Here is a 144179-nt window from a genome sequence, read left to right on the forward strand (position 1 = left end):
CTTGTTCAATTCGGCCAAAGCTTAAACAGCTGTAATTCAATGATCTTTTGACATATCAAGATGAAATTGCGCATGGTACTTCAGAATGATGTCATCCTGTTTAACTAAACATATTCAAATTTAAGACAGACTCAGTGTGGCTGGATTCAAACCTACGACCTTATACTTTGCAGGTCACCGTTCCAGCTCATTGAGCTATTCTCAGTGTTAAGTATTGGCATGTTCAGTTACTGTACAATAAAGTAAGCTGTTTCTCCAATGGTGAGCATTGTCATATTTGGTCCAAGTTCAAACAGCCGTCATATTTTGACATATCAAGGTGAAATTGTGTATGGTACGTCAGAGTGATGTCACCTTAAAGCCTATTAGGTTTGAAAAACCATCATTCAAAATGACATTTGATTTAGTGACACAAACATATTGAGTTAATGTGGACATTTACATAAATACACCCCTTTCAGCCATTTTGTACTTGATTCGATTTCCTTAAGTAACATTTTTAAATACGTCAATGATACATATATGTACCATATTTCAAGTCAATTAGACCTTTGGTTCAAGAGAAGAGGAATTTTGAATGTTTTCCCAAATTATCACTGTACAGGAAAATCCATCATGGCGGACCTTATGGGTCCTTGAGGCTTCTGAAGTTTCAGAAGAATTTGAGCAATGGGGTGGAAATGCAATCATTCGGAAAAGTGGACATTTGGGCGTGGCCTGTGGCGCCCCCTATTGTCTGATGTGGGCCAGTCTGTGTTTGGGCCGTAGTTGTGGCATGATATATCAATATGCCACATTTCTAAACTTTTTACCAATGTGTTCATGAGATAAATTACAAGAATAAATATTACTGCAAGCAGTAATGGCGGATTCCTCCAAACATTGCGAACCATTGAAAAATGTATATTCTTGAAAACTTGTAACTGTATAGAAAAACTAATGCTGCAGACTTACCAATGGGATACCAAATCTGACCAAATCCAAATATGGCTGCAAGCAGCAATGAGGTGGCCAAGTAGTCAAATGACCCAGAAAACATTTTAGACATCCTCAAAAGAGGGTAACGAGTACAAGCAGCAAGTTTGGTGTGAATCCATTAAAGATTTGATGAGATACAACCCAACTTCCTGTTTGCTGGCTTAATGGCACATTTTGATTGCCTGTACCAGGCAAATGCTTTCGAAAAAAAAAAAAAAAACATGTGATAACTTGTATGAGGCTTGGTCTGAAAATAATCTCTGCCAAATTTGGTGAAGATTGGACAACATGTCTGGAGGAGTAGAGAAAAAACGTTTTTTCAATGAATTCAAAATGGCGGCCGCATCAATTCGGCTATTATCACAAATTATTATGAGTCACATACAGGATGTCCCAAGATATCATGAGACAAATGAATGACTTAATAAAGGCAAACAAATCAAAAGTCATTGGCCCAAACACATTTTTGTTTCCTGCGGCCACGCCCAGTGATAACATGACACCAAATTGTGTGGACATCCTCAGAAGAGGGTTCTGAGTAATCTTACCAAGTTTGGTGTTGACATCTCAAAGATTTGCCAAGATTTGATCCAATTTCCTGTTCTGTTGCTTTGTTGCCGATTTTGATTGGCTGTACCGGACAAACAGTTTTGAAAATCAAATATCCTTTGATCAATTCTGTGAGGGTTGGTCTGATGATGATGTGTGCCAATTCTGGGGAAGATTGGAAAAAAATAATAGGAGGAGTAGGCTTTCAAAGGTTTTTGATAAAACCGGAGATGGCAGAAAATTTATATAACCGACATCAAATTGACGTCATAGGGTACCTCATTTTTGTAAATCAGTCATACGGTTCAAAAGTTGCATGTGTAAACACAAGTCCAACTTTGACCCATTAGTGGCGCTAGAGTGGTCTAATGGGAGACATGAAACTTGGTGTATAGAAGAAACTGTCCTTAATGAGTGTGCCAAATTTCACAAAAAGTTATCGAAGGGTTCTAGGGGCTGCCATTGACTCCCATGGTACAAGAATTACAAATAATAAAACCACCAATAACAATAGGTTTCCTCCTTACGGAGGAATCCTAATAATAAGAATAATAAGAATACCAACAATTACAATAGGGTCCTCCTGACGGAGGAACCCTAATAATAGTTTATTATTTTCATATGAAGAACCATGTAAATAAATGACACCCTATGATTGCAAATTTACTTTCTGGGTATCATACATATTGTAAACTAAAAACTATCCTGGATACAAATCTGTTTAAATCACTCAGATATATCTTTATCACAACAGAAGTGACATCATTTTAAAGTCGACCTGTGTCCAACAGTGATATGGGAGAAAATCCTTTTGTTTGTAATGACGTTGTGAATGTAAATGTCAGTTTAAGTATAGGCTACATTAATAACTTCTCAGCAAGTTATTTCATTGATCAGTTGTTAAGGGTTGCTGCAGCACTCAAAAGAGCAGGCAAACTAAGAATTTGAAAGCTTGAAAATCTTGCTAGGTGACATGTCCAAAAACCGTTAAAATAAACAGTTTTTCATAAGTAAGAAATCATATACTTTTTGTACATTACAATGAAATTTAGGTTGTTAACTATACAAAACATAAAAAATCTCAATTTTGACAGAAAACGATTTTCAATCTTTTATGAGCGGTCGTGACATCCACGGGTTTCCGCAGGCCGCCACACATATTAAAAAAAATAAATGTTTATAGCCTGTTCTCCTCCACTAGCTCCACTGGCACGCACCACTAGGTGCAAGTATAGGCGCTGTCACGTACCACTACTGTCATGTACCAGCGAAGGCACTGGCATGTACCGGTAGCCACTGTCACGTACCACTTGCTCCACTGGCATGTACCACTAGCCACTGCCACTCGCTCCACTGGCACATACCACTTGCTACAGTACAGTACAGTTTTGGTTGTAACTGCCTCTCCATTCCAGTTTGCTTCAACAACAGAAGTGGAAACAAGTAATGTTATCATTTCGAATTATATGTAGTCAATCTGTTTAAAACAGTGTTGTGTAGACATAATACATTTATTTGCCCGTTTTTATTTCAAGTCTCCACCTTCGGTGTTTCAGTGAGTGCTGCCGTTGGCCGTGTTGCGTTTTTGCTATCCAGCTTCACGCGTTGAAAACCAACCAATCAGCGTGCAGCTTATCTAAATATTAATGAAAGGAGAAAAGCTTGTGTTTTTTCCCGGGAACATTTCAGAGGATCTATCAGGGGGCATAGAAGAGCACCCGGGCACATTTTCAACCCAACCAATGTTACATACCCTATTCGGAGACCTTAAGGAACAGTGTGAAATACCCCCAAAAACAGTGAATTGCCCCTTTGAATAATAGAGTAGAATACACTGGTTTAAATAAGCCTAAGTACAAAACTTCCTACCTAGTAACCAGCCTAGCAAGCATGACAGTTTCCTGCTAGCACACGTAGATATCTCAGGAATTTAAGGTCGGCATAGCGGCGGCATTGTGACGTCAGGTAGAACAGTATTTGGCCCTAGGACACTATTTGGCCTGACAGCGCCCCCAACGATCCCAATAATTCTCTATATTGTCTGCCATAATGTCTACTCTAAACCTTCCAAGGTAGACTGACCACGAGCTACGAGGTTGTGAAACGAAAGTTTCTGCTCAAGCCAATAAGTCCGTAAATCAACCTAGGTTGAAACAAGCTTGTTATTTGCGATAAAAAAAAAAATAGGGAGATGTTTGAGATGATTTTTTTAAAGTCAGCCCAGACAGCTGAACATATACAGTACTGTGCTAGTCAATTAGCATTGAAGTTGCCGTGCGTGAAAGGGCGAGGCTTATTCCAACTTAAAACGCTGTATAATTATATATCGTTTTAATCAAATTAGGTTGGATTATTTCAATGTTGAGCTGCCCTGTTCATAAAGCTGAAAGTGCACGTAATAAAATAATATACCATTGATGGAAACCAACAGGAATCCTTGCCTTTTCTGCTCTATGTTTATGTTTTGGTAGGGCCCCATATTAGTTTTTGAAACGGGCCCCCAGATGCTTAAGGCCACCCCTGCATTATATTCATTATTGACTTTACTCTGACTTTTTTCTTCTTTTTCTGTTTAAAGTCTTATTCAATTAAGTTTCAGGTCGGGATGTGATGCAACAGTGGTGGGGCGGCGCCCTCTATGAGACGGAGTTATAGTTGTTTAGTTGATGATGTTGTTCGTCGCACAAGTGCATCACAGTGCAACATGTTTTTATTAGTGAGTGAGAATGTTGTAGAGTTTTGCCAAAATAATGACTGATTGTAGGCTACACATGGGTTTAGGCCACTGATAATTAATAATTCACGTCTTCAATGCTAAACCTTGTAATCAAGTGAAAGTGACTGTGTCTTCGAGTAGTCTACCAGTCTGTTTTCAAGTTTGTATTTCTAGATCCCAACCTTAACGTGTGAAGTGGCTTAGGCCCTTTCAGGCCCTGTTTTGTGCGTACGCAACGGCCTATATGAGGCACCAGTTCGGTAGTGAATGTGCCAGTCAGCAAATCTTTTCGTGGCATACGGGGTCTTATTTTTTGTCACGTGACTCGTTCTCAGCCATCTTGTGGAAAACGGAGAGAGACACACACTACTCGAATACAAAACCTGTGCTATCATTAAAAGTAGAGGTAAGACAAATACAGTTTAATTTTCATGTGAAGCGTAGCCATCGATATAAGTGCATTGCTGTGTTATGGACCCTCGTTTGAGCTAATTAAAGTATTTAAGTCTCTTGTTATACCTGCATGTTTACTTGGCCTTACGACTCCGGCCTCAAGTATGGTCAATAGCCGCCAAAGGAGCACAGAAGAGGGGATGGGTTTGCATTGAACAAACCTGTTGTGGCGACAGGCTTTTGCTAAATTACAGGCCTCAAAGCAAACTAGTTGCTATTAGCTAGCGAGCTAGGTACCACTACAGTATCCTCGTTGAAGTGTTGAGGCCCAACTATCTGTGGATTAACTCGTGTCAGATCGTTTTGACCGTCTTTGGTTGGGTATTATGACAGGTTGCCTACATTATTGTGATCTTTATTTAGATTTTGACAACAACGGTTAGCAAGATAGAATTTACAACTAGCTTCATTTGACAGCATACGAAGTTATCGTAATGCTAGAGTCATACTCGGGTTGGAATCAATTGAGTTAATTTGAACTAAACTAAACTCGGCAACGTATAGTTTAAGTAGTTTTAAGAAGTCACCCGACAACTGTTGTTACAGGCTTTAACCCGATCCTGACATGGTACAACTGCTGCAGCTGTATTAGTTTCGCTGGTTAATAATAGTTGGATACCAATGAAATTAGCTAGTGGTGGTACTGCCGTTCAGTTCGAGGACCGGGGTTATTCTAGCATTTACAGCCAACCTGACGAGCGTCCACCTATACTGTCAATGTTTGGTCAAATATAGATTAGCTACTAGCTGGCATATCTAGCTTGCCCAATTTAACCCATCTAGCTAATTATTAGAACTAGTAGCTAGTTTGTAGTAGGCTGTAGGTAGACTAGCAACGTCGTTGGTAGAAAGCAGCATAGGAATATGACTGTCAGTCGTGCAAGTTGACATGCCATGTGCAAATACAGGTATTCTAATATGAAAAGCAGTAGCTCTATCAGACTAATGTAATGACTAACTAACTCTATACATTCCAGCACTAAGGTAGGCTAACTAACAGTTGGAAATACTTGACCTTTAGTCAGTACCTGTAGACAGTCCTTTACGCTAAATTAGACATTTTACAATGTCTGTTATTCATAGAAGTCTTTCCAGCAGAGGTAAGAACAAAAACGGTACTGTACTGTTGATAGTGGCACGCGGCAGTACTGCAGCTGTCACGGAACATCTCCCCAGTGTCTCGTGCCAGTGCGGCAAGTGTCACGGAACATCTCCCTGGTGTCTTGTGAGTGTCGGCAGTTGCATGGGGTGTCTTGCTGCAGTAGCGGACTGGCCATCGGGAGAATCGGAAGAATTCCCGATGGGCCGATGCACTTTTGGGCCCGAGGGCCGTCGGAAGGGCCGCCAGCCCTCCGACCCTTAATTTTTTACTACTAATAAAAATGTTGAAAGAAGATTGAGCAACACGGTTTGCCGGCCCCCTTTTCCCCCAGGCCGGTTGGTCTATTCCAAATGAATGTCTATGCAGCCCTTAGTGCCGCTTATACACAACAATGACACTGACAGATCGAAAGTTAGCTATAGGGACAATATAAAGATGGAAAACCAGGTTAAGAAACGTAAACGTAATTACCTTCACTAGACAATGTTTTGCCAATTGGACAAAAGGCTATGTTTGTTTGTTTTACATCAAGCTCAAAAAACTACTTTTCGCTCAAATCAGCTAAAATAATTTGCTCGCGCGAGCATTAAGCATGGAAGTCCCAAAGCATCACATCAGGTACAGAATTTGCATGCATTAGCAGGGCGCTCGCTGTGGTGGCGTATACGGGACCGGTTCTGGTAGGCTGGTCTGGATCAAAGTCCAGGGCCTATTTTTACTCCCAGTCCGTCCTTGTCTTGCTGCATTTTTGTTGACTGTCACATAACTGCCCCGCAGCAGTTTTGAATAAGTTAATAAGTTAAACTGTTTGCGCGAACAGGTTGGGGTGACCAGACGTCCTCTTTTACCCCGACATGTCCTCTTTTCCAGACCTAAAAAATGCGTCGGGCAGGGATTCCAAAATTGTCCAGGATTTTGCCTCTGTGAATATTTGTGTTTCTCTGGGTCTTTGCAAACTAGTTATTACACCCTTACACGTTTTGGAAAGGGTATCTCCCTTAAGTTCCACCTTCTTGCTCTGACCAGTGTTGCCAACTCCTCCAATAAGGAAAGTAGCCATTGGCTGTCTAAAGTTGCTAAATGACGTCATCGTCTAATTTGCATTATTGAAACAGCTAGCTAGTTTTCACGATATGTAACAGAGGCACACACACAGTTGAGGTGAGTAAGTGTCTTAAGGCCGATTTAGGTTTCTCTGTCTCCAAAAAACGGATACATGGGAACGCCCTCGTCTACGTGGAATTCCCTCTCCGAGAGCCCCGGAGAGCTTGACGTGCACCTCCTGAATTTTCAAACTGTCCGTCGTAATTTTGGATAGTTACGGATACCCCCTTGGCTTTGACTGGTCAGTATTAAGAACCGCTTGCATCAGGGTGGGGTTGCTGTGATAAACAGGACAAACGGAATCCTTTGACCGCCATTGCTGTAAGCTTTTATAATTCATATTTCAGCTAAACGGTAAATGTAAATCAGCATCTGAATTAAAATGTGACAAGAAATGGGCAGTGTAGTTGCTGAAAATGTGCCTATTTTATTGATGAAACGGCTAATTTGTAAATTTGCTTGTTAATCTAGGTAAATAAACACTTGACGAAGACTTCCACACAGACAGTTTCTCTAAGTTCGTCTTAGACAAAAAAACATGCGCCACCTACTCTACACCTCTTCTGGCGGTGAATTGTTTTCAGCACTCACAGCCTACGGAGAACCATAAACGAAGTCTATCCGTCCGCCCATCCGTAAACTGAGTCGGAGTAGCATATTGCGGCCTTAAGGCTGTGTGAGGTAAAATGTTGCCAGATGCATGATAATTATCCGCCAGATACAATTATTTTGAGCCTTTGGTATAATACACCATTTCCAATCTGGCACCCCCCCCCCCCCCCCCTGCCGCTGCCGCCGCAACGAAGTGTCCTATTTTTCACAAACTCAAATCTGGTCACCCTACATCGGACTGCAATCCATAGGCTACTTTGAATGTCTCACTAATACTTGCTAGCCGGTTCTCATTCTAAAACTGACGCAGGGCAGTTACGTGTCAGTCAATAAAAAGCATCAAGATCATGGGTTTAGTTTCCTATAATCAGCTCAAAAACCATGCACTCTGCAAAGTTCATATTCCGCATGTGTCCTCTTTATAATACAACGGAGTGCAGTGCCACAATTGACCTTGTTTAATCATTTCAACAGCAAAATTGCATTGCAGTTCAATATAAGGTTTGCACCCCTTAATTTCCTGCCTGAGTCCCTAAAATTATGTTTCTATTTACTGGTCTCTTGGTAAAAAATGAAGAGAAAAAAAAAAAAAAAGTTTGGAGCCCTGACTAGGCCAAGTTCAGGCAGAGGAGTGGTGAAAAGGGTGCGCATTTGGTTTTGGTATACCTGTGATGCAACACAAGTAACTTTTTAGTCCAAACATCTATTGTTTGTGAACAGTCTATCCAAAACATCCAGTCATCATCACACGCTGCGCTACACATCCATGGGCCCTGAGCCATACACCTGCCTCATTTCAACTTCAAACTGTGGCTGTGTGACACGCGGTGTCCGTCAAGAATAGACTAGGGATACACTGATCTGACTTTCAGTCCCGATACTGATGCCTGGGCTTTGTATCTGTTGACTCCAATCCAATACCGTGCGTGCGTGCATATATACATGCATATACATATGCATATACATACACACATGCATATACATATACACATGCATATACATATACACATGCATATACATATATACATGCATATATATACACATACATATACACATACATATGTGTTTTGAGCACAGAAGACCCATTTTTTTATATATATATATATATATATATATATATATATATATATATATATATATATATATATATATATATACACACACACACACACACACCTTTTTTTAAAGTTAGGCTACTTAATGGTATAAATGCTGCCAATTGATAATTGACGTAACAACTTATTGTAAATGGTCAGTAGCCTAGCCTATCGATTAAGGTTGGCCACTCTGAAGCATGTACACTGCCTGCTTCATTTGATCTTGATAGGCTAAGCATTCTGCAGCAAACATAAAAAATAAACCCACTTTTTATTAATTAAAACTACTTCAGCATAATAATGCACCTTAAATACAAACCTGAGCAAGGGCAGAAATCGCTACCAAATCAACAGACATGTGCAATTTAGCTAGCAGGGGAAGAATACATACAACGAAAATCACCAGTTTACTTGATTTAAACTTGCAAGAACTATAGACTTATAGAACAACAGGCTCACTTAAACTGACAACATAAGTTATACGACTTACAGTTCTCAAAGACGCACACAATCTCAATTGCGGTGTGAAGCGCGTGTCCTTGCAATTCTCTGACATGCACTCTGACAATCACTGCTGATAAGACGGCCAAAAATGTTGTACAGCCTGATTTCTGATACCGTGGCGGCAGAAATGTTGCCATAGAGGAAACACTGCACTAAATATTATCATTCCAGGTCAAGAATACCAATGGAGGCTGCGTTTGAAATCATAAATCAAACTTTTGTCAGCATTTTGAGTGGAAATTCTATTTGCATTTCTACAGGTGTATTTGTGCACGTCGGGCTGGCCCTCGCAGCGGAATGACAGTTCAGTGGCCACTCTGTCCATTCGCGCACCTCACAGTTGCGTATTGTTCAGACAAGACACGCTTATCAACTCGATTACTATTGATCAAAACAGAACGAGGATTCGGCTGTAGCCTGCTTGAAACATACTATTGAGAACATATTCGCTGACATGCATTGCACACGTTTTTTTTCTTTTCATTGCAGACTTTTTTTTGCCTTTGGCGCTCAGGATTTGTGATTGGCGCTCAGGAAAACGGCTTTGGTGCGCGCCAACATTTTCTCTGTGCAGGAAAAACCCTGCTTTCAATGGGTGAAACTGACTAGTGACTACTAACCTGAACTCCATTGCCACAGCCTAAACTTTGTCAATCTGTTCACGAAAATAATTCATTTCAGCCTAGACCGTACAACGGAAGTAACGTTAAATCAAATTCAACCAACGCAATCGCTACCAAGACAGTCAAGTAGTAGTTGTAGCCTACAATTTACCGGGGCACCTTCTCTACACAACAGGGCTATATCGCATTTTGCCTTGTTACTGACAATGATCGCTACCACTGCCATTTTTGATGATGATTTTCCCCTAAATAAATGTCAAGCTTATTTACGTTTTTGGGGGCATATTTTCAGTTGGCCTAGTACTATTTGAATCGCGATTCCATCTGAGATAGCTACTGTTGTTGTTGTTAAAATAAGCTTCAAAAGTTTTTTTTATTAATGAATGAATGCAATATGAGTAGACTAAATGCCTGAAAATATCATGAGAAGGGAAAACTTACAGTGACATTTAAGTCATAGAGATTAGGTCAATTTTTACACCGGTTGTTACTGTTGATCATCTGTCCATCATCGTATAAAGCCCGCCCTGGCAATTTCATTGGTCCGCCCAGATCGTGGTTTTATATAGTTGTTCCCAATACGAGACCCTCCAGACCCAACTTCCCGACCAAATTTTTTTGTGGGCGGGGCGAAGTTGGGCTGGCAGCCAGGCTCAGCACACCCTACAATTTCCCCAGAAATTGTACCCTATCTAGTTATAATTGGTACAGTGTTTCCCCTATGTTGATTTTTCCGTGGCGGCCCGCCACAGTTAAATTTCTGCCGCCACGGTATCAGAAATAGGGCTGTACACAATTTTAGGCCGTCTTGTCAGCCGTGATTGTTAGAGCGCAGTTGAGATTGCGTCTATAGTTCTTGCAAATTTAAATTAAGTTAACTGGTGATTTTCATTGTTTTGTGTTCTTCCCCTGCTAGCGAAATTGCACGTCTGTTGATTCGATAGCGATTGCTGCCCTTGCTCACATTTGTATCTTAGGTGCATTATTATGCTTAGTAGTTTTAATGAATAAATAGTGGGTATATTGTTATTATTTGCTACAGAATGCTTAGCCTATTAAGATCAAATGAAGCAGACAGTGTACATGCTTCCGAGTGGCCTACCTTAATCAATAGGCTAGGCCACTGACCATTAACAATAAGTTGTTACGTCAATTATTAATTGGCAGCATTTATGCCATTTAGAACATACTGTAAGGTAGGGCTGTCACGATAACTACTTTTTGTTGTGCGATATATTGCACCCAAATTGATTGCGATAAACGATATTATTGAAATTTTCTGACCATTTTATGCCACTGATTACATAATGACAATATGACAGTACAATAGCAGAATAATGCAAGTACACTTTTTTAAAGAATTATTATTCTTTAGAATCAGAATGTGAAATATATCCTAAATTAATTAAATAATGAATACACCTTTCTTAACAAAAAGTGTAAGTTAACAAGAACTAAATAAAATAAAAAAGTACATGTTAACAAAGTCAGTTTAGACTTTTAAAGTGTCTCACACAAAGGCACAGATGCTTCAACAGGCCATTTCTGCTGCCAGATCAGTTTCTTAATTGTTAGGCAGATTCCGAGAAAGGAACACCAACATGTTTACCTTGTTGGGCTTAAGGCAGGATCTTTGTGGGGTAACAACGTTACCAGCTGTGCTAAACATTCTTTCTGAGCTAGTGCTTGTTGCACAAATGCACATGTATTTTTGTGCCAACTTGGCTATTAGGGGAAATCTTCTATGGTTATCACACCACCACATCAAGGGATCAGATGATGCATCAACTGCTTCTTCTTGGAGGAACTTGGTCAGCTCCGCATCAGCCTGCACTCTTTTTGGAACCGATGCCAGAGTCTGGTGACTTGAAAGTTGGGTTCTTCTGTTCTGGAGAAGGTCACACAACCTCTTTTTCTTGGTTGCTGGAGGTTCAGATTCAGATCCTTTGCTTACCCCTGCAGCTTTAACGCAGTTCTCACTACTGGCACATTCTCTTTTTAATTCTTCCTCGTTCATGTCTAGTAGTTCTTGCAAGAGCTCTTGCAAGACCTCTGCATCCTCCATGGTACCACGATACCTTGGATCCAAGATGGTGGCCTTTGTCAGAAGGTTTTGGATTTCAGATGGGGCTGTATTTCGTTTTCAACACCTTGCACATGTTTGCCTTTATGTTTGCTGTCAGTGCAGTGTCATTTGGGTCTGGTGATAAGAGTTCGCCTTGAAGAAGTTCCAACACAGGCTTTACTGAGGACACAGTGACATATCTTTCCCCTGAGAGGACATCTGTGAAATCAGCCACTGGTTTGATTGCTGCATTAATGGATTCTAACACAGAAACATCCTGCCAGGTTGGGTTGAGGTGGCCATGTTTTCGATCTTCAACCAGGACACGTCTTATGGCTGGGAGTTGCTCTAGGACCCTCTCTATCATTTTTTGCTTGGTACCCCATCGTGTGGCGACATCCTGTGGAAAATATAACATTGTGTTTTTTTCATTAGTTCGTCTATTCTAACATTATACATCAAATACTACTTTTACTAGTAGCACTCACAAATAATAATTTTACATGGTTATTATAATGTAACCAATTATTTAATACATACAAACAGGCCCCAAAGTAAGTAATACAAAATTAAATATTAAGTTGATATTTACCCGTTAAATATGTTGTGTTGTATAACAAGTTATCACTCACCAGTACTAGATTGTGTTGGGGGACATTGGTTTCAGTCGGTGCCTTCCTCAGGTCTCTCTTCTTTAGCCAGCTCAGGTTGAAGGTGTTGACAAGATTCCTACAAAGTCCCATGGCACGCACTGTGCGATCCTTGTCACTGTCCAGTCCATGGGAAACAGCCAAATGGAGGTTGTGTCCAAAGCAATTAAGCCATGGCCAGCCAAGATTACGTATTGCAGCCACAATGTGTGCACCGTTGTCTGTAGTTATACAGGCCATTTTGCGTTCATCCAATTCCCAGTCTGCCAAAGCAGACTGAAGGGCTTCAGCAAGTCCGCAGTGTGGTTCTGGGGTATGTATCTGGTCTCTAAACACTTTGACTGCAGAGTCCAGTCAGCAGTTATGTAGTGTATGGTCAAGCTCATATAAGGCGTCATATTTGAGCTTGACCACATATCTGTAGTGGCAGAGTAAAATGAGATGTCTTATATCTCCTTCAGAATCTCGTCTTTTACTTTGATGTACAATGATGGAATCGCAGTTTGAGAGATATACGTTTTCTTTGGCAATTCGTACTGTTTGTCAAATGTTTGCAGCATATTTTGAAATGCTGGTTTTTCGAATTGGCTGCATCTCTTTAGCAATATAGCGAATAACGTTATCTGTGAGTGTGCGCCATTTCGCGCTTTCGCGTTTGTATTTGGACAGTCGAGAAAAGGCATCTGCAACAGATGACTGTCTGGGAGACCCCGCTCCTGCTGTAGGTCTTGTTCCCAGGTTCAAAAACTGGGTGGGATGGTTGTGTTTTAAGTGAGATTGAAGGTCGGTTGTGTTGCCTCTTTTCGTTGAGACTGTTTTTGAACAAAGTCGACATACCGGCTTAAGTTAATTGTCTCTCCTCTCTCGTTCGACTTAAAGCCAAAATGTTCCCACACCGGAGCTGTGGATTGCGGCTTTGTAACCAAGTCCATTTGGACTTATTCTTGTTAACTTATTCCTGCTAACTTATTCTTGCTAACTGGTTGGTGATGTGACGAAACAGTAGCATACATTTCTTAAGACAGTGGGTTCACGCCTTCTCTTTACCTGTCGGTGTCCGCTCTGTGTATGCGCTGCCTGAGCCCCACCTCCTCTTTCGACAAAGGAGACAAGACTACAGAGGCAGCCCGATTGACAAAAATGTTGGTAACATTCATTTTTATGTAAAAAGTTATGTAAAAATGAATACAATATATCGCAGCATCAAAAATCATCGCGTTCATTTCCATATCGCGCGATAAGTCAATATATTGACTATCGCATCAGGCCTACTGTAAGGTGTCTTTATGTATGCTAACTTTATTTCTTTAGGGGAAACAAGAAGAAAATATGTGCAATATTACATTAGCTATTAGACTATTACATTAATCTGCTCCGAAATATAGGGTTAGGGTTAGCACTTTGTTTTGGCCGGGGGAGGGGGGGGGGGGGGGGGGTGGGAGTTAGACCTGACCTGCCCCCACTGCTAAAAAAAATTCTAGGGGAAACACTGTGGTATCATAGAATTATTTATTAATTAAGGTTTTTTCCATATGGATATTATTCAACTTGTGACATTTTGGGTTAGAATGTTGTCATTGATGATGATAATTTCCCCCTCCATAGAACTTCAAGGAAGAATGGCAGAAACTCAGACACTTAACTTTGGACCAGAATGGTTTGTAACTAAGCTGAACATAAATTTATGATATTGAGAATCCAAATGTCATAACGTTTGAAGACGTGTTGAATTAAAAGATTTGATATGGGCTGGTTTTCCCTATTTTTAAACTTGCAATATTTACCTAAAATTTGCATTTCACTTTCTCATGTCCTATTCCTTTCCATCCTTTCTCCCAGGCTCCGAGCCTTGTCTGGGGGAGGAGGTGGGGGCAACAGTGCTACTGTTGCCTCACCACCACTCTCACCCGCTTTGCCAAAGTATAAACTTGCAGACTACCGTTATGGGAGAGAAGAGATGTTAGCACTTTATGTAAAGGACAACAAGGTACGGGTAAATTCTGTATTTTTATATATATGACATACAAGTATGGATCCATGTACATGATCTGGATAGGAACTAGGGTACCTTTTTATTATTGAATACTTAATCCTATATTTCCAAGTGACATCACTTTTTTTTCTCCCTCAGATCCCTATAGACCTGCATGATAAGGAATTTCTGCCCATTCTACAAGAGGACCCCCTGCCTCCACTGGCACTTGTACCTTTTACAGAGGAAGAGCAGGTAGCACTTGACAATGTCAAAACGCTAACTTTGAGAAACCTGAATATCCCCTTTCTGAAATCAAACATTGTGACCAAATACAAACACCCCCACCCCCTTTCTCCCTGTGCAGAGAAATTTTTCCATGTCTGTAAACAGTGCAGCTGTGCTCCGATTGACGGGTCGAGGAGGAGGTCCGGTAGTAGGGGCACCGAGGGGTCGAAGTACCTCACGGGGACGTGGTAAGACAATTATCGAGTCTGTGTGGATTAGGGATGTATCCAAAGCCAAATACATTACTTGTAATAGCACAGATAATGCCTTGGTTATTATTCCATCTGAAGTTCATTGGTAATATTTGGAACTGGATGATTTGATCACTTATCTTTCAATGCCAGAATTGTTTGGCAAACAACGCAAGCGTAATAGTGTGATGCCCCTGTGGATGGGATCTGATGTGTCCTAAAGTGGTGCGTGCATGCAACAAACATCAACACTTATCAGAAGTAACATAATGACCATCTGGCTAATATTGTGTAGGTCCATCTTTTGCTGCCAAAACAGCCCTGACTTGTCTCGGCATGGACTCCACTAGACCTCTGAAGGTGTGCTGTGGTATCTGGGACCAAGACGTTATTAGCAGATTTCTTAAGTCCTGTAAATTGCGAGGTGGGGCCTCCATGGATCATACTTTTTTGTCTAGCACAGTGGTTCCCAACCCTGGTCCTCAGGGCACCCCTGTCCTAAACATGCAGGACAGGGGTGCCCTGAGGACCAGGGTTGGGAACCGCTGGTCTAGCTGTCACAATTTGGCCCTTGTCAAAGTTGCTCAAATCTTTACACTTGCCCATTTTTCTTGATTCTAACATCAAGATAACACAATGATCATTGTTATTCACTTCACCCATCAGTGGTCACAATGTTATGGTTAATGTGTGTTTTTAGGGTCCCATATTGATAGCCAATGCTTAGTCTTTGTTTGTTCATTTAATCTTTGTTAATTTAATCTTTATCTTGGAGAAACACATTTTTCATCTCATCTGAAAATCCGTTCAAGAATATTTTGAAAGTAAACATTGCTGGCATTTATTACATTTTTTTGATGCTGGAATGTTATTTCACAGTATATAAAATAATTTGTTGAATATCAAGAAAAACAACATTGCGAATTAATCTACCTTTTTTGTATTTTTCCTAAAACGTGAGGCCCGTTCTCCATACATCGCTAACTCAGTTAGCTGGATTTGATTGTTGAAGATTTGTCATTATCTTGGGATTGTTCGGTTCTTCTAAGCTCATTCTGGACTTGCTGTCACAGCAACAAGTCCTTTAACTTAAACCTGCTCGGGAGCAGGCTTATTTTATGCAAACAAGATTTGATTGCGACTTTATAACAGAGTATAGAAGAACATAAGTTCTTTGTTTATAAGCAAAGGTGATTCAGGAACTCTGTCACAGCCATGTGTTGTCCCTTTTTACGACAACAACCTGGCGGAAGGTGCAAGAATAATTAGCAGAATTTAACATGAAACCGAATTAATTGCTCATTGCATGATGGATAGATCCTTAATCACAGCGTAATATGCTACTAGCCTATACTTTTTGAGAGATAGCCTATCGTTTTTTTCGTGAGCGTGTCATTTACATAATCAATTTGTTGAAACCACATTATATGACATTCAAGATGATAAACAAAGTATGAACATACAAAAACATAGGCCTAGCCGATAAAACATCTAATGTGGTCACTAATATACATTTAATTTGGTCTCCTACTTTTTGCCAGCCCTCTTTCTTGGATTTTGCAGATGTTCTGCAAATGATTTTTAGGTGTTCCCTGGCGTTCTGATTAAATCTTTAAATTTGGAGTAACCTTCGAGCAAGCTGTTGGCTTTGTTGCGGAAAAAACAGGGTTCTCTTTTTGCTCAAGGTGAGCAGCCAATAGCAGCGTTGCTGATCAAGGTTTCTGCTATCAATACCCCCTTTTAGACCAACGCATAACTCAATACAGCTATACTAATTATAAACAACATGGGTGTTCGAAGAACCAAATTGTTTATAGCGGAAACACTTCACCAGGTCCTTGGATTGCTGTTTAACGCTCTGGTAATAATTTAATAAACAGTCAAATTAAAAGTAATCCTGAATTATTTCTGTAATTTAATTTAACTTTCATCTACTTTAATACGGCTATTTGACAAAATAATGCTAAACACTGGTCTGAAACGTTTGGTTTAGGCCCCACCCACTTTTGGTTTCCAGCCAAATACAGATAGATTTTTTTTGTGTCCTCTACGTTGGTCTGTGTAAATGTGAAATTGCAGAAATCTGCCTGGGTGATAGCAATGTATGATGAATATGTGCTCTTCGGCAACACCCAAAACTTATATGTTTTCGCAGTCCATTTACAGGAGAGCACACCTTTTTGTTAAATTTATTTTGATCAATTAAACATGGAGGGATTACATTGTCAACTCATTGCCCCTTGTTTTTCTGCTTGTATTGTCTTTTCCTTTCTGTTAATTTAGGTAGAGGAAGGGGAGACGGAGGTTTTTACCAAAGAAGCTTTGATGATGTGGAAGGAGGATTTGGCCGTGGAGGGAGGGAAATGCACCGTTCCCAGAGTTGGGAAGAGAGGTACGTGTACAGTGTTTCCCCTAGGATGGTGCTTTAGCAGTGGAGGGTTTTGCGCATGTGAATTTTATTTGGTGCACTCACAAAGCGTGCCATGCCGAGAGGTTTCTGTATTGTCGGCTGGTGTTCTTCCATCTTTTACTTCCAATGTCATATATTTTGCTGCCAGTGTGAAAATGGGTCTAGCCCCAACTTTAATCTTAACCGTAAACTTGCTGTGCCCATGCGCGATGTACGTGATTGTAGGATGGATAGCTAAAAACTTTAGGGCACCATATGGGCTCTTGAGGCCTAAGAACATACAGCAGACTATATATTTTTGCTCTGTAATGAGCAGCAAATGGATACTGAAATGAGTACTGAAATGTGTCTAGCTTATATGTTGGAGCCAATTAACTTTTAGTCCACATGTCTATTGGCTGTTACATATCAATCTCTTAGTTATGGTATTTCTTAGAAATAACGTGTGTTTGACTTCATGCAGTGCCAATAGGTGGTTGACATGAAGCAGTGCATGCTGGTTAGAACTTTTGTCTGACTTGAGACAGGGCCAACGCCACATCACGTATGTCATCAAAGTACCGCAAGAGCAAATCGAGAGCAGCCAGCTGGGTCAGCTTGCGCTTCTTCTTAAGAGCAACTGCACAGAGTCTTATGACAACACAGCAATTTCATGATTGGCCAGAGTCACACACAACAACTTAGCCTGACGTCACACTCATAATTGTAGTCAGAATATGAGTCTGATAACTCTCCGTTGGGCTGTGACTATGGGGCGTGTTTCAACCAAACTCAACCTCTTCGCTCAATTGGATAATCCTACAACCAATCAGAGCAACGTAATGTTGTTCGTAACGTAATGTTGAAAACAAATTCAACCCAAGAGCTCTTTCGTGAAGTTGTTGATTACGTTACTGTTGATCATCTGTCAATCGTATAATGCCCGCCCTAACAATTTTTTTGGTCCGAGCAGCTCCTGTTCAGACATAGTTTTTCCCCAAACGTGCCCCCCCAGACCCAACTTCCCAACCAAATGTTTTTGTGGGCGGGAATAAGTTGGGCTGGCAGCCATAACGTAAAAACGTTATGTCACAGCATTGTACTTTAATATATAGATACACACCTATATTATAACATTCCGGTTTTGAAATCCCATCAGGATATGTGTACAAATCGATAAGTTACTTTCTTCCGTTGCTGCTGCATATTTTCTTTAAGAAATAACGTAAGAAACTGTTGTGGACGATAATGAGGTCCCGGAAGTTGGAGATTTACAGTGCGTGTCCACTGCAGCGACGCGAATCGCTTGCCATCGCTTGCCTTCCCACAGTTCACCACGCTTGGGGGCGTTTCAAACAGATTAATGTAGAATGTAGTTCTCTAAAAGTCACTGTTGTAGTTGTCATGGCCAAGTGTGCAGACTTGGGTTTACGTAGTTGCAACATCGATCAAAATACAACTTGTTTACAAAATATAAAACTGTTTAATACTGTAGACATACACGTTGACATGTGTAAAAAAACGTTTTACTATATTCCTCAATCTCTGCTAATCTGCCAATACGATAGGGAGTTCCAGCCCGGCTAGCTAACTAGTTAGGACAGAACGAAGTTACGTAATGTGACTAAACTGAATTTGAAAGGACAAGCACCCACAACTTCGGCAAACCTTGCGCCATGCATCGTTTTTTTGTATTAACATCTCTGTACGAATACAGATATGTATCGTACAGGACTGGGTAAGCAGCCACACAAACGATTAGTTTCTCCTCCAGCTTGAAAGCTAGAAATGTTTACCATGGTTTCTACGTTACGAGAAACAAGAAAACACTCCGATTGGCCATCGCTAGCGAAAATCGCTCCTCATTAGCATAAAGTTGAGAAAATCTCAACTCAAATCGCTTGAATCGCGTCGCTACCCACAATGCACCACGCAAGCGATTCGCCTGGCTCCATAGAAAATGAATGGAGAACATGTTGTCGCTCGCATCGCGTCGCTGCAGTGGACACGCACTGTTAGAGTGGACGAAAATGGGGCCCCTTACATTGTGCGCTGGGAGCTAGGGCTGTCAACGAATATTCTAAATTCGAATATATATTCAAATAGTGGTAAAAAAACAAATTTCAGTTTAACCTAATTCCCACATTTCCTTTGAGTTTAATATTTTTTCGTTAGATCGTTCATTCATTTATTCATACAGTAGGCTAGGCTAGTGTTGTAGGGAAAAACTAGCCAGTGAACTAGCAAAATAAATGGAAAATGATGTAGGCTGAACACGGGCTTCCCCTATTTGCAAGACCAGCAGCTGCCACTGATTTCTGCATACATGAAGGTAGCAACGTTAGTGCAACTATTTAGCTGGTCAGCTCCATGACGCCGCGCAAGTAGGGCTTGTGAGACTGCTCACCAAAAAAACAAAGGGGAACCCACTTGTCTAGCAGATTTAAGACACGTTCGTAGGTACCTAGCGAAAAGTAGCCTCAACTTTCCTAGACTTTTAGCTACGCTACTAATGCTGACGGCTCGCTGTTATCGCTGTCTGTCTTACTAGAACGGCAGATCTACATTCTTGCTGACGTGTGTGTGTGTGTGTGCGTGTGTGAGAGAGAGATGCGTGAGTGACAAAGAGACGGATGGAGAGCAGGGAAAGGAAATGCAGCTGAATGTGCACACTTTTTCAGGGTTTGAGTTCTCTAGTCCTCTGTAGATTGAATGCATGTTAAAGGGATAATGAGATTTGTTTATTTGTTAAACATTACCTTGTAGTGCCTTCATTACTTTTTTCTCCCACCTAGGGGAGACAGAAGGTTTGAAAAGCCAGGTCGAAAAGATCCAGGTTAGTGCTAAACTTCAGTAATAGTTAGAATTTAAATTTGACCTAACATTTTTAAATGCCTTTTTTTGCAGTCCACCTCATGTACTTTGTCTGCCTTTGTTTACTCAGTAGAAGCTGTCCCAGCCCACTTCCAGCTGAATCACAGTATGTTTTTTTCTTTATAAACTCCAACACTTAATTCCCTTATCAGCCACAGGGTTTCCCGCAGAAAATGTGTTAGTTGAGGTGGTAGGGTGAGGTTTGCCGTCAGACCGGGGGTTTCTTAAGCGGCTGCCTTAGCTGCAAAGTGCTGCGGGAAACCCTGATCCATAGGAAACTGAAACTTGACAGCTAGATTTGAAACATCTGAGATCCATCCTTTCTCATTGTATTCCCCCCCCTTCTGCTTGTCCCTTGCGCTGTGCAGTCCGGGCCAACTACGAGGAGAGCGTCACTGGCCTGCCTAAGAAGCATGACTTCACACGCTCAGAGAGTGAGAACTGGCGCATGTCTCGCGATGAGCAGAATGGTGAGGACGATGAGGGGGGCTGGCGTCTGGCAGGTTCGCGAAGGGACAGTGACCGGTGGTGCCCCCCGAGTCCAGGTGTGCCCTGTAGCAATCACACTGCTGCTGCCACTGATTGTCGTGTATGTGGGTGGAGTTGTCCTCTTATCTGACCGCATTAAAAAAAGGAAAGGCTGACTTTCATTATAGTTCAAGGTTTGCCCTTTAACAAAGCATTGGGTCAATAACAGAAACTTGAAGAGTAGTAGCATATAAATAATCAGCCAGTACTGATACACAGATTAGTGTCAGGCAGCATTAGAGTATGAGTGGCAGGACAAGGCTCCCCTAAGCATTGTTCTGTTCTTTATCCCCTAGACGGCCCTCGATCTGCAGGGTGGCGGGAACATCCTGACCAGCAACAGCGTCGTCGGTTCCCCTTTGACGCACGAGAAGATGAGCGGGGGTACCGGCGTCCACGGTCAGGCAGTGGGAGCCTAGAGGACGAGAGGGACAGCCTGCCGGAGTGGTGTCTGGAGGATGCAGAGGAGGAGACGGGCACCTTCGACTCCTCAGGGGCCTTCCTTTCTCTTAAGGTGAGTAGGATGTGGAATATTCCTCATCCGTTACATTTACATTTATTCATTTAGCAGACACTTTTATCAAAAGCCTTATCCTTACAAGAAAGAGCTTTACAAAAAGTGCATAGGTCAATGATCATAAACAACGAGATAACCCCATTAAACTTCAGGGCTCGAAATTGCGACCATTTTGTTCGCATATGCTCCCAAAATCTGTGCAAATATATAAAAATATATTTGGGAGCGTTTGTGCGAGTGCAAATTTATAGTTTTCAGTGACCAAGAGGGCAGAAAGCTGCTGGCAATGGCGCCTCACACCATTGAGACGCAGCAAAAGCTGGCAAATTTACCTACCCATGTTTCTTTGGATCACCTCTCAGCTAAAGAAAAGGAAAGATATGGACACAAACTGCAAGTGTTGGCGTCTAACACAACAACCCAACTATTTCGCTAACGAGCAACTTTAACTCAATACGACCACTGCAGTTGGTCGCCTCGATACATAACAAACACATAACCTACATGTCAAACCGATGTGTTTTATGGCAAAAAATAAGATGATTTTAATGTACCTGTGTATATACTTATTTAACTTTTACTTGTGCTTAGCTTTGAAGTGTTAACTGCAAATATGTGTATATTTGGACGTCTGGCATTGTTTGCCCTCCCCGGAGACAGTGGTAACGGTAGGTTTAATGGCACAGATCCACAATCTCCTCCTCTCTGGGTTTTCTTTATCGGACGAATTCTAAAGAAACACAGCCCAGGCTTGTCTCCTCTTCGATTACTGGATCCGATAGAACAACAACTATCTGGCATTTTGGCAACACAAAAGCAACAGACTACATGTATGACATTATAATGGGTGGCAGGCAGCGGAAAGTCTTTTTTGCCCTCCAATGGGGCTTGCCCCTTGGAACGTGACGTCACGTGAACACTATGAATTATTATGGTGCAACCTGTTCTGATTTAGTTACAAAACGGTTACTAATTAGCCAACTGCACAGTATGTGCATGCTGTGAGCTGATACAGAGACCGGTCCACCGTTCTTTCCAATGTTACATAACCAAAAACGTAATCTTAACACATTTCAGTCAATCACTCCTTGTCACTCTGCAATGTTGTCAAGTGACAAGAAGCTAACTCGTGCTCAAAATTTGAAGAGCTAAAAAGAGGGTGGGTGCTCATAACTTTTTGCTCCTGACCCAAGTTGGGAGTACAGTACTTGGCTTCCTGACATGCAGACACTTGATACTTACAGACTCAGGCAAACAGTTATTCTTTAGAGAACTTGATTTCTTACCCCCACACAACAGAAAGTCCCCAAGGAGCCAATACTAGAGGAGGCTGAACTTGACTTCAGACCCCTCGAGGACTGTGAGGAGCAGCTAGAAGAGGAGGGCGAGGAGGAGGAGGAGGAGGAAGGAGAGCCCCGGGAAACCAAAGAGACAGATATTGAGGCCCAAAGAGGGGAAGAGAGGAAAGCGGGTGAGTTGGAGTGCTGTTTAAAAAAAATATTTATTCTGTGAATTAAGATTGCATCTCAACTTTTAGAAACCATGATTTTCTGCAATATGTCGGCAACCGCTGGTCTATAAGAGGTCAGTTTGTGTGATTTTAAGATGATTTATCAACCTAACAGATTGATATTGCAACAATCTCCAGTTTCAGGTGTGGGGAGGGTAGACGAAGAGGCACCTTCTCCCTTGGTCCAAGAGCCCCAGCCCCCAAGTCTACACAGCCAGCCAGAAGAGCCAGAACCATTGGAGAGGACAGAGAGACCCCCTGCACCAGAGCCTCAGCCCGAGCCCAGCAAAGCCTCCATGCATGTCCCTATGTCCAACAGCATCCTTGAGCCCATCACACACACCAACACTTACACAGGTGAAACTACACACACTCTTATTTTACATCTGGAAATGTATTTTATCATGAGCAGATAAAACACATTTTATCTTGGGTTCGATATACTCATCTAGTTAAGGATCACTCTTGTTCTGTGTTTGCCATCCAGAAGTCTCTGCCCCGTCACCCAGCATACAACAGCAAAAAGCCTTGGAGGTTCCTTTGGCCATGTCCACACCAAACAAGCTCCCTTATAACACAGGCATCATGGCCCCCATCTGCAGACCAAGTGCTATGCCACAAGACGCTGATGAAGATGAGGGACTCAAGCACTTTGAACAGGTATGTGTAGGGATGGGTACCGTTAAGGTTTTAACGGTATTACTACTGTTACCGATACTGTTTATTGATCCGGTACTTTATTTGTATTCTTATCGGTACTTTGTGTTTAGTTTTTTCATTGAAACAAAACAAATTGAGAACAGAATTCACATTGTTTTTGTTTGTAAACTTTAATGAAGTCTATTGTGAAAGAAACAGCAATGTTTCAATCAGGGCTTCAAATGAATGTAAAACAGCTGAACATTGTTATAGCGGTATACTGCCGTTGCATGCAAATTGTTTGTTGCACTTGTGGCAGCGAGCTGTCTGTATCTATCCTAGTGAAGTGTAACCACATTTTGGAGCGTTAGATTCTCTCCGCCAGCGTCACTATATTAAGTGGGAGCTTTCGAATTGTGTGTGTGTGTGTCTGACTGTGCGCTCGTTGCTGTGTGAGACAGACAGTGCTTAACGAAAATTTAGACTAATGTCTTAATATTATCACAAATTAGAAATGGTTGGTGAGAGAAAGTGGAAGATGACATTTAGTTAACAATAATAAATATGAAATATATTTTCTTAATTCTCTAGTACTGAAAGCCGAATCGATAGCATCAAATCTTGTCAATACTACGGTCTTTCATAATTTAATACCAGGTTACGGTAACCACCCCTTGGTATGTAGGTGGGAATCATCCCATTGTTCTCTTCAGTGAAATCTTGCAATCATTCTCTCGACTGTTTATCAATGGTTGTTTGGTTCATACCAGGGGCGATTCTAGGATCAGACCTTTTAGGGGGGGTCAGCCCCAATGAGAATGTGACATGGATACAGTGCCTTGCAAAAGTGTTAAACCCCCTTGCTAATAAATCACTAATTTCAGTGGATAACAATTAATACATGTATTTATTATTATGCAAAATATTGAATGAATGAAAAAATTAATTCCCTTTCTTCATGAACTACCAGCACCAAATGAAACGATAATGATGTGCCAACAATAAATAAACATTGTTTTAACACATTAGAGCACTGAAACTTATTTAAGATATTAAATGTAATATTAATTCATAATAACCCCTAAAAAATCTAAAATTGCCACTGGTTCATACTGTTGCAAAGTGTGTAAAAGAAATCAACAGGCCCTTGGCATTGCATTACATTGTGGCAAAAGTCTACTTCATTGATATATCTTGATGCATTTTGACTGAACTTTCCTCTTTGCTATGTATCTCCAGGAGGCTGAGAAAATGGTGGCATACCTGCAGGAGGGTGCTGTGGAGGATGACAGGCTGGCTGCCAAGACCTTGGAGAGAGCCAAGCCTGTAGGCCTGCCACTCACCCATGAGGCTGCACTCAAGTGGTTCTATAAAGACCCCCAGGGAGAAATGCAGGGTGAGCCTGATGAAGGGAGTTTGTTGAAGTGGAGTGGCACATTTGTGTTGAGAAACACATGAGTAATAGGATTCAAATAAACAGCAATTATTTTGCAATAAATAGGCTTGTTTCCTGAGCAATTTTGCATTAGATTATTACAATACAAATTATATTGTATTTATTTGGCTGTTACATTTAAAAAAATGCAGCCCTCATCTAGTGTGACGATGGGATTTTGAACCTGTGACCTTGATCTGTAAGCAAATGCTCTAACCACTGAGCAAAACCTTGCACCCCTTCCTAACACCCATTACTGTGTCATAAATGACTTCTATCATTGTGTGTCCACAGGGCCATTCAGTAACCAGGAGATGAGTGAGTGGTTTCAGGCAGGCTATTTCACCATGACCCTTCTTGTGAAAAGGGGCTGTGATGAGGTATTTCAGCCCCTAGGAGAAATCATTAAGATGTGGGGTAGGGTACCCTTTGCCTTGGGCCCCGCGCCACCTCCCCTGCAGGTACAGTAACAGTGGTCCTTGTGGTTCACTCCAACTGACTAGACCTCAGTTTTGTCCAATATTACTTACTTTTAGAATAGTCTTAAAAAGGCACTCAACGATTGTAGAAGAAATTTCCCTCTTCAAAAAAGGAACTTTTTGGATTTAGACTTTTCGCTTTGGCTTTCTCGCTAAAACTCTAATTTGCTGTATGTTTCACTTTCTCTTGCGTGTGAATGTGCCCGCACTCGCAGGGTGATGGGGATCAGGAGAGGTTGAAAAGGCAGCAGGAGCTCACTGCCCTAAACCTCTACCAGTTACAACAGCTTCAGTACCAGTATCTCCTCAGGTTGGTCCACAAATGTTCTGTGTGTACACACACATGACCAACCATTTGTTATTTTAACTCCATCTCTCACCTCATGTATTGTTTCTTTTATATGTATTTTTTGTTTGCATTTTTCCGTAATTTAGATCGGTTTGTAGAGATGTATTTTTTAAATTAGAGTTTCTATTCAGTGTCAAAAAAGCTTAACTAAATCCATTGTGATTCAATGTTGTAAACCAACAAAACATGGAAAGTCCATTGGAGATGAATACTTTTACAGGCACTGTATATGAGGATCAATTTGTATGATGTTATGAGACACATACCTGTAAACTTGTCACTTTTAGGTGAAAATAGCCGTTTTGAATGAGAAAATTTCACGTGAATCGTGTAGATCCGGAGAGTTTTTATTTTGGGTTGGGGGGGATACAATTTCCCATAAACGGGAGTTTCAAAAACCTACTGCTTGTCGACTAGTCAGCTTGTCAGCTAACGTAAGATCAGCGAAATGTGTTGCAGTAGCCTACCTACAATGTTGGAGCTAAATACATTCGTAATTTCATACGTTCGTAATTTCATTACGAACATGAAATGAAACGACCAATTGGTGTCTGGTTTAATGAGTGATTCGAACACCTGCTCTGGCTGATCATTTAACGTTGATTTTAATGCAGTCGGAGTTTCAACAAACGTTTATGATCAAGAAAAAGTAGCCCTGGTCTAGCACATAAAATATTGACAATTGTTTTCCAGAATGAGCGAGCTTAAAGAGAAGGATTCAATTTATATAGCACAGCTGGACTCAGGGCTAAGGTGCAAATGGAGCTGGGCCTGGCTAAAGATCGAGGTCAAGACCCATGTAAAGGCGATTTTGGGTTAGGGTTAGGGGGGCTGGGCTGTATAAAATGTGTCACTTTTTTCAGCCCTTCAGAGTTTGCAGGTATGGAAACACTTTGCTCTACCAAAACCCCAATGCGTACGAAATGGAGACTTATTCCTGTGGCTTTTTATTCCCCGGTCCTCCCTCAATCTTCTGGTTAATCCCTCAGGCAGCAGTATGCCCAGGCCTTGGCCCAGCAGAAGGCTGCAGCTCTCAGCTCAGCTCCTCTTCAGCAGCAGCAGCAACAGCAACAGCAGATCAACCTGCTTCTGCAGCAATACCAGGCTCTTAAGATGAGGTTGGTTTCACACATGCACTTTTTTTCCAATGGTAAACACCCATTTCTAAATGTGATGTACTCTCCTATGGGACAGAACCTCTGAAAGCCTCCAACCTACAGTCACACGGTCTGTGTCAGTACCGGACTCCTCCGGTTCTGTTTGGGAAATGCAAAACCCATCCACGCAACCCTCCTGCACACTCAACCTCCAGCCCAATGGTGAGTGTCAGTGTGGCCTTTACAATTCCACATGACTGAAAATAAGTGTTTCTCTCTCTCTGTAGAGGAGGAATATGTATGTGCCCCACCATGTTTACATTTATATTTATTCATTTAGCAGACGCTTTTATCCAAAGCGACTTCCAAGAGAGAGCTTTACAAAGTGCATAGGTCACTGATAATAACAACAAGATAGCCCCATAGCATTGCGGGTAGCCAAAAACAAGAAGTACATATTGTGAACGACCAAAAAATAAGTGCTAAAGGGAAGAAACCATAAGAGCATGTAGTTAAGCAAGTTACAATTAAACAACATGAATCTCTAAGTGCCAGTGTACCTGCAGGAAAGCAATAAAAAATAGGATTAACTAAAATAGAATACAGCAGTTTAAATCAGCTACCACTAACCAACAAGAGCAACAGTCTAAGCAAGTCATTCAGATCCTTGAGGAAACTAGCTTCGGGTTGAGCAAACCATTCCTAAGTACCGTTGTACTCCCGAAACAAGTGCGTCTTGAGCCTTCTCTTGAAGGTGGAGAGACAGTCTGTGTCTTTGATGGAGGTGGGGAGTTGATTCCACCACTGGGGGGCCAGGTAGGAGAAGAGCTTGTGTTGGGACCGGGCGGTCTTGAGCGGTGGGACCACCAGGCGGTTGTCTGAAGAAGACCGTAGGTGGCGGGTTGGGGTGTAAGGCTGCAGGAGAGACTTGATGTAGTCGGGTGCAGTCCCGTTCACTGCACGGAAGGTCAGTACCAGGGTCTTGAATCTGATGTGGGCCGTTATGGGTAGCCAGTGGAGGGAGATGAGGAGCGGGGTAACGTGGGAGCGCCTGGGTAGGTTGTAGACCAGGCGGGCCGCCGCGTTCTGAATCCTCTGAAGAGGGTGGGTTGCGCATGCTGGGAGACCGGCGAGCAGCGAGTTGCAGTAGTCCAACTTCGAGAGGACAAGTGCTTGGACAAGCAGCTGGGTGGAGTGCTCAGATGGGTATCTCCTGATCTTCCGGATGTTGAAGAGGGTGAATCTACACGACCGGGAGACCGCAGCAATGTGGGCCGTGAGGGAGAGCTTGTCATCCATGGTAACTCCAAGGTTCCTGGCAGAGGATGAGGGGGTCACTGTCGCAGATCCCAGGGTGATTGAGAGGTCGTGGGAGATGGAGGGTTTAGCCGGGATGATAAGTTCCGTTTTGGCAAGGTTCAGCTGGAGGTGGTGCTCGGTCATCCAGGCGGAGATGTCTGCGAGGCAGGCCTCAATCCTAGCTGAGATCCCCGGATCGGTCGGGGGGAACGACGGGTACAGCTGCGTGTCGTCGGCGTAGCAGTGGTAGGAGAAGCCATGGGAGGTGATGATTGGTCCAAGTGAGGTGGTGTGCAGAGAGAAGAGGAGGGGTCTAAGGACGGAGCCCTGTGGGACACCCGTGGAGAGCTGGCGAGGGTCTGACAGTTTGCCTCCCCAGGAGACCTGGTAGGATCTTCCCGACTGGTAGGATGACGGATGACCTCGAAGCCGCTCTGGCAGACTGGAGGGCAGTGGTCACTGAAAGGAGGGCAATCTCTGTGGAGTGGCCGGTCTTGAAGCCCGATTGGTTGGGGTCAAGCAGGTTGTTCTGAGAAAGTTAGACAGTTGGTTAGATACAGCACGTTCAATTGTTTTAGAGAAGAAGGGTAGCAGTGATACCGGTCTGTAGTTCTGGAGGACGGCAGGGTTAAGGGAGGGTTTTTTTGAGTAGAGGGGTAACTCTGGCCTGTTTGAAGGCAGAGGGGAAGGTGCCAGAGGTAAGAGAGGAGTTTAGGACATGGAGCAGAAAAGTTATGATAGAGGGGGAGATGGTTTGAAAGAGAGGGGAGGGGACAGGAGGTGGGGCGATGAGAGAGAATGAGGTCAGAGAGCTCTGCCTCGGACAGGGGAGAGAAAGAGTTTAGACATTTAGTTGGGTCAGTCATGGAGGGTGAGGGGGTAGGAAAGGTGGGTTTAGGGAACCGACTGCTAATGTCGGCAACTTTTTTCTCAAAGAAGGAGGAGAAGTCGTCTGCTGTCAGGGTGGAGGGAGGGGGTGGGGGAGGTGGGTTAAGAAGGGTGGAGAAGGTAGAGAATGGTTTGTGGGGGTTTGAGGCAGAGTTAATTTTGTTAAAGTAGAAGGTTTTAGCACCAGTTATGTTTACGTCTCACATAAAGAGACTGCTTTGGCTGGACAGTTTTACATTTCCAGTGGAGGGAATGGAACACAAAACATATTGATACAAATTGATCCGTTAGTTTTTTACTGTTAACATGGCAAAAAATGTATTCATTTTAGAACTGTGCACAGTGCATTGATTCTCTCGGACCCTTCTTGCGTCTCTCTCTCTCACTACAACGGACCCGTCTGTGAATAGCCCCCTCCCTGTGCATGTTCTGAATCGGTTAGGCCCAATCCCAATGTCCACCCTCACGGACTTTGAGGGCCTAGGGCTGTCCCACAGTTAAATTGTCAAGTGTGTGAGGGCTCTTTCGCAGACATTTTGAACCCTTCATGTGGGGGGTGCAGGGCTCCAGACTAACTTTTTCCCTTTTTATTTAGGTGCACCAGCACAAAATTTAGGTGACAGGTGATGATCCGGGTCTACAATTTAACTAGCGAACCATTAACCATCAGCCCGCGCCCACTGAATCAGTCAAGTTCTTATGTCGGCGTTAGTTTTTTTCTTTAGTCCTTTAGTGCCGATTCAAATTATAATCCTTCATCACAGCGACCTTGGCGAACTAAGAACACAGCTTTGACTTTGACCTCAGTAAACAGATACTTAGAAGTCCATGTCATGTTAAAAACTCTACATTCTGTATCTACCTTTCGTTTTTAATTTGAGGGAGCTAACTCTCCTGTCGGTGAGGTTGCGCAAGCGCACATATGTAAATTGCCAGATCACTAGTCTTTCAGGACTACATATTTACTAGCGCTGAACGAATGTATTTATTTTTTATTTGATTTACCTCACGCTGGCCGGATTGGGACAGCCTGTGGGCCGGTTATGGCCCGCGGGCCGTACAATGCTCAGATCTGCCATAACTGATTCTCTGGTGCTCAGGTCGTAATTTCAATCACAGCACGGAGCAGTGTAGCCCTGCAGGAATATCTGGACCACAGCCAATCTAAGGCAAAGACCCGCCCCATCTCTGTCCCTGATTTGTTTAGACCAGTGTTTCCCAAACTTTCTTTCTGGGGACCCATATTTTAAAAGTCACAAGCCTTCGCGACCCAAGCCAATAGAGATTATTTGTAAATCACAAAATAAAGGTGGATTTGACCATTATTGCACAATAATGAGGATATTTTACTGTTATTTTATTGTTATTTCAGAACTTGTATGCCTACTGCCATTGTTAATAAGCTATCTCAGACTGAGTGATCACTTCTCTCTGAACATTTGAACCAGCAATGTTTAAAGAAGGTATCCAATAAGTGCCTAATTGGACATACAATGTAGGCTATAAAAAAACATATAGCCCATGTATTCTTATTTTCAACATTCAATTGAACCTGCAATATTGGAACAAAATATGAAATGATTACAAAAAGATTACAAATTATACAAAACATGTTGTACCATTTCAACATGAAAGGTGAAATGGTACAACAGTGTAGCCATGCCGAGCTCCTGGACATAAATCGTGAGTTACATCGACTGTCAAGTGAGATATCCCTCCCGAGATCCACAGTTTACCCAGCGAAAGCTCTGCCTCAACGGGACGGCAGAGGAGACGCTGTGAGCGGAAGCAGAAACGAGGCAAGCGGGCCGGTGTACAAGCTTGGCTAAAGGCTAACCCATCCAAACCACCGCTTCCTTCAATCTTCCTCGCCATGTCCGCTCAATACGAAATAAAATGGATGAGATCAGTCTACGACTCATGGCACAGAGGACGTTGACAAGCTGCTGCTGCATGATTTTCACGGAGATATGGTTAGACAGCACCACACCAGACGCAGCTATCCAGCTAGCAGGATGCACCGTCTACCGAGCCGACAGAACAGCTGACTTGGGTAAGAAATCCGGTGGCGGTCTGTGTGTATTCTTAACTGCTGGTGCACAAACGCAAGTATTGTCAAAAAGTATTGCTGCCCGAACTGGAACTTGTGCTTCTGAAGTGCAGGCCCTTCTACTTACCGAGGGAGTTTGGCATTGTTTACATCTGAGCTGTGTACATCCCTCCAGACGCCAATGCTAAACTAGCATTAGCACAGCTACATGTCTTCATCAGTAAAAGACTGGCCACACACCCAGACTGCGCCTTCATTGTAGCAGGAGATTTTAATTGTGCTAGTCTCAGGTCTATGCTCCCCACATTCCATCCAAACAAGTCCTGTGCAACAAGAGGCAGTGTGACACTAGACCAGGTGTACCCTAATGTTGTTAAGGCTTACAAAGTACCGTCTGACTCCCACCTGGGTCTGTCTGACCACCTCTCGCTGTTCCTGTACCCCTCATACCAACAAAGAATCAAAGCGACAAGGCCTGCCACCAAGTCCATTACAGTGTGGAATGAGGATGCCATCCCTCAGCTACAGGGCTGTTTTGACAGCACGGACTGAACTATATTTAACAGCCTGGTTACTTCTGTTGACGCAAAAATTGAGTAATACACATCTTCAGTTATGGACTATGTCAACTTCTGCGTGAACAATGTCACAAAAAGGAGGACTGTGAAAAGCCAAAAGCCATGGATGTGCAGAGAGGTGCGTACCCTATTGAAGGCCAGAGCCTACAGATCAGGTGATGCACCGGCGTACAGTGTAGCCAGGGCAGCATTGAGAAGAGGCATAAAATCTGCAAAAGCCAAGCACAGGCAACCTGTTGAGCAAGTTTTCCACACTCACACTAATCCGAGACAAGTATGGGAGGGAATAAGGGCAATCTCACACTACAAAGGGACTGCGTCGTCATCCCCCCCAACCAGGTGTGCTACCCTGTCTGAAGAGCTGAATCAGTTCTATGCACGGTTCGACAGGGACAACAGTGGTCAGTTGCCTCTGCCCCTACCTTCTGACGATGCTGCACCCACTCTGAGCCCCCACGAGGTCAGACTCTGCTTGAAAACCATCAACCCCAGAAAAGCGGCAGGACCAGATGGTATGGCAGGCTGCGTACTAAGGAATTGCGGTGACCAGTTGACAGAGGTTTTTACAAAAAAATGTAACCGCTGTCTAGCCCTTTCACATGTCCCCTCATGTTTCAAAGTGTCAACCATCATACCTGTGCCAAAAAACACTGCGTTCACATGCCTGAACAACTATAGGCCAGTGGCTCTCACCCCCGTACCTGCTAAATGTCTGGAAAGGCTGGTCATGGAACACATAAGAGGCATCACACCAGCTTCCATTGACCAACACCAATTTGCCTACAAAGCGAACAGATCTACAGAGGATGCAGTAGCCCTGCTGCTTCACACTGCACTGGAGCATCTCGAGCTAAATAACATCTACATCTGTATTCTCTTTATAGACTACAGTTCGGCTTTCAATACGATCCTTCCAGGCAAACTCATCTCCAAACTTCAGGACTTAAACCTCGGTGCCACATTGTGTAACTGGGTATTGGACTTCCTGACCCATCGCACACAGAGAGTACAACTGGGGAAGCACCACTCTTCAAATCTGACCATCACCACTGGCACCCCACAAGGTTGCATGTTCAGCCCACTATTATACACTCTCTAAACCCATGACTCTACTCCCTCCTGTCCATCCAACTACATCTTCAAATTTGCAGATGACACAACAGTGCTTGGCCTCATCTCCTACAACGATGAGGCTGCCTACAGGCAAGAAGTGAGAAACCTGGCAGTCTTGTGTTCTGAGCACATCCTCAGTCTCAACTTAAAGAAGACAAAAGAGATGATCATTGACTTCCGGAAGTCTGCCCAACACAATCACCATCTCCAACTCCACATTAACGGTGAAGAGGTTGAGTGAGTCACCTCTTTTTAAGTGTCTGGGTTAACGCTGATGGAGGAATTGTCCTGAAGCAACAACACAGCTTCCGTCAGAGAAAAGGTTCAGATTGACAAAAACGCGCACTTACAGAATGGCAAAGAGCTTCTGTCCTTGTGCAATAAGGCTTCTCATATATATATATATATATATATACACACACACACACACACACACACACACACACACCGCGGCTGGCATGACTAGCCATTAGCCAATCAGAAAGCTTGTACCGTTGTTGCCATATAATAATAATAAATATCAATTAATACATAGCTAGATAAATATCCCTGAGTAAATTAAAAAAAGAATATACTGTGTGTATATATATATATATATATATTTATCTAGCTATGTATTAATTGATATTTGTATTATTATATGGCAACAACGGTACAAGCTTTCTGATTGGCTAATGGCTAGTCATGCCAGCCGCGGTCTGATAAGTATTCTTATTGCCCTCTGACGTCATCTTCAAAATGAACGGTATCGACAAGTCAGCTGCTGAGTTTTACTATCCAGATGATGCTGAAAAAATTTGTCATCGAAAGTGAGGATGAAGACTAGACTTTTTGAATCACTTGTGTTGTTATTTTGTCCATCCATCATCTGCCGCTTGTCCGGGGATCGGGTCGCGGGGGCAGTGACCTAAGCAGGGAGGCCCAGACTTCCCTCTCCCCGGCCACTTCCACCAGCTCTTCCTGGGGGACCCCGAGGCGTTCCCAGGCCAGCCGAGAGACATAGTCCCTCCAGCGTGTCCTGTGTCTTCCCCGGGGCCTCTTCCCAGTGGGACGTGCCCGGAACACCTCACCAGGGAGGCGTCCAGGAGGCATCCTAATCAGATGCCCGAGCCACGGGTTATTTTGTGTTAAGCCAATTAAAGCCCTTTTAGCAGAACCATGTTGTCCGCTTTCTATCAAAAGTAATGAGTTGCTAGGCAACACATGAAACACATCGTGAGAATACTTGAGAGCTAGCTACAATTATCTTAGAGGTACCATTTATTTTTGTTTAAAAAAATGAAAAGAAGCTAAAAATGCCATATAATAAACTGCTTAATAACCTTGACCGTTCGGTTAGTAAGTAGTTATTATTATTTAGCTGTGGCAGTTAATGTCCACATCAACTTAAGTTTTTAGCTGTCTGTTGCTGCCTCTACTGTCTTGTTGTTTTTGTGACAATGACAAAGTGCTTTGAACACATGGGAGTAGAGCTTAATTTTCGGGCTTTACTCTTTGGTTTTATATGACACAACGTTCAATGTATACACAACCAATGAATAGCATTTTGAGCCCTTTCAGCCTCTTGCACGTAATCACTTACTAGGTGACATCAAGCAAGTCTGTGAGGGTTCAGGGCTAAGGGGGGACATTGGGATTGGGCCTTAGTATTATAATTCTCTTCACAAATTTGTCCAAAACTGATACATTAAACTTAAATATAATAATATTCATAGTTTACCTATAACAATTTGAGTCCAACAGAATATTTATATTACATATAGCTCTAAAAAACTATTTTGCGCTCATATAAGTGCTAAAATGTTTTGCTCGTGCGCTCGAATACTTGTTGAAGTAAACAAGTTGAAGCACTCACATCAAAAACAATACTAGTACAAAACTAGGTTTGGGGCTAAGTTCATGTTTACAAAGTCTGGCTCCACCCGATCGCAGACACCGAGGTTCCTGCCATTATTAGATGGATGATTGCAATATACATTTCTGGATATTTGTCACAGCATTTAGCAAACCCATTATTTAGCCCTGTGCACTGAAAATATCTGTCATCCCCCTGCAGCGTGGGAGGGCAGCAGTGTGTGGGACCTGCCCATTGACTCTATGGCCCAGGCTCCCACCATAGAACAGATGCAACAGTTGGAGAAGGCTAAGGCTGCTAAGGTACGACACATATACACACACACACCCAAACCTATACACCCTCCAGCACACTGGCACTGCTATATCCTTTCTTATTAGAAAAGAGGACTGGCTTGTCAGCTGTAATGTTTAAAAATGTTTTTTGTGGAGAAGAGGCTGTGCTAGCATTGTCGGGCAAGCGCTTGTGTCCAGACCTGTAGTTTGATGAGCAACTATGCAAAATGTTCTTCATTGTCACATTTCATTTGCTCTTTTGTCAGTTGGAACTAGAGAGGCGTGAGGCTGAGATAAAGGTCAAGAGGGACGAAGAGGAGAAGAAACGTCTTGAGGAGGTGCTACGGGCTAGACAGGAGGAGGAGCGTAAACGCCTTGAGGGGGAGGAGCTGGCACAACATAAACAGGTGAGTGAAGAAAAATAGAGATGCTCTGATCAGGTTTTTTGGTGCCGATCACCGAACACTGAAATCAGTATCTGCTGATCCAATAATACCGATCACGGTGTCGACTCCCTAACCACTCAGCCATCTGACCCCCCTGAATTGACAACTATCCATTCTATTGCCGGAAACGTGCAACATTCCAGTGTTGAAGCTCTCTTGCTTACTATCAAATGTGTAAATATTAAAATAATAACTAGAGGGTACAATTTCTGGGGAAATTGTAGGGTGTGCATGCTTGCGTCGGTTGCACAGGGGTCCGTTTTTTTTATTACATTTTTACAACTGATATTTCTTATTTACTTATTATTTATAAATATTACATATATTTAAAAAGCATAGTTTTTTTCTGCTCATTTACAACTAAAAATTCTAAGAGTGAAGAGTAGAATGAAATAGGGAAATAGAATGAAATAGGGAGTCAGGTGGCTGAACGGTGAGGGAGTCGGCTAGTAATCAGAAGGTCGCCAGTTCGATTCCCGGCTGTGCCACATGACGTTGTGTCCTTGGGCAAGGCACTTCACCCTACTTGCCTCAGGGGGACTGTCCCTGTACTTACTGTAAGTCGCTCTGGATAAGAGCGTCTGCTAAATGACTAAATGTAAATGTAAATAGTTGTCTTCTCATTTCCCGGCCTTATAGTTGAATCAAAACGAATACATTTGGCAGACCAGTGTAAAACTGGACCTAATCTCTATGACTTAAACAGAATGTTAAGTTTTTCCCTTCTCATGATATTTTCAGGCATTTAGCCAACTCATATTGCATTCATTTATTATTAAAGAACCCCCTTTGAAGCTTATTCTAACAACGACGTTACCGCGCATATAGCTATCTCAGATGGAATTGCGATTCAAATAGTACCATCTGCTAACTGAAAAATATGCCCCATAAACGTAAATAAGCTTTTTCGTATTTTTCAGTCGACGTCATTTATCAATGTATTTATTTCCAGGTGTTTTGCATCTCTCTCCCCCCCCCCCGGTTAATGGTTAATGTAATAATCTAATAGCTAATGTAATATTGCACATATTTTTGTCCTATTTCCCCTAAAGCAATAGTTAGGTTACTTAAAGACACCTTACACTCAGAAAGCAGGGCTCCAGACTAACTTTTTTACTAGGAGCACAGTAGCCCCTGAATGAAAATTTTAGGAGCGCAAGCTAAAAATTTAGGGGCACACCTTATATTGACCTGCAATGCATTAATTAATGTAACTAGAGAGGGTACAATTCAGTGGCAATTTTAGACCCTTTTTAGGAGTGCTCAAGCACCCCTAAATTTAATCTCTAAAAATAATAATATATTTTTTTATATTGTTTATTATAAATTGATGCTGGTAGTTCATGAAGAAAGGGACATCCTTAGTTTTATAATTCATTCAATATTTTTTATAATACACAAATGTATTAATTGTCATCCAGTGAAATTAGGGATTTATTTTAGCAAGGGGGTTTACGTTTTGTACTTTTGCAAGGCACTGTATTCATGTCACAATCTCATTGGGGGCTGAGCACCCCTAAAGGTCTGATCCTAGAATCGCCCCTGGTACAATTTCTGGGGAAATTGTGGGGTGTGCCTGTGTCGGTTGCAGATGGATCCATTTTTTACTGTAATGTTTACAACTGATCTACAGCGACGCCCCATAAGCTTGAGTTTAATACATTATTTAATGTGACATTACAAACTGTACATGCAAGTCTTAGCTAAATGACTTAAATGTATGATGCACTTTTCGATCAGTCCTCCGACACCACAACGCAATACTTCCTGAGTATAACAGCGCAACAGCTCAAACACAGCCAGGGATACAGTAGCAACGCTAGTGCTAAATAAGTATTTAGCTGTTAGGCTCCATGACTCCGGGTAAGAAGGGCTAGTGAAACTGCTCACCAAAATAACGAAGGGGAACCCACTGTCTGGCAGATCAAGACATGTTCGTAGGAACCTAGCAAAAAATAGCCTCAACTTTCCTGGACTTTTAGCTATGGTACTAATGCAGAAGGAACGCTGATATCGCTGTCTTACTAGAACGTCGTATCTATGCGTCGTTGCTAACGTGTGCTGACATTGTGCACAGCCAATAAATTCCAAATTTGTAGGTCACACATGTGCGAGTGCTTGTTAAAAAATGCTCGCACTGTCTCAAAACCTGGTCGCAAAATGCGACCATTTGGTCGCAAAATGCGACCATTTGGTCGCAGTCTGGAGCCCTGGAAAGTAAGTTCAGGGGTAGAATACAAACAGCGAAAATCACCAGTTAACTTGATTTAAATTTGCAAGAACTATATACTTATACAATAACAGGCTTAAATGAACTGACAACATAAGTTATACGACTTACAGTTCTCAAGGACGCACACACGCTATCTCAACTGCGGTGTGAAGCACGTGTCCGTGCAATTCTCCGACATGCACTCTACAATCACTGCTGATAGACGGCCTAACATTTTGTACAGGCTGATTTCTGATACCGTGGCGGCCACAAATCTAGCCACGGACTATGTATTATCATTCCAGGTTAAGAATACCAATGGAGGCTGCGTTGGAAATTGTAAATCAAACTTTTTTCAGCATTTTGAGTGAAAATTAAATTTGTATTTGTGCGCGTCGGGCTGGCCCTCGCAGCAGTAGTGGCCACTCTGTCCATTCGCGCACCTTACAGTTGCGTATTGATCAGACAAGAAGACATGCTTTTCAACTCAATTACTATTGATCAAAACAGAACGAGGGTTCGGCTGTAGCCTACTTGAAACATACTATTGAGAACATATTCATTGCATTACACAACTTTTTTTTTGCCTTTGGCTCTTGGGATTTCTCATTGGCGCTTGGGAAAACGGCTTTGGCGCGCGCAAACATTTTCTCTATGCAGGAAAAACCCTGGATAGAGATAGTCACGCGAGTTTTCGTAACGTTAGTGACGTTAGAAAAGATGAAAAGATGGCGCTAGTGAGGGGGGCCGTGGTTGCTAGGTGCGCTCTGTTTTGTCTCGCTTTGTCTGTTCATTGTGTTCTGCCAAGATTTCCGGGGTTCTCTAACAAGAGAAGTACTTCTGAACATAAGGACCCCTCCTGTGGACTTATTTCCCACTTCTCTGCTTCCAGCGGCAGATTTAGTGGGAATTCTAGCCAGTGCCGCGCTAGGCTTTGCTCATGCAGTGAAACGCCGCAGAAGGAGAAAGCGAGCGGGAGCGCTAGTTTGGCTATGCAGACGTGGAATCCGTACAGTGCTTCCAAGTTTTTTCCTCCAACGTACGTTCACTGTGCAATAAAATGGACGAACTTCAGCTACTGATGGTGAAAAACAGAGACTTTCTTTCATCTTCGGTTTTGTGCTTCACGGAGACATGGCTGTGTGATTTGATCCCGGACGCCGCTTTAAAACTGGCAGGCTTTCAACTCATGAGAGCTGATCGGGACACTGCACTCTGTGGCAAAACCAAAGGCGGTGGTATTTGTTTCTACATCAACAGTGGCTGGTGTGTAGATGTGACAGTGATACTGCAACATTGTTCTCCGGATCTGGAATCATTTTTTATAATCTGTAAACCTTTTTACTCGCCACAAGAATTTGCGTTGCTCATTCTGGTCGGAGTTTACATGGCGCCGGGTCCACAGGTTAAAGAGGCCCAATGCACGCCCGCCGACCAGATTCTGAGTGTGGAGCGAGCAAACCCGGATTCCCTTGTTATTGTACTTGGCGACTTTAACAAAGGTAATCTCAGCCACAAACTCCCTTAATACAGACAATTCATCAAATGCCCAACCAGAGAAGAGAACCCTCTGGATCACTGCTACACTACAGTCAGTAGAGCCTACCACGCCGTCCCTCGTGCAGCACTGGGCCACTCCATACCGTCGGTGACGTCAGGGCTAGCAAGTTAGCCACCGTTAGCTTCACTTTTGCCACAAAAACGTAATTAAAACCTAAACCGACAGAAATCCCACTAGAATCAACGCAATCGTGACCAAGACGAACCTTTTGACATCGACGTTGTCTATGTAGTCCAAATATTGACTGAGCCTTAGGGGCACGAAAATAAACAATGATAATAATAATAATATATGTGAGAGAACAAAGGTTGTGCTCTTGCCTAAGGCAAACACACCCACTACAAATATTAATCTTAAGATAAAATACAAACAATAGAATCACATATTCAATAGGGATGGAGATTTGAACTGATTTCACTATTCGAATAGTATCCAAAATTATTTTTGAATATCCGGATAATCTATTTTATTAATGTGGTTCCGTTATGTAATTAGCCTGACGTGACGCAAAGCATACAGTAAACACATGAACCACCACACATTCTGGCAATAATTGGGACTGTTAAACTATTAGATTAAATAAGGGTTGAATAAAGAAAACAAATGAAAGATCAATTTATTAACATGACGAAAAGACAATGAACTTGAAAAAACGCTGCGTCTTCAGACGTAGGCTCTTAATTTGGCGGAAAAGCGATTAGCCTATTATTATGTGAAATAAAAAGTAGGCTACATTGGACTAAATTAAACACATTGGGTAGGCTATCCTCCATAAAAACGAAAGACACACGGAGAAATATTGCATATTAACTTGGATATTAACTTGGAACCGGAATCCTATAGGATACGGTGCGCCACCACACATTGCGAACATAAACAGCCGATTACGCTAGCTCTACATGGCTACTGGTAAGAAAATAGCCACAACTGCATTAGCCATACGCGTTTTTATTCAGGAGAATTAGCATGTAAACATGCTCAGGGGAGAGGCTAGTACGGAGTCGATTTACGAGCAGGCCGGCGTAGAAAAGACTGCAGGAACTGAGGTTGTTGCGTGGTACTGCTTAGCCAGGACACTATGCTTCTTGTAGCGCCAAATGAAATGAAAGGAGACTCGCAGCAGAACGCAGGCGTAGCCTACCTTTTTTGATGGTTTTCATCATTTTCTAACGTCACAACTATTAGAATTCACAACATGACGCGACGGTTTTTCAATAAAACCTTTATTTTTATCAAACTACACTCATAAGTATTCGAAAAAAGTATTCGAATACTAACTTACTTTAGGATATCCGGATATTCGATTAACCACGCCCATCCCTAATATGCAACATTCCACTCTCTAGTCTTGAGCAGTGTTTCCCAACCGGGGTGACGTGACGAGAGCAGGGGTGCCATGTAAAAGTCCTTCAACAAATTTTCCTTGCAGCTGGATGAGTTGACTGACATTAGTGGGCACGCTCAGCTCAGGGTGAGGGGTGCTACAAAATGTAGAAACTTTTAAGGGTGCCATGACTGAAAAAAAGGTTTGGGAACATTGGTCTAGAAGCTCTCAAGAGAACTTGGAGCTTATACAGTAGCTTTCCTGTTGAAAAATAATAATACAAACTTAACTGCAAGATAAACAGGCTGCAGACAAATATCCAGTATTCAAACCTTACACTCAACCTGTTACTCTTCTTATACAAAATATGTCCTGCTGTGCTGAAAAGTCATTGGCGATCTACACTTGTACAAGGTGCGGAGAGGAAGACGTGCTGCTTGTGCAAGAGCAGGAAAGCGGCCTTCCAAAAAGCAGTGGCTGTCCGTGACCACATTCGTTCGAATGCGGGTCTCACAGAGTAACGTCGCGCATGTGCGATTCTGAAAATCCCAACCGACTATTATCCGATGTATGGCTTAAAAATTTACAATTAGGAGGCTAACAAGTAACACTAGCAGGTAGTAGCATTGCTAGGTGTATTATGCTAGGTTGCTAGGTAACAGAAGCTAACTAAAGCTAGCTAGCTTCCGTTTTGGAAAAATAACTGGTGGAAGCGTCGGAAATATTTAGAACTCACGCATCTAGAGGTTAAAGAATAATTTCTTACCACTGGCGGCTTGAAATGCCTATCTAACGTTTTATTGAAACGTCTCTGATGGTAGTTCTCGCTGATTTTGTCATCTGATCGGCCCTGTTTGATTGTCCGTTTTGGATCAGCGCCGATCAGATCGGAGCATCCCTAATGAAAAAGAAGAATATTATTTCACCAGGTTTCATTAAATTAGAATAAATCAGAGTTAGAGGCTTACTGCTAGCCTATACAAAACAATAACATGTCTTCTGTTTGACTTCTCAGTAAGCTGACAGAAGATTTGACTTTTTTCTAAGGAGGAGGCACTGAAGAGACAAAGGGAGCTTGAGGAGGCACAGCGCAGACAGAAGGAGGAAGAGGAAAGGCTTGCTCAAGAAGAGGCACTGCAGAGACTGGAGGAGAGAAGGCTGGAGGAGGAGAGAAAGCAAAAGGAAGAGATGCTCCACAAACAGGTAGGCTGCAGAACACCACTGGTCACAAAATAGCCCTTGGTTCTTCTATGAGTGAGTGACTTCCTTACCACACTTTTTCTCCCTCTATCTCCCTTCCCTATTCGCCACTCCAGGAAGAGGAGCGCAAAAAGGTGGAGGAGCTAGAGGCAATGCGAAGGCGGGAGGAAGAAAAGCGGGCTGAGGAGGAGGAGGCGGCTGCCGCAGCAGCCCGCCAACAGCAGGAGGAGCAGAAGAGGAGAGAGCAGGAGGCTCACCGGCAGCAGGAGCTGCAGAGGCAGAGGCAACAACAGCAGGAGGCCCTGAGACGCTTGCAGCAACAGCAGCAGCAACAGCAGCTGGCACAGATGAAGGTGCAGACAAGGGGACTGGGAACATTCTCATAATGATACACCAAAAAGATTAAAGACATTCTGAAGCACATTTGATAGTTTATAATTGTAATATATATATATATATATATATATATATATATATATATATATATAAATGCTTTTTACGTTTTTAAGTGTATATATAGATATGGAAATACACCACAGAAGCATATGTAACCATCCTCTTGTTCCCCATCCCACCTGTGTGCCATTTAGCTTCCCTCATCCTCCAAATGGGGTCAGCAATCGGCTACAGCAGCGTTCATCTCTCAGTCCCAGAATGCTCTGTCGCTTTCTGAGATTCAGAAACTGGAGGAAGAGAGGGAACAGCAGGCGCGTGAGGAGGTAATGAGGAATAGCCTGTGTTGGAACACTAAGCTCTGTATACGGCCATGTATAGTCACAATTGTTATACTTACTCTTGACTGATCAATTAAACGTGGGGTGGTCTTTTTTTAGCATGTTGATGGCATATTCCAAATTCCTAGTGGTCCTTTCATTCCCTATTCCCTTGCCTTTTCTCCTCCTCTTGCTATTCACAGCAGCGACGGCAACAGCAGGAGCTGTTGAAGCTCCAGCAGCAACAAGCCATCCTCCTGGCCCAGCAACCCCCGGCCAAGCTTTCAGGCTGGGGATGTGTAACCAAGCAGCCGGCTGCCACCAAGTCCCTGCTGGAGATCCAGAGGGAGGAGGCTCAACAGATGAAACAGAGGAAAGAACAGCAGCCGCAGCAGGCCCATCCCACAGTCACCCAGCACAACAGGACCCAAAACCGAGCTGTAAGTTCCATCCCAGCAAACCTTAGTGAATAATTGTAAAAAGAAATATAGCTGCAAGCAGCAATGAGGTGGCCAAGCAGGTCAAATGACCCAGAAAACATTTTAGACATCCTCAGAAGTGTCGAGATATCAAGTTTGGTGTGGATTTCTCAAACAGTTGCTGAGATATGAACCAACTTCCTGTTTGGTTGTCCGGTACAGCCAATCAAAATCAGCAGCAAAACAACGGTTTTGAAAATCAAAAATCCTTTTATACTTTGAGATCGTTGCCCTAACGATGATCTGTGCCAATTCAGGGGAAGATTGGAAAACATTTTTGGAGGAGAAACTAAAAAACGTGTTTCCTTTAAAGGGGTCATTGACTGATTTTAAAGGGTATTTCACTCTGTTCCTTAAGGTTTCCAAATAGGGTATGTAACAGTGGTTGGGATGAAAATGGCCCGGGTGCCAATAAATGAAATCATCACACATTCTACCTTTGAGACGTTAGCATTGCTAATAACTGTTAGCGACAAAATACTACTTGCAGCTTGCGGTTCTGATCAACAGGCGGGCGGAGCAGCACCTCTCTTCAGCAACAGCTTCTTAGGTTTTCAAAACTGTCTTTGGTGAAATGGTTTGAGCAAATGAATAATTGAGTGTCAAAGGGATCTTGTCATAGACAAACATCAGCCATGCTCGTCGATTGTTCCTTGGGATGACTATGAAAAGTGTCAGCATTCCCTGTACAGCCTGGAACACTGCATTTACGGCCGTGGTACATTTTCAATATCATTGAAAAACCTTCTTTTTAATTCCTGTGGAATATACGTAGCTAAACCAGAGTCTGAGATCTATGCAAACCCTGAGATTGGGGCGTGACAAATGTACAGACCAGAGCCAAATAGGGTGGAGCCCTTTATTTGTATAGCACCTTTCATACATAAAATGCAGCCCTAAGTGCTTTACATTTGAAGCAATAAAACAAGAACTAATGAATAAATACCATAATGTCCTCCAATTTCTCAGCGGACATGTACCTGGTCTTGAACCTTGGATCTAGAAAGGTAGCCATGGAGAGCAACTAATCTGTTGCAGGGTCAGTGTACTTGTCATTCAAGTAATCGACAACCTTGATCTTGATCTCTTTGGTCAGTTCTGTATCGTCCTCACTCAGATTTAGAACCTCTGCATTTAACAGATTGATGACAGGCTTCAAATAGGACACGCTCACATACGCTTCTCCTGACAGGGCATCTGTAAAGTCCTGGAGTGGCTTCAGTGCTGCTGTGACTGATTCCAAGACCTGGATGTTTTGCCAGGTAGGTACAAGGTGCCGTGTCTTTTTGTCCCCTGCCAGGACCTTTGTAATGGCCTTTTCCTGCTCCAGGACTCTTTCCATCATCTTCAGACGAGATCCCCACCTTGTCGGAGATTCTGTGATGAGCTTGTGCAGGGGCAGGCTTAGTTAATTCTGTGCTGTCATCAGGGCCTTCTGCTTTTTCCAGCTGTATGAGAATATGCTAACCACCTTTTTGCAAACCCCTGTGGCCCGGGAAATCGCACACCCCAGTGGCCCAGGAGCGTTTTGGACACTCTGGAAATTGGGAATAAGAAATCCAAAATAATAAGGTGAAAAATAATCGGATCACAATACTACAATAATAATAATAATGCATTTTTATATAGAAATCACAATACAATATCAAGCACAATCTGCTATAATTATAAGAATGTAATGTACAACATGGACACTGGACGTTACAAATCTAATATAAACATACCGTAAATCCTCAAATTGTGGCCGGGGTCTTTTATGTACTTAAGCTGCAAAGTGCACAGGCCTGTCTTAGGGGCAGGCCTTTATTTCTATCTAGCTCAGCTACAGCTCTTCAGAATGTTCCGTTGATTTAAACGTTCACAGGTCTGAAATGGGTAAAAAATGTTCTTCAGGCTAATAGAACTTTAAAGTTCCAGGTGTTGTGTAGCAACCCATTACTTGCTGACTTAAAGTTACAATGACTTTCCGCTACGTTAAATGACGGGAATACTATGCGGAATGATATGATAGATGTGAATTGCACAAAACCCGTTGCCAATGACAGCAGTCATTAACCTTTAATCTTTATTTGAGGATTTACGGCATTTACATTCAACTGTCTAACAAATCTGATGTGCTTAGATTTAGCCAACGGTACATGGCTGATGTGAACTGTATTTTTTCTTAAAAATAGGCATCATGCAGGGTAGGCTACAGTCCTGAAACTTACCAATAGTATTGGGCAGCCTGTGGCCGAAACATCCAAGGTTTGCCCACTTCTTCAGCTGCAATGCCTTGATCTTGTTCGATCCACTGTCGGTCGTCATACAAACTTTACGCGACTCATTTAATACCCAGGACGACAGTATGTCCCTCCTGCCCACCTGCAATTATTTCCCCAGTGTGGTCGTCTGGGAAATTAGACATCTGTAGGCACTTGTTTTTCAGTTTCCAGTCACCGTTTATGTAATGGATTGTGAGGCTTATATAAGGTTCTGTGATACGACTTGACCATTGATTGGCATTAGTGGAGAAGAATGGAATGTTATTTATCTCACTGTAAACTCTGTCCCGGCATTCTGTGTAAAGCTGTGGCAAGCCTTTTTGGCAAAAATATTTGCGGCTCGGGATCTCATATCTTGGGTCTAGAGTTCAAATCAACTTTCTGAAACCCTCTTTCTCCACAGTTTGAATCAGTACCATGTCCTTTGCTATGTGATTTGTAACAGCAGCTGTGATGTCTATCCAGTTTTTGCTCGTCTAACGTGTGCTGACGTTGTGATGTTAGTTCAGCAAACTAGTTAGAATTCAAAGGCACTTTGTCACAAAAACGTAGTCCTAAACCATGCAACGGAATGTAAATCCCAAAACAAGCAATCGTGACCAAGACGAATATTTTGACACCGACATTGTCTGTTGGGCAAACATTTACGGAGCCTTAGAGGTGGGGAAAATAAATAATAATAATAATAGTAATACATATACACTACCAGTCAAAAGATATATTTAGAACACCTCAATCTTTCCAGTTTTTATTGAAATTAGTGTCAAAGTACTCTGAAATTAAAGCATAAAAAAACTAGAGGGAACAATTTCTCTGAAAATATAGTGTGCTTGTGTCGGTTGCAGTTGGGGCCATTTATTATGAAACAAGCTGAACCCCACAAAAACCTTGTAACCTCCTAAACCGTGCAACGGAACGTAAATAAAATTACAAGCAACCACTAACAATACGAACCTTTTGACACCGGCTTTGTCTATGTCGTCCAAATATTGAGGGATCCTTAGGGGTGGTAAAATAAATAATAAAGAATAAATATATATGAGAGAACAATGGTTGTGCTCGTCGAAGGCTTGAGCACACCCAATAAACAATTGGAAATAACAAATAAATAATGGAATTGTTTTGTTTAACAAAATGTAATCAACAAAATGTAATCAACATTTTTGACTCATCAAAGAAGCCACCGTGCAGATATAACAGCCGAACACACTAGCGGCATTCTTTCTACAATGGAAACAAATATTGTTCGGAAAGTTCTTCCCAACACTGTTGCAGAAGTTCCCACAAATGTATTCATTTAGCAGACACTTTTATCCAAAGTGACTTCCAAGAGAGAGCTTTACAAAGTGCATAGGTCACTGATAATAACAACAAGATAGCCCCAAAGCATTCCGGGTAGCCAAAACAAGAAGCACACATTGTGAACAACCAAGAAATAAGTGCCAAAGGGAAGAACCATAAGAGCATGTAGTTAAGCAAGTTACAATTAAACAACATGAATCTCTAAGTGCAAGTGTACCTGTAGAAAAAGCAAGCAACAGCAAAAATAAAAATAAGATTAACTAAAATAGAATATTTCGCAGCAAATACAACAGTTTAAATCAGTTGCCACTAACCAACAAGAGCAACAAGTCTCTAAGCAACAAGTGCGTCTTGAGCCTTCTCTTGAAGGTGGAGAGACAAATGTGTTCCACTTGTAGGTTGCTTTGCTTTTCACCCTTATGTCCAGTTCATCCTAAACCAGCTCGATGGGTACTAAGTTTGGAGATTGCCATTCCATGATTTGAAGCCTACCGTCTTGTTTTTTTCTTCTACGGTAGTTCGGACATAGCCTGGAGGTATATTTTGGGTCATTATCTTGCTGTAGGATTGGACTGACTAACTAGGCGTATACCAGAGGGTATTGCATGGTGTTGCAAAATGCTGTGGCTGCAGTTTTGGTTCAGGGTCCCACTCACTCTGTGGAAGTTGCTGACTGGATCCAGCACCATAGCCCCAGACCGTCCCGCTTCCTCCTCCATGTTTGACAGTTGGTGTCACTCACCGAGGAACCATCCTTTCACCTACTCGACCCTGCGTGATAAACCAAAGATTTCAAATTTGATTCATCAGTCCATAAGACCTTCTTCCAGTCTTCAGTAGTCCACATGTGGTGCTTCATGGCCCAGGCAAGCCTCTTTTTCTTGTTTTGTCATCTTAGCAATGGTTTTCTTACTGCCACTCAACCTTTCAGACTTGCAGCTCGAAGTCTTCTGTTCACAGTTGAAACTGAGACTTGCTTACTTCGACCAGTGTTAAGCTGTGCTTGAAGCTGTTGTCCTGTGAGCTGCCTATCATGCAAGCTGTTGACTCTCAGAAACTTGTCTTTTGATTCTGTTGTGGCTTTGGGTCTGCCAGACCTCTTCCTGTCAGTTTCCTCCAGTTTCCAAGTGCCTTTTGATCGTGTAGGAAACAATCAACAAAAGTTGGGACACCTGTAGGAATTGTTAGCATCAACTTTCACGGCTTAATTTACTTCTATTGCTGCAGAACAGATGTAATTTGTCAACCCATTACTTGTTCCCTGAAAAAGGCCTTTTAGTATAACTCTGAAATATACATTATTTTCAGTTTTTGGTAACCTAAACTATTTTTTTTACCTATGGCAGTTTACTGCTTACCTTTTGTACCATTTCAGGTTATTCACCTGACTTGAACTGCTTAAATTTCAATACAAACTGGAAAAAATGGGGGTGTTCTAAAACTTTTGACCGGGAGTGTCTATTAGGGAGAACAATAGGATGTGTTGCCAAAGGCAAGCACACCTAATAAGAAAAGGTACAAACACTTAAGGTGACTTTGCATCTTTGCCGCTTGGCCACCAAATATACTGCATCAGCAATGGCGGATTCTTCCGCATTGCGAACCATTTCAAAAGGGACAATTCTTCACAAATTGTCCCTATAGGGAAAAATCCATGCTACATTGTACATTACTATAGACATTGTAAGTAAAATTTTGGCGTGGCCTGTAGCGCCATGTATGGGAAATGGTTGGCCATTTTTGGTGTTACTCGTAGCCTATAGTGTGTGTGCCAAAATGTGGAAAAACTTTTACTAATGGGATACCAAATCGAAAAAGCAACACCATCAAGATACACCAGGGCCTTTGCTTCAAGCCAAGGAGTGAGGGGTGGGGGCTTGGTCAGCCCACCCTTTACAGAAAGCCTTGTGTGCATCTCCCCAAGCTTGCGTGTGTCTGAGGCCTGGATGTGTCCGTGAGAATTTGGAGCCCGCGCATGTAAGGGGGGAGGAAGGCAGACATTCATTGGCAGAAGCCCTGGCATGTAACCAAGCATGCATATTTCAAATATTCATACATGTTCTTTATATCCTACATGCAACTTTCTCAGATATGTGTAACATTGTCTCAACATTGTCAAGACTCTTCATATCAATTGGTGATTGAATCAGAGTATCAGTTTGACTGGCGGATTTGTAAAGCATTATTTGTGTTGGCAATAAAGTTTAATTAGTGCTGTCAGTTAAACGTGTTATTAACGCAAACACATTTTAACGGCGTTATCGCAAGTTTAGCGTTCTTTTTGACCTAGCAACAAAGAAAAACAAAAAACAGGCGCACCACACACACTTGTTTGGGCTTGCAAGTCGGTTAAAGAGTAATAGGCTAATGTTACGTTATGAGTGGACGGCGAGCGGAAGGCCCCGAAATGGATGCCAAGAAGATTCTGAATTGAAAGTTGCCAAATGGTTACATTGACAAGACCAAAGTGATCTGTGTGTTTTGTCGTTGTGAACTGAGCTATCATCGAAGCAAGTCCAGTCTGAAATACCACTTGATGGCCAAGCACACAGCTGATGTGAATTCTCCGCCTCGTCGTCAAAGCCAGGCGATTGCAATGTTGTTTTCAATAATAATAAAAAATAAAAATGTGCGATTAATCGCGAGTTAACTGACATTAATGCGATTAATCGTGATTAAATATTAATTTGTTTGACATCACTAGTTTTAATTTAATCATATTTGCAGTCATGAAGTTGGAATTTCACATGGGAACAGACTCTAGTGTTCTTCATGATCGGAGTGTGAAATAAAACACAACAGTTAAAACATTGCTGTGTTTGACAACTACAATAACTGAATCTTACTGATAACAACAATGAATAAATAACTTGCAATTTTCCGGTTGACTTTGTTTTGGGTATGGCCACCGCAATGCTTGATATATGCCAGACATTGTGGGTACTTCAGACTTTTTTTGTGCCACGTGAACCGAAGACATGCTTACCAACTTTCAGACATTTGGGCCTGATGGGGTCAAAATGCCATCCTTTTTGAAAGTGACAACTTTGAGGCATTTTCTATAGGGCCACCTATGCTCTGGTCAGGCCCATGCTTTCTAATAAGTGTAAGTCTGGCTTTTAGTTTAATTATGCCAAAGAAGAAAACATGACCAAGCTGTGTTTGGTTGATTCAAAGTTGACTGTCGAAAGTTTAAGGCAAAAAGAGAAGTTTGGATTGTTATCGATTAGCAGGTGTATTATCAGGGTTGTTTCATCCTTGTCAATTTGATTTCCTTGAATTTTAGGAGGTTTCAGACAACTTTGAAATCTAAACGTCAAGTTGTTGATGTATCCAGTGGCTGGTGTGTTGATACAGTTGTGCTAAATTGATTAGGATGTTGGCCTGTGTGAAAACACTAAGAGGGAAAACTTTACATTAAAACATGCACAAATGTATGCTTTGTTCAAGTATTGTGTGCAGTATAGGGCTGTCAACGAATATTCTAAATTCGAATATATATTCGAATAGTGGTTAAAGTGGTTAAGTTTCAAATGTGAAAATTAATATTCCAATGTAAAAAAAAAAAAAACACAGCAGCAGATGCGACGGCGCGTCTGCTCACAATGGATTGTCACTGCTGACAATTGACTTGCGTGGAAGATGGCAGAAAGTGCAGAACCCAGCTTGAACGCTGCAGAGAAAGTGATTGTAACCCCCAAAAATCTAGAGTGATGTCTGGAAATATTTTGGATTTTGGTCAGTTGATGGTAAACTTGTTGAGCCTACAGCTAAAGTAGTGTGTAAATTATGTAAGCTACAGTTAGCTTACCATTCAACAACTAGCAACTTGAGGCTACATCTCCATGTTTACCACAGCCCAGCTCGCTCAGAGCGTTCAATGTTGGTTCTATACTGTAAAACTTTAATGTTAATAATGTGTTTCAATCACTGAATGAAGCCTGCCATATTTGGGACAAGAATCACAACCTTAAATTGCTTGCACTTAACTATTGATCAGAACTCAGAATTTGTTTATTGTTCTTAATTTTACACCAATATAAGCAGAGAGCGGGACGGTGCGGGAGAGAGAAAGAAAATGCAAGTGAGAGGCCAAGGTCTGCGGTCTTGGCCATTGGTTCATTTACTTATTTTTGTGTAGGTAATATGTTGTGATATGTTTTAAACTTAAATAAATTAGGCCTACCTACAGTATACAAGTAGTTATGTTTCGTTGTATTAATTTGTCCTGTTATTGACGTACTTAATGTGCAACCAGAAATTCGAATATATTCGAATACATGTGTTTTTTTTTTAAGGGAATATTCGAACTTTGTTTTTGAGCAATTTTGACAGCCCTAGTGCAATAAAATGTGTAATAGGTGAACTATGCTTAGCACTAATCTGACAAGGTGTTTGATGAAGAAAATGCGTTGTACAATGCCGTAAGACATTTGTGATTGGGTGTTAATGTGCTGTAAGTGTATTTTTAATCTTTGCAATAGTGTAGTTATCGTGAATGGATCGTGAAATACAAAGTAAAAATAATAAGCCATGCATTTACCAGTGTAGGGAATGGGTAATATCAGCCAGGTTGAAGTTGAGATCTTAGTTGTCAGCATAGTATCACTCTCTGTGTTCAGCAAGGTCAGGGTTTGGTTTGACATCTGGACAGGGTTCCTGTAATGACGAAGGTACAGGTAAAAATGATGGATAGCTAATAATGAATGGCTGTCCATTGAAACAATTACAGTTCATTCTTAAGAACAAATGGAAATCTTACAGGTTTAATTGTCGCTGATAATGGGGATATGTGTTTGATGTGGGTGAGAACATGTAGCCTACTGATGTTTGTGTGATAGATTGTACACAACTTGGGTAGAGTGTTTGGCCATGGAGTATTTTGACAGCTGTGTAGAGTTGGAACTCTTGGATGCAGTGGCTTGTAGGTTGACAATGTTGTAAGCTTCAAGGGACATTACATTAAAACATGTACTTGAGGGAGTAAATGTTAATGGGTTAATTAAAACAACAGGGAAATGTTTTTAAGGAAAAAGCTGTATAAATTTTGACATTTAAGCAACAGGTTCAATTTTAGTTAATCAGAGCATATTTGTAAATACACCACTGTGTCATTTGTACCACATTCAACACAGTCTGAAATTTGTTTTTGAAGTTTATTTTGTGTGCAAACGGCACGTTATGTATCAAACAGCGTTTTAACCAGGTAGGGTAGGTTACTGTTGGACACACAAACCGATGTAGCAGGCTTGTTTGCACGACTGGGCTCTGAGTAACTTTTACAATGTCAAACGCAGTCTCACGATGTCAAAACAAAACTTTAACACAAATCTTCTTTTCATCTTACATTCAACAATTTCTCAGATTTGTATGCTAAACATTGTCAAGAGTCTTACACTGAACTTGTGATTGAATCAGAGTTTTGGTTTATGACTAGAGGATGTGTAAAGCAATATTTTAGCTTTAGCGAGAAATTAGATTTCCCTTAATAAAATGTTTTGGAGATATGAAGTTGCCCTCGCACATGGTAACATTTTTTAGTGTCTCACTCAATTGTTGAACAGATCAAGTCCCTAGGTCAATGTGGTATTGATTTATGAAAACAGATGTGCAACAGGTGTAAATTCATCAATATGCAAATATATCTGCCATATTGTATTACATTCCTCTTAGCTAAATATCAAATTGAAAGACATGTATCCTACACACATACTACGTTTCAAGTCAATTGGAGCCATGGTTTATGAGGAGTACATTTATGTAGTTTCGGACAAATCTGTTATAGTTTCTTGAGGCTTCTCTAAGGCCTATGCTGAAAATCAAGGAGTGAGTGGGGGCTTGGTCAGCCCACATTGTCCTTAAATGTTGCGTGTGCGTCTCGCCAAGCTCACTAGTGTGTCAAGGGAAAGGCTGAATGTGTGAGAATGTGGAGCGCGCGGGCGGTGCAGGGGAGACATTTCATTGGAAATTTCCCTAGCAATTAGCCAAGTATGCATGTTTCAAATATTCACAAATCTACTTTTCATCTTAGTCAACTTTTTCTCAGGTTTGTGTTCTAAACATTCTCAAAAGTCTTCATATGAACTTGTGATTGAATCAGAGTATCAGTTTTTGGCCAGCGGATGTGTCAAGCATTTTTTTTTTTTGCGTTAGCGATACATTCGATTTGCTTTATATCAATCATTTTTGGATGTATGAAGTTGCCTTTGCACATGGTAATATGTAGTGTCACCGATATACCAACTTTGGTGTTGATATCTAAAAGATTTGCTGAGATTTGAGCAAACTTCCTGTTTGGTTGCTTTGTTGCAGATTTTGATTGGCTGTACTGGACAAACGGTTTCGAAACTAAAAAATCTGTTGAAGAATTGAGTGAAGATTGCTCTGATGTGTGCCAATTCTGGGGAAGATTTGACCATAATTGGAGGAGTAGCAAAAAAACTTGTTTCCTTAATCTTTATTGTACAGAAAAATCCAAAAATCCGTTATAGGTTCTTGAGACTTTTTTGTTTCGCATGAACAATAAAGCCCAATTTATATTTAGGTCGCAGATACTTTTGAAAAGGTCTCCGACAGAAACAACGTCACGGTTGACACTTTTAACCGTCGCTTGGAAGGGTCGCCTACCAGGAGAAATTTCTACTGGCGCTGATTTTGTCACATAGTGAGCATTTTAAATTTTGTGTCTCCAATTGATCACCTAGGCTACAAAGCATTAACAATGTAGCCATGGTTATGAATGTAACGGTAAAATGATTCTGTTTACGTCACGCGAACCTTGAGCACAGGCAACTGTTTGCCGAAGTATAAATGCAGCAGCCTGAGCGACGTTTTTTTTTTTTCTTTTGCCTGCGACCATTTCAAAAGTGTTGGCAATATAAGTATAAATTAGGCTTAAGGCATGCATACAACATTCCAATATTTTGGGACAAATGGGAAGCAAATGGCATCACTTTAAAAATGGTCAAATTGGGGTGTGGCCTGTAGCGCCACCTTCTGTCTAAAGTGGCCCATGTTTGGTATAGTAGTTACTAATATGCTGCAGTTCCAGAATGCCAAATTTCGCAACTTTTTACAGTTCTTGTCTCGGGGCTGCCATTGACTCCCATAGGACTACCATAATAATACCACCAGGGAACACTAAATATAGCTGCAGGCAGCAATGGCAGGTTCCTCCTCAACATTGCAAACCATTACTAAATTTACATGACACAGACATGTATTTCATACATGTACACAACATTTCAAGACAATTGGATCAATGACTGATTTTAAGTCTTTTTTTTTAATTCTTCGTCACTGTAGAGAAATATCCATGCTGTTCACATTATGGGTTATTCTGACTTTTTTTGTTCCCCATTGGCAATAAAGCATGCGTACCAACTTTCAGACATCTTGGCCTGATGGGATCAGAATTTACTTTGGCAGGCAGGTGGATTCATTAAACATATAGGAATATTGAAACTTAAATATGTGGACTAACTATACAAAAGGAGCAAAGTCTGGCTAATACTAAGGGGGGTCTAGCTAATACTAAGGGGAATGAAATAAAATATAAAATATAAGTAGTCATAATTTACAATCTAACCTAAAAAAACAGATAGTGCAAGAGAACAATACAATAGTGCAAATTGCAATGTGCAGGGTGTCATTGTGCAGCTTGTGATTTAAAGTCAGTGTGAGTCCTTGGCCTTGTTAAAGTGGCCAACAGCGGATGGGAAGAAACTGTTCTTGTGGCGTGAGGTTTTGGTCTTGATGGACCGCAGCCTTCTGCCGGAGGGGAGTAGCTGAAACAAGGAGTGTCCAGGGTGGGAGGGGTCGGTCACAATCTTCCTCGCTCGCCTCAGGGACCTCGAGGTGTGCAGATCCTCGAGGGAAGGCAGATTGCAGCCGATCACCTTCTCAGCAGTGCGGATGATACGCTGCAGTCTGCTCTTGTCCTTGGCAGTGGCAGCAGCGTACCAGATGGTGATAGAAGAAGTGAGGATGGACTCAATGATGGCTGTGTAGAAGTGCACCATCATTGTCTTTGGCAGGTTGAATTTCTTCAGCTGCCGTAGGAAGTACATCCTCTGTTGTGCTTTTTTGGTGAGGGAGCTGATGTTCAGTTCCCACTTGAAGTCCTGGGAGAGGATGGTGCCCAGGAAGCGGAAGGACTCCACAGTGCTGACTGGGGAGTCACTCAGGGTGATGGGGTTGAGTGGGGCTGTATTCTTCCTGAAGTCCACAACCATCTCCACTGTCTTAAGAGCATTGAGCTCTAAGTTGTTCTGGCTACACCAGGTCACCAGGGTGTCAGCTTCCCACCTGTAGTCAGACTTGTCCCCATCAGAGATGAGCCCAATGAGGGTGGTGTCGTCTGCAAACTTCAAGAGTTTGACAGACGGATGACTCGAGGTGCAGCTGTTGGTGTACAGGGAGAAGAGCAGAGGAGAAAGGACGCAGCCCTGAGGAGATCCGGTGCTGATGGACCGGGAGTCAGAGACTTGTGTTCCCAGCTTAACGCACTGCTGTTTGTCCAGCTGTTTGCAAGTGTACCTTGTGATGGTACAGCAGCGTGACAATACTTTATCATGGTCAGACTCTCTGATCCCATTAAACTACACAACATGCACAATCAGGGAGACCAACAGTATTATCTTAACTAAAAAACAATAACATTACACACATTTAAGTGAACGAACACAACTGAACACAACTGAAATCCCTCGCACAGCTGTTGTAAACAAACAATTTTCCACAACTATTTGCGTTTTTGGTGTGCACTGCATACTGGGTACCCAAGGGCGCTGACGCTACAATATTTATTTAGCTGTCTTCCGACTGCGTAATATGACGAGATGCTAGCGATGCAAATATGAAAGCTTGTCTCAGGGGGTCATGCATGTGATCTCACAACAAGCTTTTGATTAAACGTGACGACCCTGTCAGCAAGGTATTTCTATTCACGTTTTGTTAGTGATTGAATGGTAATGTCAGCTAGCTAAAACCAATATTAATTAGCTTGGCTAAAATGGTTTTCATAGCAACAGATATCAACACATCAGATCAATCAAACCTTCTTCAGAAAGGGGTGGGTGGTGGGATAATATACAGTAAAGGTGAAATGGTACGCATTGTTCTGCCTTGAAGCTTCGTGCGCATCCTCATTGTTTGTGACCACAAGAACCTATCTATATGTAAAGATAACATCCAAGCTAGCAATTTTGACGCTTTTTTACACCGTATGTACTCTGTTATGGTTGTTGAGTCAAACAACTTGGTAAATGATTAAATGTCTGTTAAATGTCAAATCCAACTATAAATTTGTAAAGGAGATAATTAAACCTAGACGTTTAAAAGGCTACCTTTTCCTAAACTGACATGCACCAACTCGGAGCACTGAGTTTTCACATCCATGAAAACCACATTTAGTCTGTATTTTCTACTCTACTCTTAACGCATGACTATGTTCAACTTAATGTCAGCCCTCTCTGTCATCAATTGTCTCTGAAGTGGGGGGTGGGGACTTCTTATCCAACAAATTACACCCCTGAACTTTTAAAACATTAATGGCCTACTACAATTGTAAATGTCCTTTGGTCTCTTCTCCAATTGGTCCTTGATACAATTTAATCTAATATTTTTTTCCCCCATTCTGCACAGTTATTGGGGACTTTCCACATCAGCACCCATTTCCCAGTTCCTCTATTCTGCACTACTACACTTTGACTTTGAAACTTTCATGTTGGCCCATACTATAGCAGTTACAGACATACAACACAGATTTGCCACTCCTACAAAACATTTCTGGGCACCACTGCTTTTGCCTGTTAGTGCCTGCAATGCTGGGAAGAAAACGATATGACAACAATAATGTTTAATGTAACTGGCCTTTCTAACAGTACAACTGGCCCCAGCTTGGCACCCCAATGGTCATTCAAATGAATGGGTCGTTATCTAGCTCTGCAGAAGCCTAATTATGACCATTCGTTGAATCAAGTGTGTTGGAGCAGGGAAACATCTAAAACATGCAGGACAGGTGTTCCCCGAGGACCAGGGTTGGGAACACCTCGTCTAGATGTGTAAAGCATTATTTTAGCGTTAGCGATAAATTAGATTTCCTTTATTTCAATCATTTATGATTGAAGATATTAAGTTAATTTGGAGCAAGTTGTAATGTCTTCCACCGATATACTGTTTGGTGTTGATTTATCAAGGATTTGCTGAGATTTGACCCAACTTCCTGTTTGGTTCCTTTGTTGATGATTTTGATTGGCTGTACCGGACAAACGGTTTAGAAAATCAAATATCCTTTGATAATTTCAGTGAGGGTTGCTTTTTATGATGATGTTTGCCAATTCTGGGGAAGATTGGGGAAAAATTGTAGGAGGAGTAGGCTTTCAAAGGTTTTTGATAAAACAGAAAATTGAAAATCTATATAACCGGAAGTTGACCCCATAAGGTGTGTTGAACTCGTCTTGATCCAGGGAATCCAATGGTACCTCATTTTTGAAAATCAGTCATACAATTTGAAAGTTTTGTGTGTAAAGTCCAACTTTGACCCGTTGGTGGTGCTAGAGTGGTCTAATGGGAGACATATAACTTGGTGTGAATAAAGAACGGGCTGTCCTTAATGAGTGTGCCAAATTTCACAAAAGGTTACCTTATGGTTCTAGGGGCTGCCATTGTTTCCCATGGAACAAGAAAAAATAAAATAAAGCAAATAACAAATCAAATAACAATAGGTTTCCTCCTCATGGAGGAATCCTAAATATAGCTGCAAGCAGCAATGAGGTGACCAAGCAGTCATATGACCCAGAAAGTCATCCTCAGAAGAAGGTAACGAGTACAAGCAGCAAGTTTGGTGCGAATCCATCAAAGATTTGCTGAGAAATGACCCAACTTCCTGTTTGCTGGCTCAACGGCACATTTTAATTGGCTGTACCTGGCAAACGGCTTTGAAAATCCCAAAAACATATGATGGCTTTTGTGGGAATTGGTCTGAAGATAATCTCAGATTGGAAAATATTTGAAGGAGGAGTAAAGACAAGTTTTTTTTAATGGTAATTCAAAATGGCGGCCGGGTCAATTTGGCTGTTATCACAAATTATCATATGTCACACACAGGATGTCCCAATATATCATGAGACAAAATAATCACTTATTAAAGGCAAACAAATCAACAGTTATCGGCCAAAACACATTTTCCTTCCTGCGGCCACACCCAGTGATCACATGACACCAAATTGTTTGGACATCCTCAGAAGAGGGATCCGAGTTAGCATACCAAGTTTGGTGTTGATTTATCAAGGATTTGCTGAGATATGACCCAACTTCCTGTTTGGTGTCTTTCCTGCAAATTTTGATTGGCTGTACCGAACAAACGGTTTTGAAAATCAAAAGTCCTTTCGAAAGTTTTAGTCAGGGTTGCTGTGATGATGGTGTGCCAATTCAGGGGAAGATTTGACAAAAATTTGAAGGAGAAGCGAAAAATACTTTTTTCACAAAAATCAAAATGGCGGAAAATCTATGTAACTGGAAATTGATGTAATAGGGTCTAGAACAGGGAATCCAACGGTACTTCATGTTTTAAAATCGGTCATACGGTTCAAAAGTTGCGTGTGTAAACACCCGTTAGTGGCGCTAGAGTGTCTCCAATGGGAGACATGAAACTTGGTTAATATATATAGAGGGGATTTTGCTTAATGAGTGTGCCAAAGTTCACAACTTTTTATCATACGGTTCTAGGGGCTGCCATAGACTCCAATGGGAGAGGAAGATTAACTAGAGAGGGTACAATTTCTGGGGTGTGCTTGGTTGCGGAGGGGTCTGTTTTTTTATGACATTTTTACAACAGATATTTCTGTATATTTTATATAAAAAATGCATAGCCTACTTATTATTTATAAAGATTACATAGATTTAAAAGCAATTTTTTTTTCTGCTAATTTACCACTCAAAATACTAAGAGTGGAGAGTAGAATTAAATAGTTGTCTTCTCATTTCCCCTTCAAGAGGGAATGGTGATCAGCAGTCTCATAGTTGAATTAAAACAAATTCATACATTTGGCAGACCGGTGTAAAAATGGACCTCATCTCTATGACTTAAACGTCATTAAGTTTTTCCCTTCTTGTGATATTTTCAGGCATTTAGCCTACTCACATTGCACTCATTCATTAATAAAGAACACCCTTTGAAGCTTATTCTAACAACGACATTACCGGCAGTAGCTGTCTCAGATGGAATTGCGATTCAAATAGTACCATCTGCTAACTGAAAATATTCCCCCAAAAACGTAAAAAAGCTTAACATTTATATGGGGGAAAATCCTTCATTCATTCAGTACTATTCGTCTTGGTTGCGATTGCGTTGGTTGAATTCGAGTTAACGTTCTGTTGTACAGTTTAGGCTCAAATTAATTATTTTAATGAACAGATTGACAAAGTTTATGCTGTGGCAATGACGTTTAGGTTAGTTGTCAGATAGTTTCACTATTGAAAGACTTTTGATTTGAGTAAGCAAGGGGAGTGCCGAACATGTTCTGTTTGTTTGAATTTCTAAACGGCTGTGGAGATGTTTTTGTTAGCTAGCTACTATTCTAGTGACACTAGTAGTGTGTCTCGCGTAAGCTAGCTTACAGCGTTCCAGTGAGCTACACTGGTAATGGTAATTTCACCCACAAATCGTTTACGTAATCTAATGTCATAAGAAATCCTACAACGAAAATGTATTTGTGAGGAATGTTTATTTTAACAATTTAAAACAGATGCATCATAGACCGCCATAGTAGACTGTGTTGCCCGGGCAACAGAGGCCAATGTCATGATGCTAATGCTTCAGTGAAAAAGTAGACTACTGTTTCCGAAAGTAGATGTACTTCTTTAATGTCAGCTTATATTGTACATTACGCATCACAATTGTGTGTCACATCACAAAGTAAAATAAGCAAATAGGTATCACCCAGGCCTTTTTGCTTGTGGCGTTTCTGCAGCTGCCTTGCAGTAAGCAGTTAGCCTAGCCATCTCCCAGAAGTTAACAAGCTCCTAAACTGATGTTCTGCTAGAGATAGTCACGCGAGTTTTCTTGACGTTAGTAGCATCAGTGACTGTGGCTAGCAAGTTAACCACCGTTAGCTTCACCTTTCGCCACAAAAACGTAATTTCTACTTAAAACGTGCAACGGAACGTAAATACAAATACTAGCAACTCAATTGCTACCAAGACGAAACTTTTGACACCTAGTGTGTGTAGTCCAAATATTTACTGAGGTTTAGGGGTGGGAAAAGAAATTATAAATATATATATGTAAAGAACAATGGTTTGTTCTCGCCGAAGGCAAGCACACCCCAATAATAATAATATAGCTGCAAGCAGCAATGGCGGATTCCTCCAAAGCATTGCGAACCTTTGAAAAATGTATATAGTCACTGCATTGTCACGGTATAGAAAAATCCATGCTGCAGACTTACCAATGGGATACCAAATCTGACCTAATCTAAATACAGTCGCAAGCAGCAATGAGGTGGCCAAGAGGTCAAATGACCTTTAAAACATTTTAGACATCCTCAGAAGAGGGTAACGAGTACATGCAGCAAGTTTGTTGTGAATCCATCAAAGATTTGCTGAGATAAGAAAATTGTAGGAGGAGTAGGCTTTCAAAAGTTTTTGATAAACCGGAAATGGCGGGAAATCTATAATCTATGCAATAGGGTGTGCTGAAGTCATCAGTGATCCAGGGAATCCAAGGGTACCTCATTTTTGAAAATCAGTCATACGGTTCAAAAGTTGCATGTGTAAACACAAGTCCAACTTTGTCCACCCATTGGTGGCGCTAGAGTGGTCTAATGGGATACATGAAACTTGGTGAAAGTATAGAAGGTACTGTCCTTAATGTGTGCCAAATTTCACAAAAAGTAATTGAAGGGTTCTAGGGGCTGCCATTGACTCCAATGGTACAAGAATAAAAATAATAATAATTATTATTATTCCTCCTCACGGAGGAATCCTAATACTAAGAAAAGGTAGAAACACTTAGGTGGCTTTGCTGCTTGGCCACCAATAATAAGAAGAAGATAAGGTAGAAACACTTGCGTGGCTTCGCAGCTCCGCTGCTTGGCCACCAATAATAAGAAAAGGTAGAAACACTTAGGTGGCTTCGCATCTTCGCGGCTTGGCCACCAATAATAAGAAAAGGTAGAAACACTTCAGTGGCTTCACGGCTTGGCCACCAATAATAAGAAGAAGATAAGGTAGAAACACTTGCGTGGCTTCGCAGCTCCGCTGCTTGGCCACCAATAATAAGAAAAGGTAGAAACACTTAGGTGGCTTCGCATCTTCGCGGCTTGGCCACCAATAATAAGAAAAGGTAGAAACACTTCAGTGGCTTCACGGCTTGGCCACCAATAATAAGAAGAAGATAAGGTAGAAACACTTGCGTGGCTTCGCAGCTCCGCTGCTTGGCCACCAATAATAAGAAAAGGTAGAAGCACTTAAGTGGCTTCGCCGCTTCACAGCTTGGCCACCAATAATAATAAAACTAACAATAACGATAGGTTTCCTCCTTATGGAGGAATTTGAAGTATAGCTGCAAGCAGCGATTCTCCTCAAAATGGCAAAATATTATAAAAATGTACATTGTAGAAGGTCAAGAGTTTGACAACGAGAGCAAAATTAATTAATGCTTGGCAAACAACAACTGGCTGAATGGAGATTCGAACTTAAAAGCATGTGGTTGCAAGTCAGCCTCTATCCCCTCTGCTACACATCAACTGTTGAGTTTTTATGAATAGAAAGGGCATTCAGGGCTCCAAACTGCGACTACATGGTCGCATTTTGCGACCAGTTTTTGAGAAAGTGCAAGCATTTTTTACAAGCACTCGCAAATGTGCGACCTAAAAATTTTGAATTTATTGGATGTACACAACATCAGCACACGTTAGCAATAGATACAATGTTGTAGTAAGACAGCGATATCAGCGAGCCCTCGGCATTAGTACCGTAGCTAAAAGTCTAGGAAAGTTTAGGCTATTTTTCGCTAGATTCCTACAAACATGTCTTAATCTGCCAGACAAGTGGATTCCCCTTCGTTCTTTTGGTGAGCAGTTTCACAAGCCCTTCTTACCCGGCGTCATGGAGCCGAGCAGCTAAATACTTATTTAGCACTAGCGTTGCTACTGTATCCCTGTCTGTTTGTGCTGTTGCGTTGTTATACTCAGCAAGTATTGTGTTGTGATGTCGGGGGAGGACTGATCGAAAAGTGCATCATACATTTAAGTCCTTAAGCTAAGACATGCATGTACAATGCGTAATGTCACTTTAAATGTATTTAAACTCAAGCTTATGTGGTGGGTCGTGGTTGTTATATCAGTTGTGTATGTGTTGTGTCAGTAAAAAAAAAACTGACCCATCTGCAACCGACGCAAGCACACCCTACAAATTGGTGACTCTAGGATCAGACCTTTAGGGGTGCTTAGCCCCCATTGAGAATGTGACGTGAATACAGTCCCTTGCAAATGTGCTAAACCCCCTTGCTAATATAAATCCCTAATTTCACAGGATAACAATTAATACATTTATGTATTATTATGCAATATGAATATATGAATATGAATCGGGATAGTAATATGAAGGTCGCCAGTTCGATTCCCGGCCACACCAAAAATTACGTTGTGGCAAGGCACTTCACCCTACTTGCCTCGGGGGGAATGTCCCTGTACTTACTGTAAGTCGCTCTGGATAAGAGCGTCTGCTAAATGACTAAATGTAAATGTAAATACTATAGGAAGTACAAAGTACATGAATTATACATATGTATGTATGTATACAAGACAATTTGACTTACAGTTCAAGAAAATAGGAGTTTGGAAGGTTGTCCCAAATTTGGACAGTACAAGACAATTCATAAGTCTGACGTTATGGGTATAGATTAACTATAACGTGGGTTTCAAATGGATGTAGTTCTCTCAATCAACACACAAATTGTAATACAATTACATATGTGAATAACTTACTAACTTACGAACTTATGATACAGCTCAATGACTTAACTTAAACAGTAACTTGAAATCCATTAAAGTTACAAAGATGGGTCCTTGAGACTTTTTTGTTCCCCATGAGAAATAAGGCATGTTTACCAATTTCCATGCATTTTGGAGTAATGGGGTGCTGAGGAAATCACAAACACTTTGGGCGTGACTTGTAGCGCCACCAATGGGCGTACGTGGGCCATTAGCGGTCTGGGAATAGTGAGTGACCTGTTTTATCATTGGGCCAAATTTGACAAAATCGAGCCACTGACTTTTTGACCTATTGAGCCATTTCATGGAGAGATTTAATAACAATAAGAATAAGCTTTGCTGCTTGGCCACCAATAATAAAAGGTAGAAACTAGTGCTGTCAATTGATTAGTGCGATTAATTGCGATGAGAATATTTTAATGTCATAGTTAACTTGCAATTAATCGCATTAATGTCATAGTTAACTCACGATTAATCGCACATTTTTATCTATTCTAAATGTCCATTGATTTCTTTTTGTCCCTTTTTTTTTTTCTCTCATTTTGATGCTCTTATCAACATGAAAAAATGGATCGGATTGCTTAGTGCAAATGTTTTTTTTTTGTTTTTTTTTAAACCACATTGCAATCGCCTGGCTTTGACGAGGGGACGGAGAATTCGCATCAGCTGTGTGATTGGCCATCAAGTGGTATTTCAGACTGGACCTGCTGCAATGATAGCTCAGTTCACAACGACAAAACACACAGATCACTTTGGTCTTGTCAATGGAACCATTTGGCAACTTTTTCAAAGTCAATTCCATTCAGAATTTTGATGGCATCCATTTTGGCGTCTCGTGCTCGCCATCCACTCAACGTAACGTTAGCCTACTATTCTTTAGCCGGCTCGCAAGCCCAAACAAGTGTGTGCGGTGTGCTTTTTGTTTTGTTTCCGGTGTAGCTAGATCCGGTGTGGTGTTGTAGTTTTTCCAACGTCAGTAGTTGCTGCAACAGCATGTGAAAACAAAAAACTAGAAAGTTTGCTTGGCCCAAAAGAACGTTAATCGCACAGGGAAAAAAATGTACGCCGTTAAAATGGGCTTGCGTTAACGCCGTTAATAACGCGTTAAACTGACAGCACTAGTAGAAACACAATAGGTGGTTTCGCTGCTTGGCCACTAATAATAATAATGAGAAGAAAAGGTAAAAATGCAATAGGTGGCAATAAAATAATTGCATAGTGGCATATAAGGTGTTCACAGTAACAGCTTCTCACAGTGACTACCATCATTTTTCTCTAGACCACACTGAGCTCGTCAGTGTGGGGGGCCGTAAATGCAGCCACTGGAAGCTCCAACTGGGGTTCCGATCCTAGCAGCATTTGGGGTGACACCCATAACTCCAACATTGGCTTCTGGGATGAGGCAGTGAAAGAGGCCTCGCTGCCCCCTCCCCCTGCTACCAAAAAAGGCAACCCTCCAAAGAACAACAAGGGGAATGCAAACTTAAGGTACCTACTGCAGTGTCTTTCTGTCAATTTCTCTCTTCCTTTCCCACCCTTCTTTTGTAGACCAGGACTTGTTTCTCTCCCTTCATTGTTCAAGATACATGGGTTTACATGCAGTTCTTTGAACTGACATTTTAGTGGTGTGTATAATTTCTCCCATTATGCGTCTGTGCAGTAACTCGGTCAGCGGGCGTGCCAACAAGAAGGTGGAGGAAGAGGAGAAGCTGCTGAAGCTGTTTCAGGGGGTCAATAAGAGCCAGCAGGACGGCTTCATGCAGTGGTGTGAACATACTCTGCATATGCTCAATACCGCCAACAACCTGGATGGTAAATTGGTCCAACGCACTAATCTGATTAGTTTACTGGTTCATTGTGAATAAAAACAGCTTCAGTTTTATTACATTAAAAGCAAAACATGTTTTTACGTGTTGAGTTATGGTTTGTGTAAAGCCTAAAAGAAATACAATTCAAATGACCCTACCCAACTCTTGTCAATGTACAAACAAGGTGTTTTGTGAAGCATGCTATTTATCTTCTTCTTTTTTGTTGTTGTCTTTAAGTACAGTAGAACAGCGTAGATACAGTGCTGTAATAGCCATGTACATTGACATTTTATTCATTTAACAGACACTTATCCAAGTTACATGTAGAAAATACTGCAGAAGATCAAGGATCCGAAGTGCATCATTCTACAGTATTTTGGTGGTCGGTCAGTCAAAGAGCAGTTAATAGCCAGATTGCAAAGTAAACACATCAGCTACCAGGCATGGTGGACAGAAATAAACCTTGTTAGTGCATTGGTCGAGTTAGGGTTGTAGTGGTCTCACTTGGTTGAATTTCCTTACTTTTTGAGACTTTTCACAAAGCATAACTTGCCAACATCTTTAGTTTTTTTATTTCCCTATCTTTTCCATTGTGGGCTTCATATATATATTTATAAACTAGAGAGATTGTGCTGTCTGTCAAGAAGCTTCAAACCTATCTGCATAATCTTGTTTAGCTATTTTTGTTGCAATTTAAAGTAGCCGCCTTTACACATCATAAGCAGGGTGGGAATGTTGTTTCTTTATAATGCCTTGCAGTATGAACACGGAACAGGGGCTACGGCATACTGCTGACTGAACAGGTAGTCACAGAGCCGAATTGGCATCTATTTAAAAGGGAAAGCTGGCATGGCAGGACTACACACACACTAGATGCCACATCTCTGGTTCCGGGTTAAAAGGGGCTTATTTGTTTTATTAAACAAAATTATCTATAGGGGTTGCTATGCTCTGTATTGCGTCATTGCATACATTTAAGTAACTACATTATATGCTATTTGTAATTGCTAGCTAGTTGACTTACCGTAGCCCTACCCTCCAGGCCCTAACTGATGGCAGAACTATTGGTAATACTTTTTATAAAAAAAATATTTTGGATGGACATGCCAACTAAACAATAACTGGATAAGTATTCTCCTGCCTTCCATTCTGTCCTTCTCGTGTCCAGTGCCCACATTTGCATCCTTCCTGAAGGAAGTGGACTCTCCATACGAGGTGCACGATTATGTCCGGGCGTACCTGGGGGACACGCCTGAGGCCAAGGAGTTTGCCAAGCAGTTCCTGGACCGCCGTGCCAAGCAGAACGCCAACCAGCAGAAACAGGCTGGCCAAAACCAGCAGCAGCAGGTGAGGGGGAGTTTGAATAGTATTTTTAGAATGAACAACATATTCAAGTCACTAACCAAGCTTTAGGTATTAAAGTGCCTAACGAGTTTGGCCAAGTAAATCAATTAATGGGGCCTTGTTTTAGCTCCCAGTCCCCCCAAAATAACAGCAACTTGGCATCCTTGAAGGTCAGGAAGGGGGAAAAGTAACGTCTGTAGGGCACCTGTTACACTAAGTAAAACAACATCTCAATGTCGCTATTTAGGGTTATTTCCCAGCAATAGTAACCGTTTTTGCAACCGTTTTCTAGGATTCGGTGTGGGGTGGAACAGAGCACTCATCCGTGTTTCAGTCCAACCACACCAGCCTACAGCAGCCACGCTTTGAGACTGTCACCTCAGGGAAGAAGAAGAAAAAACAGAAGATGGTCCGCGCAGACCCAAGCCTGCTTGGTGAGGGGAAACTTTTGAGTGCTGTTACATAAATCAGCTTTTCCTTTACCACTGTACTTACTGTAGGTGGCGCTAAAGGACTTGCAGTGACCTCCATACAAGACATAAAACTGCATTCACCTCCATGTACCTTCTTGCGTGTCTCTTATGGTTTTATACTTTTCTCAGGTTTTTCTGTGAATGCATCATCTGAACGGTTAAACATGGGTGAGATTGAGACGGTGGAGGACTTTTGAGGGACTGCTGCCAACTCCACTGACTATATCAACTCGGATCGGCTGCCATTTTACCGCCAACTTCTAAATCCTCTACTCTTTATTTGTTTTGTTAAAATTTTTATTCCAAATTTCCCTCAGTGATGGGAGGCAGGGGTCCATCTATCACTGTCAGTCCAAAAACATCATTTTTAACCCTTTCAGGGAAAGGGAGAACAAATATTAAAACATCCGATTTCAGAGGGCGCATGGGGAACCACACAAAGTGGTGGAACGGAGAAGAAGTTTAGTCCATCTTTCATTGGTCTGTCTATCAATAACCTGCAATAACACTTCCAAATTACATTTATTCCCAATGGACTTTTACAGAGGTGGCCATATGGATTGAGTGGTGGGGAAAGAAGTTTCTGGAAAGTGTCTGGATTTTTTTGTATTATTTATTGAAAGTTTCCAAACTCTTTCAATTTTTTTTCTGTATTCCCCTTTCAACTCCTAATTTCTGCCAGTTGTTTTTGGATCAAGATGGCAAGTAGCATCCAAGATTTGTGCCCATATATGTCCTGTTTTAAGGACATGTTTAAAGTTCCAAGTAGTTATCTATTTCTTGTAAAATACTAGGCTGTTTAAAGAATAAACTTTCAATTCTGCATCTGTATTATAATATATAGAAATGAACTGTCGGGAGTCATACTTTTTTATTGCAGTATGAAATAAAGCAGTCTCTTGTGTGGGCTGTTTACACCTCTTTTTTGTCTGTATGAACCGTTGGCAATAGTTGTTTGTCGAACTACATGCACATTAACAGAATCAATTTAAATAATGATTAACTAAACTTTACTGGGTGCTAATACAGCCTTTGGCGTACTTTAGCTTAATATTAACATGTTACTGATTAAAGGGAGGATCGGTAATCTTGAAACACACTGTCATATCTGCTGAAATAAACTTCACATCCTGAAGGCAACCAGTAAATCTAAAAGTTTGATTGTAAAATCCAATATCTATTGCAGGACTAAATACGACTAATATGATAAGACGGCACTACCTGGCAGTAGTTAGGCAGCAAGCCCAGGTGTTTTGGGGGAGTGGTTTTGAAGGGATGGGGTGGGATATTTTGGTTTGAATATTTTCAAACAAGCCAGAATTGCTAGGTTTGCCAAACTTGCTGATCCTGCCTTTAATTTCACTGCAGTAAATTGTTTTGGTCGTCTGCCTCACTGATTCATGTTCAATTATGGGCTTCTCTTTAGAGTTGTTTTACAAAAATGAGTGAACCACAAATCAAGGATTCAAAGTGCTATATTTGGGTCTCTCCCTTGCTTGTGTGAGACAGGTACTAGGTATGTTCTTCTGCCAGACTTAGCTCTAGCATCCAGAGGGGGCAAGAGGAACACAGCTGCCGATAATACAGAGACAGACCAGGGAAAGTGGTGCAGTCACCTTGGCCAGAAAGTAACTGTCCATAACCAAGTTAAAAGTGACTTGAGGATGAGTGACTTGGTGAAGGAGTACTAATGGGGTAGGGGAGAGGGAGTCTAGACTGACTGAAATTTGAAATCAGCAGATGAATACAACCAAGTGAGAGAGAAAGTTTGGTCAGCATGTAGTGGGTGGGCCTTCAGCTGAGGTGTTGACAAAGTCTTCACTGTCCAGACAGTTATCCCCATTCCCCTCCTCACCCTCTCACCTTCCAGTCTACCCCTCTTTACTTCATCTTCACCCAGACTCAGTCTTACTAAACCCGTTTTATAGGTGCTTCAGTCCACTGTGCTCCTACTCTCATCCCAGGAACCATGATTCCCAACAGCAGTCTTGGCAAGCCCCTTGTCTTCATTATAGGCCTGTTGGTGGCCACTGTCAACACAGGTAAGTCTCTTAACTGGCTGGGACTTTTCTATTTTGGCCTGCAGTTCAATTTTCAGGAGAATCAAAAAATACAAGTGGTACAATAGAGCTTTATATTAAAGGCGACTTAAGATATGGTCATGTCCTAGTATTTAACTGGAAAAACTAGCAATAACTTTTGAGTTATGAGTGTTTGATAAGCAGGCTTTCACATGTGCTCATAGATCTGATATTTGAAATGACAGAATGGTTATAAGTTGTTGTGGTTCTTCCGTGGTTGATCTTTCAGATTTCAAAATTTGTGTCAAGATCATGACCTTCGAAGATGGGTTTAAATACTGACATTAGTTGCACTAGAGAATCTGTCTTGTAAAGTTACTCATGTCCTGTGATGTTTCATTGTTGTGCAGAATAATTCGGGAATAATTATAAACCCCAATCAATAGTTTACCAGCAAAATGGAAAAGCTTTTGATATGTAGGGATTTGTCAATATGAAATATATTTATTCTTCAGTCTGGAATCCAGAGGTGTGCGTACGTGTCATTTTCCCTTCTATTGGACCAAGAGGCCCATAGAGCAAGAGCCCTTCTTACCCTCTAAATGATGCAGTTGTTAGTCCGTGGAAGTCACTGCAGCCTGAATGCTGCTCTTTGACAGGGTGACTACCATTCATTATGGCCTTGTTTACAACCTCTCAGAAATTAAATATTGGAAATTTGAACTTAACACTGAGGCTTACTATTCATCAGTAAATGATTGGTTTAAAAGCACAAATCAAGTTTTAAATTGTATTTAGGGTGGTCTTTGCTCAATTGTGACGGCAGGTTTTAATTAGATCTTGATAACGAGTTATTCATAAGTACTATAATCTTACTCATTTGGTTTTATTGTTTTCCTTTTTGCCATTATTTTCCCCAAAATGCTTCATTTCTCCTTTCCCTCATTCATTGAGCCCAACCTCTCACTTTGTCCCCTCTTTTCTTACTTGAACGTCACACTTGGGTGATAAGCCAGAGGAAAGGTATGGGAAAGGGTAGATTCCACAAACCTGTAAATTGTGAGGACTTTGGGAACACAGATCACATTCAGTCCTAGAGGTCATTAAGAGGAGGTCAGCAAACAGCAATCTTGCAGAAAAAATATTCGATAAACTATGGTTTTCCTTGACAATGAGAAAAAGCTTGGGAAGTGTCAATCTACAGAAGGAGGCACATACTGTACAGTGGGCTTTTGTCATCCCAGTCAACCGTGACGTAACCATCACTGGTATGTTAGATATGATAACAATGTGATGATATGATGACATGGCCTATATTTGGTGCACCAGTAAAGCACTGGAATGTGACATGGAATTTACAGAACTACTAAAACATTTTTAAACAAGCTGATTTGTTGATTGCTAGTTTTCATGGAAATCGATGTAACGATTTTAAAGATGACTTTGATAACATTTTGGTGAAACTTTGAAGCGCCATACCTGTAATGGTGGTTGGTATGCAGAGAGGAGACCACATTGTAAATACTTTGCTGGGAATATTTATTCACCATCACTTAATTTTCAGAATCCAGTCCTCATTTCTGTTTCTTATATTTACTTATATTTGTGCTCAACTCACGTGTATTAGTGGTCGCGACACCTTGTTGTGAAGTTTGAACAGTAAATCCCAAACAGCAACAGTGAGACATATGAAGACAGAATTTTTAAAAATTAGCAGTTATATATAGCAATACCTTATAACTCCATGCCACTTATGTTTGTCACAAACCATATTACTAGTATTCTATTTACAACTTTTCTCTATTATAACTAAACAACTAAAATTGGATTGCTGGTTACAACCTGTTGTATTTAAAGGTGGTGAGTTGAGGCTCAAAATCGTGCATTTGAACACTGGTAATAGAGGAGCTGTTTTTCTGTGTCACTGGAAAACTTTTCTACAACACACAAACATTTTTTGACATGTCCACATCTTGCCAAATTTAAGGAACTAGAGCATAGCATGGCACACACACTAAGATTTCTGGAATTATAGATGCAGTGCCCGTGATGCAGCTGGTGATTACATTTCTTCTCAGTAGTTTTGGTACCTATATTTCTCAGATCACATTTGAAATTCTCTGTCATTGTTTAACCTCCACATCTATTCTAGTCAAATTGATAATGCCGTGGAAGCCTACATTCATGTAAATGATTATGTAGCCTTCACTTGTCTGCTGTTTCCTACATTATAAATTGCTTGAGTTATGTTGATCAAAATTGAGTTCTCTGTTAAATTGTCTTACCAGCACAAACATCTAAACGTTATGTTTATAACAGAAGTCATTACATGCCAATTGTCATAATTGTAGGGCTAATTTACCATATAGCGCTTGTACATTGCAAATGTAGTAACACAATGTTTTATAAATTAAATCACTGATTTATATATCTCAAATGATATCCAAGTTATATAGATGTTCTGTTCACTAGCCAGCCCCTTTGAAAGCAGCTGAATATTGGTTGTAGCCTAAAAGCGAATTTGTTTCAATGAACAAAGAGGGGGCCAATAGTTACTGAAATGTTATGACTGATATTTCTGTATATTTTAAATAAGTAGGCCTATGCTACTTATTATCTATGAAGATGGCATAGATTAAAAAGCATGCATTTGTTGCTGCTCATTTACACTTCAAAATTCTAAGACTGTAGTGTAGAATGAAACAGGGTTCTCTTGTCATTTCTCTTAGTGGAAGAGAGAATGGCGATAGAATATGTTGCAGCATCACATAGTTGAAACAGTTGCATCAAAACGAAGAAATTGAGCAATCCTGTGTCAAGATGGTCCTAATCTATATCTAATAATGTTGTCACTGGCAGTATCTCAACTGGAATCGCAATTCAAACATTACCCTCTGCCAACTGAAAATATGCAATACGCAAATAAGCTTGAAATATATATTGGGTTAGGGTTGGCTAATTTAACAAGTTTACTGGAAGCGATCACTGTCAGTAACACTGTCTGAAAACTTAGGGCTCATGTGAGCCACTATCTGGGGTATTCCAGAAAGCGGGTTTGGTGAAAACCCTGAGTTGGGTAACCCTAAAATGAGGCAAATGAGGTTGAGGTTTTCAGTTCCAGAAAGAGAGGTAACGAAAACTTGTGGTCAGTGTCCATGGTAACTTACTCTGTGAACCTAACCTACTCGCTTGTAGGTTTTCCATGACAAACTCTGCATTTCTACCTGTCCCACTTTCTGAGCTTGATGCAGTTGGCAGACATGGTGTGTCCTTTCCTGGTTCAGTTGACCGATCTCTAACAAAATTTAATTCGCTTAGTTATACGCCGGGAGAGGATTTTAAGACTGCAATTAGATGTGCTTAGATTCCCTGATGAATACCTAAGTTAATGTTTCCATTTCTTGTCACACTCCATAATTTATTTTAGCAAGATTCTCAGCCCTTACATCGCTAATGTAACACACCGTGGATGTGCACTCAGAAATGACCAAATACTTTTGGCACTGAAATAAAGAAATCGTTGAAATTGTATTTGATCTTCTTCATTGCCTACAAATAGAAATACAACAATTTGTATTTTTATCGGCTATTGTTCCTACAATTTACATGATTCACCTCTGACCACGTACCCTCTTGTAACTGGTGTTCCAGCAAGCCAATTTCAAGATTTTAGAGGGTATTGGCCAGGGATGTGCACAGGAATTTGAGGGCAGTTGCTCTGGCCTGAAAAAAGGGCACCCCCCCCCCCCCCCCAAAAAAAAAAAAAGAATAATAAATAGCCTGCCTACTAATGATAATGATTCATGTAATTTACATTTATTCATTTAGCAGACGCTTTTATCCAATGCGACTTCCAAGAGAGAGCTTTACAAAGTGCATAGTTCACTGATAATAACAACAAGATAACCCCAAAGCATTGCGGGTAGCCAAAACAAGAAGTACACATTGTGAACAACCCAAAAATAAGTGCTAAAGGGAGAAAAACATAAGAGCATGTCGTTAAACAAGTTACAATTAAACAACATGAAACTCCAAGTGCAAGTGTACCTGTAGGAAAGCAATAAAAATAGGATTAACTAAAATAGAAAACAGTTTAAATCAGCTACCGCTAACAAACAAGAGCAACAGTCAGGAAACCAGCGTTGGGTTCAGCAAACCATTCCTAAGTACCGTTGTACTCCCGGAACAAGTGCGTCTTGTCTTGAGCCTTCTCTTGAAGGTGGAGAGACAGTCTGTGTCTCTGATGGAGGTGGGGAGTTGATTCCACCACTGGGGGGCCAGGCAGGAGAAGAGCTTGTGTTGGGATCGGGCGGTCTTGAGCGGTGAGACCACCAGGCGGTTGTCTGAAGAAGACCGTAGGTGGCGGGTGGGGGTGTAAGGCTGCAGGAGAGACTTGATGTAGTCGGGTGCAGTCCCGTTCACTGCTCGGAAGGTCAGTACCGGGGTCTTGAATCTGATGCGGGCCGTTATGGGTAGCCAGTGGAGGGAGATGAGGAGCGGGGTAACGTGGGAGCGTCTGGGTAGATTGTAGACCAGGCGGGCCGCCGCGTTCTGAATCCTCTGAAGAGGGCGGGTTGCGCATGCTGGGAGACCGGCGAGCAGCGAGTTGCAGTAGTCCAACTTGGAGAGGACAAGTGTTGGACAAGCAGCTGGGTGGAGTGCTCAGACAGGTATCTCCTGATCTTCCGGATGTTGTAGAGGGTGAATCTACACGACCGGGAGACCGCAGCAATGTGGGCCGTGAGGGAGAGCTCGTCATCCATGGTAACCCCAAGGTTCCTGGCAGAGGATGAGGGGGTCACCGTCGCAGATCCCAGGGTGATTGAGAGGTTGTGGGAGATGGAGGGTTTGGCCGGGATGATGAGAAGTTCTGTTTTGGCGAGGTTCAGCTGGAGGTGGTGCTCGGTCATCCAGGCGGAGATGTCTGCGAGGCAGCTACTCCTTGACCAGTTTGAACTGGTTATCAACTGCTGACCAAATGCAGCGCTCTCGGTGTTGACTCCAGTAGGACGCTATACGCTCTCTATGTAATGCATTACTTCCATCATTTATTCTTCTTGTTAAAACAAAATGTTATAAACTAACCATCAGCAGACATGTAGCTTGGTTTTCCTACCAAAAAATTTGATGGGCTGGTTGTCTGGTAGGCAAGCTAGCCGTCTGATTATTTATGTTAAACGTGGCAAACTGAGCCTGGATTTATGAAGATTTTAATTGATTTCATAAAACTTGATGATCGTCCCTTTGTTATACATTTCTACAACTTAAAACTCACCTTTTCTGACAATGTCAAAGAGGTTTTTATTGACACAGAATAAAACAACCGTGACCGTTTCTCAAGTGCAAGAAAATGCAGGCTCAGGTGGCAGTCGCATGCAGTACCGCAGAGTAAACAGAGTAGGGGGCATACCCCCCCCTCCCCCTTGTGACTTCTACTCTCATTACCCATAGGCTTATTGATTGGAAGTGAATAAGGCTACTTTATGAAATGTTTCGGGTGGCGATTTTTAAAATCTAGGTCTACATAAAATTCTGCAGCTGTTTAAATGTACTATTATTTATTTATTTTCCTCCCAGGGGCACTTTGACTCGATGAGGGCAAATGGGCAGTTGCCCGGGCAACCTTAGCCATAGCCTGTGCACGTCCCTGGTATTGGCCAAACAACGGAAACGAATTCCCCTATGGTTTGAAGGAAGATGAGAAACCAAACAGTCTATTAACATTAACCAAATAATGCCAATACCAATGTAATTATAGTTGACTCTATGGGTTAAATCAGAGTAAGAATGGTCAAAGGTTAGATACAATTAACATTTAATAACATTGCAAATGAATAAAATCAATTACAAGGCAAATATGTTCAAGGTTAACTCTTACCTACTCTACCATGATTATTGTAAACCAGAGAAAGAAAGCAAAAGGTGAGGAAGGAGGAGAAGGACAAGCCAGAGCTGAGGAGAAGGTGTCAGGAGATTAAGAATCCACAGAACAATGCTTCATAGGGGTGGGAATCTTTTGGTACCTCACAATCCGATTTGCTTTGCGATTTCTAAAAATCGATTCGCGATTTAAAAAAATCGTTTCGCGATTTTTTATTTTAAAAGTTGTGAATCGATGTGAATCACTACAAGACTGAATTGCAATTCAAATGTGAATCAATTCTCCCCCCACCCCGAATGCTACACAATTCCTTTTATATCCAAGAACAACCAATCACACCACAATGTTGACCCTAACTTATCAACGTATGTCTAGCAATGCTACAGTAAGTTACACAATGAGGTGTGAGAGCCATCAAGTTGAGACTGTGTCTGTTGTGCCCCTGCAAAGGGGAATTATAGAAAACAGACAACGGACACGATGTAGCTTGGTCAAGTCCAATGTCGCAATGTATTTTTATGCATCTCAAACATTTGGCAACTTGAAATATTACATCTAATGGAAGAATTATGTAATAAGCATACCAACATGAAATGGGTGAAACACTGATGTTTCGGAAACGTGACAATTACAGGCTACCTCCGTTCAACACAGCTTCACTCGACTTAGCTAGTAAGGAGGCTAAAATGTATTGTTATCAGTATATTTAGGAATTTTTTGTATTAGGGTTAGTATCGTCGATTATTTATTGCTATCTGTATATTTAGGAAGTTTCACTTATTTAAGCTCAGCATAGATGTAAATTATGTTCTGTGTACTTATATGTTATGTTATGCCAGGTGCTTGCGTTGTCTTGTCTTAAGAATTTCAGTGCCCAGTCTGACCTTGTGTTGTTCTATATACCTGATAAATAAAAGACTTGAACTTGAACACGCAGATATGCAGTATTCACCCAGCCTGGTCCTAACCACTCTTGCTCGCTCCATTGACAAGCGTTGACTTCCTTGTAGGCGGGTACTCTGTTGAAGTTTAAAACTATTGGATCTCCCTAGAGCCACTCTGATCTGCCATAACCAATTGCTAGCGTTCGCCTTAGCCAATTCCTTCACCACTACTGTAAGAGAGCCAGCTGCCATAGCTGGAAAAAGAAACTGTTCCCGAACCTTGTGGGGAGGAGGGCCTCAACATCATGGCCACCAACAAAACTCAGCAAAACTTGTTTTTGCTCCGGCTTTAGCTTATGGATATTCAGCAGCGTTGCCACAACAGACCCAATGGCTTTGGTCGCATCTTTCTCCGCCGCCATACGGAACTACAACACAAACTAGCGCACAACATCAACGTTATTGTTCTCAGTCACTACCTCTGATCGCTGATTGGCCGGTAGAAAATTATGTGGTTAAATGTTCAATGTATGGACTGGGTACTGCTTTCAAATGTATGCATTGACTCGGCCAGCAATTGTCTCCCACGCCAATTTCCTCTTCGCTGCTACAGCCGTATTGCTTTTTTCCGGAATATGTGCTCAGATTCACCATAAACAGGTATACAGTTTTTTCCGATTGCTTAAGCACAATTTTGAAAACAGGGCTCACTTTGTCAAAACGCAACACAAGATTAACACAACTAGACACACAAGTGTTTAACATGACACAAGTAAATATGCTATCTGCTACAAGTAGCAGAACACCTCAAGTATTTTGCAAAAGAAACACTTTGTTCAAAACTATACAATCATGTATAAAAACCTATTTCTGTATGCCACACACATGGTTCATAAAACTGGACTCTGTTTGAACAAGTTACACACCAGTGGCGATTTCTTTAGACTGCAAGGGAAGCTCAGCTTCCCCTAACATTTCAAAAATTCATGGTCAAATATTTGCTATTGTGTAAACATTTTAAATGCGTTAGAACACGTTCATATCGAAGACGAGTTTGTTCAGAATCAGCTACATATGTTAGCCGTAGCGTCACAGTGCACTTCCCTGTTGGATCAGCTTCCATGGACTTCAATGGGGCTGCTTTGAACAGTTTTTTTCAGTGGTTCGAAACTATATGGTCATTGGATAAATGCTGCGATTATGTCCCGCCCTGGACGCTCAGCGTCTCTGGGGGTGAATTGAGGAGTGGGCTGGCCTACGCTGGGCTTCCGTGTGATAATTGGAGAGTCTGTAGAAAGACTGTATATCCTTTTGATTGACAGTGATTTTGTGCTATAAAAAGTCACCAAAGTTATTCAAGCTCAGTTTCCCCTAACATTTCAAAATATTAATGGTCAAATATTTACGATTGTGTGGGCTGTCCTGGATGCTGGGCTTCCCCCTGATGATTGGAGGCAGGTCCGGCCCAAGGCATAAGCGAACTTTGCGGCTGCTTAGGGCCCCTATGGCCACCAGAGGGCCCCAAAGAGAACATGTAATTCCAGTTTAATGTACTGTGTTTCTTTGATAAAAAGCCCTCGATTAAACGCCGCACCAAACATGAACATTGTGTAATACACGCCACCCCAGAAATACAGTAGGAGCAGCATGTCCTGAAATACCTAGCAACAGCATGTCATTTTAATGAACATTCTCTTGTGTTGCACTAGGGGTCCACTATGACTAGCTAGCTAGAAACTAGCTGTTAGTCGACATTTGAAGGGAAGCTTACAAAACAATTGCCAGAAAACGAATAGCAGTCTATCCTATTGCTAACGCCTGTCTAGATTATCTATTGAAAGAACTGGAGAGAAGCAGGTGCTCTTGCGTTAGCAAGCTAAACTAGTTTACATGGCTACAGTAGGTACAGTAGTCTAGGTGTTTTCTAGCTGTTCTTGCATTACTTGCAAATCAGCGTTAACAAAAAGCAGATGAGATAGAGCTAGCTAGTCTAACTAACATTGACATTTGCTTGTTGCTTAATCGGTGCTTTAGAAGACTGTACTGTTCAAACTATATAAGAACATTTAATGTAGCGAACTAACACGTTAGCATGCTAGCGCAGTTTGCCTAGAATACTGTATTTCTTAGATTAAATGTTGCCCTCAAATAAACGCTGCCCTCGAATAAACAGGGCCCCAAAAATCGAGGTTTAATCGAATACATACGGTAATTAAGAAAAAAAAATAATTCACGCCAAGGGGCCCCCAAATAAATTCTGCTTCAGGCCCCACAAAGGCTTGGGCCAGCCCTGATTGGAGGTTCTATCGAAAGACTGCATCTCCTTTTGATTGACAGTGATTCTGTGAAAATATTTATAGTATTTCTCCACATTGTATGCATGTCTACGTACACTATAGGTTGCATTTTGTACAGAAAATAAGAACAGATTTCAAATTGAAACACAGCAAATACATTTGTGGAAACAAAGGAAAGCATACAGCAAATTCAATACAGAAAAAATAATTCCTAGGTATCATCTCTTTGCCCAGCTGGATTGGGCCTGAGCACTTCATCCACATCGCAGGCTACGTTCTCTCTCGCCAGACAGCGAGGGAAGAATCTTCAATTTGGTTGCACGCCTCCTCCATGGCTTGAAGGAGGGGTATCCTGACATAAGCCTTGAGATCGTAAACCTTCCACCGCTATGCAGAGAGAAACTCCTCAAAGGGGTTAGGGAAGGGTGGAAGGTACTGAACTGAAAATGATGGGTGCTGTTGAAACCAGTTTTGGACCAAAGCAGATCGGTGAAAATCGGTGAATACATTGTCTCAGATGACAACGTATCTCATCTGCTCTGCCTCTATCTGGTTTTCTGGTATGACAATGTCATGTAGTTGGTCTAAAAATGTGAGGATGTGGTTTGTGTTGTATGGACCTAACTTGGCATGGCGGTGGAGGAACCCATTCTGCGTGATTGCGGCACACATTGTGATGTTACGACCACGTTGGGCCGGAACATGCAGAAAAGCTCTGTGGCCAATGATGTTTCTCCCTCTTCTTCTAAACTTTGTCAGATTAAACCCAGCCTCGTCTATGAATATGAATTCATCCCAGATTGCATCAGCATCCATTTGCAAAACTCTCTAAAAAACAGAAAGTAGCACATTGTACTTTATTGTAGGCCTACTGTAATACGTATAGGCCTTTTGATGTATAAATGTACATGTAGGTTTTGTGTGAAGTGCCTTTGCACTTTACATATACAGTCAATAATGTAGTAGTAAAAAATGCTTTTTCTTTACAGCATCTCTAACTGTACTGTATCCATATTGAACACACCTGATGAAAAACCCACCAAAAGTGTACATTACTGTACTTACCTAAACATATTTATGCCGCAGGTTTTTCTCTCTCCGAATTTCCTTCAAATGGCACGTTGTACAGTTGTTTCATCTGTACATAATTTTTTATTATAGTATTCGCCCCAGTGTTGATATGGAGACCTGATTGACATTACTGAAAAGGACTTGGTCATTGAGGATGTTTGTCTGAATTTCTCGGAGGCGTATTGCATTATTGGCTAAAACCATGTTTATGAAAGCTGTCTCTTGTTCATCTGAGAATATTCAGTCCCTTCCTCCATGATGTTGTCGGGCCTCAGTCCAATGTTGAACAATCAAAATGTAAAATGTCACAGGCCAGACTTCTAGGCATTGTTTCAATCATGAACTGCAGTGAATGGGTACGCAAAAATAATGATGCAGTGCATATAGGCTGCATTTTACTGTTCTATACTGTAGACAGTAGAGAAAAGTAGTTCTCACCTGTGCTCTTGGCGAAATGTCTGTATTACTGTTGCAACAGTATATCGGCTGAGGTTGGGCTGAACTCTCTGTCGAGCCTCTCTCAATGTTGCCCCATGGTTCACAACATGGTCAACCAATCAAATCAAATCAAATCAAATCAAATTTATTTGTATAGCCCTTTTTACACGCAAGCATGTCACAGAGGGCTTCACATACGCCCATAGAACTGCCCCGCAACCAACCTAAACCCTCAAGGAAGACAAGGAAAAACTCCCAGAAAAACTCCCAACGGGAGAAAAAATGGAAGAAACCTTGGGAGGAGCAATTCAGAGAGGGATCCCCTCCTCCAGAGACGGTTGGCAAGAGAGAGGAGCAGAACACAAGCTAAACATAGTCATACAGTGTCAATGGGTTTTGAAACACCAATGTTGCTCAAAGGATGCTCGCATTCTCATCCTCACTCTTCCTGCAACATTACCTTCCATTTTTGATGAGGACAAGTACACTGATCTGTGGCCTTTTTAAAATGTTTTTAGAGAGTGAGAATGTATTTAGAGTTTTGCCAAACATTCTGCAAAAGGTATTGTCGCATGACTTTGCGTGACATAAATAGCGAATGGTTTGAATCATTCTGGCAGTCGCTTCACAACTATTGCTACCAACTACCCATCACTCAATGTCTCACCAGTGTTTCTCAGTGCTGTGATGGCTGTCTCCTCGCAGATAACATATTCAGTCACACTTTTGCTGCTTGACTTTTCAAGGGAAGTCAGTTCTATAAACAAGCTTATTATACGTGGCATTCCTTTAGCTGCATAATAGTCTTTCAAAATCGTCCTTTCATCCATTGTCTGTCAATCCGAAGAACGCCAAGAATGCAAGTACGTTCTTTTGCAAGGATGCTTGCGAGAACGGTCTTGCAAGACCCCGAGGACAGAGAACGAATTGAGACGCAGGTGTTCTTGGCTATACCCTAGGTCATCAAAAAGTCATAGCAAATTTACAAATGAGCTGTTTCATCAATAAAACTAGAGAGCATACAAGTTCTGGGGAAATTGTGAGGGTGTGCTTGCGGCTGCCCCAGCTGCCCATACTCTCCTGGTGTTTACATATTTCAAAAAGCATTTAAGTGTATGACTACAGTTCTGACCATTGTGTTCCCTTGATAATAAGTTTGTAAAAATGACATGCATCACTCAGATGGAGGAGAGGTGATACTGGTTGGTTGGAAGAGAAGGAGGCCATATGTAGCTCATGAAGATGCAGCGCTAGATAACTTATTAAATTGTAATCAGATATAAACAACTTGTTGGTTGCCCTATTATGTCCTATTATCCTCCTATTATCGTCCTATTATGTAATTTGAACGCCCTGAACGGCATCATTTGAGTAATGAGGGCAAGCGCAGGCTTATTGATTACTTAAAAAACGTTAAGTTTCATTATGCATGATAGAGGAGCCTAGTTAGGGAAGGATTTAGCAGTTTTATTATTAGAAGCCTATTTTATTAATAATTTTCAGAGTAACCTCAAACCTTTCTTTTGTTTCTTTGACCTTACATTTTCTTTGAGAGCTTAGTGGTCTCGGTTTAACATCATTATTTATAGCAACATCATTACCGGACACTGTTAGCTCGCAATGTGGACAAAGAATGCCCCTGCAACAAAGTTGTAACTTGGTAACAAGTAGCCAGCTAGAAACCGACCAGAAGTTTGTAGCCATATAAAGGCCTATATATATAGGCTACTTGATTTGGCTGCAAGATTTGCTGATTTTGAGTGTCCAAGATATGATGGATTCTGATCTGTGTCAACAGTCTAGCCATGTAGCTAAGGCTTGTCCGGGAAGAGTGGATTTTTTTTGTACGGCAAGTCTGGAAGATCAATTTAGGCTAGTGCTACTTGCCCCAATGCACTGGACAAGTTATTAAAACTCAAACAAAATAAAATGCAATGTTAGGCCTACTTCACGTTATGTGCCACTCATTACGTCTATCGATTTTATTTGAGCGAATTCTGCATCAGTAAAACCACCAACCCAAGATCTCTACAGACCAGCTAATTTCCTGCTCAACACTTCAACGGGGGCTTATTACTTGAAAGATGACTTAGGCTATTTACGGTCGTCTCAGTTACACTATGAGGGGTGGGAAATACTGTGATTTGCTTAAGAAGGCAAATGGCTAGTAAAACATAACATTTCATAATAATTTCAGTAAATCAAGCAGCGCTGCAAGACCTAGTGAAATGTATATCCTACAGCAAAGCAAGGCTGAAGCAGGCTGACATTAATTATTTTCATGAACAGACAAAGTTTTGACATTGACAAAGTTTAGGCTGTGGCAATAAAGTTCAGGTTAGTAGTCAGATACTTTCACCTATTGAAAAACTTTTGAGTAAGGGGAAAGCCGAACATGTTCCGTCGCCGTTTGACTTCCTAAACAGCTGTGGAGATGTTTTTGTTAGCTACTCATTAGTGTCTCGGGTAGGCTACAGCGTTGCAGTGAGCCGCCACACTGATATGAAACCACAGGTAATGGTCATTTCACCAACAAATCGTTTATTAATGTCAAAATAAATCCTACAACAAAAACGTATTTGTGAGGAATGTTTATTTCAACGATTGAAAACAGATGCATCATGACCACTGTAGTATGTGTTGCCCAAGCAACAGAGGCTAATGTCATGATGCTAATGCTTCAGTGAAATAGTAGACTACCGTTTCCGAAAGTAGATGTGGGCCTACTTACTTAATAAATATCAGCTAATTTTGTACATTACATTTCACAATTATGTTTCACATCACAAAGTAAAATGATTAAATATCACCCTGGCCTCTTTGTTTGTGGCGTTTCTGCAGCTGCCTTGCAGACTAGTATCCCCCAAGTTAACAGATGCGAAACTAATGTTCTGCTAGAGATAGTCAAGCGAGTTTTGTGACGTTAGTGACGTTAGTGGCGTCAGTGACTGTGGCTAGCAAGTTAGCCACCGTTAGCTTCACTTTTCGCCACAAAAACGTAATTTCTACTTAAACCGTGCAATGGAACGTAAATCCCAATACAACCAACGCAATCGCTACCGAGACAAACCTTTTGACATCGCCGTTGTCTATGTAGTCCAAATATTGAGGCATCCTTAGGGGGGCGAAAAGAAACAATAAATAATATATATGTGAGATAACAATGGTTTGTGCTCGCCAAAGGCAAGCACACCCCAATAAGCACATTTTCAGCAACTACACTGCCCATTTTTCGTCACATTTGAATTCAGATGCTTGTTTGCATGTACTGTTGAAATATGAATTGTAAAAACTTACAGTTATGAAGTTTTTACGCCTCTCCTGACATTTTGCAATGACTTCGGGGAAATCAGATGCATTCTCGCTGGCCAAGACACCATCCGATGCATCCTTGATAAAAGGGGCGGATCAAGAACACTTCCGGTGACTTGTGGCCGTTTATCAATCCATGTTTTTTTTCGTCATCTTTCATTGCTGAAGTATGGTTCAAATCCAAAGAACACAAGTCACCAAGAACGCCAAAAATACCCGCCCCTTTTATTGAGGATGCATCGGATGGTAACTTGGTTAGCAATAACGCAAGTCATTGCAAGAACACATGTATCTCCAATCGTTCCCCGTCCTCGCGGTCTTGCAAGACCGGTCTTGCAAGACGCTTGGCAAGAACATTCTTCTCAAGAACGCAAGTACGTTCTTGGCGTTCTTCGGATTGATAAACTGCCAATGTGTAACCGGTGTGAATCGGTGAAACTCACTCACTGTAATAGGATAGCTTGCTTTTCTTTGGCGTAGTTGGTAGTGGTCGCGCTTGGCAAGTCAGAGGTTGTGCATTCGAGCCCAGCGAGTGGTGAACGATACCTTGTGACGTAGCATGGCTACGTCTGTTACATACCGTCATATTGGTGCCGTGACCCGCATTCACTAGGTTAGCGTCAGCTGACCGCCGGAGTGAGTTTCAGAGGGGTGAATGTAACTGGTGTGAATCGGTGCAACTCACTCCTCAGGTATGGATTAGGCCACCTGCATCAACGAACAGCAAGCTTTTCTTTAGCGTAGTTGGTAGTGGTCGCCCTTGGCAAGTCAGAGGTCGTGCGTTTGAGCCCAGCGAGTGGCGAACGACACCTTGTTGTGACGGAGCATGGCTACATCTGTTACATACCGTCACAAATGTCTGAAAACTTCTGGCTTCTGAACTGGTTGCAGTTCCACTGTGATTACATATGAAGATGCTCACGGGCGAGTGCAGAATGAATGGAGGTCTATGGAGCTATTTCCCTCAAAATCCACTTTTCTCAGGATATCATTTTTTGTCTAGTAATTTGAATGTTGCATTCGAAAGGGGAGACAATACACACTGCTGGGTCTTAGATTTTTTCAAGTCGCTTTTTTGTTCTAAAAAGCCTTTTAAAATGTCAATGATGTTATACACATCGTACGGCCAGATATACTGCTTTTTGGCAAGCTCTGAGTCACTCTCTTTTTTCTCTTGAGGCATCGACAAGTTCACAGCTGACAAGTTAGGTTCTCCCTGTCAATACACGTGCTAGAAAGAGTTTTAGTTTGCTAATGTTTTAAAGACCACACCAAAATGTTCACACACACACACACACACATTTCACAGTACATACAAAATGATAGCCAAATAAAAGTGCCTGCTACAAAAAAAAAAGTTGCTGCAGACAAAAATGAACTTGGGCGAAAAAGTCCACCTAGACATTCTCAGAGAATGCCGTAGACGGGCTCTAACATTCTGGTTCCGCTTAGGATGCCATCAAGCCGGATCTCTGGTTGTAATTAGTCCTTCACTAACCAATCAGCATTCATTAGCAGAATTCTAGCGTGTTATGGGCAATAACAACTCACCCTGTAAGAAATCGAAAGGACATAAGTATTCGGTTCATTCAACTTTCAACCTATAATCCATGTTGAACTTGAAAAAACTACAATCAAATCTGAGATTTCTCAACAACAATCAGGCGAAAGAGACAAATTTAGCCGTCTAGCTCCATAGACTCCCATTCATTTTGCACTCGCCCGCTCTGATGGAACTGCAACCAAATTTGGTTAGGGTTAGTTTGCAAGAACGCAAGAACGGAGAAAAACGTGGATTGATAAACAGCCACTACGTAACTAACTCTGGGTAACCTGCCCACAATACTTTCCCATAGACGATTATTTATTTGCACATGCTTGCTGTCATCAATGACTGTAAAAACAATTGACATGGTAACAGCCCCTCAAAAGTGAAGCCAAAGCATCTCAATATCATAAGTTTCGCCCCCTCCATGTTAGCGGATGGGACATGAGACAAATTAAAAGGTCTAAGTGCACGTCTTTTCCCCCCAAATATGTCATTTTTGGTTCAGACAGGAGGACTGAGTAGTTTTGTTGACCGATACTTTATTCCACGTTACAATACATCATTGTAATATTTGATGTGGCGTATGGTTGTGCTCGCAGCATCTCCCTGCCGCACCCAACGGAGACACTGTCTCCTGAGACACCGTTTCAACATCCGGGCAGAGAGCAGCAACAGCATTCCCCCTGAGAAAGAAGAAAAAGAACAGAAAAAAGGGTGGAGGCCGCAGGAGACTGAGAGCGTTTGTGTCGCACTAGCAATGCAGGAGCTGGGATCCCTGCTATATACCCCACCTTATTAGGAGTGCCTGACGCGTGATGACAATTTGCTAGTCGCGCTACGTCTCGCGTCCCCTGCATGAACCTGGCTTCGCTTGTTTCAGGCAGGAGGACAGAGTAGTTTTGTTGACTGATACTTTATTCCACATGATACAATACTAATCATTGTAATATTTGATTTGGCGAATGGTTGTGCCTGCAGCGGCTCTCTGCCGTACCCAACAGAGACATCCGGGCAGAGAGCAGCAACGGCATTCCCCAACACAAACCCCACGCCAGACGAGATAAACGTACGAGACTGCTGCGTGTATGTGAAGCCCCTGAAAGTGCTAAGAAAGTGACTGATGTTCTAGTGGCGGAACCAGACTTTTATATATGGGGTGGCCAAGGGATGGCCAGGGCTACTTCAGGGGGTCCACAGACCAAGACTGAAAATGTGTGTGTAACCTTAACAGGGGTGCAAACTTATCAGGGATGAAAAAGGTGTCAAGGATCCAAACCCCCTCAGGGGTCCGGGGCATGCTCCTCGGGGAATATATTTTTTTATATTTATATTTATATATATATAGGCTAATATATATAATATATGCATAGTCAGTGAACACTGAAATTAATTTGAGGATTATAGATCACATGACCAAAAAGCTATTGAAGTTTGAAGGTTTATTTTTAATAAAAAATAACTCTTTAACTAGAAAGGTACGTTTCCTGAAGAAAATGTGTGTGTTTGCTGCAAACAGTTGAAAAGATTTTTAAAAGTTTGTAAAAGAGGTATGTGCTTTAAAAATAAAATGGTGAAAGTGTTCAAAGTATGTCTGTCATTGTTATGCATTGCAATAATTTCTTACTGTTGACAAAGGAAAAAAAAGAGTAATGAAAACAGTATCTTATTGACTTTCATACATATTTAAGCGTTAAAAGTATTAAAGAATGAAACACTGAGAAAAGATTGAAGTTAGTCAAATGGACCAATTTTTGTGATTAAGATGTATATTTTATAACAGTTATCGATATCATAGCAGACAAAAGTATGTCAGCAGTATGAAGGTGAAAAAAAGAGCTGCTTTGAAACCAAAATGGTGTGACAGGCATATCTGTCATTGTTATGCATTGCAATCTTTTCTAACGGTTGAAAAAGGAGAAAAAAAAGTGATGAAAAAAAATCTTGAAAGAAAATCTGATTTAATTTCATAAATGTTAAAGCGTTATTTTATGCTCTTAAGACAGTCACCCCCATTACCCTGTGCAACCCCAGTCAACACTGGAGTTCTGCCGCAATTGGGAACTGAACATCAGCTCCCTCACCAAGAAAGCACAAGAGGATACTTCCTACGGCAGCTGAAAAAATTCAACCTGTCAAAGAAAATGATGGTGCACTTCTACTTCCACGTCTGTTTGAAGTTTCTTGGGCGAATAAAACGCATTCTGATTCTGAAAAATATTAATAACTGAAAGATGAACTGAAAACAGAAATACAGTTTGAACAGTGTTTCTAGCTCTTAAATATAGTGATGAAGAGCGTTGGCCAATCGCATTGGTTCCTTGTTTCTTGTAACGTAGCAACGGTTGGTCATTGTCAGCAAACCTACAATCTAGGTTTCAGGTTCAAGGTGGAGGAGAAACTAATCAGTCACCCAGTCCTATTCAGACACTGAAATTAAAGATGACATCAAAATAATAATCCGTGGTGCAGGGTTGACGATGTTGTCTTTGTCCCTGGTGAGTTTTTGATAGTTTTTAATTATATCTTGTCACATTACGTGACTGCAAAAGCTAGCTACTCTAACTCAGAATGCTGCTGCAAAAAAGCGGAACTATTGTGGGTGGTAAATAAGATCATGCTACATCTAACCAGCAGATCATTTCTTGCAAGTGTGTCAAAGTGGTATTTTTACTGACTGTATTACAGTAACGGTGCGTTCACATTGCAGCGGGCGGGCAGAGCGGGGCGTCGGCTTCCCATTCATTTTCAATGAAACCAGGCGTTGACGCCCGCGTAGGGCATTGTGGGAAGGCGAGCGGGGCGTTGCCGCTCGCGTAGGGTATTGTGGGAAGGCGAGCGGGGCGGCGAAAGTTGGATTTTCTCAACTTGTAAATGAGGAGCGTGAAAACGCTAGCGTTGGCCAATCGGGTTGGTTTCTTGTAACGTAGCAACTGTTTGTCATGGTAAACATTTCTAGGTTTGACGAGTTCAAGATGGAAGAGCAACTCATCGTATGTGTGTCTACGCACTCAGTCTTGTTTTATACGCCTCTGTACGATTAAAGAGACGTTAACAAAACATGTATAACTGGCACAGGGTTGCCGAGGTTGTCAATGTGTGTTAAATTCAGTCTCGTCACTTTAGCTAGCTACAGTACGTAACTTAGCTTTCTTCTTTGCTAGCCGCATACTACTAGTCTAGCTACAGTAGTCTAGTTTACCCGGCACACGATTGACATTCAACGTTGAAATGCTGGTTGGCAGTCACTCGCTAGCCATACAGTAAATGTGTAGTGGCCATAACCTAGCGAATGTTACTGGAAAAAATGTTTGAAGTTCTGTACAGTACTGTAGCCTATAGCCTAGTTGACACGATCATGCAACATCTCGTCAGCGTATCTGATTCCTTGCATTAGGCCTATGTTGTGTAAAAGCACCTATATATCAATAATGATCGCTATTGTAAATACATGAACCCAAGTCTGCGCACTTGTCCATGACACCGTTTTACACAAACTACAACAGTGACCTTACTAGAGAACTACAACTCTGTATTAACTTTTTTAACACGCCCCCGAGCGTGGAGCACTGTGCGAAGGCCAGCGGTGCAGAGCGGTAAAAAAGTCTGCAGTGTGAACGCACCGTAACACCGTAGTCGTGAATAATAAATGCTTCGTCATCCATCTGGCTTCGGACTTTAGCCGAGGAAGCTAGAGAGGATGCAATGGGAGATTTCCTACAGTAAGCTAGATACTGCTTCAAATTGAAAACGGAGACGATCTTTTGATTAAAGACAAGTTCCTTAACCTCTGTTGTCATTATCGCCGATAAAAAGTAAATACTGTTACGAAGCATTTGTTTGTAGGTATTACGAACGACAGACGTAGCTAGTTTCGCCGTTCTATGGCAGCTATGATGACAGAGTTCGGTAAAGTTGGCATGACATTCACAGATTCAAACTTCCGGGATCAATTACTCGATAGCAAAATGTTATTAAATCACAAATAACGCATATTTCGTACTGTAGTAAGGTAAACAACGAGCTACAAAGTCATTTTTATCAAAACGAGCCGTCCTACAGTCTGAAGAAATAACATTGGTCTTTATGAGCAGCCGGTGTTGTATCACCCGATGCATTATGGGGGGTGATAAGTGCCCTCACACACACAAACAGCATGCACTGTATACACGGTGCGTGTCGTCTCAGCCTTTTTAGCATTGGTTCCCATTGGGAGTGATGGCGGCGACGTAGTAAGTGAGGGAACTTCGATAGCGGCGACGTATACGGCGACGTTACCTTTGTAAACGTTATGGAAGGCCTAGTGGGCAAGTATTAAGACGCCCCCGTGTGTCAACCACGCGTAATTAACGCCGAATTGACATGCAAAGTCGTCTCAACCACGCGTAAAAAACGCAGACTTCCATACAAAGTCGGTGTCTTTTTCGCCTCGAATTGAAGCGTGTCACGTGACACGTTGCCATTTACACACGTAAATTACGTCTCAAACTTTGAGACGTGTCTAGCGAACCACACGAAATTAACGCCTGGATTGGCACAATCAGCGTCTGGTTCTCCAAAATTAAAGTCTGCTTGCTTGAATCTCCGATGGGAAATTATGACAACAATTGTAACATCTAATACGTAAGTCAAGTAGGTCTAGGGATGCTCGTGCGAGCTACTATGAAATGCAATGTTGGTTAGCTAGTTAGCTATTAGTATGAAGTTGGTGGTCACAATTGCAATACTTGAAAGGGGTGCAGACTACAGACAAATAAATTCAGTAATATCAGGCTGGCTGGTTGTCTGGCTTGGAGCTTTGTGAACTTTCCTTGCACTGCGATTGTGTTGCCTCAGTATTGTGCGCGATTTGGTTTCACTGCCAACATTCCTTAATGTAAGAGGCAATATGCAAACTCAGTTGGTGGCAAAATACAACTGTTGTTACTATTCATGTCAAGTGTATTTTATTGTCATTTTTAATTACTTATGGTTGTACAAGTGAAACAGAGTTTCCCCAGGACCATGATGCCATATTAAAAAACATGACAGTAAGGTACCAGGGTCAACGTATATGTAGCCAACAGTGACAGGGCAGTATGTATACTGACAGGAAAGTATGTACAGTGACAGGACAGTATGTACAGTGACAGGGCAGTATGTTCAGTGACAGGGCAGTATGTACAGTGACAGGACAGTATGTAGTGACAGGTCAGTATGTTCAGTGACAGGACAGTATGTACAGTGACAGGACAGTATGTACAGTGATTGGAGGTAGCAGTTATGAAGTGATAGGTTCTCGTGCCAATATATTGTGATGGCAATTTGTTGAGCGGTCATCTTTCTTGTATAGACTTAGAAAAGTGAAATACACAGCCACGGTGAGATAAATAAAGGTTCATCGGCTGTCCTTCACATTCACACACTGTTGGCACACTGGGACTTGTAGATGACCTGAAATAAAGATTTGTCTTTCTGCTGTGTAAGATGTAGGCCTACTGCTTTTAACTTGAGTTGAATGCTGTTAAACACTGCCATGGTCAGCAAACACTAGCCATGGCTCTACTTCAGAAAGGATACTGTTCACAGCTGTATGAGTCAATAGGACATTACCATTATCTGAATGACTTGTAGTGACCGGGAGGCTATGCCTGTTGTGATGATAGTATAAACCATGTTAGATTGTTGCCTTTATGTGCACTGTTTGGGTCTCCTTTCTCTGTCTTCTGTTGCTGTGTCTTTGGTTCTGTTGCAGGTTGGCAGGCAGGTAGAGGAGCTGTGATTGCTGCAGGGGCACAGCTGTGACCTTTGCCTTGGTCCTTAATAAGCTGTGCCCTAACAAGCTGGGTCTCCATTACAAGCAGGAACATCATTACTGTTTGCTTTTTAGTTTGTAATGATTCTTTACACTCAACACTTGCACTGATCCCACACCCATTCCCTACACTACTAATTTACCAACCGTTTCTTTGTAAGCACATTTTATTAAATAAATACATGTTTATTCTTATTACCGTGGCTTGTCACTTCCTGAAGTTCTTATCTAATCTTCTTATGAATCCAGTTATGACAGCATTAAACAAGCACTGGTTGGCTACACACCTCATGCCGGGTTTATACACTTTGTGGCACTTTGAAAAGTTTAGTGTAGGCTATACTACCTTGTGTGAATGAATACATTCAACGTTTGTATAGTGACCTGTATCCATTTACGACATGTCTAGCACCTCTACTCTAAGGAAAATACTATATTTTGACTATCTTTCTGTCCCCCTGGTCCTCCCCCAGCACCAAGGGTGTTTCCAGAGGCCAACACCTGTGACATAACCCTGAGACTGCCCATACACACAACCCATGTACAGTTCAAACAGTACATGAAGTCTGGGATAATACAGTCACCCACCTTTGGGCAGGCATGTCACGGCCACAGCCGTGCCCCCCTGTTTTTGGTTTTGCCCTGCCCTACCGTGTCCTTGTGTCTGCCATTGTCTTCACCTGTGTCTCGTTGAGTGGTTTCAGTTCTTGTTTGTACTATCTTGTCCACCTGTGTCTTGTTTGGTTCTGTGTATTTTAAGTTCCTGTTTTGTGTCCAGTCTTTGTCTTGTCCTTACCCTTGTTAATGTGAGTACCCTGTCCAGTGCCGGTCTTTCCTATAGGCGACATAGGCAGTCGCCTAGGGCGGCATAAGAGTGGGTGCTGGTGAAAAATCTTGCCTAGGGCGCCAAATGTGCTAACACCTATACAGACCCTGGCTGTTTCCCGTTTAAAAGAATAAACCCTTTGTTTGAGGCAATGTATGGCTACTCTCCTGCATTTGGTTCCTACCCCACCACACACCGTGACACATAAGGCATAATTGAATTAATTAAAGACATCAAATTAAATTGTATAACCTTACTTTTAGAGTGTTTGATTTTAAAAGGGTTTCTTAGTAGCAATCGGCTTCTGAGTGTAGGTGGCAACCTACAGATATTACCGTTGGACTTACACAAATGTCTATTATAATTCTTTAAACTTCTCTTTAATCAATGCATCTGCAGTCGTAATCCTGAATGGAAGCTTAATTAAAATCTAGTATTTTTCACCCTTTACCAAGACACTGTAGCCTAATGATAGTACATTGTATTAGTTTGGAGTATGTTATTAGGCTGAATATAGGGGAAAGTGTATTACATGAGAAGGAAATGTAACAAAATATTAGAGTATGATTTCCCAGATAATGAAAATGGTGTTACCCATATAGATGGTGTCACTAAAGGGTCAATTACCTGAGTGTCAGGTCACCTCATAAAAGTAGAGGACGCATTGCGTTATTTGTTATGGAAAATTATCCCTAGTGAGTGGGAACTGTGAAGATAAATGAAAGTTATCACAATTATTTTATTAGTAGCCTAACACTGCATTGCGAGAGCAGGTTTCTGCTCTTTTGTGTTTTTCTGCAGACATTGAGAACTTGGGTTGGACATCTTTGAACAGTGCTAGTTCATGACTATACCATATCAAGCTTGATTGTCTATTCGCCTACCATTTAGTTAGCTGACGATTAGCAGTGTACGATAATGTGTTAACCGGGTTCATAGAAAGATTAGATTGATACTTTATTGCTCCAGAAGTAAATGAAGGAAGTGGCAAGCCACATGACTATGGATAACAACGTATTTATTCAATAGAAAGTGCTTGCAAAAAAACGGTTGTATGTGACGGTCATGTAAATTAGTAGTGTAGGGAATGGATGTGGGATCAGTGCAAGTATAGAGAATCATTACAAACTAAAAAGCAAACAGTGATGATGTTCCTGCTAGTAATGGAGATTACTAGCTTGTTAGGGCACAGCTTATTAAGGACCAAGGCACAGGTCACCGGTGTGCCCCTGCAGCAATCACAGCTCCTCTACCTGCCTGCCATCCTGCAACAGAACCAAAGACACAGAAACAGAAGACAGGGAGAGGAGACCCAAACAATACACAGAGCCAACAATCTAACATGGTTTATACTATCATCACAACAGGCAAATCCTCCCGGTCACTACAAGTCATTCAGGTAATGGTAATGTCCTATTGACTCATACAGACAGTATAAATAGAAGATAGGCGTCGCTATTTTAGTATGCAGAATGGGTTTACAAATGGAGAAGCTAAACCGATCACTGAGTTTGATAAGCCTCCTATACTTGCTTAGGTGTGCTAGTTTATTTGCATTTAAAATACCTTTGTTATTGTTTGCTCTGAAGGTGGCGTTTTTCTGTATTGATTTTGTTACATAGTCATAATGTATTGATTATCCTACTATTTTGATAATAAATGATGTTTTTGCATTTAAAGTTGCTTGTCCTTGTGCTTGCTTTCAATATTTGGACAATAGTATTTGCTGGAGTCCTAAGTCACTATCGAGAGAGCCTTTTTATGTGTCCCTGACAAAGAAGAGGCGAATATGAGTTGTATGTGCTGGTTTTAAAATGAAATACCATTTCTTGTATTTTAAGTTGTTTTATGTGTCCACAGGAAGATTTGTTTTCACCACCATTGTTCTACCATTTAGTCTGATTGTTAGCTGAGTTCCAGTTCAAGTCTTTCATTGTCAGATGCACAGAACAACACAAGGTCAGACTGGGCACTGAAATTCTTACGACAAGACAACACAAAGCAACCTGGCATAGCATCTAAGTACTCTGAACATTACATCTATGATAAGAAAATAAAAACTCCTAAATATCCAAAATAATATACAATACAGTATACTAAACCTGTAAAACACATATTAACCTATACTAACCGTATAAACCTATACTGACTTAAAGGCAAGTGGGGTAAGAATTAGTGCAATATTGCTGATAGTACAAGTAGCTGAAAGTGACAGTGTGTAAAGTGGCCAGTGAGAATGTATCAGAAACATTCAGAAGCCTGATGGCCCTTGGAAAGAAACTATTCTCCAGTCTACGTGTGCGAGACTGAATGCTTTAATATTGCCCGCCAGAAGGCAACAGGGGAAAAAAGACTGAAGGATGGGTGGTAACAGTCAGCTTTCCTGAAGCATCATGTGTGGTAGGTGTTCTGTAAGGCTGGAAGCTACCTGCTGATGATGAACTCAGCAGACCTGACCACACCACGTAGGACCTTGCGGCCCCTGTCTGTGCATCTCCCATACCACACTGTAATGCAACCAGTCAGTGTGCTCTCTATTGTGCATCAGACCAGGTGAGATCATTGCTGAGGTTCACCCCAAGGAACCTGACGCAGCTGACCTGCTTGCAGCTGACCTGAAGCTGCATGCTCCTCCTCCTGCCGCCTCCTATAGTCCACAATAATCTCCTTAGTCTTGCTGACATTGAGAGGTTATTGTCCTGACATCATGATGTCAGGGTATCAACCTCCTCTTTGTAGGCTGATTCGTCACTATCAGAGATGAGGCCCACAACGGTTGTGTCGGCAGCAAACTTAACAAGGAGGTTGGAACTGTGCTTTGCAAGGAGAGCAGGAGAGGGCTGAGCACACAGCCCTGGGGGGTGCCTGTGTTGGTGATCAGTGTGGATGAGGTGCGGTCACCTATTCTCACCACCTGTGTCCTCCCCGTCAGGAAGTTGAAGATCCACTTGCATATTGAGGTGCTTCGTCCAAGGTCCACAAGCTACGAGCTGAGTCTGGAGAGGATTATGGTGTTGACTGCTGAGCTGTAGTCAAAGAACAGCATCTTCACATACGTATTCCTTTGTCCAGGTGGGAGAAAGCGGTGGGCATAGTCAGGGTGATGGCATTGTCTGTAGACCTGTAGTACTGGTATGCAAACTGCATAGGGTCCAGGGTGGGAAGCAGCGATGAGCAAATGAATGTTTTGACTAGCCACTTGAAGCACTTCATGATGACAGAGGTCAGTGCTATTGGGCAATAGTCGTTCATGCAGTTGACCTTGGTGTTTTGGGGCACATGGACGTGGTGGTCCTCTTAAAGCAGGTGGGGAGTACAGACAGGCTGAGGGAGAGGTTAAAGATGTCTCAGCTAAATATAAAAAGGTTAAAATCAGACTATTATTGTTATTAACAATTGTTATTGTTGATTTATTTGTTGTTACTTTTAGAACATACAATAATAGCATTTATAGGGGTACAATTACTTGTGTAGGCATTATTATTTGAATAAAAAAAGTCAAGAGTGGTTATAGTGGTTTGATTCAAAATTGAAGAATTACATGAATTCGAATATTTGGGTATTGTGTGCCGTGTTAGATGGGTCTTGATCTGGTCTGGGTCCCCAGGAGGTATAGATGTATAGATGTAAATTCATAGAATGGTCATATATGAATGGAAAATTCATGAGTCATTAGACTCTTAGACATTGTATTCATTGAGATTAGCAGACACTTTTATACAAAGTGACATACAAATATGGGATTTAGTGCTAGTTGGCACAGCAAGTAAACTAACAATTTTGTGTAATTGAAGGATATCAATACACATTTTTACTTTTCTCCAAACTATCATATTCTTACTCAACATATCGATAACACAGGCATACTGACAACTGGGACTGGGCTGTGAGTGTGAGGAAAGGCAAAAAACAATGACAGCTACAGTAGCCTGCCTAGCCAGCCAGTTGCACAGTTTGCTGAAGGTTTTTAAAATTATAGTTACAAAGTAAAAACGAATGGGTGAAACTTCTTGGTTAGTTACAACTTTTAATTGACAAAATTACAATAGATGTTAAGAAACTTGACTTTAATCGAAGGATCGCCTCACATGGTCACTTCCGGTTCCCTTCCGGTCTCTGGTGAGCTAGCTGCTTATCTTCCTAGCTATCCACAAAATGTCAGACGCTTGGCGTAGTGGCGTCCATCATTGCAGACGCTTGGCGTAGCGGCGTTCATCATTGCTGACGCTTGGCGTAGCGGCGTCCAACATTACAGACGCTTGACGTAGCGGCGTCCGTGATTGTCAGGCGAAGCAACGGTTGTGTGTTGTTCTAGAGTGTGAGGGCACTTATCACCCCCATAATGCATGACTCTCTGGATTGGCACCCCCTCGCGGGAGCGCGCGCGATTCAAAGAATGAAGGATTTCGTCTTGATATCACATCCAAAAGAAGGGGAGACAGAAGTCTCACATTATACTGTCTTTGTTGTTGAATTCAAAAGAAGGATGTCTCTTATCTGTGTAAATATCAGATGCTATTTTCAACCCAAAATCCTTAAAATTCGTCATACAAACGGTATAATAACGAACGCAAAACAACATTCTTGCTCCACGAAATCGCATTCTGAGGAAATATACCCCAGTATGATCATAATTATTGAAGTATTTCAAAGTATTATTGAAGTATTTCAAAGTATTTCACATGGCATGGCTCTTCATACTAATGTATAGGTTCAAAGGCATGCAATTTTAAGGCAGTTAGCCTGTGCGTAGGGTGGGTTACTCAAACAGGTCGAAAACAACAGCCTTCTGATCCAGAATAGGCTATCAGCTGTCCTGAAAAGGGACCAAAGGTTCACATGGCTAGCCTACAAAAGACAAGTACTAAAAACAATGTATCAACCATGTATCAACATCAAAAGAACCATCAAATCCTTTTTTAAGATAGGAAATATTATTCTTATTGTTTAAGTCAATGAAATAAATGAAAAAATCAAACATAATAATCCCTCACCTATGGACTATTCTGTTTTCAGACCTGTCCACCCTATACATACACATGTTTGGTATTCAATTTATACCTTTAAATGTACATAATGCTGGCGTAGAAGGATAGAAACGTATGCGGGGGGAGAGCATTTCATGGCAGGTTTTCCATTAGATGTAAGTGCAATGCACCCCCTGCTAACACTGACTAGGAAAGTGTTGCATGCCTGAAACTGGTTAGTCATACTAGTGCCCTCAGTGTACCGTTAGAATTTTTTGATGCTGGGATATACAGAACAGACAATAGAGGGGGGTGCATCTCACGACAGGCTTGTTGTATTCCTTCTTGTCACGAAATGCTAAACAGTAAGTTTCAGGCATGTGACACTTTCCTAGTCAGGGTTAGCATTTAGTAATTTACATTTAGTCATTTAGCAGGGGGTGCATTGCACTTACATCTAATGGAAAACCTGCCATGAAATCCTCTCCCTCCGCATAAGTTTCTATCCTTCTACGCCAGCATTATGTACATTTAATAGCATAAATTGAATACCAATACATGTGTATGTATAGGGTGGACAGGTCTGAAAACAGAATAGTCCATGGTAGGTGAGGGATTATTATGTTTTATTTTTTCATTTATTTAATTGACTTAAACAATAAGAATAATATTTCCTATCTTAAAAAAAAGATTTGATGGTTCTTTTGATGTTGATACATGGTTGATACATTGTTTTTAGTACATGTCTTTTGTAGGCTAGCCATGTGAAACTTTGGTCCCTTTTCAGGACAGCTGAGCCTATTCTGGATCAGAAGGCTGTTGTTTTCGACCTGTCTGAGTAACCCACCCTACGCACAGGCTAACTGCATTAAAATCGGATGCCTTTGAACCTATACATTAGTATGAAGAGCCATGCCATGTGAAATACTTTGAACCTGCTACACAAAATACATTTTACATGCCATGTGAAATACTTTGAACCTTCTATAATCAATAATCATGATCGTACTGGGGTATATTTCCTCAGAATGCGATGTCGTGGAGCAAGAATGTTGGTTTGCGTTCGTTACTATACCGTGTGAATGACGAATTTTAAGGATTTTGTGTTGAAAATAGCATCTGATATTTACACAGATAACAGACATCCTTCTCTTGAATTCAACAACAAAGACGGTATAATGTGAGACTTCTGTCTCCCCTTCTTTTGGATGCGATATCAAGACGAAACTCTTTGAATCACGCGCGCTCCCGCGAGGGGGTGCCAATCCAGAGAGTCATGCATCGGGTGATACAACACCGGCAGTAAGACGAGAGTTTAGGGACTGTCTACTCCAACTGCGAAAAGAGATACAACAAAAATATTTATTAATTTAATGTTTAAACAAGGTAGTATTTCCAAACGTACCTCAATTATAACTTGTCTCCTGCATATTGTACTACAGCACTTACTTTTCAAAAATAGGCATAATCCTCATTTTGGGGAATATTTTTTACCAAAAACGTTTAATAGTTTAATAATTAAATACAGCAGTGTCTTTAAACTTTACTCACACATAACTATTCTTCTGCTGGTTGTAATACAGCACTTACATTTCCAAAAAAGGCACAATCCAAATTTTTTAGATTTTTTTTTGCCAAAAACGTTTAATAGTTTTATCATTAAATACAGCTGTGTCTTTAAACTTTCCTCACACATAACTACTCTTCTTTTGGTTGTACTACAGCACTTACATTTTAAAAATAGGCACAATCCAATTTTGGGGAATATTTTTTGCCAAAAACGTTTAATAGTTTTATAATTAAATACAGCTGTGTCTTTAAACTTTCCTCATACATAACTACTCTTCTGCTGGTTTACTACAGCACTGACATAAAAAAAATAGGCATAATCCTATTTTTTGAGAATATTGTTTGCCAAAAACGTTTAATAGTTTTATAATTAAAAGCAGTTGTGACTTTAAACTTGCCTCACACATAAACAGTCTCCTGATGGCTGTACTACAGTACTTACTTTTCAAAAATATGCATAATATTAATTTGGGGGAATATTTTTCCAAAACGTTTTATATATGTCATCATTACAAAGCGTCATGTATGCTGGTTGTCTTAACTTCACTTAACTTAAAACAAAAAGTATGTGTATCATTTGGGGGGACATTTATTGTAAAAAATACTGAATAATTGAATAATTATGTAGAATGTCTCCAAATCGACTTCACACATAGGTGGTTTGTTGACCAGCTGTCTCCGGTGTTTACCGACATCTTTAACACCTCCCTGGAGACATGCCATGTGCCAGCCTGTCTCAAGTTCCCCACCATCATCCCTGTGCCCAAAAAGCCAAGGCCAACAGACTTAATGACAACAGACCCGTCGCCAAGACCTCTGTGGTAATGAAGTCTTTCGAGCACCTTGTGCTGGCACACCTTAAATCCATCACAGACCCTCTACTGGATCCCCTGCAGTTTGCCTACAGAGCCAACAGGTCTGTGGACGATGCAGTTAACATGGCCCTCCACTTCACCCTACAGCACCTGGACTCCCCAGCATCCTACGCCAGAATCTGGTTTGTGGACTTCAGCTTTGCCTTCAATACCATCATACCCGCCCTGCTTCAGGACAAGCTCTCCCAGCTGAACGTGCCTGATTCCACCTGCAGTTGGATCACAGACTTCCTGTCTGAAAGGGAAGCAGTGCGTTAAGCTGGGAACACAAGTCTGTGACTCCCGGTCCATCAGCACCCGATCTCCTCAGGGCTGCGTCCTTTCTCCTCTGCACTTCTCCCTGTACACCAACAGCTGTCATCCTTCCGTCAAACTCCTCAAGTTTGCGGACGACACCACCCTTATGGGCTCATCTCTGGTGAAGACGAGTCTGACTATAGGTGGGAAGCGGACAACCTGGTGTCCTGGTGCAGCCAGAACAACCGAGAGCTCAATGTTCTCAAGACAGTGGAGCCCCACTCACCCCCATCACCCTGTGTGACTCCTCAGTCAACACTGTGGAGTCCTTCCGCTTCCTGGGCACTATCCTCTCCCAGGACCTCAAGTGGAACTGAACATCAGCTTCCTCACCAAGAAAGCACAATAGAGGATATACTTCTTGCAGCAGCTGAAGAAATTCAACCTGCCAAAGACAATGATGGTGCACTTCTACACAGCCATCATTGAGTCCATCCTCACCTCCTCCATCACCATCTGGTACGCTGCTACCACTGCCAAGGACAAGAGCAGGCTGCAGCGTATCATCCGCACTGCAGAGATGGTGATTGGCTGCAATCTGCCTTCCCTCGAGGACCTGCACACCTCGAGGACCCTGAGCCGACCGAAGAAGATTGTGGCCGACTCCTCCCACCCTGGACACTACCTGTTTCAGTCACTCTCCTCCGGCAGAAGGCTGCGGCGCATCAGGACTAAAACCTCACACCACAAAAACAGTTTCTTCCCTTCCGCTGTTGGCCTCCTCAACAAGGCCAAGAGTTCACACTGACTTTAATGACTTTATGTCTTAAAACAATTAGCATTTTGCACTACATAACAATACTGTATCTGTACTATTTGTATCTCCTGTAGTATTTGTATTTTATATTGTAAATTACAGCAACTTATATTTTAGTTGATTGTATATTTTATTTGAATTCTATTCCACTTAGTATTGCTAGTTTATGTACCTTTAGTGTAGTTAGACCACATTTAAATTGAATATTCCTATATGTTTATTGTATGCACCATCATGCCAAAGCAAATTCCTTGTCTGTGCAAACTTTCATGGCGAATAAATCCCTTTCTGATTCTGACTAGGTTAGTATAGGTTTTTAAGGTTAGTTTAGGTTATTATTTGTATTATGTGTATTTAGAGGTTTACTATAATGTATTGAATATTGTATATTGTTGTATATTAAGAGGTTTACTATATTTCATCTTATTATAGATGATCTATGTTCTGTTTACTTGTGTATGTTATGGTATGCCAGGTTGCTTTGCGTTGTCTTGTCCTACGAATGTCAGTGCCCAGTCTGACCCTGTGTTGTTCTGTGCCTCTGACAATAAAAGACTTGAACTTGAACTTTCAGTGTGTGCACATCCAGGCAAAAATACACTGCATACACAAATAATACTGAACTTCAGGGACTATTGCTATTTGACACCAATGTAATAGTTTGTTTATCATTACAAGGCAATGTTTTCATCTGCTTGAAGAAGACCTTGCTGATCGAGACTAATTGTGTGTGGAATATTTTTGTAGACATGACTCTTTGTAATTATTAAAGTATGACATGTTTTTAGCAATACATTTTCCCTAAAATTATGCATATGCCTTTTTTTGACAACCATCAAAAGAGTAGTTATGTGTGAGGAAAGTTTAAAGACAGCTGTGATTAATGATAAAACTATTAAATGTTTTTGGCAAAATATATTCCCCAAATTTAGGATTATGCTTATTTTTGAAAAGTGCTGTAGTACAACCACCATAATACGATTTAAGTGTGAGGAAAGTTTAAAGACACAACTGTATTTAACTATTAAACGTTTTTGGGAAAAAATATTCCCCAAAAATTAGATTATGCCTATTTTTGAAAGGTAAGTGCTGTAGTACAACCAGCAGAAGACTAGTTAAGTGTGAGGAAAGTTTAAAGACACAAATGTATTTAATGATAAAACTATTAAACGTTTTTGGAAAAATATATTCCCCAAAATGAGGATTATGCTTATTTTTGAAACGTAAGTGCTGTAGTACAACCAGCAAAACAGTAGTTATGTATGAGGAAAGTTTAAATACTTAGCTGTATTAAAAAATAAAACTATTAAACGTTTTTGGAAAAGAATATTTAAAAAAAATAGGATTGTGCCTATTTTTGAAATGTAAGTGCTGTAGTACAACCAACATAAGCCTATTAATGTGTGAGGAAAGTTTACAGACACAGCTGTATTGAATGATAAAACTATTAAACGTTTTCGGCAGAAAATATTCCCCAAATTTAGGATTATGCTTATTTTTAAAAGTAAGTGCTGTAGTACAACCACCATAATACGATTTCTGTGTTTGGAAAGGTTAAAGACACTAATGTATGTAATGATAAAACCATTAAAGATTTTTAGCAAAAAGTATTCCCCAAAATTGGGATTCTGCTTATTTTTGAAAAGTAAGTGCTGTAGTACAACCAGCAAAAGAGTAGTTATGTATGAGGGAAGTTTAAAGACACAGCTGTATTTAATGATAAAACTATTAAACGTTTTTGGCAAAAAAAAATCTAAAAAATTTGGATTGTGCCTTTTTTGGAAATGTAAGTGCTGTAGTACAACCAACATAAGCCTATTTATGTGTGAGGAAAGTTTAAAAACACAATTGTATTTAATTATAAAACTATTAAACGTTTTTAGTAAAAAAAATATTCCCCAAAAATAAGATTATGCTTATTTTTCAAAAGTAAGTGCTGTAGTACAACAAGCAGGAGACAAGTTATAATTGAGGTACGTTTGTAAATACTACCTTGTTAAAACAATAAATTAATAAATATTTTTGTTGTATCTCTTTTCGCTGTTGTAGTTTGTAGGCGGTCCCTAAGCGCTCGTCTTACTGCCGGCTGCTCGTAGAGACCAATGTTATTTTTTCAGGTTGCAGGACGGCTCGTTTTGATGAAAATGACTTGTAGCTCATTGTTTACCTTACTACAGTACGAAATATGCATTATTTGTGATTTAATAAAATTTCGCTATAGAGTAATTGATACCGAAAGTTTGAATCTGTGAATTTCATGCCAACTTCACCGAAGTTGATGACAGTCGTAGCTAGGCTTGTAAGCTCTCGTCACTAGAATGGCCATAACTTTAAAACAAAAGATCATATTTCATATCTGTCTGCTGTTATACATTGCCTTCACAAGCATGTATATATTTATCAACTCTAACATGGCCTGTATCTTGTATTGAAAGTGCTCGAAAATGAGCTTGTCAAATGTATGGTGGACTGAGAAAAACTGTTTTTCTTTAACTGGAGCAAGCGGATGTCGTGGGAGAATTCCTGCTGTATTAGATTTACTGCTTTAAATTGAAAACAGAGAATATATTTAGAGTTTCTTAACATCTGTGTTCAATATCGTCAATTAAAAGTAAAAACTTTTCAGTTACGAAGTATTTGTTCGTAGAATGGCCAGCTGCAGTAAACCTTTCTTGAACCCCGGTTTGGCTGTTTGTGACGGTCAGCTATAACAGTGTTGAGCCTCGATTTTTTCAGATTTCTGTGAAGATTGCTTAAAAAAAATAATCTAGTTAGGTTATGTACAATCTAACCTCAATGTACACGTCTTGTTTGGGCAAATTGGTCGATTGTGGAAAAAGCAGAACCGTTTTTAGTTGTGGAGAGCCATCGCGCTAGCTTGGAATTGCGTTATCCCACTCATCACATCAGTGGTCATAACTTTTAAACAAAACAGTCTATCTTAAATCTGTCTTCTGTTCTGAATTCATGACAAAATTACGCACATTTCATACATACTCTAACATGTCCTCTATCTTGTATTGATAGTGGTTAAAAATGACGTTTTCTAAAAAAGTATTGACGACGGAGAATATTTTTGTCAGAATGACTCTGTGAAATCGTCTTAATAAAGGATGATTTGCATAACATAATCATATAAATATTTACATCATTAGAAAGCCCTACATCTTGTCGTCAAAATTGTATAAACATTTCAGGTATATTATTTGAAAAAGTCTGCATATTCAAGCAAGAAAGTGTTAAACTGTGTAAAAAATGTACTCTGTGAGAAACAGTTCTGTCAGTGCATGACGTCACAATTGAATTTGATTAGAAAATTCTGAACCATTGAAACCAATTCATTTTTTAAGCACTTTAAACTTTAATAACTTAAAAACTTTAAAAAAAAGTTATCTGTGAGAAAAGTAATAGCACACTGAACACACTAAAGCAGTTCAGACTTTATCAAGTGAATTTTGAACGGTGTTTCTAGCTTAAACGGTGTGAAAGGAGTAGGCGACAGAAAAAAGTGGGAGGAAAATTAATAATAGGTATGCAGAATAACAATAGTGTTTTTGCTTGCAGCAAACACACTAATAACTTAACTTTACTAAATAAAGGCTTTGCAGCATGAATGCATACATCTTCAACAGTTTAACATTATTTTGACGCTTTTAGTTCATGTTGTTGAGAAACGTTTTACTTTTGAAACGTGTAATTTGTTAATGGTCCCTAAACATACGCGTTGTTTAAGCAGCCGAAAGCATCGAGCGGCCGGTTGTAGGTGCAAATTTACCACGGTCATTCACAAGCCTAAAATACAATACAATCAAATAATCTCTGTCCATGACTGCACCTTTAACTTGCTCTGGGTAGCCTATGTGCCCCACACATAACTGAACTTCCTGCAATAAAGGTAGGCTAGGTCGTTATCCCCAAAATAGCATTTTGTGGCCAAGAATTAGCATTTTGTGGCCACGAATTTTGGATGTCATGTCTGGGGCTCTGGGAGTTACAGACCCGAAGACTCGAAATAAAAAGCGTGCGTGTCATGTTGACATTGTTGACAAACAACTATCTTGAAAAAAAATATTAATGACAGCTTGCTATCGCAGACTAGGATACTTGGAGGGCCCCCCCCACACACACACACAGAAATATTTTTATTGCAGATCTACACAAATCACACAAATGACCTATTTTGGATCAAAAACGGCAAATTTCGCCGAAAAGTGACGAGTTTGCATCCCTGCTTAACCTGGGGGGTGTTCCATCAACGTCGCTAACGCAAGTCGCGCTAACACAAATAAGTCTCACTTGGGTAAACGTCAACTTAGACTTAAGCCTGAAGCCGTTCCACTAACGTTCCGTTCCACTAACAGGCAACGCTAATTCAAGCTAGACCTCATAAGCTTAGACTCTGCAGCCCAGATCTGGCGATCGTCGAAAAGAGGAGTTATGTCGCAAAAAGCAAAGCGTAAAGGTGTTGTTTCAGCAGCGTAAATTGATTTTTTGAGTTTTTTTGGAGTTGTCCCCAAAAAGGGCAATGTTGCCGCAATTAACATGGCAAGAGAGACAACTTGTCAAACCATTACGACCGTTAAAATGCGTATATTGTAGACCTACCAAATCAACTTAACATATATATATATATATATATATATGCATTTAGGCCTACTGATAATTAGCGTAATTTGATGAGCTGTCTGCAACCATTCTGACAGGCTAGCCTATGGCCGATATTCTCAACAGGAGATTGAGAATAATAGCCCCCAAAAAAACGTGGGAGCAATTGAAAATTGTAGGATAAAATTCAAAACACTGAAGAAAGCCATGCACTTGATGTGGGCTAATAATGTTTTTGTTTTCACATCTTGAACAAAATCAATAAATTACTTCAAAATAACTTTGCCACACGCTATTAACTGATAGGCTAAATGCTGAGCTTTAAGATAAAAGGGAAAGATAACCATGACTAAAACAGGGATTCACTGAAATGACTAGTATTGCACAGATCCAGCACTGACTTTTTAGATCCGAAGGTGACCCAAACTGCACACTTTGTTTGGCAGAACAGTCATTTTAAATTGCTCAGCATGACTAGCATTATTATATCACAAGTATTTTCAATTAACATAGTCTGCCTCCACAGATCCAGAGGGGGCTTGGACAGTGATAGACTCACTTTGGGAAAGCATGCCCTACTGGGAACATTAGGGGAGACTGTTGGGCACAGCATCTAATTGTCTTCTTTGGAGAGGGCAACATGTGGGACACTGTCATGTAGGGGCAGCATAAAGGGCACTTCATAACAGCACCCTTTTCCATTGGAAGTAAGGGCATGGGAACAGTCCAATTTAGGCCATTATAAGGGCACCATATATGGGTACTGCATCACATTTTCTATACTATAAAGGTACTCATAAAGACATGTTTTTACATTTATAGAGGGCACACTGTCATTTATTGCGTGGGGTATCCTGGGCACTCAAGCATATTTCACAATGTGAATGGCAGACAGTAGGTCACTTGGTCAACATTTCATTCAGGGAGCCACAACACCATTGCTAAACCTTAAAACGATAACTGTAATATGATGCTCTTGTTTTCCGTCGCTGGCGCTGTATCAGACGCTAACGTAGTGATTTGTGACTGACTGGTGAACTGTGGAAATATCCTCGCGCTGCCAGATGTCAAAAGAAATGCTTCTTTTAACAAAGTAAATTAAATGGCAATCAGCATCCAATTTCCAGGGATAGCGAATGACATTTTGGGGTGGCACCTGGGGTGGCCAGTCCGATATCAGGGGGGTCCAGTGCCACCCCGGCCATCCCTCTGGCTCCGCGACTGCCCTTACCCTTACCCCTTCCCCTTAGTTTTGCATGTTCCCGTGAGAGCTAGTGTTGTCCCAATACTTTGAGCTAGGGGTAGGGCTAAGGGGTATACACCCCTTAAAACCAAGTAAGATCGGGAGCTTACTTGAAACCTAAGGCTATGTGAATACTGCGCGACCGGCAACAATGGCGGCCAGATCATCCAGAGAGTCCGATAAATGTAATATTTTCGGCTTAATTAATTAATGAAAAAATTATGACAGTCTTGTTTTGTGTTATAGTCCTGAACATATATATTTGCAACAATTTTCCAAATTGAAACGTTTCAAAAAATTGCTAGTTTGGTACGCAAATGTTACAGTGCTTAATTGCACAACAGTCCCGCATTTCTCTGACTAGCATGTCCACAGTTTTAAGTAAACTCCATTAGCAGCGAATTTTGTTTAATATCAGTGCATAACACGACTTGCTTTGGAGATATTGATACATGCTAGAAAACGTACCTGTAACCAAGTGGCGTCCCATTTCTTAGGGATATGTAGCCCTTACCCCTCAGTTTCGAGGGCCAAGGGCTAGGGATAAACTAAGGGGAAGGGGTAAGGGGGAGTATTGGGATTCGGCCTTACCCTCACAGGTGTGCTCTGCAGATGCGTCCCGAGCCGTAGCTGTGTGTGTGACGCGAGTGAGTGAGAGTGCTATGCTAATTAAATAAATGTGGCTCAGAGCAGACAGTGCCCGTAAGCTTTATCTAGCCATGTTTATCCTGCACCAGTGTAACTCAGAGCAGACAGTGCTCCTAAACTTTATCTAGCCATGTTTATACTGCACAAGTGTACCTCAGAGCAGATAGTGCTCCTAAACTTTATCTTGTGAACGAGCTTGTGTTAAACATGTTTGACCTAATAAAGTGTAGCTCAGAGCAGACAGTGCCCCTAAGCTCTATCTAGCCATTAGTACCTTCACGAGTGTAGCTCAGAGCAGACAGTGCCCCTAAGCTTTCTTTAGTCATGCGTCTCTATGAGTGTAGCTCAGGGCAGACATTGCCCCTAAGCTTTCTCTAGCCATGGTTACCCTACATGAGTGTGACTCAGAGCAGACAGTGCCCCTCAGCCTTATCTATCGTAAATGAGTGACCGTGAGCCGCATAGCACTGTGTTTCCCCGTGTCACCGCACCGCATGGAGGTGCAATCCTGTATGTAAATTCCCAACTGAGGCGTTACTCCGATTCCCAACTGAGGCATATCCTCTACCAACTGAGGCATTGCCTCTCCCAACTGAGGCCCTCTATTCCCAACTGAGGCACGGCCTCGACATTCAACTGAGGCACGGCCTTGACATTCAACTGAGGAGTTACTCTGATTCCCAACTGAGGCGTTACTCTGATTCCCAACTGAGGCGTTTCCTCAACATCCCAACTGAGGCACAGCCTCGACATCCTACTGTGACGGAGACTGAGTCACCTGATGCTCCACGACGACCGGACGAACATTCATAAGAGAATATTAGCATGCAAACCCGAAACATTAAAAAATTAATGCTAGGTTGTTAGGCGGTAGGGAGGGTAGGCGCCATCCTCCTCTGCCTTCCAGAACATCACTGCATTCCGTCTAATGTAACATTGCACCGCTGCAGATGACCAACGACCCAATGCTTGAGTGGTGAAACCAAGACGCCAATGTTGTTTAGGGTCCACAGCGCCAGCACAGGATTCCAAGCCTCCCGTGACCATTATGTAGTCATGCTTCCCCGGCATCGGTGACAAATAGGGGCGCGCTCATTGCGGTCGATGAATGCATGCAGCAGAATTAGTGCACCATGTAAAAGAGGGGAGAGAAGCTGATTTATTCTGCCATGTAACAAGAGTACCACAGAAAAACCGCACGCATTGAGGTAGATCACGTTGTTTAAACACGTTCGGGACGTCAGCGCGGGTTAGAGAGACGACCAACGCAAAGGGTTGAAGAATGCACACATTCATGGCCCGCCCGCCGGTTGACCGACGCGGGCAGGCCCACCTCAGATGATGCAGCGCAGCACCGACAGCAAACGTGACTTAATCTACAATCCGGAACGTGCATTCACGCATGCCGCCCCCCAACGAATACATACCATGCAACATTGGCGGACTCGCAGTAGACACCAGCGTTGACGAGCAATGCTCCAAAACACCAGACCAGTGCATATTGTGCGGAGGACCACCGACTTGAAGACATAATTCGAAGGCGCAGCCTGTGGAAGGGAGTAACAACCACAGTAGGGCACGCTAAGGCACTCCAACACAGACCAGCCCAGACGTCGAAGACCAAATAAAGCAGCTTAATCGAGTAAAGTAAAAACCCCTATAACGGCTAAATATAGCAATACCATTGATATTATTGTGCACACGCATGTTAGAATCGTTAATATGTAATAGAATTACATGAGTCCCCAGAATAACGATGAAAACGTATTCCAGGCAAATGATAAACAAATAGGACTGCTTGTTGTAGATACGCTCCTGCTGAAGATAGCCAGCATCTCGGATTTCTTTAACTGAGCCTGTTTCATTCGTCAATTGCCTGAGAAAGCGACCTCCGTTAGCCAGGCTAGTTTTGCCCAATGACTTGGTCAGGCTATTTAAAGGTATTGGGGTGAAGTGACTTTTGTGCATAGACAAGTGAATCATAAGTGCCTCAAAAAGTTAATGTCAACCCCTGCAATCCAGTGTCCAGAGATATGATGACCTGATCGACACTCCAAGTGTAATAGACCCGGGAGAAGTTCGTCTTTTGCAACTGACATGTGCAGTTGAGCCTCACATATATATTATTACAATAGTGAGAACAGCATTCTCACTAATGTTTTTCTGTTTCTCAGTTGTTCCGCCGTTTTTTGGCTAACTAGTCCTGCATTCTTTCACCAATTCCTAAAATCTTTGTATCAAAACGTTCAGCTCCTTCAGGTGGCTATGACTTTTGGTTTTTCTCACTTTTATACTTTTTGCTGCTTCCTCCTCTTTCAAACTTAACTACTTCAGCATACGTTTCAGCTAGAGACACCATTCAACCTTTAAAACAGGACATTCAGCTATTCCCAAATGTTTCAGCTTTTTCAAATATTCAGCCAATTTTGACTTGTGACAGTTTTAAATACATGAAAAATGTAGCTCCTTCTTGATTGTTATGATTAAGCAGCCAGCAGAGTGGCACACTCTGGCTGCTCTTTTTCTGATATTCAACTAAATTGTCAAACAAATTCCTCTGACATTCATATTGTTTAACTTACAGAAACAAGTTATACCTTAAAATGTAGGAAAACTTTTCCTCTTTCAGCCAATGTAACTACTAAAGAGCTCACATTTACAGATTTTCAGCTTTGAGCCTTGATGTGAGAGCAGCCTTTCAAATTCTCTCACTAACTTCAATGGAGAGGTGGGTAATATTCGTCAGAGAAGGCCGAAAGGAAGACGATTTTAAAACTGCCGGTAGAGTCGTATTTCTGACCGCACATACATATAAAGGACATCTCTGGTTTCGGCAGAGTCTTGGGTCCTCGGAAAATATCCTCACTTTTTGGATTGGACGTATAGTTTTGCGTCTAGGTTAACTTGTTTGAGGTGTGGATTCCAGCTAAATGTGTTATTCTCTCTGCCCAGCTCGTTAGCGATCACAGCTGTGCCATCACCGTGGCAACCAAACAGACACGCACCATGAAAGCAGAACTGGGTGACGTTTTGGAAACTGCCAAAAGAGTTGTATTTCTGACCACACAGACACATAAAGGATATCAATGGTTTCAGCAGAGTCTTGGGCCTCGGAAAATATCCTTATTTTTTGGATTGGACGTACAGTTTTGCGTCTAGGTTAACTTGTTTGAGGTGTGGATTCTAGCTACATTTCTCATAATTGAGCTTGCACGATGGCTCTCTCCATAACTAAAATCGGTTCGACTTTTTTTCCCACAATCAACCAAATTGGCCAAACAAGGTATGTAGCTACATTGAGCTTAAAGTGTACATAATCTAGCTAGATCGTTTTTACTTTAGCAAGTTTTAGAGAAATATGCAAAAATCGAGGCGCAACTGTCATAGCTGACCGTCACAAACAGCCAAACCAGGTCTGGGGTAAATGTTTGCTGCAGCTGGCGTAAATCCTACAAATAAACACTTCGTAATTGGAAAGCTTTTACTTTTAATTGACGATATTGAACACAGATGTAAAGTCACTTGTCTTTACTCTAAATATCTTGTCCGTTTTCAATTTAAAGTAGTAGATCAAGCTTATGTAGGAAATCTTCCATTGCATCCTCTCTAGCTTCACGCCTTCTGTTATTATTCAAGCCTACGGTGTTAATACATACCAATTTGACACACTTGCAAGAAATGATCCGCTGGTTAGATGTAGCATGATCTTGTTATTTAAGTATAAAAAACTCACCAGAGACAACGACAGCATCGGCAACCCTGTACTATAAATTATTATTTTGATGTCATCTTAAATCAAGTGTCTGAACAGGACTGGGTGTGCAGGCACGCATGATTAGTTTCTCCATCTTGAACCTGAAACCTAGATTATTGTAGGTTAGAAATGTTGCCAATGATCAACAGTTGCTACGTTTTTCCAGCAAGTTCAAGTCATTCCACTGTTGTCCTTTTACCTTCAAATTTGTTCACCCAGACTTCAGCAACTGGTTTTCTGCTAAATGTTCACATTTTCCTGCAGCTCATCTTTCTGAAATATCCCCTTTTTGTTTTGCATTGTTCTTCTTCTTTTCTTCTGTTTTCTGCCTTTGCCTCTCTCCAGGGGTCTCATTTATAAAACTGTGCATAGAATTCTTACTTAAAGTGTACGTACGCCCCAAAAAATGGCGTACGCACACAAAAATTCAGATTTATAAAACCGTGCGTACGCACACCTGGACGCACTGTTCCCTTCATAAATCACAGATTACCCACAAGTGTGCGTACGTGAATCAGCATTGTACCCCGCCCTGAACACGCCCATTTTTAACCATAAATAGTCAATGCAAAGCACCTCATGAATGCTAATCTAGTATCTCATCATGACCCTGGCATGCGATTGTTCTTTACGGTGAATCATAGCGCATGACAACTTCTCAGACACTGTTAGCCCATTGGTGGAGCCCGAAAACTCGAAAATTTGGTGGCCGGTACTAGATCATCAATTAAAAAAAACTGTGCGAGTGGCGTCAACTGTGCCAGATACCACCAGTCGAGATACAATTTGAAAACAAAAGCATTTTGTTATGAACATGAATCTATTAAAGTCTGGACTGATGACGAGGATGTGGAGTGTCCGCGGGAGCTTCACGACTTTATTTCCAGTTTTTGACATATGATGATATATGCACAGTATTAAAGAAATGTATTTAGTTATACACTGTATTCTGCAGTTATTTAAAGGTAGGATATGTGATGTTATCTGCATTCCATGCAGTCGGGCATTTCCCCCTCCTGCACTCCGGTAGTGGACAATATGAAGGTGAGACAGCGCTGAATTTTGATTTAAGAGTTGAGTTGATAGTAAGGTGCTTAAGGAAAAATTATCACTCAGTACAAGCTAAAATAATAGTGCTGGATTAAATCTTTCATCATGATAATGATAAAATTTTGTGAAAAAAACGTGTGTGAGGAAAACAAAATATATTAATATTACGAGTAATCGTTGTTCCCAAACTTACTTTCTGCGGTACGGTCATCTGCGTCGCCAATTCCAACTGTTTCCAAAATGTGCGTAGGCCTACGGCAGGGTCAGAGTTTGCGTGGAGGACCGCACATTCTCCCGTTAAGTTTGTTTTTATAAATCACAACCTTTGCGTTGAAAGTGGCGTACGCACATTTTCAGCCCTGTTTTGTGCATACGCAAGCTTTATAAATGAAACCCCAGGTCCTTTCAAAAATACCTTTCACAGCAGTACCTTCCAACAGCCAGTACTTTTGCATTTTTCTTCTCTTTTCTGTAGTTTTATGCCTTCGTCCAGCTCCAGCCCCTATTTAAAATACCTTTCGGGCGCTTTGAAGCTTCAGCTTATAACTTTAAAAAAAAAATCACAATTTTCAGCTTTTTTAGCATGGTCAGCTATCCCCATTCAGGTTTTCAGCATTCTCACTGCTGTTTCGTAGGAACAGCCTTTTCTAGTTTCTTTTTGCCCCCCTAAAACCTTGTAAATATTTGGACTACATAGACGACCTAGGTGTCAAACGTTTCGTCTTGGTAGCCATTGAGTTGCTTGTATTGGCATTTACGTTCCGTTGCACGGTTTAGTAGAAATTAAGTTGTGTGGCGAAAAGTGAAGCTAACGGTGGCTAACTTGCTAGCCACAGTCACTGATGCCACTAACGTCACTTACGTCATGACAACTCGCGTGACTATCTCTAGCAGAATATTACTTTAGCAGCTAGTTAACTTCTGGGAGATGGCTAGGCTAATTGCTTTACTGCAAGGCAGCTGCAGAAACGCCACAAGCAAAGAGGCCTGGGTGATAACTATTTGATCATTTTACTTTGTGATATGACACAATTGTGATGTGTAATGTACAATATGGAGTAATATTAAGGAAGTACATCTACTTTTGGAAACAGTAGGCTACTATTTCACTGAAGCATTAGTATCATGACATTAGTTGCCATCTTGCCCGGGCAACACATACTAAAGCGGTCTATGATGCATCTGTTTTCAATCGTTAAAATAAACATTCCTCACAAATATTTTCGTTGTAGGATTTATTATGACATTATATTACAAGTAAACGATTTTTGGGTGAAATTATCATTACCTGTGGTTTCAAACCAGTGTAGCTCACTGCAACGTTGTAGCCTAGTCTAGTACTGTAGCTAACAAAAACATCTCCACAGCTGTTTACAGTACTGTAGGAAGTCAAACGGCGGCACATGTTTGGCACTAACCTTAAATCAAAAATATTTCAATTGGTGAAACTATCTGACAAGTGACTACTAACCTGAACTCCATTTCCACAGCCTAAACGTTGTCTGTTCATTAAAATAATTCATTTCAGCCTAGACCGTACAATTGAAGTAACGTTAAATCGAATTCAACCAACGCAATCGCTACTAAGACAGTCTAGTACAGTAGTAGTAGCCTCTCTACACATCAGGTCTATATCGCATTTAGCCTTGTTCCTTACAATTAGGTCAATTTTTACATCGGTTTGCCAAATGTATTCGTTTTGATTCAACTATGAGGTTGCTGATCACCATTCCCTCTTGCAGTGGAAGTAACAACTTTGTTTCACGAGCATTCTTTGTTACTACAAACTTCTGCTGGGCGTCTAGCATATGGTCTAGCTGGCCAATTGTTACTAACTAACAACTTTGTTGCAGGAGCATTCTTTGTACATTGCGAGCTAACAGTGTCCGTTAGGCTTCTTCGCTTTAAATAATGATGTCGCTTTAAATAATGATGTAAACGGAGACCACAAAGCCCTCAAAGAAAATGTAAGGTCAAAGAAACAAAAGAAAGGTTTGAGGTTATTCTGAAAATTATGAATAAAATAGGCTAATGTAATAATAAAACCTTCTCTAACTAGGCTCTTCTATCTTGCATAATGAAACAACGTTTTTAAGTAATCAATAAGCCTGTGCTTGCCCTCATTACTCAAATGATGTCGTTCAGGGCGGTAAAATTACAAAATAGGACGCGAGTGTCTCAGAAATAATATAGACCTATTTGTCTTCATGGCCAACCAATGAGAATATTGTGAATAAAACAACACAGACACAGGCGGCAAATAAACAGGCAAATGTTAGCCTTGCATTGTTTGAAAAAGAAGAAGCGGGAAGCCAGCTAGTATATTAAAGGCAGATGTTGGATGTTGGATCATATCACACCATGGAAAACCAAAGTCGTCCCCACGTCTGGATCGTTGGCAGCTCGTTGGTATACTGGCTTGTGCGACACGCGGAGGAAGTCGGACTGTGCCCCGAACTTGCACTGGAGTGCCATATTGAATGGGTAGGGGTGAGGGGCATGAGGTGGGCAGACCTTGTGCCTAAGCTCCGTGAGAAGCGTGGCATGCTTCCCAGCCCGGACATAATGGTGCTGCACGTCGGGATAAACGACCTCAGCCAAGTGACCGGGCTAGACCTGACGAGGCGGATGAAGCGAGACCTGGGGGCCATCATGGAGATGTTCCCAAACACTCTGCTGGTGTTTTTGGATAGCCTGGAACGCTGCGTCTGGAGGTATCAGAGGAGCACCAGCACTTCTGGTATAGACAGGGCAAGACGTCGAGTCAACGCAGCGGTGTCTAGCTTCCTGGCCGACCCAGGGATGGAGAGCATTCAACACCCCCAAATACGACATGGTTTCGTGTGGATGTACCGACCCGACGGTGTCCACCTTGATCACGTTGGAAACAATGTGTTTTTGGGAAACATCCAAGACGCTCTCCAACGACTCCTGTGCTAGCCACAGCACACACAACGACTCTTTTAAGAGCCACCCAAAATGTAAAAAAAAAGAAAAATTAGACCGTTCAAAGTGCCGTTGTAATTTTACAACCATGGGGTCTTACAGGGTTAAATGGTACCATCTTTACATCTTTGAAGTATGTCATAAAAAGCGGCGTCACGTAGGCTACATTGCGAGCTCAGCTTACTGTGTCCTACTCTATATAGCGAGCAACTCTACATTCATATGTCTCTGAGCTTGTTTTAAAATAACAGAAAACAATATATTTACGTTGATAAATTAAGATGCTTTTATGAATCAATATGTCCTACCACTTGAGAAACACTGTTCTATATATAATTAGACAAAAGCAATATTATACGTCCCATAGCCCACAACCTCATAACCAGGTGCAACCAGTGCCCTGAAAGGATTAAGGAGTTGAAGAAGCAGATGCTGTGTCTTCCTCTTGTTGGGCAACCAACAAGTTGTTTATATCTGAATACAATTTACTAAGTTACCTACTGAGCGATACCATCTGAGTGATACATGTAATTTTAACAAAATTATTATCAAGGGAACACAATGGTCAGAACTGCAGTCATACACTTAAATGCTTTTTTAAATATGTAAACACCAGGAGACTATGGGCAGCTGGGGCACCCGCAAGCACACCCTCACAATTTTCCCAGTAATTGTATGCTCTCTAGTTGGTCTATAGTTTTTGTCTATCGGAAAATAGTAGGTTGGAATGTTCACACGTGTGACGGTAGACGGTACACAGACGGTACTCTGTGGGACCTGCTTTCGAACAATCACATATCTGTGATGCTACTCCTTAAGAGGTTAAAACAAAAATATGTTAACACCATCTTTTTCCATTTTCATATTTTTTTTAAAGCTCCAGGGAGCCATTAGGGCAGCGCTAAAGCCGCAGGTTGCCGACCTCTGCTCTAAGACAAAAGAAGTACATTTTGAGACAATTAATGACATTTATCCCTCTAATGAATTTCTACGCCTTAGATTTAAGGTAAACTCAAATAAGTGTGCTTTCTGCTAAATAGAATCTGAATCAGAATTTGGTGTAATTCGCCATGTAGTTTTACACAAATGGAATTTACTGTGGCCGGAAGGTGCAAACAATAAACATATACGGGTGGGGCGGCTGTGGCTCAGGGGGTAGAGAGGGTCGTCTGTTAACCCTTGTGTTCTCTTCGGGTCATTCTGACCCATCAGTCATTGTGACCCACCATCGTTTGCAACAACTTTACCGCATACAAAAACAAAATTAAGCATTTTCTTTTAACTGTTGGGCTGTCTCAGACCCCCCACATTGCAAAGGTTGAAAGAAAATTATTTTTATTTGCTTTTGTATTGGCAAGGTTGGCGGTTCGATCCCCAACTCCTCCCAGGCCATGTGCCGAAGTATCCTTGCACAAGACTCTGAACCCCAAGTTGTTCCAGATGGGCAGAGCGGCGCCTTGCATGGCAGCTTGCCGCGGTCGGTATGTGTGAGTAAGAATGGGTGAATGAGAGGCTGAATTGTAAAGCCCTTTGGGTTCCGCGAAGGTATAAAAACGCGCTATACAAATGCAGTCCATTTACTATTTATATACAGATCTTCAATCAAAGAGTAGAAAAGTACAGGAGTCTAACTAATCCTAAGAACTAACATCTAAAACAATTTAAAATGCAAATTATAAAATATAAATAAAAATATGAATATGAAACCGCAATACTGCAAATAAGGTGCAACAGGTGTCGGACGGACTTATATTACATAATAATTCAGTAGAGTATGTCAGTGGGAGTCCTTGGCCTTGTTGGAGAGGCCAGTAGCAGATGGAAATAAACTGTTCTTGTGGCGTGAAGTTTTGGTCCTGATGGACCGCAGCCTTCTGCCGGAGGGGAGTAGCTGGAATCGAGTGTACAGGGTGGAAGGAGTCGGCCACAATCTTCCTTGCTCGCCTCAGGATCCTCTAGTTGTGCATGTCCTCGAGGGTAGGCAGATTGTAGCCATCACCTTCTCAGCAGTGCAGATGATACGCTACAGTCTGCTCTTGTCCGTGGCAGTGGCAGCAGAGTACCAGACGGTGATGGAGGAGGTGAGGATGGACTCAATGATGGCTGTGTAAATGTGCACCATCATTGTCTTTGGCAGGTTGAATTTATTCAGCTGGAGAAGAGCACAAGGAGAAGAGCACAGGGGAAAGGACGCAGCCCTGAGGAGATCCGTTGCTGATGGACCGGGAGTCAGAGACGTGTGTTCCCAGCTTAACACACTGCTTCCTGACAGGAAGTCTGTGATCCACCTCCAGGTGGAGTCGGGCATGTTCAGCTGGGAGAGCTTGTCCTGAAGCAGGGCGGGGATGATGGTGTTTGAAAGCAGAGTTGAAGTCCACAAACAGGATCCTGGCGTAGGATGCTGGGGAGTCCAGGTGCTGTAGGGTCAAGTGGAGGGCCATGTTAACTGCGTCGTCCACAGACCTGTTGACTCTGTAGGCAAACTGCAGGGGGTCCAGGATGGGGCCTGTGAGTGTTTGTGGTGAGCCAGCACCAGGCGCTCAAAATACTTCATTACCACAAAGGTCAGGGCGATGGGTCTGTAGTCATTATGTCCTGTTGGCCTTGGCTTTTTGGGCACAGGGAAGATAGTGGAGGACTTGAGACAGGCTGGCAAATTGATGTCTTGAACAGGTGTTGAAGATGGTGGTGAACACCGGAAACAGCTGGTCAGCACAGTGCTTGAGGGTGACTGGAGAGACAGAGTCCAGCCCAGGTACTTTGCGTGGGTTCTGCCTCTTGAAAAGTCGGTTAACTTCTCTCTCCTGAATGGAGAGTCAGGGGGTAGAGAGTTTCTGTGGTGGGGGAGGAGGCATCTTGGGTGGGGAGGTGCAGTTTAGGACAGTCCAGTTGTCTTTCAAATTTGCAGTAGAACTCGTTCAGGTCGTAGGCCAGTGGGGAGTTGTTAACGGTGTGGGGGATTCTGGGCTTGTAGTTGGTAATCTGCCTGAGCCCTCTCCAGACAGAAGCAGAGTTGTTAGCAGAGAATTGGTGTTTTGGTCTCTGAGTACAGCCATTTGGCCTCTCACCGCCTTGCTAAACCTGTTCTTTGACTCTTTCAATCTGTCTCTATCCGCAGTCCTAAACACTTGCTCCTTCACCATCCTCAACCTTCTGAGCCTTGCAGAGAACCAGGGCTTGTCGTTGTAGAAGTTTACCCTGGTGCGTGTTGGAATACAGCAGTCCTCACAGAGCTGATGTACGACGTCAGTCTCTGTGAGTTCATCCAGACTATTGGTAGCAGTCGTGAACATATCCCAGTCAGTAGATTCCAAGCATGCCCGCAGATCCTCCATAGCCTCACTGGTCCACTGTTTTGATGTCTTCACAGCAGGTTTACAGAGCTTTAGTTTCTGCCTGTATGCAGGAATCAAGTGGACCATGGCACGGTCAGACTGACCCACTGCTACTCGAGGGACAGCGTGGTAGGCTCTACTGACTGTGGTGTAGCAGTGATCCAGAGTGTTCCCTTCTCTGGTGGGCATTTAATGAATAACCCTAACCCTTTTTTAAATTGGATATTAAAGCAATATAGTACGAGTGCGGTTGTTGAGGGATATACCACGGGTGGTGTTCGGCCGTAGCCATGAGGCCGGAGGAGGATAGGGTTTTCCTGCGGTCATCACACTGTCTGCCACAGTTTTATAGTCAACCAAGTAACATTAAAATACAGCTATTGATAAAAAAAATGTTTTTGCCATTGTTCCTCCGCAACGAAAAAATACATCCGGTGTCAACATCAGCTGAGCTATTAGCCCGAAAGCTAACGTTATGCTAGCAAGATTCAAAGGCAATAACATTGTGTTCGGTTGACAAACAGTAAATATAATTTTACAGTATGTTGGACAAGAAGATTTGCTAGCTAACCAGCCATGTCACTGTCCCAATATCGATATCAAGATTTTCACGAACAAAGAATCGGCCATACTACTACTAGGCTACAGTGCGGCCGCATCCTGTGGAGCGAGAGGAATAGCAAATGGATGTGAGATGACCGCATCAAAGTTGACATTTTCTCCAAACTGTAATTATAATTTGACAGTATGTTTAACGACAAGACTAGCCAGCTATCAAGCCATGTCATTGTCCCCAAATGAAATAAAGATTTTTAAGAAGAAAATAATTGGCTTGCTACTACTGCTGTCGTGTCGGCCGCAGCCCGTCTGAAGTACATTGACTAGCGAGGTGAATAGCAAATGGGATGTGAGATGAGCGGTTACATGACACTGACACAGTACATTCTGAATTTTTTTTTTTTCAAATACATTAAAATAAATATTGAAGTCACTCACTGTTGTAAATACAAGTTAGCTTGTTAAAGTCTTTCAAAATTGTAAATGGAGGCTTTGACTCGTCTCTGTTGTTATGGTTACTTCTTTGTATCAACGTAAATGTTTAATTGCGGAGTGATTTATTATTGGAGTGAAAAGTCAGAATGGGTTGTTGTGGGATAATTCAACTCATGGAACGTCTCTCGTCCAATCAGAAACAGCTATTTAAATCGAAAAAACACAATTGTTTTATAATACATAATAATTTAATTATGCCACCCCTAAATTATAGTTATGTCAGATTTGGTTTAATAATGGAGGACAACAATTTTTAATTTCTATTTAATAATACTGGCCAAATATGTCATGCACAAATGGTTGAAAGCCCCTCCCATGTTTAAAAGATTCTCAAATGAGGTGTCACTTTATTTAGATTTGTTGAAGTTTCTTAAATCTACAAAAGCCCTACATCTACACGAACACGTGTCAGAGTTGAAATTTAACTGGACCTCTGAGAGAAGTTAGCATTGGATTCGATTTAACGTTACTTCCGTTGTATGGTCGAGGCTGAAATCAATTATTTTCATGAACTGATTGAAGTTTAGGCTGTGGCAATGGAGTTCAGGTTAGTAGTCACTAGTCAGATAGTTTCACCTATTGAAAGACTTTTGATTTAAGTAACGGTAAAGCCTAGTTTATACTTGTGTCGCCGACACTTTTGAAATGGTCGCCGACGAAGAAAAAAAAGTGTCGCTGAAGCTGCTGCATTTAAATACTTTGGCAAACACGTAGCTATGGTTATATTGTTTACGCTTTGTAGCCTAGGTGATCGATCGGAGAAAAATGGCTGTAGCTAATTTTGAGAGGCATTATAAAGGTGTGGATATGTTCTAACTTGCTTTGCCAATCTCTCCTCTATTCCTTCCATCTTATATAGCTGTTGAGCGTTCACTGAAAATTCAAAACAATGCAGTCAACGACGCGTGCCTATCTAGGCAATCACACTTGCGCGACACTGTGACGATATCAGCGCCAGTAGAAATTTCTCCTGGTAGTCGACACTTTCAAGCGACGGTTAAAAGTGTCGACGGTGACGCCATTTCTGTTGGCGACCTTTTCAAAAGTGTCTTCGACCTAAGTATAAATTGGGTTTAGGGGTATAGCCTAACATGTGCCGCCGTTTGACTTCCTGTAAACAGCTGTGCCTGTAGAGATGTTTTTGTTGGCTACTAGACTAGGCTACAGCATTGCAGTGAGCTACACTGGTTTGAAACCACAGGTAATGATAATTTCACCCACAAATCGTTTACTTGTAATCTAATGTCATAATAAATCCTACAACGAAAATGTATTTGTGAAGAATGTTTATTTTAACGATTGAAAACAGACGCATCATAGACCGCTGTAGTATGTGTTGCCCGGGCAACAGAGGCTAATGTCATGATGCTAATGCTTCAGTGAAATAGTAGATTACTGTTTCCGAAAGTAGATGTACTTACTTAATAATATCAGCTTATATTGTACATTACACATCACAATTGTGTGTCATATCACATGTAAGTCGTAAAATTATCAAATAGTTATCACCCAGGCCTCTTTGCTTGTGGCGTTACTGCAGCTGCTTTGCAGTAAAGCAGTTGGCCTAGCCATCTCCCAGAAGTTAACGAGCTGCTAAACTGATGTTCTGCTTGAGATAGTCACGCGAGTTTTCGTGACGTTAGTAGCATAAGTGACTGTGGCTAGCAAGTTAGCTACCGTTAGCTTCACTTTTCGCCACAAAAACTTAATTTCTACCTAAACCGTGCAACGGAACATATATACAAATACAAGCAACTCAATCGCTACCAAGACGAAACTTTTGACACCTAGGTTGTATATGTAGTCCATATATTTACTGAGTTTTAGGGGTGGGAAAAGAAATCATAAATATATATGTGAGATAACAATGGTTGTGCCCTTGCCGAAGGCAAAGCACACCCAATAATTTTTATTGATGTATCGCCCAGCCCTACAAATTAGGCCTTTTGTGTTACAGGAGATTGACAAAGTATATAAATGGTTTTCTTAGTTTTAGAAATTTGTGTTCTGTTACTGTATAAAATATGCGTTGCCTTCATCAGTAGCAGCTCGTAGCTAGCAGTGTGTGCGAGAGAGCAAGCACTTTTCACCTCCACCATGACTTAGGCCGAATCCCATTTCTCTGTCTTACCCCTTACCACTTCCCCTTCGTCTTACCCCTGGCCCTTGTCCCTCGAAACCTAGTGTAAGGGCTAGGGGTGAAAACCTACCCCTATGAAATGAGACACCACTTGGTTACGGTCATCTAAAACGTATTGATGTCTCCAAAGCAAGTAGTGTTATGCACTGATATCAAACAAAATTCACTGCTAATGAAGTTGAGTTAAAACTGTAGACATGCATGGAGTCCATTCAAGGCTAGTTAGAGAAATGCGGGACTGTTGTGCAAATCAGCATTGTAACATTAGCGTAGCAACGTTTTAATTAAGAACATGGTTGCAAATATATATGCACAGGATTGTGTAGAGCACAAAACAAGATTGTCGTAATTTTAATAACAATTTTAAATCAATTATTTATGCCAAAAATATTACATTTATGTAATATTGATGATGTGGCCGCCATTGTTGCTGGTTGCGCAGTCTTCACATACCCCTTGGTTTCAAGCAAGCTCCAGAAAATACTTTTTAAGGGGTATCTAGCCCTTCCCCTTACAGTGCGTTCACACTGCAGAGTTTTTTAACACTCCGCACCGCTTGCCTTCCGACAGTGCTCCACGCTCGGGGGCGTGTTAGAAAAGTTAATACAGAGTTGTAGTTCTCTAAGGTCACTGTTATAGTTTGTGTAAAACGGTGTCATGGACAAGTGTGCAGACTTGGGTTCATGTACTTACAATATCGATCATTATTGAAATAAATATAGGTGCTCCTGTCTCAATCAAAATACAGCTTTTACATTGCATGATGCAAGGAATCAGATACGCGGACTAGATGTTGCATGATCGTGTCAACTAGGCTATAGGCTACAGTACTGTACAGAACTTCAGACATTTTTCCGGTAACATTTGCTAGGTTATGGCCACTACACATTTACTGTATGGCTAGCGAGTGACTGCCAACCAGCATTTCAACGTTGAATGTCAATCGTGTGCCGGGTAAACTAGACTACCCTTACAAAAAAGAAGTATATTAAAGTAAACTATAAGTATACTAAAATATGGATAGTACACTTTTAGTTCACTTTTGATATACTTTTAAGAAGTATGCTTAGAAAATAGTTCACTTTTAATATACTTTTAAGAAGTATACTTAAAACATAGTTTACTTTTAATATACTTTTAAGTATGCTTTGAAAATAGTTACCTTTTGAATACTGCAAAGTAGCCTGTGTAGTGCACTTTCAGTTCATCAAGTATATTTCCTCAAGTACTTCAAAGTATACTTTGGAATACTCTAAAGTAGCCTGTGTGGTGCACATTGAGTTCATCAAGTATACTTCCTAAAGAACCTCAGTAGTATACTTTGCAATACTTTCAAGTGCACTTTCATTTAATGTAAGTACGTCAACAAGTAAACTTCTAAATGTAATTTTACTATTATTTACTAATGTATTAAAATGTTTATGGGCCCCTCAAACGCCTCAGATCTTGAGTCACTTGGCGAAAACGGGGCCCTCCAATTCACAAAGTTTGCAAAAGACACGTAAGAGCATAACTCAGCAACCATTTGTGCGATTGTCACCAAACTTGGGTTCCATCGTTCCCACGAGGGGCAGAGGAGGCCTGTGGTGTTATACCAGTAGAAAAAAACAGTTTGAACACTCAGTACTTTGGAACGCAAACAGATATTTCAACCAAACTTGGTGTGTTGCAATGAGTGCAGCAGGTTATTGTGACTTAATTGTTGCGCAAGTGCTATGGAGGCCATGTCCTGCTCTGGACTGCTTGGCCCCTCCATTGCTGCTTGCAGCTATATTTAGGATTCTTCCGTCAGGAGGAATCCTATTGTTATTGTTAGTTTTATTAGGATTCCTCCGTCAGGAGGAAACCTATTGGTTATTGTTAGTTTTATTAGGATTCCTCCGTAAGGAGGAAACCTATTGTTAGGGTTCCTCCTGTAGGAGGGAACCCTATTGTTATTGGTGGTATTATTAGGATTCCTCCGTAAGGAGGAAACCTATTGTTATTGGTGGTTTTATTATTTGTAATTCTTGTACCATGGGAGTCAATGGCAGCCCCTAGACCCCATCGACAACTTTTTGTGAAATTTGGCACACTCATTAAGGACAGTTTCTTCTATACCTACACCAAGTTTCATGTCTCCCATTAGACCACTCTAGCGCCACCAATGGGTCAAAGTTGGACTTGTGTTTACACACGCAACTTTTGAACCGTATGACTCATTTTCAAAAATGAGGTACCATTGGATTCCCTGGATCAAGCCGAGTTCAACGCACACCATGGCGTTAATTTCCGGTTATATAGATTTCCCGCCATTTCCGGTTTTATCAAAAACCTTTGAAAGCCTACTCCTCCTACAATTTTTGTCATATATTCTTCAAAATCACCAGAGATGATCTTCAAACCAAGCCTCACAAAAGTTATCAAAGGAATTTTGATCCTCATAACCGTCTGTCCGGTACAGCCAATCAAATTCATCAGAAAAGCCGCCAAACAGGATGTGAAGTCATGTCTCAGCAAATCTTTGAGATATCAACACTAAACTTGGTAGATCGGAGGAAGACACTACAACATATTACCATGTGCAAAGGCAAATTCATATCTCTAAAAATGATTGATATAAATCAAATTGAACTTATCGCTAACGCTAAAATAATGCTTTGCACATCAGCCAGTCAAAAACTGATACTCTGATTCAATCACAAGTTCATATGAAGACTCTTGAGAATGTTCATAACACAAATCTGTGAAAAAGTTGACTGTAAGATGAAAGGTCGATTTTTGGTGAATATTTGAAACATGCTTGCTTGGCTAATTTCTAGGCAAATTTCCAATGAATGTCTCCCCTGCTCCTCCCCGCGCGTGCTCCAAAATCTCACACACACTCAGCCTTCCCTTGACACACGCGCGGCCAAGACGCACACGCAACATTTCAGGAGAGTGTGGGCTGACCAAGCCCCCACTCATTCCTTGGTCTTTAGCAAAGGCCCATGTGGCTCTTGATGGTATTGCATTTCCGATTTTGTATGCAATGGTAAAAAGGTCTCAAATCCTGAAACATTGATAGTATAGACCAAGAGTAAATACCACACCTCAAATGGCCCACCATTACCCATAGGTGGCGCTATAGGCCACGCCCAAAAGCACAAAGATACAAGGCTTTCTGGAATGGATAGGTTCACCAAGCCCCCTCCCTTCACGTATTGGCTTGAAAAAAGGCCCATGTGGATCTTGATGGTATTGCATTTCCGATTTTGTATGCAATGGTAAAAAGGTCTCAAAATCCTGAAACATAGATAGTATAGGCAAAGAAACAGTTTAACAAAAAGCCCATGTGGATCTTGTTGGTATTGCTTTTCCGATTTTGTATACAATGGTAAAAAGTTATAAAAATCCTGAAACATTGATAGTATAGACCAAGAGTAACTACCACACCACAAATGGCCCACTATTACCCATAGGTCTTCCCTTGACACACGCGCGGGCTTGGCAAGACGCACACGCAACATTTCAGGAGAGTGTGGGCTTACCAAGCCCCCACTCATTCCTTGGTCTTTTGCAAAGGCCTTGTGGATCTTGATGGTATTGCATTTCAGATTTTGTTTGCCATGGTAAAAAGTTCTCCAAATCCTGAAACATTGATAGTAAAGGCCAACAGTAACAACAACACTTTAACAAAAGCCCATGTGGATATTGTTGGTATATTTTTCCGATTTTGTATGCAATGGTAAAAAGTTAAAAACATCCTGAAACATTGATAGAATAGGCCAAGAGTAACTACCACACCACAAATGGCCCACCATTACCAATAGGTGTCGCTACAGGCCACGCCTTAAAGCACAAAGCACTTCACTTCTTGTGAAGATTAAAGCACTTCACTTCTTGGCTTGAAATAAAGGCCCTTGTGGATCTTGATGTTATTGCATTTCAGATTTGGTATCCCATTGGAAATTCTGCAGCATTGATTTTTCTATACAGTTACAATTTGTCAAGAATATACATTTTTCAATGGTTCGCAATGCTTTACATGTAAGCCAGTCAAACAAGTTCATATGAAGACTCTTGAGAATGTTTAGTACACAAATCTGAGAAAAAGTTGACTCTAAGATGAAAGGTCGATTTTTGGTGAATCTTTGAAACATGCATGCTTGGCTAATTTCTAGGGAAATTTACAATGAAATGTGTCCCCTGCTCCTCCCCGCGCATGCTCCAAATTCTCACACACTCATTCTTCCCTTGACACGCGCGGGCTTGGCAAGACATACACGCAACATATCAGGACTGTGTGGGCTGACCAAGCCCCAACTCATTCCTTGAATATCAGCATAGGCCCTTGAGGACCTTGGTGTCATTGCATTTCCTACTTTGTATGCAATAGTAAAAAGGTCTCCAAATCCTGACACATTGACAGTACAGGCCAAGAGTAACTACCACACTTTACCCAAAGCCCATGTGGATCCTGTTGGTATTGCATTTTCGATTTTATATGCAGTGGTAAAAAGTTTTTAAAATCCTGAAACATTAATAGTATAGGCCAAGAGTAACTACCACACCACAAATGGCCCACCATTACCCATAGGTGGCGCTACAGGCCACGCCTTAATGCATAAAGATACAAGGCTTTCTGGAATGGATAAGCTCACCAAGCCCCCTTCCTTCACTTACTGGCTTGAAATAAAGGCCCTTGTGGATCTTGATGGTATTGCATTTCAGATTTGGTATGCCATTGGTAATTCTGCAGCATACATTCTTCTATACAGTTACAATTTGTCAAGAATAAACATTGTTCAATGGTTTGCAGTGTTTGGAGGAATCCGCCATTACTGCTTGCAGTTTATATTTAGGATTCCTCCGTAAGGAGGAAACCTATTGTTATTGGTGGTTTTATTATTTGTAATTCTTGTACCATGGGAGTCAATGGCAGCCCCTAGACCCCATCGACAACTTTTTGTGAAATTTGGCACACTCATTAAGGACAGTTTCTTCTATACCTACACCAAGTTTCATGTCTCCCATTAGACCACTCTAGCGCCACCAATGGGTCAAAGTTGGACTTGTGTTTACACACGCAACTTTTGAACCGTATGACTCATTTTCAAAAATGAGGTACCATTGGATTCCCTGGATCAAGCCGAGTTCAACGCACACCATGGCGTTAATTTCCGGTTATATAGATTTCCCGCCATTTCCGGTTTTATCAAAAACCTTTGAAAGCCTACTCCTCCTACAATTTTTGTCATATATTCTTCAAAATCACCAGAGATGATCTTCAAACCAAGCCTCACAAAAGTTATCAAAGGAATTTTGATCCTCATAACCGTCTGTCCGGTACAGCCAATCAAATTCATCAGAAAAGCCGCCAAACAGGATGTGAAGTCATGTCTCAGCAAATCTTTGAGATATCAACACTAAACTTGGTAGATCGGAGGAAGACACTACAACATATCACCATGTGCAAAGGCAAAATCATATATCTAAAAATGATTGATATAAATTAAATTGAACTTATCGCTAACGCTAAAATAATGCTTTGCACATCAGCCAGTCAAAAACTGATACTCTGATTCAATCACAAGTTCATATGAAGACTCTTGAGAATGTTCATAACACAAATCTGTGAAAAAGTTGACTGTAAGATGAAAGGTCGATTTTTGGTGAATATTTGAAACATGCTTGCTTGGCTAATTTCTAGGCAAATTTCCAATGAATGTCTCCCCTGCTCCTCCCCGCGCGTGCTCCAAAATCTCACACACACTCAGCCTTCCCTTGACACACGCGCGGCCAAGACGCACACGCAACATTTCAGGAGAGTGTGGGCTGACCAAGCCCCCACTCATTCCTTGGTCTTTAGCAAAGGCCCATGTGGCTCTTGATGGTATTGCATTTCCGATTTTGTATGCAATGGTAAAAAGGTCTCAAATCCTGAAACATTGATAGTATAGACCAAGAGTAAATACCACACCTCAAATGGCCCACCATTACCCATAGGTGGCGCTATAGGCCACGCCCAAAAGCACAAAGATACAAGGCTTTCTGGAATGGATAGGTTCACCAAGCCCCCTCCCTTCACGTATTGGCTTGAAAAAAGGCCCATGTGGATCTTGATGGTATTGCATTTTCGATTTTGTATGCAATGGTAAAAAGGTCTCAAAATCCTGAAACATAGATAGTATAGGCAAAGAAACAGTTTAACAAAAAGCCCATGTGGATCTTGTTGGTATTGCTTTTCCGATTTTGTATACAATGGTAAAAGGTTATAAAAATCCTGAAACATTGATAGTATAGACCAAGAGTAACTACCACACCACAAATGACCCACTATTACCCATAGGTCTTCCCTTGACACACGCGCGGGCTTGGCAAGACGCACACGCAACATTTCAGGAGAGTGTGGGCTTACCAAGCCCCCACTCATTCCTTGGTCTTTTGCAAAGGCCTTGTGGATCTTGATGGTATTGCATTTCAGATTTTGTTTGCCATGGTAAAAAGTTCTCCAAATCCTGAAACATTGATAGTAAAGGCCAACAGTAACAACAACACTTTAACAAAAGCCCATGTGGATATTGTTGGTATATTTTTCCGATTTTGTATGCAATGGTAAAAAGTTAAAAACATCCTGAAACATTGATAGTATAGGCCAAGAGTAACTACCACACCACAAATGGCCCACCATTACCAATAGGTGTCGCTACAGGCCACGCCTTAAAGCACAAAGCACTTCACTTCTTGTGAAGATTAAAGCACTTCACTTCTTGGCTTGAAATAAAGGCCCTTGTGGATCTTGATGTTATTGCATTTCAGATTTGGTATCCCATTGGAAATTCTGCAGCATTGATTTTTCTATACAGTTACAATTTGTCAAGAATATACATTTTTCAATGGTTCGCAATGCTTTACACGTAAGCCAGTCAAACAAGTTCATATGAAGACTCTTGAGAATGTTTAGTACACAAATCTGAGAAAAAGTTGACTCTAAGATGAAAGGTCGATTTTTGGTGAATCTTTGAAACATGCATGCTTGGCTAATTTCTAGGGAAATTTACAATGAAATGTGTCCCCTGCTCCTCCCCGCGCATGCTCCAAATTCTCACACACTCATTCTTCCCTTGACACGCGCGGGCTTGGCAAGACACACACGCAACATATCAGGACTGTGTGGGCTGACCAAGCCCCCACTCATTCCTTGAATATCAGCATAGGCCCTTGAGGACCTTGGTGTCATTGCATTTCCTACTTTGTATGCAATAGTAAAAAGGTCTCCAAATCCTGACACATTGACAGTACAGGCCAAGAGTAACTACCACACTTTACCCAAAGCCCATGTGGATCCTGTTGGTATTGCATTTTCGATTTTATATGCAGTGGTAAAAAGTTTTTAAAATCCTGAAACATTAATAGTATAGGCCAAGAGTAACTACCACACCACAAATGGCCCACCATTACCCATAGGTGGCGCTACAGGCCACGCCTTAATGCATAAAGATACAAGGCTTTCTGGAATGGATAAGCTCACCAAGCCCCCTTCCTTCACTTCCTGGCTTGAAATAAAGGCCCTTGTGGATCTTGATGGTATTGCATTTCAGATTTGGTATGCCATTGGTAATTCTGCAGCATACATTCTTCTATACAGTTACAATTTGTCAAGAATAAACATTGTTCAATGGTTTGCAGTGTTTGGAGGAATCCGCCATTACTGCTTGCAGTTATATTTCTTTTTTTTTTTTATTCTAGTGCCATGGGAGTCAATGGCAGCCCCTAGACCCCTTCGACAACTTTTTGTAAAATTTGGCACACTCATTAAGGACAGTTACTTCTATACTTAAACCAAGTTTCATATCTCCCATTAGACCACTCTAGCGCCACCAACGGGTCAAAGTTGGACTTGTGTTTACACACGCAACTTTTGAACCGTATGACCGATTTTCAAAAATGAGGTACCATTGGATTCCCTGGATCAAGCCGAGTTCAACGCACCCTATGACGTCAATTTCCGGATATATAGATTTTCCGCTATTTCCGGTTTAATCAAAAACCTTTGAAAGCCTACTCCTCCTACAATTTTTGTCAAAACTTCTTCAAAATAACCAGAGATGATCTTCAGACCAAGCCTCACAAAAGTTATCGATTAGAATTGTGATCCTCACAACCGTTTGTCCGGTACAGCCAATCAAATTCAGCAGAAAAGCAGCCAAACAGGAAGTGAAGTCATATCTCAGCAAATCTTCAAGATATCAACACCAAACTTGGTATGATGACTCGGAACCCTCTTCTGAGGATATTTAGACAATTTGGTGTCATGTGATCACTGGGCGTGGCCGCAGGAAGCAAAAATGTGTTTTGGCCAATAACTATTGATTTGTTTGCCTTTATTGAGTGATTCCTTTGTCTCATGATATCTTGGGACATCCCGTGTGTGACTCATAATAATTTGTGATAATAGCCGAATTTATGCGGCCGCCATTTTGAATTCAATGAAAAACGTTTTTTCTGTACTCCTCCTACACATGTAGTCAAATCTTCACCAAATTTAGCAGAGATTATCTTCAGACCAAGCCTCACAAAAGCTAACACATGGTTTTCTGATTTTCGAAACCGTTTTTCCGGTACAGGCAATCAAAATGTGCCGTTAAGCCAGCAAACAGGAAGTTGGGTTGTATCTCAGCAAATCTTTGATGGATTCACACCAAACTTGCTGCGTGTACTTGTTACCCTCTTCTGAGGATGTCTAAAATGTTTTCTGGGTTATTTGACTGCTTGGCCACCTCATTGCTGCTTGCAGCTATATTTGGAATTGGTCAGATTTGGTATCCCCTTGGTAAGTCAGCAGCATTGATTTTTCTATACAGTTACAATTTGTCAAGAATAAAAAAAATTCAATGGTTCACAATGTTTGGAGGAATCCGCCATTACTGCTTGCAGTTATATATATTTTTTTTTTTATTCTAGTGCCATGGGAGTCAATGGCAGCCCCTAGACCCCTTCGACAACTTTTTGTAAAATTTGGCACACTCATTAAGGACAGTTCATTCTATACCTACACCAAGTTTCAGGTCTCCCATTAGACCACTCTAGCGCCACCAACGGGTCAAAGTTGGACTTGTGTTTACACACGCAACTTTTGAACCGTATGACCGATTTTCACAAATGAGGTACCATTGGATTCCCTGGATCAAGCCGAGTTCAACGCACCCTATGACGTCAATTTCCGGTTATATAGATTTTCCGCTATTTCCGGTTTTATCAAAAACCTTTGAAAGCCTACTCCTCCTACAATTTTTGTCAAAACTTCTTCAAAATGACCAGAGATGATCTTCAGACCAAGCCTCACAAAAGTTATCGATTAGAATTGTGATCCTCACAACCGTTTGTCCGGTACAGCCAATCAAATTCAGCAGAAAATCAGCCAAACAGGAAGTGAAGTCATATCTCAGCAAATCTTCAAGATATCAACACCAAACTTGGTATGATGACTCGGAACCCTCTTCTGAGGATATCTAGACAATTTGGTGTCATGTGATCACTGGGCGTGGCCGCAGGAAGCAAAAATTTGTTTTGCCCAATAACTATTGATTTGTTTGCCTTTATTGAGTGATTCCTTTGTCTCATGATATCTTGGGACATCCCGTGTGTGACTCATAATAATTTGTGATAATAGCCAAATTTATGCGGCCGCCATTTTGAATTCAATGAAAAACGTTTTTTCTGTACTCCTCCTACACATGTTGTCAAATCTTCACCAAATTTAGCAGAGATTATCTTCAGACCAAGCCTCACAAAAGCTAACACATGGTTTTCTGATTTTTGAAACCGTTTGCCCCCTACAGGCAATCAAAATGTGCCGTTAAGCCAGCAAACAGGAAGTTGGGTCATACTTCAGCAAATCTTTGATGGATTCACACCAAACTTGCTGCGTGTACTCGATACCCTCTGGTTCGCAATGTTTGGAGGAATCCGCCATTACTGCTTGCAGTTATATTTATTATTATGTTTTACCCATGGGAGTCAATGGCAGCCCCTAGAGCACAATAGTAAAAAGTTGAGAAATTTGGCATGTTGAAACTGCAGACCATTAGTAACTACCATACCACACATGGGCCATGTGAGACAATAGGTGGCGCTACAGGCCACGCCCCAAAATGTCAATTTTTAAAGTGATGCCATTTGCAGGCCATAAGTCCCAAAATGCTGAAATGTATTACAGATGCCTTATTTCTTATGAGGAACAAAAAAGCCTCTAGAACCTATAACGGCCGCCATATTGGATTTTTCTGTACAATAAAGATTGAGGAAACACGTTTTTTCGCTACTCCTCCTACATTTTTGGTCGAATTTTCTTCAACGTTGCCAGACATGATCTCCAGACTGAGCCTCACAAAAGTTATCAATAGGATTTTTGATTTTCAAAACCGTTTGTCCGGTACAGCCAATCCAAATCATCAACAAAGGAACCAAACAGGAAGTTGGGTCAAATCTCAGCAAATCTTTAAGATATCAACCCCAAACTTTGTATATCGGTGGAAGACACTACAACATGTTCCCATGTGAAAAATTGACTTAATATCTTAAAAAATGACTGATGTAAAGCAAATCGAATTTATCGCTAACGCTAAAATAATGCTTTACACATCCACCTGTCTAAAACGGATACTCTGATACTATCACTAGTTCTTGTGAAGACTCTTGAGAATGTTTAGTCTTCAAATCTGAAAAAAAGTTGGTTGTAAGATGAAAAGTAGATTTTTAGTGAATATTTTAAATATACATGCTTGGCTAATTTCAGTGATTTTTGGCTAAATCCTCTCTCCCCTCTTCCTGCCCGCGCGTGCTCCAAATCCTCACACACACTCAGTCTTCCCTTGACACACGCGCGGGCTTGACAAGACGCACACGCAACATCTCCAGAGTGTGGGCTGACCAAGCCCCCACTCATTCCTTAGTTTCTAGCAAAGGCCTTGTGGATCTTGATGGTATTGCATTTCCGATTTTGTATGCAAAGGTAAAAAGTTCTCAAAATCCTGAAACATTGATGGTATAGGCCATGAGTAACTACCACACCACAATGACCCACCATTATCCATAGGTGGGCGTACAGCCACCCCCCCAATTGTCAATTTTCAAAGTGATGCCATTTGCATCCCATTTGTCCCAAAATTCTGAAATTCATTACATATGCCTTATTTCTCATGAGGAGCAAAAAAGCCTCTCGAACCTATAACGGCACCCCCACAAATCTGAAAAATAGTTTAATGTAAGATGAAAAGTAGATTAATTGTGAATATTTAAAATATGTATGCTTGGCTAATTTCTAGAGCTTTTACCCCAAATCCTGTCTGTAGTTTGTTTAAACAAATGTAGCCTTTTAAACCTCTAGGTTTAATTCTCTCTTTTATACATTTAAAGTTGGATTTGACATTTAATCATTTAGCAAGTTGTTTGACTCAAAAACCATAACAGTACATGGCCCCAACAGTACCAAGCTCCCACCTTCACTCCTTAGTCTAGTAGACATTTTAGACTAGTAGGCATTCTGTGATTAGTTTGGCCACAGCTAATTCTACTGTTAAAAGAAACAGAAGGTCTTCTTCTTCTTCAGAACTATACAGTTGAATCAACCAAACACAGCTTGGTCATGTTATCATCTTCTTTGGCACATCTAAATTAAGGACTAGACTTTTAAGAAAGCATGACCAAAGCAATTTGTTGAGGGATGGTTCCTCCATAAACAGTTGCCGACAAAGAATGTCAGACAATAACTTTAACATAGTCTTGCATTAAGAGTAGAGTCAACAAATTGAATAACTGTGCTGATGGTTGTTGAAACTCATTGCTCTGAGTTGGTGCATGTCAATTTAGGCAGAAGTCCATGTCTGGTGATATTTGACAACCTCAAACAGCATGAGTGTGCTCGACATACGTTCTTTTACTTATATTCATGTTACTTATTCATTTGCCTTTAACTTGTAAATTTTGTTCATTGCTAATAAAGTATTTGTTTATTCTAAAACTGCTATCTATCTTAAGACCTCACGGAATATTTACCTTGCTTACATCTCAAACAGATCATACAATAAGAAATAGTCAACCACCCAGCATTCACATACATTTCCAACACAACAATGATATGGACATATTACCACATTTAACTACACTGACTACAATTGATTTAAAATTGAGTGTGTATGTTTATGTAAGACACATATGTAGTTATTCTACTTTGACATCACAAAAACTATGAAATAAGAGTGAATGCAATTAGGAAGCAACTTTGTCCATGTACAATATGGTTGATGTTTGTTTATAACTGGAATATAAATGTGTGCACAACAATTAGTTCCATTCAAGTAAGTCTATTTTATTGGACAAGAAGCATTCCATGAGTGGTGACATTTGACAACCTCAGACAGTCTGCCACTGGGCCAAATGAAAAGCTCTATTCTTGATTTGCAATGCAGCTAGGGGAAGTCCTAGACCATAAGGGGCAAAGCTGCGGCCACTTGTGATGTTAAAAAGGCCAGTTACATACAAAATATTGCTGTCATATACCATATTTCTTTGATTAAACGCTGCAGACAAACAACTAGACAAGGAGGTCAAACAAACGCTGAGTGTAAAATTGAAGCTGCGCGTGTCTCTCCTTTTTGTAGAAATCTGAATTAGCATGCCAAAACATTCTTATATTTTAGCTTTCAAACAGAAAGCTGTGCAGAAAGCACTCACAAGCAGCAACAGACCTGTAGCACGCAAACTTGGGGTTGATGAAAGGCACATTGACCCAAGCCGAGGACTTCAAGTATCTCTGGGTCTTGTTCACGAGGGAAGAATGCAGCGCAAGATCGACAGGCGGATCGGTGCGGCGTTCGCAGTGATGCGGGCTCTGCATCGGTCCGTCGTGGTGAAGAAGGAGCTGAGTCGAAAGGCAAAGCTCGCTATTTACCAGTCGATCTACGTTCCTACCCTCACCAATGGTCACGAACTATGGGCGGTGACCGAATACAAGCGGCCGAAATGAGCTTTCTCCGCAGGGTGTCCGGGCTTTCCCTTAGAGATAGGGTAAGAAGCTCGGTCATCCGGGAGGGGCTCAGAGGAGAACCGCTGCTCCTCTGCGTCGAGAGGAGCCAGCTGAGGTGGCTCGGGCATCTGATCAGGATGCCTCCTGGACGCCTCCCTGGTGAGGTGTTTTGGGCACGTCCCACTGGGAAGGGGCCCCGGGGAAGACCCAGGACACGCTGGAGGGACTGTCTCTTGGCTGGCCTGGGAACGCCTCGGGGTCCCCCAGGGGGAGCTGGTGGAAGTGGCCGGGGAGAGGGAAGTCGGGGCCTGCTTAGGTTGCTGCCCCAGCGACCCGACCCCCGGACAAGCGGTAGATGACAACGACGACAACAGCATTTTAACCCCGTTTGTCCAAAATTTCTAAAAGTTGGTACGCATGCCTCATATTGCTCATGGGGAACAAAAGAGTATCAAGAACCCACAATGTCGGCAGCATGGACATTTCTCTACAGTGACAATTTGTGAAGAATTTTTGAAAATGACTTAAAATCAGCCACTGATCCAATTGTCTTGGAATATTGTGTACATGTGTGAAATACATGTCTGTGTCATGTCAATTTGGTAATGGTTTGCAATGTTAAGGAGGAACCCGCCATTGCTGCCTGCAGCTATATTTAGGATTCCTCCGTAAGGAGGAAACCTATTGTTATTGGTGGTTTTATTATTTGTAATTCTTGTACCATGGGAGTCAATGGCAGCCCCTAGACCCCATCGACAACTTTTTGTGAAATTTGGCACACTCATTAAGGACAGTTTCTTCTATACCTACACCAAGTTTCATGTCTCCCATTAGACCACTCTAGCGCCACCAATGGGTCAAAGTTGGACTTGTGTTTACACACGCAACTTTTGAACCGTATGACTCATTTTCAAAAATGAGGTACCACTGGATTCCCTGGATCAAGCCGAGTTCAACGCACACCATGGCGTTAATTTCCGGTTTTATAGATTTCCCGCCATTTCCGGTTTTATCAAAAACCTTTGAAAGCCTACTCCTCCTACAATTTTTGTCATATCTTCTTCAAAATCACCAGAGATGATCTTCAGACCAAGCCTCACAAAAGTTATCAAAGGAATTTTGATCCTCATAACCGTCTGCCCGGTACAGCCAATCAAATTCATCAGAAAAGCCGCCAAACAGGATGTGAAGTCATGTCTCAGCAAATCTTTGAGATATCAACACTAAACTTGGTAGATCGGAGGAAGGCACTACAACATGTTACCATGTGCAAAGGCAAATTCATATCTCTAAAAATGATTGATATAAATCAAATTGAACTTATCGCTAACGCTAAAATAATGCTTTACACATCAGCCAGTCAAAAACTGATACTCTGATTCAATCACAAGTTCATATGAAGACTCTTGAGAATGTTCATAACACAAATCTGTGAAAAAGTTGACTGTAAGATGAAAGGTCGATTTTTGGTGAATATTTGAAACATGCTTGCTTGGCTAATTTCTAGGCAAATTTCCAATGAATGTCTCCCCTGCTCCTCCCCGCGCGTGCTCCAAAATCGCACACACACTCAGCCTTCCCTTGACACACGCGCGGCCAAGACGCACACGCAACATTTCAGGAGAGTGTGGGCTGACCAAGCCCCCACTCATTCCTTGGTCTTTAGCAAAGAGCCCATGTGGCTCTTGATGGTATTGCATTTCCGATTTTGTATGCAATGGTAAAAAGGTCTCAAATCCTGAAACATTGATAGTGTAGGCCGAGAAACACTTTAACAAAAGCCCATGTGGATCTTGTTGGTATTGCATTTCCGATTTTGTATGCAATGGTAAAAAGTTATAAAAATCCTGAAACATTGATAGTATAGACCAAGAGTAACTACCACACCACAAATGGCCCACCATTAACCATAGGTGGCACTACAGGCCACGCCCAAAAGCACAAAGATACAAGGCTTTCTGGAATGGATAGGCTCACCAAGCCCCCTCCCTTCACTTATTGGCTTGAAAAAAGGCCCATGTGGATCTTGATGGTATTGCATTTCCGATTTTGTATGCAATGGTAAAAAGGTCTCAAAATCCTGAAACATAGATAGTATAGGCAAAGAAACACTTTAACAAAAAGCCCATGTGGATCTTGTTGGTATTGCTTTTCCTATTTTGTATACAATGGTAAAAAGTTATAAAAATCCTGAAACATTGATAGTATAGACCAAGAGTAACTACCACACCACAAATGGCCCACTATTACCCATAGGTCTTCCCTTGACACACGCGCGGCCAAGACGCACACGCAACATTTCAGGAGAGTGTGGGCTGACCAAGCCCCCACTCATTCCTTGGTCTTTTGCAAAGGCCTTGTGGATCTTGATGGTATTGCATTTCAGATTTTGTTTGCCATGGTAAAAAGTTCTCCAAATCCTGAAACATTGATAGTAAAGGCCAACAGTAACAACAACACTTTAACAAAAGCCCATGTGGATCTTGTTGGTATTGCATTTCCGATTTTGTATGCAATGGTAAAAAGTTAAAAACATCCTGAAACATTGATAGTATAGGCCAAGAGTAACTACCACACCACAAATGGCCCACCATTACCAATAGGTGTCGCTACAGGCCACGCCCTAAAGCACAAAGCACTTCACTTCTTGGCTTGAAATAAAGGCCCTTGTGGATCTTGATGTTATTGCATTTCAGATTTGGTATCCCATTGGAAATTCTGCAGCATTGATTTTTCTATACAGTTACAATTTGTCAAGACTATACATTTTTCAATGGTTCGCAATGCTTTACATGTAAGCCAGTCAAACAAGTTCATATGAAGACTCTTGAGAATGTTTAGTACACAAATCTGAGAAAAAGTTGACTCTAAGATGAAAGGTCGATTTTTGGTGAATCTTTGAAACATGCATGCTTGGCTAATTTCTAGGGAAATTTACAATGAAATGTGTCCCCTGCTCCTCCCCGCGCATGCTCCAATTTCTCACACACTCATTCTTCCCTTGACACGCGCGGGCTTGGCAAGACATACACGCAACATATCAGGACTGTGTGGGCTGACCAAGCCCCCACTCATTCCTTGAATATCAGCATAGGCCCTTGAGGACCTTGGTGTCATTGCATTTCCTACTTTGTATGCAATAGTAAAAAGGTCTCCAAATCCTGACACATTGACAGTACAGGCCAAGAGTAACTACCACACTTTACCCAAAGCCCATGTGGATCCTGTTGGTATTACATTTTCGATTTTATATGCAATGGTAAAAAGTTTTTAAAATCCTGAAACATTAATAGTATAGGCCAAGAGTAACTACCACACCACAAATGGCCCACCATTACCCATAGGTGGCGCTACAGGCCACGCCTTAATGCATAAAGATACAAGGCTTTCTGGAATGGATAAGCTCACCAAGCCCCCTTCCTTCACTTACTGGCTTGAAATAAAGGCCCTTGTGGATCTTGATGGTATTGCATTTCAGATTTGGTATGCCATTGGTAATTCTGCAGCATACATTTTTCTATACAGTTACAATTTGTCAAGAATAAACATTTTTCAATGGTTCGCAGTGTTTGGAGGAATCCGCCATTACTGCTTGCAGTTATATTTAGGATTCCTCCGTAAGGAGGAAACCTATTGTTATTGGTGGTTTTATTATTTGTAATTCTTGTACCATGGGAGTCAATGGCAGCCCCTAGACCCCATCGACAACTTTTGGTGAAATTTGGCACACTCATTAAGGACAGTTTCTTCTATACCTACACCAAGTTTCATGTCTCCCATTAGACCACTCTAGCGCCACCAATGGGTCAAAGTTGGACTTGTGTTTACACACGCAACTTTTGAACCGTATGACTAATTTTCAAAAATGAGATACCATTGGATTCCCTGAATCAAGCCGAGTTCAACGCACACCATGGCGTCAATTTCCGGTTATATAGATTTTCCGCTATTTCCGGTTTTATCAAAAACCTTTGAAAGCCTACTCCTCCTACAGTTCTTGTCAAATCTTCTTCAAAGTTACCAGAGATGACCTTCAGACCGAGCCTCACAAAAGTTATCGAAAAGAATTTTGATCCTCACAACCGTTTGTCCGGTACAGCCAATCAAATTCATCAGAAAAGCCGCCAAACAGGATGTGAAGTCATGTCTCAGCAAATCTTTGAGATATCAACACTAAACTTGGTATATCGATGGAAGACACTACAACATGTTACCATGTGCAAAGGCAAATTCATATCTCTAAAAATGATTGATGTAAAGCAAATTGAACTTATCGCTACCGCTAAAATAATGCTTTACACATCAGCCAGTCAAAAAGTGATACTCTGATTCAATCACAAGTTCATATGAAGACTCTTGAGAATGTTCATAACACAAATCTGTGAAAAAGTTGACTGTAAGATGAAAGGTCGATTTTTGGTGAATATTTGAAACATGCTTGCTTGGCTAATTTCTAGGTAAATTTCCAATGAATGTCTCCCCTGCTCCTCCCCGCGCGTGCTCCAAAATCTCACACACAACTCAGCCTTCCCTTGACACACGCGCGGCCAAGACGCACACGCAACATTTCAGGAGAGTGTGGGCTGACCAAGCCCCCACTCATTCCTTGGTCTTTAGCAAAGGCCCATGTGGCTCTTGATGGTATTGCATTTCCGATTTTGTATGCAATGGTAAAAAGGTCTCAAATCCTGAAACATTGATAGTATAGACCAAGAGTAACTACCACACCACAAATGGCCCACCATTACCCATAGGTGGCGCTACAGGCCACGCCCAAAAGCACAAAGATACAAGGCTTTCTGGAATGGATAGGCTCACCAAGCCCCCTCCCTTCTCTTATTGGCTTGAAAAAAAGGCCCATGTGGATCTTGATGGTATTTGCATTTCCGATTTTGTATGCAATGGTAAAAAGGTCTCAAAATCCTGAAACATAGATAGTATAGGCAAACAATCACTTTAACAAAAAGCCCATGTGGATCTTGTTGGTATTGCTTTTCCTATTTTGTATACAATGGTAAAAAGTTATAAAAATCCTGAAACATTGATAGTATAGACCAAGAGTAACTACCACACCACAAATGGCCCACTATTACCCATAGGTCTTCCCTTGACACACGCGCGGGCTTGGCAAGACGCACACGCAACATTTCAGGAGAGTGTGGGCTTACCAAGCCCCCACTCATTCCTTGAATATCAGCATAGGCCCTTGAGGACCTTGGTGTCATTGCATTTCCTACTTTGTATGCAATCGTAAAAAGGTCTCCAAATCCTGACACATTGACAGTACAGGCCAAGAGTAACTACCACACTTTACCCAAAGCCCATGTGGATCCTGTTGGTATTGCATTTCCGATTTTATATGCAATGGTAAAAAGTTTTTAAAATCCTGAAACATTAATAGTATAGGCCAAGAGTAACTACCACACCACAAATGGCCCACCATTACCCATAGGTGGCGCTACAGGCCACGCCTTAATGCATAAACATACAAGGCTTTCTGGAATGGATAAGCTCACCAAGCCCCCTTCCTTCACTTACTGGCTTGAAATAAAGGCCCTTGTGGATCTTGATGGTATTGCATTTCAGATTTGGTATGCCATTGGTAATTCTGCAGCATACATTTTTCTATACAGTTACAATTTGTCAAGAATAAAAAATGTTCAATGGTTCGCAGTGTTTGGAGGAATCCGCCATTACTGCTTGCAGTTATATTTATTAGGATTCCTCCGTCAGGAGGAAACCTATTGTTATTGTTAGTTTTATTATTAGGATTCCTCCGTAAGGAGGAAACCTATTGTTGGTGGCCAAGCCGCGAAGTGGCGAAGCCACATAAGTGATTCTACCTTTTCTTATTATTAGGATTCCTCCGTAAGGAGGAAACCTATTGTTATTGGTGGTTTTATTATTTGTAATTCTTGTACCATGGGAGTCAATGGCAGCCCCTAGACCCCATCGACAACTTTTTGTGAAATTTGGCACACTCATTAAGGACAGTTTCTTCTATACCTACACCAAGTTTCATGTCTCCCATTAGACCACTCTAGCGCCACCAATGGGTCAAAGTTGGACTTGTGTTTACACACGCAACTTTTGAACCGTATGACTCATTTTCAAAAATGAGGTACCATTGGATTCCCTGGATCAAGCCGAATTCAACGCACACCATGGCGTTAATTTCCGGTTATATAGATTTCCCGCCATTTCCGGTTTTATCAAAAACCTTTGAAAGCCTACTCCTCCTACAATTTTTGTCATATCTTCTTCAAAATCACCAGAGATGATCTTCAGACCAAGCCTCACAAAAGTTATCAAAGGAATTTTGATCCTCATAACCGTCTGTCCGGTACAGCCAATCAAATTCATCAGAAAAGCCGCCAAACAGGATGTGAAGTCATGTCTCAGCAAATCTTTGAGATATCAACACTAAACTTGGTAGATCGGAGGAAGACACTACAACATGTTACCATGTGCAAAGGCAAATTCATATCTCAAAAAATGATTGATATAAAGCAAATTGAACTTATCGCTAACGCTAAAATTATGCTTTACACATCAGCCATTCAAAAACTGATACTCTGATTCAATCACAAGTTCATATGAAAACTCTTGAGAATGTTCATAACACAAATCTGTGAAAAAGTTGACTGTAAGATGAAAGGTCGATTTTTGGTGAATATTTGAAACATGCTTGCTTGGCTAATTTCTAGGCAAATTTCCAATGAATGTCTCCCTTGCTCCTCCCCGCGCGTGCTCCAAAATCTCACACACACTCAGCCTTCCCTTGACACACGCGCGGCCAAGACGCACACGCAACATTTCAGGAGAGTGTGGGCTGACCAAGCCCCCACTCATTCCTTGGTCTTTAGCAAAGGCCCATGTGGCTCTTGATGGTATTGCATTTCCGATTTTGTATGCAATGGTAAAAAGGTCTCAAATCCTGAAACATTGATAGTGTAGGCCGAGAAACACTTTAACAAAAGCCCATGTGGATCTTGTTGGTATTGCATTTCCGATTTTGTATGCAATGGTAAAAAGTTATAAAAATCCTGAAACATTGATAGTATAGACCAAGAGTAACTACCACACCACAAATGGCCCACCATTACCCATAGGTGGCGCTACAGGCCACGCCAAAAAGCACAAATATACAAGGCTTTCTGGAATGGATAGGCTCACCAAGCCCCCTCCCTTCACTTATTGGCTTGAAAAAAAGGCCCATGTGGCTCTTGATGGTATTGCATTTCCGATTTTGTATGCAATGGTAAAAAGGTCTCAAAATCCTGAAACATAGATAGTATAGGCAAAGAAACACTTTAACAAAAAGCCCATGTGGATCTTGTTGGTATTGCTTTTCCGATTTTGTATACAATGGTAAAAAGTTATAAAAATCCTGAAACATTGATAGTATAGACCAAGAGTAACTACCACACCACAAATGGCCCACTATTACCCATAGGTCTTCCCTTGACACACGCGCGGGCTTGGCAAGACGCACACGCAACATTTCAGGAGAGTGTTCCTTGGTCTTTTGCAAAGGCCATGTGGATCTTGATGGTATTGCATTTCAGATTTTGTTTGCCATGGTAAAAAGTTCTCCAAATCCTGAAACATTGATAGTAAAGGCCAAGAGTAACAACAACACTTTAACAAAAGCCCATGTGGATCTTGTTGGTATTGCATTTCCGATTTTGTATGCAATGGTAAAAAGTTAAAAACATCCTGAAACATTGATAGTATAGGCCAAGAGTAACTACCACACCACAAATGGCCCACCATTACCAATAGGTGTCGCTACAGGCCACGCCCTAAAGCACAAAGCACTTCACTTCTTGTGAAGATTAAAGCGCTTCACTTCTTGGCTTGAAATAAAGGCCCTTGTGGATCTTGATGTTATTGCATTTCAGATTTGGTATCCCATTGGAAATTCTGCAGCATTGATTTTTCTATACAGTTACAATTTGTCAAGAATATACATTTTTCAATGGTTCGCAATGCTTTACACGTAAGCCAGTCAAACAAGTTCATATGAAGACTCTTGAGAATGTTTAGTACACAAATCTGAGAAAAAGTTGACTCTAAGATGAAAGGTCGATTTTTGGTGAATCTTTGAAACATGCATGCTTGGCTAATTTCTAGGGAAATTTACAATGAAATGTGTCCCCTGCTCCTCCCCGCGCATGCTCCAAATTCTCAGACACTCATTCTTCCCTTGACACGCGCGGGCTTGGCAAGACACACACGCAACATATCAGGACTGTGTGGGCTGACCAAGCCCCCACTCATTCCTTGAATATCAGCATAGGCCCTTGAGGACCTTGGTGTCATTGCATTTCCTACTTTGTATGCAATAGTAAAAAGGTCTCCAAATCCTGACACATTGACAGTACAGGCCAAGAGTAACTACCACACTTTACCCAAAGCCCATGTGGATCCTGTTGGTATTGCATTTCCGATTTTATATGCAATGGTAAAACGTTTTTAAAATCCTGAAACATTAATAGTATAGGCCAAGAGTAACTACCACACCACAAATGGCCCACCATTACCCATAGGTGGCGCTACAGGCCACGCCTTAATGCATAAAGATACAAGGCTTTCTGGAATGGATAAGCTCACCAAGCCCCCTTCCTTCACTTACTGGCTGGAAATAAAGGCCCTTGTGGATCTTGATGGTATTGCATTTCAGATTTGGTATGCCATTGGTAATTCTGCAGCATACATTTTTCTATACAGTTACAATTTGTCAAAAATAAACATTTTTCAATGGTTCGCAGTGTTTGGAGGAATCCGCCATTACTGCTTGCAGTTATATTTAGGGGCCAAGCAGCGAAGCTGCGAGGCACCTATTGTAATTGGTAGTATTATTATTATTATTATTATTATTATTATTATTCTTAAGACTGGGTGTCTATGGCAGGCCCTAAAAGCGCTTGGTCGAAAGTTGTGAAATTTGGCACACTCATTAGGGACAGTCCCCCGGTCCAAGTCACAAAGTTTCATGTCCCATACTTTGGCACTCTAGCGCCACCAACGGGTCAAAGTTGGAGTTGTGTTTACACACGCAACTTTTGAACCGTATGTCCCATTTTCAAAAATGAGGTACCATTGGATTCCCTGGATCAAGCCGAGTGCAATGCACACCATGGCGTCAATTTCCGGTTATATAGATTTTCCGCTATTTCCGGTTTTATCAAAAACCTTTAAAAGCCTACTCCTCCTACAAATTTTGTCAAATCTTCTTCAAAATTACCAGATATGATCTTCAGACCAAGCCTCACAAAAGTTATCGAAGGATATTTGATTTTCAAAACCGTTTGTCCGGTACAGCCAATCAAATTCTGCAGAAAAGCCGCCAAACAGGAAGTGAAGCGATATCTCAGCAGTTCTTTGAGGCAGTGACACCAAAGTTGGTACGCTTACTCTGAACTTTATTCTAAGGATGTCCTCCAAAAATGGTGTCATGTGACTAAAAGGGGGCGTGGCCGGAAGCATAAACGTGTTTTGGCTAATAACTGTTGAAGTATTTACCTTAATAAAGTAATTTCTTTGTCTCTTGATGTCTTGTGAGATATCAAGCTTGACCATCGATAATATTTCATAACAACCGAATTGACGCGGCCGCCATTTTGGATTTCATGGAAAAGTGTAAAAACCTTTTACACGCCCCAAATTTTGTCCAATGTTTACTAAATTTGGCACAGATGATCTTCAGACCAAGCTTCACAAAGGTGTCTGATGGATTTTCAAATTTTCGAAACCGTTTGTTCGGTAGAGCCGATCAAAGGCGGCGGCGAAGCCACAAAAGACACGTTAGAGCGTAACTCAGCAACCATTTTAGCGATTGTCACCGAACTTGGGTTCCATCGTTCCCAAGAGGATCAGAGGAGGCCTGTGGTGTTACACCGGAAAAAAACACTTTAAACACTCAGTACTTTGGAACGCAAACAGATATTTCAACCAAACTTGGTGTGTTGCATGAGTGCAACAGGTTATTGTGACTTAATTGTTGCGCAAGTGCTATGGAGGCCATGTCCTGCTCTGGACTGCTTGGCCCCTCCATTGCTGCTTGCAGCTATATTTATTATTACACTTCTTCTGTCATTGGAGTCTATGGCAGCCCCTAGAACCGTATGGTAAAAAGTTGTGAAATTTGGCACACTTATTAAGCACCGTCCCCTCTTTATATTCACCAAGTTTCATGTCTCTCATTGGAGCACTCTAGCGCCACCAAATGGTCAAAGTTGGACTTGTGTTTACACACGCAACTTTTGAACCGTATGACCGATTTTCAAAAATGAGGTACCATTGGATTCCCTGGATCAAGACGAGTTCAACACACCATATGACGTCAATTTCCGGTTATATAGATTTTCCACCATTTTGAATTTTAAGGAAACACGTTTTTTCGCTTCAACTACTTTTATTTTTTTCAAATCTTCCCCAGAATTGGCACACATTATCATCAGATCAACCCTCACAGAAGTTATCAAAGGATATCCGATTTTCAAAACCGTTTGTCCGCTACAGCCAATCAAACAGGCAACAAAGCAACCAAACAGGAAGTTGGGTCATATCTCAGCTAATCTTTGAGAAATCAACACCAAACTTACTATGATGACTCGGAACCTTCTTCTGAGGCTGTCCAATTAATTTGGTGTCACGTGATCACTGGGCGTGGCCGCAGGAAGCAAAAATGTGTTTTGGCCAATAACTGTTGATTTGTTTGCTTTTATTAAGTGATTCCTTTGTCTCATGATATGTTGGGACATCCCCTATGTGATACATGATAACTTGTGATAATAGCCAAATTGATCCGGCCGCTATTTTGAATTAATTGAAAAACGTTTTTTCTTTACTCCTCCTACACATGTTGTCCAATCTTCACCAAATTTGGCAGAGAGTATCTTCAGACCAAGCCTCACAAAGGGGTTCACATGATTTTTTGATATTCAGAACCGTTTGCCCGGTTCAGGCAGTCAAAATGTGCCATTAAGCCAGCCAACAGGAAGTTGGGTCGTATCTCAGCAAATCTTTGATGGATTCACACCAAACTTGCTGCATGCACTCGGAACCCTGTTCTGAGGATTTCTAAAGTGTTTTATGGGTCATTTGACTGCTTGGCCACCACATTGCTGCTTGCAGCTATATTTATTATTATTACACATCTTTTTCTGCCATGGGAGTCTATGGCAGCCCCTAGAACCGTATTGTCAGAAGTTGTGAAATTTGGCACATTCTTTGGGATCAGTCCCCTCATCAATTTCACCAAGTTTCATGTCTCCCATTCCAACCATCTAGTGCCACCAATGGGTCAAAGTTGAAGGTGTGTTTACACATGTTACTTTTGAACCATATGCCCCATTGTCCAAAGTGAGGTATCGTTGGATTCCCTGGATCAAGACAAGTTCAACGCACTCTATGACATCATACCCAGTTCCATAGATTCTCCGCCATTTTGAATGTAAAGAAAAAGCGTTTTTTCGCTACTCCTCCTACAATTCTTCCTACATTCTCGAATGTTCTTCAAAATTGCCACAGATGATCTTCAGACCAAGCCTCACAAAAATTATCCCCTGGAGCTTTAATTTTCGCAACCATTTGTTAGTTACAGCCACATCAAACCAAACAAAGTCGTCAACTAAGCCACCATAAAATAAGTGAGGTCATATCTCAGCACCTCTTTACTCCATTGACACCAAATTTGGTATAGGGACTAGGGACACTGTTCTAAAGAGGTCCAAAATAGGTCATGCCATTTCACCTCTAGGTGGCGCTGCAATAAGCAAAAAAGTATCTTCAGATCAAGCCTCACAAACGTTTTCAGATGTTTGTTTTTTTTTCCCGGTAAAGCTGATCAAAGTCGGCGATGAAGCCGCCAAAACAGGAACTGAGATCATATCTCAGGAAATATTTGCTGAGTCGCCATCAAACTTGGTACAGGTGCTTGGGACCCTGTTCCAAAGAGGTCCACAAAAGGTT

General features: G+C 41.4%; 1 protein-coding gene and 2 pseudogenes across 8 annotated transcripts; 1 reads left to right on the forward strand and 2 right to left on the reverse strand.

Moving 5' to 3' along the window:
- Positions 1–4504: 4504 nt before the first annotated feature.
- Positions 4505–66824, forward strand: gigyf2 (GRB10 interacting GYF protein 2). 8 transcript variants are annotated; one of them, XM_084706614.1, is made up of 29 exons: positions 4507–4649; positions 14059–14110; positions 14293–14440; positions 14585–14680; positions 14793–14901; positions 17188–17296; positions 20089–20129; positions 20238–20273; positions 20536–20712; positions 20992–21209; positions 22512–22683; positions 22861–23079; positions 23210–23382; positions 24601–24757; positions 25091–25257; positions 25491–25585; positions 26614–26742; positions 26819–26943; positions 34706–34806; positions 35046–35186; positions 41370–41525; positions 41639–41875; positions 42113–42241; positions 42439–42675; positions 63558–63766; positions 63939–64090; positions 65255–65433; positions 65723–65864; positions 66033–66824. In XM_084706614.1, the coding sequence occupies exons 2-29, from the start codon at positions 14073–14075 to the stop codon at positions 66098–66100; spliced, it is 3960 nt and encodes a 1319-aa protein (XP_084562740.1). In that variant the 5' UTR covers positions 4507–4649; positions 14059–14072; the 3' UTR covers positions 66101–66824. The 8 variants fall into 8 exon arrangements, with proteins under 8 accessions (XP_084562747.1, XP_084562740.1, XP_084562743.1 ...); XM_084706617.1 differs by having other exon boundaries at positions 42442–42675; XM_084706616.1 differs by having other exon boundaries at positions 23213–23382.
- Positions 66825–77499: 10675 nt separating this feature from the next.
- LOC146270801 (uncharacterized) lies at positions 77500–105687 on the reverse strand (annotated as a pseudogene).
- Positions 105688–114828: 9141 nt separating this feature from the next.
- Positions 114829–116539, reverse strand: LOC146270802 (uncharacterized; annotated as a pseudogene).
- Between the last annotated feature and the right edge of the window lie 27640 nt (positions 116540–144179).

This window comes from Hypomesus nipponensis, chromosome 10 (genome assembly GCF_054491055.1).
Source record: "Hypomesus nipponensis isolate SF chromosome 10, ASM5449105v1, whole genome shotgun sequence".
Classification (NCBI taxonomy): Eukaryota; Metazoa; Chordata; class Actinopteri; order Osmeriformes; family Osmeridae; genus Hypomesus; species Hypomesus nipponensis.

What these genes read in the sequence shown, in the direction of transcription:
- gigyf2 (XM_084706614.1), top strand. Translation starts at nt 14,073, where the DNA reads ATGGCAGAAACTCAGACACTTAACTTTGGACCAGAATG. An exon ending in AAGTACCTCACGGGGACGTG is followed by an intron (nt 14,902 to 17,187) that starts GTAAGACAATTA and finishes CTGTTAATTTAG; the next exon opens with GTAGAGGAAGGGGAGACGGA. An exon ending in ACTCAACCTCCAGCCCAATG is followed by an intron (nt 26,944 to 34,705) that starts GTGAGTGTCAGT and finishes ATCCCCCTGCAG; the next exon opens with CGTGGGAGGGCAGCAGTGTG.